This window comes from Columba livia, chromosome 9, assembly GCF_036013475.1.
Source record: "Columba livia isolate bColLiv1 breed racing homer chromosome 9, bColLiv1.pat.W.v2, whole genome shotgun sequence".
Classification (NCBI taxonomy): domain Eukaryota; kingdom Metazoa; phylum Chordata; class Aves; order Columbiformes; family Columbidae; genus Columba; species Columba livia.
Genome location: NC_088610.1, coordinates 9,177,615 through 9,321,793, shown reverse-complemented (window position 1 = coordinate 9,321,793; position 144,179 = coordinate 9,177,615). Strand labels below are relative to the sequence as shown.

Sequence of the window (144,179 nt, the reverse complement as noted above, 5' to 3'; positions counted from 1 at the left end):
CAATCTCGTTTCAGTGGCATCTGTTATCTATAGGGGAAAAAAAGCCTGTTATTCATAGGTAAGTCAGCCTTGATTCTTGTCTCATTTTCTGTCTAATATCAGAGCTCTAAATAAATGACTAAATAAAATCACCGGTGACCAGACTGTACTGGAATTGAAGGAAAATGATAGTTAATTGACCACTGCCCTTGTAGAGACATTACCAAGAGAAGTCGCAAGTGACTGCTGGGTTGGGCTCATTAGGAGCAGAGTGGACATGTATTCAACCTGTGCATCCCCATAAAGGGGAGAGTATTGTCGTCGCCTAGAGATGCTCTTTCAATAGCTCTGATGTGTGTGGGAAACAATTTTGTGAAAACATCTGTGTCACGGATGTATGCCCTTCTGATACTGTGGGTATAACATCTGGACTTGCCTGAGTAATGCTTCTCACGTTGTTTCCATTTTCCAAAGCAATCCATTGCCTACCGCAGGTAGAGCACTAATTATTAATTAGGAGAGGATTAGAAAGGCACAGCTGTGCCTGACGTGACTCCTTTACTCCTGCTGCAGAAGTGCATGCAGGTCTAAGGCAGCCCTCTGCCTTCAGATGTCCAGTCCTGGGGTGTATGCCTCAGGGTCAAACAGGACGTGAATTAACATATGCCAAAATAAGGGCCGATGTAATCGCTCCACTTGACTTCTGGAGACCCTCCTCTGCAGGTTGTTCTGCTTAATCATGTAATTTTTGTGCATCTTGACTCCTAAGATACATGCTGCGTGGGAGCAGACACTGTGAGTCAGACCAGCCCTGTGTTAGATAAGTACCGTGTCTAACAGTTTCAGAAGTCAGAGTGTGTTTACATGCCAGTGGGCATCTGAGTTTTCTAAACTGTTGATTTGTTAAGCCCTATCCTCGAGCTGTTGCAGTTAAAGGTGTGTCAAAGTGCTGGGCCATGCGATGGGGTGTGCACAAATCAGCTGCCGGTCACTCCAGAGGAGGAGCTCTGGGTCTGGGGTGCATGACGTATTTCCTAACAGGCTCCCTTCTCTTTGGTGCTGCTTTAGGAGGACATATCTGAGATGCAGCTTGGCATGGTGGGGAGAACCTGTGCTGACACCCAGGGCCCTGCAGAGACAGGGACTGTTTTGCCATACCCTGAGATATGACTGCTGTGAAACAGGCAGGTCTGTCCATAACAGCACTTATGCTCCAAGATGTGCAATTCAACTTTTTAAATTTAAAGTCAGCCCTACTAAGGCAGTCCAGGGTAGATTACATGGATAGAAAACAAACAGTTTGGTGACAAAGTTGTGACCACTTGGTGTGCAGCAAGCAGGGGATCTAGCTGAATTGACTCAATGCCCAGCTGCCCTTAGTGGTTTTCAGATGCTGAAACCTCCATGAGGCCACGGGATTATAGAAGCAACAACCAAGATGTTCCCAGTCAGCTTCTACAATTTTCTTAGCTCTGTTTTTATTTTCAGTCACCTTTCTAGACTTAGGATGATTTTGACAGCATGCTTTTCTAAATTTCAAGGCAGCCCATTATTCTTTTCTTTCTCTGACACACATGCTGTTAATAGTTAGGCTGAGAAATGTGAGTTATACCTTTAACATAACTATTACATTTAGAACTTAGTATGGTGGGCACCTGAAACTTCTAACACTTGCATATAACCTTAATCATGTGACCAGCATGACAGGATTAAGTGAAACAATTTACAAATGAACAGTTTGTAATTTCTTAACCCAATAATTATGCACATTCTGTGCAATTTTCTCAGTCACTATTAAGCATCTTAATATGTTGCTGTGAAGAGTGTAAGAAATGTTTGTTGCTCTGTTTTGGAATACTTTAATTTATAAGCATGGTTTCCAAGGCAAAACCCTTGCAGATTGATGGCAGCATGTCCAGTTTACCAAAACATGGAAACGGGCAAATGTCTGTTGCTGGCTCTACCTGAACGGCAATGAAGGCTAAGTAATTCCGGCTAAATAGATCTGTGCAAATGTTGCAAATGATTTTATATAAAACATTTATGAAAACATTTATATGTTGAAAAATACACACAGAAACAAATTTTGAAATGGAAAATAAAAGTATGAGCAACTAAGCCTAAAGAATGCGTTGCCAGGGTATTGCAGGACTTTCCATCTGGTTATGGTTTACCTTTCAATATCTGTGTATGAGGTACAGATAGGAAAGGCAGGAATAGATATCATCCTTCCAAGTTCACAAAGGATGTTTTTGGTGGAGTGCACAACACAAGGAGGTACCTTCACCTCTGCATTTTCCTACCTGTCTGGGAAATTTTTCAGTTACATGATATGACCTGCATGTCCAGTTTTAACAGACGTCAAGGCTTTCAAAGAGAAAATGATGCAAAAGTCTGCCCAATAAATTGTTGGCTTAAATGTACTTGCCCAATCCCCTTTTTATTTTTTTTACTTTTTGCCAAGCCCAGTTAATTCAGTTTTATTGACTCCTTAAGAAGGAGAAATGGTTAGCAAATATTCAGAAATACATATTTAGAGTCCTGTTTTCTGTCCTTCCTGCCAAATAAAGGCTGGCTCTTAGAAATAGGATAAAACGTCCATAAGTTTGGAGAGACTTAAATGTATCCCATTATATAAAGTAGGTAATAAAGTGCCTAAGGATTTATTTATATGTACAGTGTATAATATTTTAAAGAATGATTAGGAGGGCTGAATCACACGTCAGCAGCCATTTTTTGTGGGGAGTAGTAGAATTTTAATTAGCTTCATATTCATTACTCACCTGATACATAGTCTCTAATTGCACCTTTGGTGTATTTTGCTGTCACTGGAGCTCACTTTTATTAACTATAATCATTGAAGGTTTTATGAAGCCTATCTATGGTATATGAATACCACAAATGACTCATTCGGTCTTACAAAACTGTCATGAGCATTTGCCAGTAAGTAAGTGGATTTTTGTACTTGCACTGGCATGAGAATTATGAATTATGAATTGTGCTTCTTTGTCCATGCAGGTACATGGAAACCATACATACAGAAGTAAAATATATAATTTTATTCATGTTTTTTACTAAAATCTTACATGAAGGTGTTCATCACCCCCTGTTTTCAGAGTATGAACTTCTGCAGCAGCATTGAAGCCACAGACTTATAACCACCTTGGGGTGCAAATTCAATGCTGTGAGAACTGCTCCCTGCTGCTGGTGGCTTCTGTTTCTGCCTGGTCTACAATTTTCTGTGTGACCTTCTCTTATCTTCTCTGTTTGGACTGTAAACTGAAAATCATAGTGTCATATAATTGAAATTACTCACTTTTGCTGCATCCTGACAGCAGAAGCAGGGTTTTTTACATGTGATTCTGAGAAGTTTGGGGTCACATCTGGTCAAATGTCCAAGTAAATCCCCACCTGGGTGGGTGCATCTCATTGGTGAGCTGCAAACTCATCCATCTCTGAGAGTGGGAATATTTTACCCATGGACAGATATCTGCTTTTTGAGGTGCTCTGAATGCACTGTAGGATTGTTGAGGATTAGATGTGGCAAATGAAACAAATGTCCTTCTCTCATTTGCACAAATTTGTTAGCATAACAGCATGTTGATGAGAACAGTACATAAATAACCATGACAAATAGTAGTATCATACCCACAGAGTTCCATTCAACTTTCTGTTCTTCATAAACCTTTTAACCTTTTAATATTGTAGGTAGTTCATACACAAACATAAAATAAGTGCAAGTTGAGTTACCTGGGACTGTGCTGGAAGTGCTGACCTGGCCTTTATTCAGTCAAATTCCCAGTAATAAGGATGTAAGATTTGCCTGGAGCAGGCCTGAACCAGGATTAAGGACGGCAGCCGTCAGTGATTTTTTGCCTACAGAGTAATGTCACTGAATGCTTCTGTCATACAAAAATGATAATAAGGAAGTAATTAGCGTTTGCAGTATTAATCTTACTGGGGAAGGAATTCTTTCAGAGATCATAATTTTTCTTTAATTTCTCAATTGGCCATTAAAGAATTGTGATCTGGTACTGTACGTCTTTCTCCCACTCAGAAAATGTCAATCAAATAGAAATATTAAAATAAGTAGGTTGTGCTTATATGCCTGTGAAAGAAAGAAGCAGATGGAAGAGTGATTTGGTCTGATATATTTTCTCTGCTGGTATGCCACCTGCAAAAATGAAGTGAAAAGTAATATCAGACAACAAGCTGTTCTCCAGTGCTTCTAACCAAGTTGCACCAAGTTGCATTGAAATCAGTAGAAAAGTTTCCAAAGGGAATTGGTTTGGGTCTGAAATTACTAAATTGACTTTTAGGAGTTTGTAATAAACGCACACCTGATTAAGAAAGCTATCTGACTCTTTCACTGCTGGCCCAAAACCCCTTCAGGTCTTTGCATTTTTGTTGACTCTCTGTTGAGAATTGCTTTTAGATGAAATGATACAGGGAGGAAGTGGTTACAATTTCAAAATATATTGAGGCAAGTTTTAGTTTAAATGCAAATCTGTCTCTGGAAGCTGAGGTCACACCCCAGAAGACACAACCAAACCACAGTGCCAGAGAGCCTTTACTTTGGCATTAACCCACCTTCAGAGAATAGAAAATCCATCAGTTTTCTCCTCTTTGTATTTTTCTTGGAAGACCCCATCCTTTTCTCTTTTAGCATCATTGTATTAGAAACCTTTCTCTGTTGAAATTAGCATAATTGCCAGGGAGCAAGGCTAGGATGGTGCAAGGTTGTGAGGACATTTGGAAGACAAGATTGCTATGATGAGATTGAAAACATTGCTAATAGTGTTTGGTAGACTCGGTTTTGGATGCTGCCACCATGGGTTACCTTTGCTCAGGATTGCTTTGCTGACCACTGTCACTCTCATTTCTCTCTTAATGTGGCTGCTGATTTTTTGCATAAATGCACGAACAACTTATATTTCTGGAAAAAAAAAATATACCCCATCTCATAGTAAGTAAACGACAATCAATCATCCTTGCAGTGTTCCCAGATAATTAGCCACTGGGCCTGTCTAATTACTTCCATGAAACATGAGTTGTCTTTCTTAAATTTCTGAAATATGGTCTGGGAAGTCTCAAGTAACACAGTGGTTAGCCACTGGCTGGTCAACAGTGATGATTAATAAAGTTTATTAGTTGTAGTTGAATGAGGGATGGTAAAATATGGATATGCTCCTTACTTTCAAATTATTTATTAATTATTTTATATTACTTCTTTCCACAGTAGTGATTAGCTTGTTTTAATAATATATCAACGTGATCATGTATACATGAAAAAATATACTGGTTCACTTTGCATGAGAGTAGGAATTCAAAACAGACAAGTCTGTAGCAAAAGACACTAAGTAGGGCTCAGAGAATTTTATAACCTCACACTCTTTAAAGTCTGTATTTCACGACTAAAGCAAATTTTCTTGGTACAATGAGCTTTCTTTTCAGAAAAGCGTTTAAGGCATATATTTTGATGAGTTTTTTCCATTTATATTATCCAGTCCTCAGCTGCTCCTGCTTCCTCTTGATTTTTACACATCTGTCTGTTGCCAGTATCCAACAGAACCTAATGAAATTCAGAATTTTCATTCTCTATAAAATTTCAAATTGTATCAAAAAGTTCACTTTTCTAATCAATTGATTTCTGTTCTAATCTGATGAGATCATGTTGGGAGAGTAATCTTCACAAAAACTGTCAAGGTAGAAAAGAGTCTGCTTATTAGGTCTGTGGAAGAGGCGCAGCCCAGGAAGCCTGTCCCTGGAGATGTTTGTGCTGTTGCCTCCATGTGTAGGACCCAGCCAGATTGCAAGGACCTCATGGCAGGGTATTCTGTAGTGCCGCATGAGCTTGGTTGGTTGTCTCCAGCTCCCAAGCTAACACTCTTTGCATTTCAATGGAATTGCTCTTATGATTCCTTTGTTGAGGGAATCTTTGTGCTTGCATCTGGACCTTAGAGTAGGAGGTCCCTTCTTTCCTTGACTTGTGCTCTACCATGTAAGCCAGGCAGCCAATCTGCTCTGAGTTTGGCCTTTGTTTTCCCTTGACAGGTTTCCATCTCTGCACACAGCCTTACGGTTCTGTGCTTTACGGAAGCTTGCTCCACCTTTGAAAGCTTCTACAGAGGTACAGATCAATGATCTTTTTGCTGAAATTATTGCATAGGGTCAGTTTTGTCATGTTCTGTTGGCTGTTACATTTAGGAGCTGATCTGGAATGTTAAATGTCTCAGCCACAAGTGTGGCTGCAGGACCAACGGTGGTATCACCAATTAGGGAGCTTGCAAAAAGGCTGTGTCCCTTCACAACATCTCAGTAAACTGCTTTGAACTGCACAGCTCTGTGGAAAATTATGGAAAATCAGTGAAAAATTACATTCAGTTATCCATTGCTCTACAAATATGCTTAACATACTTGAACTGCATTAAATATCTGGTTCCAAGTCATCATTCTCTTGCTGTAGCTTGAGGTAATTTTTGTCAGCCTCTGTTGTGGGGTAAATCTTGGCTTGAGGACATTCTCAGTTCTTCTTGGAAATCAAGGAAAGAATCCTGACATCAGTGAGATTTTGCAACTTATTACAGTGGAACATTCTGGCCCATGTTTTTCTTTGCTCTACTATAGCTGAAGAGGTTTGCATGAAAGGAACAAAGAGTGCTAGAAGAAATGGCAAATCTTCATGGATGTTCTGCAACCTTTATTCTCTTGTGCCTCCAGAGAATCATTCTCTATAGGTAAAGGCAGACCCCTGCAGGATTTACAATTTTTTTGTTTTGTGGACTAATTGTCTCACCATCCCAGATATCAAGGAAATGGATTAGCCAGAAGACTTAATGTTCATATGCAACAAATATGTTTAAATCCACTACGGCATTTAGCTTTAACTGGGATCAGGCCAAAAATACACCTTTCCCATGGCAGCTCCAGGAGACAAAGAAGGAATTAGGGCTGGATTTCTGCACAGGTAAAGTAGGTCACTGGCTATGTTAGAGGGAAACTGAAGACAACAAATAAAATATTACGTATGAAGTAATTATTATTCATAGACAATAATTGCTTTCTATTAAAGTTGGTAAGAGTTACGAGTCAGATTTTCTTGGTATCCTGTGGAGTGGTGAGGTTCATAGGGAAATGCGCTATTTTGGATTTTATTTTAGGCAAATAAGACTTTGGAATGCCAAGTGATTAGGCTTTAGTATGGACCTGTTCATTCCAAGTCTAGGAGGTTTGAACCTATAGACCCGATCAGTTCCTACTTTTAATGTCTTAGAGTTTTGTAAGACCTCTTTGCTATAAAATGCTATTTCTATGTGCCATTTGTGTCCGCTTATGCTCAAGGTGGTTTGGCTCTGTGACTGACATTGTTTAGTTTGAGTTTTGAATGCAATGATGTCGTAATGAAATACAAGAGGACAACCTGTACTGATCTTTGCAATGGGAGCATCACCATTTCAGCCATGCAGTTCAGTTTAACCATGAATTTCTGATATACTGGGGGGGACTGGAAGCCATGTCCCTCCAGCCGTCTCTCCAACCCATCATCCCTCACATCCCAGCTCAGAGCTGTATGTAAGCAGAAATGTGGCATTTGGTTTAATCCTTTGGCACAGGCAGGTCGGGCACTCCCACTGTGTTAAGTACTAATGCACTTAGCGTTAGTGCTTAGTGTCAGGAAATCCCCCGATCCTCAGAGCCATGGATAGCATGTTTAGATGCGTGAATGTTATTTATACATCACTGGAAAACAGGCATTTTTAAAGGAAGCATTTCAGATTGCACTTCACGTACTTTTTATTCATTTTTAGAACGATAAACACAGTAGAATAGCTCTTTGATTTTGCGCTGTAATGGCTCTGTGGGGCTGGGTAACCCTGGGATGAAAGAAGGCAAAATCATTGGCCATTGGGGAAAGCATAGAGAAAGCCTTATAAATAAAATAGAATAGCTGTGATGCTCATCTGATAAAACTGACAGGGCAGAATGGTATTTTTAGCTGAGAAACTGAAATACTAGTTATTTTATGGTGTGAAATCCCTTTGTGCAAACTGTGTACCATTCATGCAGGGTACAGAATGGACAAAACACCGTTTGGACTCAAAAGGTGAGGAGGCCTCTGGATGCTCAGGTGATAGATGACTCAGAAATAACAATAGTAATAGCAAGTGGATAAGCACTAGACATGTTACTGTTGCTACTACTTCTGGTCTTCAAACTACCATATTTCAACATTTCTGCAATAGCTGTGCTGTAGTCTCATGACCAGCCAACCTCTGCCTTGGGAGGTTCAGGCTTTCCCAACCCTCTGAGCAGGTGAACTGCTCTTTATTGTCTTTTCTTCTGCATTTGTGCTCCTGTGGTCAGCTGCTCTGGCCATTCCCACTTCCCCCGGTTCAGGAGCCAAAGGTCTTTACAGGCTCATTTCTCTGATTTATATATTTGAAGAAGGAACCACAAACTTATGATTAGCCTGAATGTTCTGGAAGATAAAGGTGGTGATGCTTCTTACAGATTGTTGACAATGTAGTATTGTGGATAATGGTATAGGAGTCAGGACTGGTAATGATCTCGTGTCTGCCCTGCCTGTTGCATTACTTAGGCCAATTCACTTCATCTCTTCACTGTTTCCCTTTGCCAGCTGAGGTAATTCTAGAGACCTGCTTTTGTATTAAAAGCTCTGATATGTATGGATGCAAATTACGAAACAAACAATGCTAATGTTGTCAATGCAATCAAGAACTTTATGCTTCTGAAGCATCTCATATCCAGAGAGCCAGTGCGGAAAAAGAAAACGAAGGATGTTTTTATCTATTATTGAAATAACATAAATATTACTACCATCCTTGAAATCATAAAGAATGACTAGAAATGCTTCCTAGCACTGGGCAGGAATTGGGCAAATGCACAGATGCCTCTGGAAATCAAATCCAGGCAGAAGGGAAAATACTCCCTTGTTTTGCAGAAAGGAACTGATGTTCATATGTTTGCGAATTTACACAGATCCTCATTCAGTGAGGCACAGCGGCAGGAGCCACCTGCGGATACGGCTGGGGGCACACAAGAGAACGGGTATATCCTCTACATACCAGCTGTCCCTTGCAAGAACCAGTCTCCTCTTCACCCTCCTCTGAATGCCACAAGCTAGCTTTTTAGTTTAATGATCTTTTTTAAAAAAATGCTTTATTTAAAAGAGAAAAACTTCCTGCAAATAATTAACTGCCAAAAATGACCACTTGGGAGTTTTATATTGATTTATTTCTCTCTCCGCCAAACGCTTCTGTTTTGTATCTTCCACTTACTACATTATCACTTGTCTATTTTGCATATTGGGGTTATGAATTTGCCTTTTCAGCTGTCTTAGGCTATTTGCGTATCTCGATTGTTGATAAAAATATGACAAATTGTTCTTGGCAATGGGAGGGGAAGGGTTTTAATGATAAATGGGCTTTGCACTGCAAGCATATATTCCACACTTCCTATGAATGCCATCTCCTGAAAAGCTCGTTGCAGTCTGACAAAACATTTTTCTGGATTTAGCCTTAAATAAAAATTTAATAGTCATATTAAATAGCAGAGGCTTCTTTTACTTTTCTAGTTTTATTTTTCTTGGCACTTTTCCTCACTACTTTTCTTCTTTAAGAGCTTTCCCTGACAACAGGACAGTGCCCCAGATTTCCCAAATCTTAGAAAGCCTGGAAAAGGTTAATTGGAAAAGTCAGGGTTGCAGTTGGATAGTTAGTGCAGCTGTATTCTCTCTGCCGCTTGTTAACATTTTCTCCGTGCCTCAAGGCCCCACAGCTCCATGTCACCGCTGTCGCCAGCGCCCTGGCTGCGAGTCCACTCCCCAGCCTCGCCGGCTCCTCATTTCTATACGCTTCACTTTGCTGAGCCACCCCGAGCTGGCGTCATCCATCTAGTCACAGCTCTCGAAGTTTGCCATGTGCGCTGACCCCGTGCTGACCCTGAACCATGATACAAACTATGGGATTGTAATTAATCTCTAATTACCCACAATACCTCACTGGGTATTCAGCCTGCTGTTCGGTTGTATTCCTAACCAATTCAGTCATCAGTGGAGCATTCAAATTCGGTGCAGCTCAGTGCTTAGAAACCGAGGGCTTCACTAATGGTGACTGGCTGCGTCCACCTCGCTTTGCCTGGGCAGAGCTCTCTGTGCAGGCAGGGCAGAGCCAGGCTCCGGCTGATGTTCCACCAATTGATGGTACAACACTGGTGTTTGTGTGTCGCCTTTCAAAAGACAACAGAGCAGGCTGCATGTGACACCACTCGTGTATCTCTGTTTCTTCTTTCACAGTTAGAGTGTTTCTTCTATCAGGGGACGAGAGGAGACTGATCTTAGCAGATCTTGCTAGAATGCATCACTCTTTTAAAATCATATTCCTGCTTCTGTCCAAGTGATGGGATCTAAGAAGGGCAATTCCCTGGAAAGGCATCCTGAGGATGCTGGGCTGGGACAGGGACCTAGTGCTGGGATTGTGAAGTGGTGCTGCTCTTGAGCTTCCAGTTGAATCAAACCCTTAAGAGGAGAGATTTGGTTTGGGCATGACTGCAGCAGCTGCTATGGACTGAAAGGGTATTTCACTCTGGTTATCGCACTGGGACAGGATCTTCATTCTTTTGTGTATAGCAAATGCAAAGCCGTCATACTGCAGCCCTCAAATGCTAGATGGAGCCCTCAAGAATCAAAGCACCATGTAGGAAAAGAGAAAAAACCTTCCCTTCCTGGTTCCCATTACCTGAGCTGGTAAACTCTTTCCCCAGTGTAGCTTTCTTACTGTCTTCTCTTGTTTCAACTGGTTTTCTTTTCTCTCCCTTTTCATACTTGCACATTTCAAGCTTCCTCCTAGCCTGAAGTGCTTTACCGCTCAGCTCATCACATCTTCTCACCCATCCTCCCACTTTTCCTTCACCTAAAAATCTCTTCACAGTTTCAGAGAGCCTTTATTGGAGCTGGGTTGGAATATTTTGATAGGACAAGGTTTGAGTGGGACATGCATTATTTGTCAAAACATGGAGAAGTTCCAGTGACACGCTAGCCAAACTAGACCAAGACCCAGTGCAAATTGGTGGGGTTCCCCAGTAGCCAGCCAGCAGTAGGTGCCAGCTCTAACATCCTGCGGTGGAGCTGAGGCTTTCTGGGCTGCCCTTACTCCCTCTTTTGCAGCTGGTGTCTTGGTTTCTGATCTCCTTGCTGGGTGCCAGATGTTTCCCTCAGCTCACAGGGATTTGCTGGGCTGCCCTGGGCACACCAGAAGTGACACTAAAGAAGGCAGCCAGCTGCTAAATTTCACTATGAAAACTGGATAGAAAAAAAAAAAGTCATAGAAAGAAAACCACGTTGCTTTTTAGTGGAAAAATTCCTATTTTTAAATGGAAAACTAGTAAATGTATTAATCTGCATTTTAAACTGCTAGGCTCATTCTTTCCTGTATTTGCACTGGGCAGCTATCTCAAAATCATACTGCCTTGAGAAGCCTCCTGTCTAAAATTATTTATATCTTATCTACTTTGTACCTGATAAATGCGACATATGAGGATTCCAACACAAAATTTTAAATGTTCACTATAGGAAAACATGGCTACGTTAGAAATCCTGTCATTTTAGTTCATCTATGGCCTGATACTGGCTCAGCCTGATAACCTGACATTGGATGACTAGTAGCTGTGTTTCTCTATGTGACAGCTCTTCCATGCCCAGTATCTAGTAGCTGCCTCAACTCTGATGTAACACTTGCTCTGGTGATTGTTTTGCTCTTAAGTTGTCATGACATATGAAATGATCATGTTAAAACCCGCTTAACTTGTTTGAATATTATATATGGTAAACCTGCTCTTTACCAGTGATAACTTGTACTCCTTGCCTTTGCTAGCCCTCACATGGAAGAAATGGTATCTTTGTACCACACATGCTCCATGTCTGCCACTTGACTTGGTTCTAACTTTGGGGGGTTTATTCTTTAAGTGTTTAACAGAACATTTGAGGGAAGGAGAAAGGGCTTGTCAGCAAAGCCACAAAGCCTTCAGCTTGGTTGTGTGACACACACTCCTGGGGCGAGATGCTGTCACTCAGTCAATCAGCCATTAGGCATGTAATTATGGTAACCAGTCATGAGACAGTTCCTAATTAATACTTATTTTCCCCAGCAAACTGATGTTCCCATGTCTAAAGCAAAATGGATAATTAAGACATTGCCTCCATCTACCTGGTGCATCCATCAGCTGTCTGTTAGCCTACAACCAGCTCTAATACCCTGGTGTACCTGTCAGCACATTTCGTCTACATACTGCCTCCTTTTTTACCTACAGATCTTTGCTTCCCACACCAGGTGCTGACAGCATTCCCACCTGCAGAACATAACAAATACCGATGAAAACATAAAATTATAGAATGGTTTGGGTTGGAAAGGACCTTAAAGATCATTTAGTTCCAACCCCCCCGCTACCCATTGGCAGGGACACCTTCCACTGGACCAAGTTGCTCAAAGTCCCCTCCAACCTGGCCTTGAACACTCCCAGGGATGGGGCATCCACAGCTTCTCTGACAGTCTGTTCTAGTGCCTCACTGCCCTCATGGTGGAGAATTCCTTCCTTGTACCTAATGCAAATCTACCCTTTTTCAGTTTAAAGCTATCAGCCTTGTCCTGTTGCTACATGCCCTTGTAAAAAGTCCCTCTCCAGCTTTCTTGTAGGCCCCCTTCAGGTACTGGAAATCTTTCACTGAGCATCTTTTAGATTTTTTTTCTCTTTATTTGCAACTCTCTATGAAATCTTAATATTATTCTTCAGAGGCTATTGATCTGTAAAACTGTAAGTTTACTAAAAAAAGAAAAATCTGCCCATATTTACTTTGTAATTCATCAAAAGAAATGACTGCATCTGCTGTTAACGTCCAAGGATCAGTCATGTCCCAACAAGAATTGGGTTTTTTTAAATTACCTTCGAATATATTAATGTCAATTTTGGATGGGTATACCTATGACCAATGACATTATGTGTAAACCCTGGCTGCGTTTAGGGAGCATGTCTCTATTTCCAAGCCTTAAAACAATGTGGGTAGTGCTATTAAATAATCCACCCATTTATAATGTACAAATAAACGTTTCTTTCTTTCATTATTTAAAATGACAACTGACTCAGTTAATGATACTGATGTGCCAGAGACTCCAAAAGAAATAATTAAAAAAACCACCAACACCCACTGTTTTTCAGCACCTGGTAATGCAAGCATCTGATAAAAACTCAGGGACCTGTGATTCATATTTGGCCTGCTTTTGACCCCTGAACTCTGAAAAGTGATGAAATTTGAACAGCAGTATTTGCATACTTAAACAGTTGGTTTGGAAAAGCTATGTGAGACGCACTTAGCACCGCCCTTTTTTAAGTTTTTTAAATCAGCTTTCCCTTTTCTGTCTCTTGCTCATGCATTTCTTTTCTTTGTTCGAGCAGTTTTCTGTTATCACACATTGAGTGGTTACTGAGTGGCATCAAGAGTCATGTTCTATTCTTGAATCATTTACCAGATGTATGACCTTGGGCAGCAAGTGAAAAGTTACCTGTGTTAGAAATGGGCGTAGAAGTGAGGGAAGTCCCAGCGTGGAGGCTGTGATGAGGTAATTGCCTGTAGGCATAAGCGGGGGTTTGTGGATCAGTGGTGTTATTGAAAAGATGGGAATTATTCCATTGATACACAATAGACCTTATTGTAAATCTGCTTATTTTGTAAGTAAGTTCCTCATGAACAGGTACAGTGGTAGGTGGTAGATTATTGGTAAGGAGCAATATTGTGAATTCTTTTCCTCTGTTTAAAAACAAAACATTTCAGTTTGAGCTTCTCGGGCACTTTCTTTTTGTTTTTCTCTAAATGACAAGCAGAGGTAGTTCCAGGTTTATGGTTTTTAGTAGCTTGTATAGAAATTTTAAATTCACTACTTAGGGCCAATTTGTAGTACTCATTGTTTTCTAAAAGTTTCAATAACAGTTTGATAAACTACTTTGGAAAAGAAAGCAACAAACAAGATCAATCTAATTTCTGAAAAAAATACCTTTTTTTTTTTATTTCCCCTGTTGTTAATCCAGCTAGATGTTATTTATGGCCCCCAACCAAAAGGGCAGCTCTTTGTCCAGAGGTACCAATTCCTTCTGTCAATGAATCCTTTTCTTCACCATATAGAGTAATTCTCAACCCTGGAAAGTAGCATCCAAAATCTATTCTTTAGATTTTACAAAAACATGCTCTTCTTTGGCAACCATTCTCAAATGCTCATGTACATGTTTAGCTTTTCTAAAGTTAGTTGTCCCGTTGGACTTGGGCTCCTTGATCTTCAGTGTTTTGACAGGCAGGAGGACATGGAAGGTGTTTTCTTTTGACTGTACCCTTTCCTGCAACAATCATAATTTTGCAGTTGAGCACTTGAAAAATGATCAGTCTTAGAAAGGTTTACCTTTCCTGGTGTTGCAAGGAGGGAGGAGAGCTGGAAACATGTGGACATGCTTGTCTGTTTATTTTGATTATTGTGGTTGTAACCGCTGTGGTTGAACCTCAGACCTTCTAGGTTTCCCTCCCATGCCTTGAGTTTGGAAAAGGACCTTGACTGCCCAGCAAAGAACAAATGGCAAATTCCTACTGATTAAGAAAAAACAGTTCTCTGTGTTGCAATGAAAGGTAGATCACATATCATGCAGCTGGTGGGGAAAAGGTTACGACAAATCTGGAGGGAAAAGGGAAATAGTCCAACTGGCTGCAGGCAGCAGGTATACAAAGCCTTGTCTCAGAAGAGAGGTGCTGCTCTATTTAGGGGCTACAAACATAGCAAGAGCCTGAACAGCAGGGTTCAGTGCAGCTCAAACCAAAGGAACCTACAAAGGTTTATTAGAGGGTGACTGGCAGATGCACAGAGAGCAGGACTTAACTATTAAAGATAAAACTGAATGCAGGAAAGGGTGGTTGGAGTAAACCTTTTCACTGACCTTTATTGTTTGACAAGGCTGCAAGGAACCAGATATTTTCCTTTGGATATTTTCACTGGAGTTTGGGACTAAGTGTCATCTATTCCAACAGATAAACTGGGGTAAAACTCAAGATCCTAAAGGAAGGACAAGCAGAAGTTTACTTTGGGGCCAGAAGCATCAGTGAAAAGACCACTGTGACCTTATAAATCAGCTCTAATGATGCAATAGAGAGGCTTGCGGACAAATATACTGCAAAGCAAGCATCTTGGGCAGGGAAAAGATATTTTTGTTTTGTTTTGTTTGTTTTTACAGAGTATTTCTGTTGTGAGCATGGAAATTTTGGGTTGCTCTGCACGATCATTCGAGTGACACTTTATGCAGCCATCAAAAGGCTCTTCTGCCATATTTTCTTTTATTTTTTTTTTCTTCATTGATTTTTCTCTTTAAGACTTTAATTCACTCTTCTTCAATTGCTACAGTTAAGAGCAAAATTCTGCAGATCACATAGAGATAACATTCCAGCCTACACTGGGTCACTCACACCTCACATAAGAATACAAGCTTCCTGCAGACAGCTAGTCCTTGCCTGCTTTTCAGGCCTTTTTGCTCCATCTTTTCATTTTTTTTTTTCTCCCTTAGTATTTGGGTCTTAATCTTTCTTTAGACTTATCCTTCACGCTGTGCTTATCTGAAATGTACCAATAATTGCTGCTACCTATATGTGGTTTGATCATTCTGTGCATTCCTTGTTGAAACTATCAGTGAAACAAGACATCTAAAATATGATTCTGTAGAGTTAAAGTAATATTTTGGGTGTCTGAAATCTCTTATAAATTGTTCTGTAGACAGACAGTTTTTTAAAAGAAAAAATGACAGCAACAAGCCAACTCTAATGACATATTTCAGTGTAATGCTGTAATTTTAGCCCCTGCCATGAACTATTGCTGTTGTACAGTAAAGTATTTTGCTAGTAAACGGTGAAGTGATTTCCAGTAAAGCCCTTTCCCTTTATTCCATCCTTCCATTGGCAAAATTCCCATCTCACCAATTCCAACGTATTAAAAAGAAAATACTCATCTGAAGCACATTAGACACCATGTGAGTGCCCTACAAATAGTGAAGATGAGCTGTCGTAGTTTCACCTTGTTTATCTTCTGATGGTTTTGAAAAGGCAGAAGATGAAGGTGCTTCTTGCCTTGAAGTGGATGAAGTGTACCAAGTGCATGATCTGTTTATTGCTGTTAGTGTGTTTACCTTGTTCCTGGATGTGTGCAAACACATTTAACTGTCTCTGCACTAATAAGCCTTTTCCTAGGAGATCAAAAATCTTTTCAACAAGCCTTTTTTCTCTTCCCTTTCCTCTGTTCTGTTCTGTTTTCCCTTTCCTCTGGTACCCTGTTTCCTGCTCCTTGGAAGTCTTCTGCTTACGTGTTCTTTCAGTTCTCTGTTGCTCATTGCTATTAATTTTCTAGCACTTTTATTCCTAACTGGTGGCTGCATTTTTGTGGCTCTTTGTGGCTGACCAGCTTCAAGATCTGTTGCCATCAGTCAGCTGCCACATAAGAATTTATTACAGGGTGGGCAAAGAGGGAAAAAGATGGTCAATGGCTGCACTAATGGTTGGGGTTGGTGCTTGGGTAGCAGGACTTCGGACCTCTGCACTGTTGCAGACTGAGGCCTCTGATGGGGAGGACAAGAACTTCCATGGTGATTGACAGGTCTTGTGAGCCCTTGGCTTCTGAACTTGGGAGGAAGGAATCAAAACTGAGCTCTGGAGCACTAAGCCACAGAGCTTTCATGGCTGGCAAGTGTTGGGCCGGAAACTCAGATGAATAGAGCCCTAAATGTTTTTTTGTTTGATGCTCATGCTTAACAGAAAATGATGAATCCATTAGCAAGTCCTTCTGCTGCCAAAAGAAACAGACTTGCACTTGTAGATTGCTTTCATTCTGTGCTATCAAGCCACTGCATGCTCAGCTTTTGCAAAGCCAACAGTCATCTATCACTTAAAATTGTTTTTTAGAGGTACAGTCGTCTTTGTCTTAAGTGTGTGTATCTCTCTACTTGAAAGGGTCTCATTAAAATATAGTGACCTTGTCAAACACCTCAAACAAAATCCATAGTAGAAAATGTCTTATTTTCTGTTTGCTTTGAATTATTTCAAAGTTTGTCACTAGTTTCACATGACAATGGGGCATTTGAAGTGATTTCTGTCTGTGATGATGTGTCAGAGAGACTAGACGGCTCTTACTATACAAGACATGAAAAATGTGTCAGTTTAGAGTGGACCAGGGAGGTTCTGAATTTGCAAAGGGGCAAGAACATTTGAGTCTGATCATGTTTAGGAAAAACTCACTGTAGTCCTAAGTATCCCACTGAAAGCAGTGGGACTCCTGAATGTGTAAAGGATCCAGGATCAGATGAGTAATGTCTCTAGAAACAATAAAGTCCTAAACTAAAGATTTCTTTTTCTTCATGAGATACTTTATCCAGCATAGTAAAACCATGTGTATTTATAGCCTAGATTACGCTTTGTTTTGTGGGATGAAAAAACACATTTTAGAGTTGGCCCCTTTCCTGAACAGATGTTACTGGCCTGGGTGAATAACTTATTCAAGCATTCTATTTAGCAGAATTGCATGAGAATTTTTGCCAAACTCAATTCTGACTAAACCTAAAATCTTTCACCACTTTTCTTCCCTCTGTCATACAGGCTCTGCTGTTCAGTTCATCCCAGTCTCTGTCTTCTGGCTGTGGCTGTTCAGGGGTCTCATTAATCCCTTTGGTTTCAGACTTACATTATTCTGTAAGTGATTTCCCACCCCCATTTAAGTATGATGATCCCTTTAAAAAAAGGACTGTCAGGGTGACATCAAGGTCTTCAATGTTTTTTCTCACTGATTTCTCACATCAAATGTGTTCATTTTGCTAGTGCAAAGATGTTTCTTTCTAATTGCCACTGCTTCTAGCTCCAGCTGGCTTCTTTCCTTCTTGCACATTATCACCAGTATTTAAGGTTTTGCAGGTCAAATTAGACTCACAGTGACATCTGTGCCACCCATTGCTTTCAGATAGACTACCCAGGTGTGGCTGAATGGAGTTGGATAAACAGTCTTCTCTCTGTACAAGAGAGGACAGACTGGATCCCCTTCTCTCTGGACTTTGGTGAATCTGTGGTCTAACAGGGCTAAAAAACAAAGAAATCAATTTGTTGTCCAAGCCTGTGCTGAATTGGGGACGAATAGGGGTTGAATAGGGGTTTTTGTGTGGTTGTTTTGTTTGTTTTTAATTGAAAATGTGACAGCTTTTATGGAAGTATCGCTGAGTTTCAGCAATATTACCAAAGGAGCTTGGTGATGAGTTTTAGCTCACCTGAGGTATTATAGCTACCTCTCAACCTCACTCTGATGCGCTAACCCAGGGCTGGGGTGTATCATCAATTCTGAAGCTCTTGTCAACGTAAATCCTGTAGAGAGGGAAGGAATTTTTTTCCCTTCACAGGACATCCTCAGTGTTTGGTTCTATGTCAAAGTGCAGGAAAGCAGTTTCTTCTCATACCTGCCACCTCACCTGCTCATCGCTGAAGTCATCAGCCCTGTGTGCAAGTGAAAGAGAGTAAACGCATGGAGCACTACCTAGTAAACACAGCTGTGTGATGGTGTAGCAATGTCATTGTCAGTGATACCTTTCCAACAACTTACATCACTCACCTCAGCTATCAAAACCCTCCAAGAAATTGGTGAGGAGGCATGGCATCCTTGGTTAAGTCCCATGCTGCAGAATGTACATTTGCCCTTCTGGAAGATTGTAAAGTATCCTCTTGAGTGTCTGGTTTGCCATAAAGACAAGTAGGTAGGGAGTAGGTTAGCAGGTATTTACACAGTTCCATACTAAATCTTTGAGCACACAGATGTAGCTCAGTATATAGGTCATACAGTCATTGTCATGCTGTTAGTAGTTGTAGCCTTAAAAAAGTAAAATTGAGGAAAATACAATAAACAACTAGATTACATACATATCATAAAATATATTAGAAAACAGCACAATTTACACATCCCAAATTAGGAATGCAGCTGGCTTTACAAACTGTTTTACGCATACTTCCTGACAAGCTTGGCCTCTATAATCCTGATTTCAGTAAATACAAGTTTTGAGTATTGCTAACTCACTGCCCAGTGCTTATGCCTGCCTTTGATGGACTGACTTGTAAATGCTATCATTGCTCTTAAATATGGATGAGAAATACTTGAACAGTTCTAGGATTTGCTTATCTGTGCTGTAGCCACAAGTTTCAATGAGTATTTTCCATGGTTGAGTCCCTTTTGTCTAGCTTCTGTATGTTTGCATGCAGTGCAATTACATCTGCTTCTTGAGGTTAGTGAGGCAGCAAGTGCAGCTGCTCTGTTGGTAAAAATACATTAGTAGAAGCATTTGAAAATACCAGCACTGATATTTTTTTCCTTTCTTGCTCTGTTGATATATTAGGAAACATACTCTGTACAATCTCATGTTTTAATTCTTCTTTGGAACACAGTTTAATGCTTAAAGAAGCATTTGCTTGCCTACATTGTTATTAATGCATCCCCTCCTTAAAAGACAACATGGAAAGTAAAACCTTCTTGAAATTTAAGGAATTTGAAGGAGTTATATTCTTGATATCTTAAGTCCGTGTATTGAAGGTATACAAGCAGATTCTCAGATGCATTCACATACTTAGTTTGGAAAGAGGATCATCTGTATGAGTGGTTCTTTGTTTTCCTTTCTGTGATTTGTACAGGTTGTTACAGCACTCAGACTGATACTAGCAATAATTGAAAATTCTTCACAAATACTTTAAATCTCAGGGGCTGAATTCTACTTCATGCACTCTAGTCTTATGCCAGGAGAGCTGCATTTGGTTCACTACAGTAATCCAGCTTTAAACTGGGAGAGCGCAGGGGAGCAAGTGAACAGGGTTGCATTCCCGTATGTTCTGTTCTGATATTTAAAAAAATAACATCAGTTGTCAGATTTTATGCTGAAAGTTTTATCATCTTTGACCACCTGTTGCACTGATCCTGCTCGGAAGATCTTGGAAGAGTCTTGGTTTAGTCACTGGGACTGCACGCTATGCAAGTCATCGCTGCATGGTGCGTCCAATTTCAGGCTGTCATTACATGTGTCTGTGTGCTGCTGTTCTTACTGTGAGCATCACAAGTATGTACAGAGAGATGCAAGTTTGCAAGGACTCTTTTGTAAGCATGTTGTGGATGAAACAACAGAGTTTAGAGAGTTTATGTGGTCCACTCTCCCTAGCCTCCCTTAGTCAAATACCTATTGACACATTATTTTCCCTGGGGGACAGAAACAAATTTGGCCTTCGGAAATAAGCTGTACAAGGCAACATAGTTCCTCACCAAGAGAGATCATTCATTTGCTTGTCACTCGCTACATTCTGGGTGCTGTATTAGGGATGGGGGTCTGCTCCCATTGAGCCTGCAGGGCCCTGACTCCCTTTGCTTGGCGTTTTGGGTGGGATTCCTCCCATTGATTCCCAGCACCTGAAAGCTGGCTACAGAATTGAAACTAGTCAGTGAGGCTGTTGTTTATTGATGAAGAGAAACAGATATCTCCTTAAGGAACTGCATCCCATCCTAAGATACCTATCTAAATAGCTGTCATGAACTGCCCTTCCTGAGCTTCTCTCTGTACAGCCACAGATTTTAGAGGGAGCAGAGTAGCTTAGAACAAATAGCTGCTAAGAGGAAAGATGACTCCATGCATAGACGGCCACAGTGGCAGCAAAGTGCCTCTGACTCAGGATGACAGAACTTCATATCCATACTAGACAGCTTCAAATAGCTAGGTAGTCAATGACAACTCTGTCGGTCCTTGATGGAAGTAGCTACAGGTCCTGGGAACTGTTGCACCCTGTGGGGAGATGAGAGATGAGCAGAAAAAAAGTACACCCACACTTTAAAATCACCCATAATTCAGCAGATTGTCAGGAACACTTTATTTTGCTTATTAGTAACTTGTTTGTGAAGCTAAACTGATAATAATGAGGTTTTAAGTGAAAATGAAACATGCAAAAATGCAGTTGAAATATGTTGCAAGAGTTCTGACTCCCTAAAATATGGTGCTTTCTGTACAATGAAAGAGTTTTGGTAGAAGTCACTATGTACCAGCACTTAAAATGGGGCAAAAGATTATTAAAACACCCCTTCTTGTGATATTAAAGTCTTCATCCCAATGTACTGTGGAGCAAATCCAATGTGATGCAATTAGTGAGGTGGGTTCCATCGCTGTGCTAAGAGAGTAGTTGTTTGAACCACATTTCTTACAGGTGACACAATGTCCATTGTTTTGAGGGCTTTGCATTTCCACTGCAACAGCTCCGCATTTCCACTTGAAGCTTCCAAGTCTTTCACAAAGCAGAAGGGCTTTACATCCTGGTATCGTGGTTGAAGAATGGAAAGATCAAGCAGAAGTAACAAAACAGCAAAGCCACAATGAAGGCAAACCTGAGCTCGTTCCAGATCTGTGTTCACTTCTTTAGACCTCACTGGTAGATTGAGGGCAAAGCCTTTAGTTTTCCCCAGGTCAGTTAAAACTTACTCTCCCCGTAGCACAACCAAGGAAACGCTGTACAGCAAAAGGCTCCGGTCATCCAAGAAGCAGTAGGTCAGATCTGTGGCTTGAAGAGGTCCAGCCGTAGCTCCTCCTAGTATCTGGACCCTGTTTCCCCAAAAATAAGACCTACCGTGAAAATAAGCCCTAGCATGATTTTTCAGGATTTTTGAGGATGCTCGAAACATAAACCCTACTCCAAAAATAAGCCCTAGTTACAGTTCATTTTAAAAGTCAATTTAAATAGTGTCCAGCCAGTTATACATGTAAAAAAGTAAGCATCTTTTTGAGCAAAAATTAATATAAGGCCCTGTCTTATTTTGGTGGAAACAGGGTAGTACTGAGAAGTCAGAAATATCACTTGTCCCAAACTCATTTTTTCTGATTTGTTTCAACATTTTGTACTCACTTGGATGATAAAGCCAGTTTATTTTGTTGTTGTTGTTTTGGGGGGGCGTGTTTGTTTTTGTTACGTTGGGGGGTTTTTTGTTGTTTTGTTTTGTCTTTTTGTTCTTAACTCATTTCCCTGTCACAAACAGCTGCAAAGATTGAGCTGCCACATAATTAGAAAATGTGTGGGGTGGTGTTGCGGGGGTTTTTTTTTGGTTGGTTGGTTGGTGTTGTTTTGTTAAATAATTGTTTCCACAAGAATTTTATGGTATAAAGGAGCTCAGAGAATTATTTCCAAGGGCTTTGCATTTGAGCAGGTGACTAGACTTTTGGTCAAAATAAACTTAAGCATTTCCTATTATAATTTAACTCAATAACATCAGGTCTGTACTGTCTTTAGAAAAGTGTTTTCTTAGAAGTGCCACTCCTTGAACAAAATAAGTTTGCATTCATAGAATATTTTGGAAGATATTCCTTCTCATTCTGTGGCAAAGTATCAACTTTTGCTGTCTGTTGATTCAAAAATTAGAGGTGTGCAGCAGTTGCTCTGGCAACAGAGTCTCATTTTACCCCTTTCCTCATTTCCAACCTGTTACTAAATTACTAAGCACTGGGATGGTGCATCAAAGAGCACTTAGAGATGCTGTTAATGTAATGAAACTGAGCCTTCATCTACTTAAAACGTGTTGTGTCAGCTTGGAAATAAGACAGGTGATTTCTTTACCCCCAGAAGTTGGCACCATGTCAACTACTTAAAGTTTTAAAATTATGAAAACAAGGTCTACACACACAAAAAAATTCCTTGTACAGATTTCATTAATGAGTTTTACCTGGCAAAACTGAATTTGTTAACAAATTATGGAATATATCCTTTTTACTTTAGTGGTTATGACATCTTCAGGTGATTTTAATATTTTTAAGTACTTCAGTTAATGTTTTCTTTACGTATGTGATACCGCAAGTATCTCCTTTGAAGCCTCACACCCTATCTTACAAATGTTCATTAACCAGTGTGGGTTTAGCTAGTATACCTGTCTCAAGAACTTTCACTCTGCTCTGACAGAAGGGATAAAAGTAAGGAAGAAAGAGGTTCTTCTAGAAAGAGATGCTGTTTCCAGCATCACACCATCAGACCAGTTTGGCTCCTGTTTTTCAAGTAGGAGAGTGTGGGCTGAACCCTTGTGTCTTCATCTCCTAGGATCAAGTGGGGAAGGATTAAAATGATAAGGTTTGGTGCTACTGTTGGCCTACCCTGGCACAGAGTCTCATCTCTGGTGTGACACTTATGCCAGGCACTATTCTTGCAAGGCATTTTCAGTTTATCTACTGTGTCAGCACTGCAAGACCTTTTACTCCTTTCATTTGGTGCAAAGGACAAGGTGAGACGAGGGTCTCAGCCCGATACCTCTCCGTATTGTACTCCTGGTTTATAAACACTTCTACCATATGTAGTGTAAGCTCCTGAATTTATTACTTGCGTGAAGTCATGTTTGGCTATGATTTGAGAGGTTGTATGTGTAAGAGTCGCCTTTTGATAATGTTTTTCCACAGCATCTGTAGAATATTATCAAGTGGTAGGAGACCAACTGGTAAGGCCTTCCATAATGTCAGCAAAATTTCAGCTCCTTACTACAGTGATTTTATACTGTTTCCCAACTTGAAAACCCAGGACTAAACCTTTAAAATGACACTATAAGCTACAGACCTTTGTTTAAAAGTAAGGTTCCAGATAATACCTATAAATGTAGGTGTTTGTTTTCAGCCTTACATTGCAACCTTTTCATATGTAATTGTGGTATATTTGCACCAACTTCTTTTGACTGTCATTTTTAATGTATAATGTTTTTACCAGGTGGGCTATAGAGTTGTGTTATCACTACAGTAAAAAAGTCCACATGTACCATGTTACAAAGTGCAGTACATACCAGATATAATTTCCATACTGGGTTTAGAGATCAGACTTTAGCATAACTTTACTCCAGATGCAAGATGTGGACAACAGAGACACATTTTGTTACAGGTTTTACTAATGCAGATTTAAAATAACATGACTGAAGTCCTAAATTGATATGACAGTTGCACCTTTTCTGGATAAAAGAACCAGCTGCAATGTTATGCCTGGTTTTAAAAACCAATACCCATGATCTGAACCAGATTTTTTCACCATGGTTTTGAAAATTTCCTTTCAGACAGAGAGGGAGTGTTTAGAAACATTTCAAAGAAATGTAAACATGCACTTAGACCTGATGGCTTGTGTGCAGGCCAAATTTCAGCTGGAGTATTTATTATTTTCTACCTCCTTTCAAGATTTCAGTGGGACTTTCCTTTGTGTTCTCCTTAAATTTACACACTGGTGTGGTGTAGTTAGACTACAGAAGTTCCTCAGCCCAGGAGAAGCTGAGGTTGGCAAGATAATTTCCCAGTAATTAGAGCTCTGCTCTTCCATCTGGAACAACACTGAAAATAGGCTAATGTTGAGGAGGCAGTAAGGCTCCTTCCTCTGGCAAAAAAGCAAACTTGATGCATGGCTTTATGAAAAATGGCACCGAAGAGCCGGTCAAGAAGCTAGGAGCAATACATAGTTTTGCGGGAGAGAGCAGTTTGTTCCTTCTGATACATGAGGATGTTACTTCTGAGCGTAGCACTGAAAGAAATAATAGAAGCTCAGGCTGTCCTTGGCAGTACTTTGCAGCCAACATGTTAGAAAAGGATCCGGGAAAGATCAAAATCTAAAAGGGATATAGAAATCATTGCTGATGAATGAAAGCTCATAGCTGTTATATGTCCATAAATATCACATACTATAGGATACTCTTTCGCTTGTGAGCTGCACTATATAAACTTTCTTGTATGCTTTTTGGCATAATTTTGCTCCTGTGCAAATATTTTACAAACTGTGGCGTGAAGTAGCTTGTTTTGCCTCCAACACCAAAGTCTTGGTGTCTCACAGCTTACAGTGACTCATGCTTTTCTTTGCATGTTGGTTGCCTCCCCATAAAACAGCATACTGTGGCTGGTTAATAAATGCGTTGAGTGCATTGATGTCCTTTTGGTTGAAAGGATGATATGAACAAACAGTAAGCAGCCATGGATAAATAGATGACATTCAGGATAATGCCAATTGCGTTTAAGTGGAGGAGATCAGCAAGGTAAAGAAGAAAAGAAAAAACATCGGTGACACATTTTGTTGTCTTGCCCTTATTCTAACTCTTCTTGTACAAACAATCTTTGCAAAAGAAGTGAGAACAAATTAATCCAGTGCTGCTTTGATCATTTTTAGGTTTGCATTGATATGCTATGACTCTTTTCTTCCCACATTACATTAGAGAACAGTTCCTGAACATTTTATCAAAGCAAATCTGTTTCTGGGGATGGTGTTACAGAGTGTACGTGAAAACGCTGGGACCTCAGAGCACTCTGCTTTGCCTGGAATTGCTGAGCAAAGAAAATACCATGTTCTGAAGACATGAACACTCACCCTTACTGGAAATGTGAAATATTTACAAACACTGTATGTATCACAATATGCAGGTACATGAGATAACTAGAGAAAAGTCATAAAGTGTTTTCATGTGTATTTCATGAATTTTATGAGTATCAATGACTTTGCACATAAAAATATCATGGACCAAAACTTCACAGAGATGGAAACATTCTTATGAATCTTTTCCTCTAAAATTAGAAGTTTTTAATGCTTCAGTTGATAAACTCTTGAGAAATTATCAAGATAAGACTTGTGCTTCTCTGTTAAAAATTGTTCTATCTACCTATTAGGGTCTGCCCTACAGGGACTTAAGCAGTGTAACATACCAAGTGCAAATGTACCATGTCCCTCAGTCATGGCTCTGTATCTCGGAAACTGAGAGGCAGTAAGTGTCAGGGCAGCTGTATGAAAACCATTGAACAACTCTCATCTAGGCAGCTGTGGGAAACTACTAATTATGGGCTAAGTACTAAATGGGGACTGGGTCCCTAGTTAAAGGTCTGGAAGGCGATTCCTAGGAGTGGCTGATTTTTTTTTTTTCCCAGTGGAATCTGAATTCTAGCACATGCAGCACCATTCCTTTCAAAACATCTATAAATTCTTCTTGCAGGAGGTCCCATGGAAAATCCTCTAAGTTGGAGGAGACAGGGAAGCCAAGGAATGGCCACAGTTTGTGACTGCAGTTCCAGTATAAAGAACAAGAAGGAAAAGATGCAGTTTTAGGGACAGTTCAGTTTGTTCTGTTCTTCAGCACTATGTAGGTTCTGTTTACATAATTAGTAGATATTAGTGTATTGCTGAGCTTTTCATTGGGAATGGATCTCTTGACCCGTTCAATAAATACAGTTGCTTGAATGAGGGAAAGGAATGAAGTAAATGGTGGACTTGACTCAACCTAAAACCTGGGTGTTTTAAAATTTCAGCAGAAGCTGAATCCTCATCTGTAGATCTAATTTGGTGTTGCAGATTCTTGGTGAAAGCCAAACTCTTTATTGTCTTCTGTAAAACAGAAGTATTGATCCAGTGTCATGGAAATCCTGTGACAGCAATGGTCCTCAAATGTTTTCAGAATTTACGGAAACCACACACAAAGCTTAATCAGGAACCCCAAATTTAAGTGCAGACCTCCTATGTGTCTCATACAAACTTATATTGAGCTTCATTCAAATTTAACCAAAATCTTCTTTACTGTCTTCAGTGAAATCCTTTGCTGATTGCCTCTCCAGCTATAACTGAGGATGAATCCAGCGATCCTCACCCTGCAGGCACTGAGCAACCTCACCCTCTGACATCAGCCACTGCAGCAAGAGATGAGACACAAGATCTGAGGATATGAAATAACATTATTTGTGGCTTTCTTGTTCTTCCTCTTCTACTAAAGAAAATAGAGAGGAGTGTTTATTCTTAGTAAATGAAAGGCAAACATTAAAATGTCATTTAGACATTTTTCTGTAAAGTGTACAGAATAAGTTAAAGTTTATCAAATACTTGAAAAACGCATTACTTGTAAAGTGTTGCATATGAAAAGGTCAGCACTGGTCTTCTGTCTTTTTTTCTACCTATGAATCATAGACAACAAATAAGACTTAACTTTCGCATTACTATTTTAATCTACACTATTATGTATTAGAGTTCTCAAAATAACTTGGAACCTTCAGAAAATATTCTAGTATAGGCAAGTATTATTACCCACTCATGTTACAAAAGAGACAGAAAGATGGCAGAGCTGAAATTTTCCAAAGTAACTACAGGCTGGGGCAGAGAAAGGTCATCTTGATTTCTGAGTCCCCAGCCTGAGTGATACAGGGCTTTATTATCAGACATGTGCTCAGACACCAGTGAGAGACACAAATGTTCTGCATTTCTGAAAAATAAGCACACCATTCAGGTTTTGTGCAGGAAGTAAGCAAAAGCTCTAGAAATGGGAAATTTTTTTACTGCATTGAGGGACAGCTGATGTGATAAAAGCAGTGGCATAGCTTGAATTTTCACACTCAGGCTTTCACCAACAGACACATGCTCCAGCTCAATCAGGCTGCTGGAGCAATTCTGTGCAACTTCTTCCCTTTAAAGAACTTTGGCAAAGTCAGACTCATATATATTCTGTGCTCTCTACCTCAGTGTCACTCAGAAACATTCTTCAAAAGGCATTTTTGTGTCTTTATAATTGAATTGATTCTTAAGTTGTGCCACGGGTGTACACCTTATCAAAGAGGAGCTAGCACTCCATTTGTTCATAATGCCCTCTAGGAGGAGGTTTAACATGCAATGTTTGTTGTTTCTAGCAGGTCTCTCTGCAGAGAGAGAGGTCGCTACTCAGGGAGGCACTTTCCTCCTTGGAAACAAGAAAAGAAATCACTGGGAAGGAGGGAAAAATGCATCTGGGTAGCAGGAGGGGATCTTGTCAATCTTCAAGCCACTAGAAAATGATCATGAAAGTCTTTTGTTAGAGAAGCCTATAATGGTACTATTGCTTGTCTATTGTGGCCACTAACAGCAAATAGCTTGCAAGGGCAGGGGAGATGTGGGATTAGACAAATTGTGAAGAGGGGCTCTGGATGCTTGAAAAGTGCATTCCTGCTCATCAAGGTCAGAGGGGTCAAAATAGTGTCATTATTCATCCTCAATGGAAGTATTTCTATAAACAAATTGACCTTTAAAAACATCCATAGCATATATGGAATAATGCTAATGATGTACTGTTGGATTTCTTCCACAAGTGGAAACAGAAAAGTAATTGTAATTCACTTGTGTTGGATTGGACCCTATGTCGTGCAGTACTTTTTCTACTGCAGGGAACTGCAGCCATCCTGAAAAAAAAAAAGGCCTAATTAGTATCATATTTTTGTGTGCGTTTTAAGACAATAAACCCAATTAGCAAATTTTTTTTCAGAGGGCTAAACCTTCTCTACATGTATGTTTCAGGGGATAGCATTGGGTTGAAGTTATATGCATACATCACAGGTAGGCAAAAAGGGTGGACTGGATCTTTCCTAATGGAAGGGGGGAAACTCAGTACCAGCTGTCTCTGTCCAGCCTGGCAATTTCACTTCTCCTTCTCGTTGGTGTTTTTGAGCAGGGGTCCTTGTACAGTCCATCCTCGGCCTTTAATACTGAGTGGGCCTATTGCTTAAATAACTTAATCAGAGCTTGCTCGCTAATAAGGAAATTGCTCTTCCATAATGCACTTGCAGTGCATGAAAAGAGCTTTGAGGAGACAATGATAGACACAGATGTTATACTGAATGGCAGCTGCTAAATATACGTGCGCTGATAAATGTCTGGGAAATAACTTCATATGGTAAGACAAGTTAAACGTTTATTTCAAGATTTAATTAAAAGTTACTTCACTAAAATGTTCAAAAGCTTCAAAGTTACCAACTATTTTGAATTATTCTCCCTCTGTGTGCAGTTAGGGGCATGTTTTCTCTTGTCGAATGCACTTTATTAGTTTGGAAAGTCACAGTACATAACAAGCGACCACAGATGAGAAAACTGCCCTTGACAGTGGCTGTCTACTCTGCAAAGTAATATTGTTTCCAGTGTCTGAATAAAAGCACATTAACAGCAGGAGTCAACAAAGGTAGTTTTATGATTTTTATTTTTAAAGAAAGACTTTAAAAGTGCCCCTGATACTTTTTTAGAATCTTTTTCAACTGGATTTTTCTTGAACAATACTTACAACATCCTGATCTTTGGGGTCAAATCATTCTCTCAGTTGCATGCTGTGCAGTTCTGAAAATTTGGAACGAGTTTAAAAGTTTGAAGGACTGACTTTAACCACCAAGCTTAAACGTAGAGAGATTCAGACATTCCCTCAGTCCTCCAAAGCATAGCTCTTTTTGCAGGTTTTCATCATTTTTTGGGGATATAACATGGTCTCTACAAAATGGGGAAAAATCATGAAAAACAAGTCTTTCAGTTTAATAGCTAGCAAAATAATCTGCCAAGAACATATGACAACTGATACTAGAAGAAAAGCCTTATCATTTGAAACAACTTAATATCTTCATGCAATTAAGGTACTGGGCTGAGTCTTAGAAGATCTGGTGTTACTTTTCTGGTTTACTCATAGTGTGTATAAGCTCTGGAAAGCCACTAAAAGGTTCTGTGTCCCTACTGTAAAAAGGAGACGATAACACCTCTTCTCTATTGCTCCTTCTCTTCTACACTTAGATTGATGAGCTTTCAGGCCAAGATGTATCTCTTATGTGGGAATGGACAAGAGGAGTCCAATATAATTTGGTACTTTGAAACAAAATGAGGATGATTCAAATCTATCTGTTCTTAATCCTTTCACAGACAATTAAGCAAACAGAATGCAAAATACAGCCCAAAGGGGGTATTACATGAACTTGGGCACTTACAGGAAGATTTCTAGATGAGAAATCAATGAGTTAGTTACCAGTTGCTTTTCCTGGGGTACCTAAAATAAAGTTAAACATAAAGCTTTATTTTACTGTTTTAGAGTAGAATCTGAGTATTTTGAAAAACACTCCAGACTTGATTTTCATTTGCTTATTTTTTACAGCAGAATATCTTGTGTCCATGTCAACAAATCCCAGGCCTTATCCTGAAAAAAAAAGTGTAATCTATTTTTGTCAAAAAGTTTGTTATGGTTGAGCTGTAAGGACTATAATGACTGTGATGAGGATGAGAGTAACGAGAAATTAATGGAAAAGCTGCTGACATTTGATGTGTCTCAAGATCAGATTTAGCTTTGGGCTTGAAACTAAAGATACCAAAATATGTCTTCTGGAATTAGCAAAGTAATTTGAGCTGGGTAAGAACGCAGCCGTCCTTGCTATGGAGAATCTCAAAAGTCGTTGCATATTTGCTTACATTATAGTAGAAAGCAGAGCAGGGCGAGGAGGAAGTGCAGTGCTGAGTCTGGTGTCCTTCAGCATTGGTTAGCAGTTATTGAGAAAGGAGTTTCTTTAGAGTAGAGTACCCTTTAGTTCTCCTCCTATAAGGTTTATATGCCTCCCATTGTGTCAATGGTTTAAAGAGAGACTCTTGAAAGAGAGCATGTTTTTTAAAAGCAATTAAAAAATAAAGCTAACAACGATGGACAGCAATTCAGAAAGCACTAATGCAGAGCACCTGAAAGTTAAGTCTTTCCATTGACTTTTGTACATTTTGAGAGTTCAAAGCTGCATTTAGACAGCAGGGAACCACCTTTGAAGGTGCCTAGGAGGAGTAAAGAGAGATTTGAAGAGGGAACATTAAACTGAAGAGGTGATTTCAGGAGCTCCATATCAGGAAATTAAGCGTACACTGGTGTCACTTCTAGTCAAAAGCTACCAGCAAAATAGGATGCTTTTAAACAACCGGGCCTTATATAAGTCAGGGGTTAGCACCTCAATACTAGTACATGCACATAAGTCAGTGACTTGACTCAGATGTCAACTGCTGGAATTTGTCATCTCTGAATGTGGGCCCCTCTTAAAAGAGTCTAAGTTTTAACTGATGAAACAGGACCTCCAGGATTAAAAACACTGATGTTAAACTCTCCCCTTTAAGCAGATATCCAAATTCCAATTCACCAGCTGTTTAGAGAAACCAGAAGCAAGACTCTCATTCTTCCAGTTAATAGCAACCGAAGCACAGTGGGAGAACTTGCACACCCAGACCTACTCACCCTGCCATTCCTGGTGCAAAGCCTTGAGAGATGCAGTGGAGCAGAGGGCTAGGGGATGGAAAAACAGCACCAGGGCTCCGAGATCAGCTCTGCCCCCTCCTACTTTGTGATATTGGTCATGAAGTTTGAAGGATATAAAACAGCAGTAACAAAAGGTGTTGTTCAGAGAAGAAGTGTTGTAGCGAGGTGCTGTCAGGGCACGACCCAAGAGGTCCATTTGCTACCTGGGCCCCTACACCACCACTCTGCAGACCAGGTGCAACACGGCAAACCTGCCCCAACGTCTTCTCTGAAGGTGACCTAAAGGTGACCCTGCAGCTATGGAAACTCATCCACCCAACTTCACCTATTGGTTTAGATGAAACAGTTTCATTTCAGTCCTTTAGTGCTACTAATAGTTATTATTTCTTTAGATTTTATGCAACAATAAAAGGGAAGCTTCAGTTCCCGGCTGCAGCAACCCCTCCCACAAATCAAAAGAACATGACTTTCATTTTACAAAAGACTAAATAAATACACCCTGAATACAGAGGGGCACAGATTCCAAACACCCTGAAGTCCTGGAAGAAACAATTGTTCTTTCTTTCATTTGATTCATCCCCAAAGGTTCAATATATGTATCTCATGGAGCCTGGGTGGTTTTTAGAGCCAGGGTTTTGTTTCAGGTGAAGCTGTTGAAAGATTCCACAGGAACAATGAGACAAAGTGTAACCAAGGGATTGGGATTTTGGCTTTCAGGAAGAGCTGGTGATTTGGGAGTTTCAGTTTTGAGTTATCTTTAAATGACCTTATTTTTGATGCTTTGGATCCTCTGCACTTTCTGAAAATAAGATCCTGTGAAAAGGTTTTGAGTCAGTTACCAGAAATCACTAATGTGCTACTGGTCATGCAGGTACTGTAGCAGTGAGACGCATGGGCTGAGCACTACGGCCAAACCCGTGTCCCCCACACTGACACAAAGCCAACTTTAACTTCCCTCAAGAAGAAGGGAAAACAACTCTTGTTCTCCTAAACCCCTTCAGCTACCGCAGGAGTCCCTGTATATGGATGCCCGCGCATTTCAGCTCTCTCCAAAACACACTGGCACCTTAGCCAGGCTTCCAGCCGGGGCAGAGCATCTCTCTGAAGGGGACAAGGCAGAACTTTTGCTTTCACTGAAGACAACTAATTTGGGAAGTGCGACCTGGTGCTGAAGCCAAGTCCAAGTTCTCACAGAATCATATATAAGGGCCAAGAGCTCCCCACTCAGTTGTGCAACCTGAACAGCCCTTTTTGCCCCCTCTTGCTGTTGCTGGAGAATTCCCCAGGTATCTGACACACTTCAGGGTTTCAGACCTACAGAAGCACAGCTCTCACCATCAGCTTGTGAATGCAGTGCTTCCCCTAAGGCAGGTAGTGGTTCCTGACTATTGTTTTGCCTCTTATTTTATTTTGATGAAATTAAATATATGTGAGATGAGAAACTGGGAAGAAGGGCTGCGTGCCTGCATGAGGTGGAGGGATTTTGACTATTTAGAAAGAATTAATGGTTAACTCTATACCATACTTTGTTAATATTGGGAGTTTGTAGCAAAGTAAATGTTCCCTTCCTTGCTACAGTACTAGAAACAAGAGAGGATTTTATTAATCTCTGTGGTGTCTCTAATTGCCTTTGGACTCTTTGTAGATTGCATTGAGTATTCCTCCAAAAACTTGTTTGAATAAAGTTTGTTCATTGGTGGAGATTTTGCTTTGCACTGGATATTTTTCACTCTTGGTAGATAACTTAGAGTTAATGAGAATTCTTCAATAGCCAAAGTTGGTAAAGTTCTTTGGTAGCCAAAATACAGACTATGCAGTCATATCTGTGTTAGGATTTTTTTTCTGTGGGCAAATCTTTGAGCAGTAGAACAAAAGCCAATTCCTCTTTTTCAGATTTTTGACTTCTACTGTTAAAAACAAGAATATGACTGTGCCTTCGTGCCTCTTTTGAAGTACAAAGTCCCCAGAGTCTGGGAAGGAACAGGTTAATATTTTTGTCTCTGAGCTACCAGGGGTGCTTGCCCTCATTCAGGGATTACAAGAGAGCCCAGGTATGGCAGGGCTCAGCTGGAGAGAATTCCTCCATCAGGAGGTCCTATGAAAGGAAGGAGAGACCAAGTGGTGGGTCACGCAACCTGGGCTAAGAGGGCTGCTTACTACAAGGAGCTTATTTATTTATGTAATTCCTTTTTTAGCCCAGTTATGTGAAATCTTTTTTAATTTTCTGCAGTACCCTCTTAATGTCCTTCCCCCTCCCTGCCTCTGCCTAGCCTGAAAGTGCTTTTTTTGAGTGTACTTCATTGGCTCCCCTGACCTGTCACAATTCTCGTACTCATTTTATTTCCACATTTCCGTTCTGTTTTACATGTTTTAGTATGTCCAATTCTTTCCATATTGGAAGGTTTTAAAGCTAACAGGCCTAGCAGACTTACAAAGACTATTAGACACAAATTACATTTTTCTCCGTGGTCCTTGGCATGTAAAGTGCAAGTCCATTCCATTTCAAGGAGAGATGGTTAAAAATTGACCTACATTCTGTGGGGCTATGTCTTGTGCTCAACTTGATGGAAAGATAGGGCTTTGCAGGATATTGCAAATTAGTTTGAGAAGGAGAAGTATAAAGAATATGCAGTCAAAAATATAAAAGGCACTTGCTCACCACTGAATGTAGAATCTCTTGTTCTTTAGCTTAGGTGAGATTACAATTAGGAGTAGATAACACTTTTAAAGATCTATTGTTCTTTTAGTTTTTTTCTTTTTTTTACGAGATAATTACAACTATTATACACTATTACATTTTGATTCATGGAAAAGACAAATAAATTACATTAGTAAGAACCTTACGTTCATAATATTGAGATATGTTTCTACTTAGGAAATTAACTGACTATTTTACAGTAATATAATAAATTATAAGATTTGATGGTTTAAAGAGTGGGTCTAACTACCAGGAATCTTAATGCAGATAATGACTCTGGATACTTCTGGGTCTACAGTCACTGCTGTGGCTTAGCAATATATCCTCAGCATGCTCATTTTTTCTTCCCATCAACAGGCAGGAATTCAAGCATTTATCTTCAAATTTTTCTGGTTTCTCCTTTGTGGAATTAAGGAAATAACAATCTGACTTTTTGTGCCAAAGACATTCACTGATCTGCTTGAGGTGCAAGTGGAAATCTATAGCAGATGTCCTGAATCTTAGCTGACTTGTCTTGTTTAGATGTGTGTTGTCTGTCTGTCCTAGTCTCCTCAGTAATGGGTCTGATAGTGCTCTTCGTAAAGGGGTTGCAAAGCTTAGTTGGTATTTGCAAAGTATTTAAGGGTCTCGGAAAGAAAAAGCAGTTTCTAAATGCCAAGCAATGCTGCTACTGACAAACGACTGAGGCATTGTGTTGTCTTTGTACTTCTGGAATAATACAATGAAAGATCCAGAAGTTAAAGTTTGTGGATGTTTTCTCTTTTATTGGCTTGCAAAGGACAAGGGAGAACCCCGGTGTGGCAACATACGTACGCACTTGGTCATTTTTTTTATGTTTGGCTTTGGAATGTGTACAACGTACAACCCTGTGCAAATTTCATAGGCATTTGTGTGGTTTAAGGACTTTAGTTCATTGTTGTCTAAGTTATTTTTTCTTCAGTTTTCTGTCTTCTATTTCATTCAGCAACCCTTTCATAATAGGAGGAGATGTGGCAATTTGTTCTGGCTCTGATTTGATTACAAAAAACACTCCTAACAGAATAGAAGCCAGTGTGTACTAAATCCCTTTTAAGTACTGTATTAAAGCTTTCTCTCCTTTCTGGGCACATTTACATTTACTTTTTCAGCAAGATTTCATTTTCCATACAGTTATATTTAAATAGCAACAAAGGCCTGACCTCCTTGATGTTCAAGTTCAAAATTTGCCTTGAACCTAATAGGACTGGAACTACGTCTTTCATCTTTGGGAGTTTCCAGGTAGCTTAATCAGCCCAAGGAGCCTTCATTCCTTGCTGGAACCTCTTGGGGGATTTTGTAATGGAAATAACTAGCAAGCAGCACAGCAGTGGATTCCCGTGAACTCATATGCACAGGCTAGCAAAGCTTAAGCTATTGATACTGGGGAATGGAAAAGCTTAAGGGAAGGGATTTTTTTGCTCAGTAGCATTAAGTAATACTTGCAGAATATTCAGCTCAACAGTTCAGCATCCTTTACTGCAGATGAGGGTAGGGACAGAGACAATGAGGCTGGATGTAGCCTCCCTGTTCTTATTGTAATTCATGTGTGCTGTTAATCAGTCAATTTGAATCTGCTGGCACTTGGAGTTGTTTTTAGATCCCCTAGATCCATCTTTTACAGGGGCTGCTCAGCAGCGTTGTTTGGTCTTACCTCCTGTGTTGAGTCATCACTTCTGGAGGTTCTGCTTTTAGAGCAATTGCAAGAGCTGGTTTCTAGAGGAAAAAGATTTATCAGTCAAGTCACAGAGAACCCTGTTAGATCAGCTGTTACTTCATGGTATGAAAATAATGGGTGAAAGGAAAAAAGCAAGAAGCAGATGATGTTAAAATGTGGGATGGAGATTTAAATGTATGGGAAGAGACCGTAGAAGACGTAAATTCTAAATAGGTTTATAGAAATATAGGTCAGCACTCATTTAGTTTTTGAAATGTTTGATCAAACAAGAAAAGACATGTACTGTTCAGTGCAAAAATCCAGTTATTTATAAATTATGAAAAATGTTCATGTTCTAGTCCAATTCCTGGAGTTCCAGCTCCCTCATACACTGACAGGTCTGTGCTTCACCTCCTGCTCACTGGGGCTGCTATACATCATTCTCTGCCTGATTTAAGAGGCAACTATAGGCATTCACACAGGGAAGAGATTTTTTTATATTAGTTTACTTTTTAATCCTACATAAAAATATATAAAGAAATTCAGAATATAAACAGTTGTGTATTTGTAGAAGGATAAATAACATGTCATACCTGGAGACATAGTGGATTCTCTGCCATGGTAAATTCTTAAATCAAGTCTTAGTATCTTTTATGAATGCTATAGCATAGAAGACACTAGTTGCAATGTGAGATTATTGGCTTCTAAGATCAAGTCGATCAGGCTGTCAGAGACAGTACTCTGCCCCAATTCTAGCTAAGAGAATTTACTTTTTTGTTTCTAGTTATAAAATTATATAGTCTGCCTTCATCATTCCCAGGGCTCAGTCCTCTGAGGAAATTTCTGACTCCATATGCTCTGATCCATGATTAGAACAAATACGTGATATAAACAGTGTGAAATGGGGCTATACAAATACTTAATTAGAAGGAAGGAGGTGAGTATTGCTACTTGATGAATTTCAAGCAGCAGGACGAGGGAGACAAATCAAATCCCGACACAAGAGACTGGACTTCTCTAGATAATGCATCTAGCTACATAGGGAGCGTGTCGACTGTGGAAAAACACATATTGCACAGCGCATACAGCTCAGATCCAAGATGACCTGCCAATCACATTCTAACAAGTAGACTCTTTGAAAAACATCTTTTTGATGCAGTGCATTCACAGGATGGCATTGCCTTACCTCGTGCTCCATAAAATATATTGCAGAGAGTCATGTAATGCCCATGGGAAGTGGTGATTTATAGATAAACACTTGTTTTAAGGACTGTATTTGTGTAGGTTTGTTTGCTGTCAAGTCTTGACTGAGGTTGTCAGTGTCCCCTCTTCAGCAGAGTTTGGGTTAGGGACATTCTGCCAGAAGACTGGCAACATAAAGCTCCCAAATCTGATGCAGAAGGAAACTTCCAATCTCCTTTGCTTCCGTTAACAAGCAGGTTTCACAGTGCTGAAAAAGTTAATCATCAGGATGTTTTCATCAAACCTGACACCATGGCTGGAAACTTTTTAACTTGTTCTGTTCTTTCTTGTCCTTATCCCCAATACTTTCCATCACTCTTCTTACATACTGAAAAATAAATCAATCAAATTGTAGATTAAAATTCCAAGTAAAAGTCAGTATTTCTTAAGGAAAGATAATAGCTGCTAGAGAAAAGTACACTGCTCACATTCTGACAAAGAAGCATATTATACCCTGCATGTTCACTTGTTTCTCCTCAGTGCTGTTTATAGTGGGTTATTTCCTTTTTACTTTCAATGTGTTCCAGTTGGAAATTCCTCACTCTGAGCATTTGCTATGATGAGAGTCATATAAATCTGGAAAAAGGAAAAGAAAAAAAGATGATGTGCCAGAATGGGTAACTTAATCCCATCCAATGACAAAATAAGGTGTTTGTCTCTGTATCTGTGAATTTTATGAATGTGTATATCATTTCCCAGTGCTGACATATTTTTTTTCCTTTTTGTTTATTGAAGTTGGGATTTTGGAAGTGGGGAGATCTAAGGCTGGTTCAACCCTAGTTTTCTTTAAAAACATTCAGCCCATGAAGAAATGTCCAAAGGTGTTCAAAATGTATTTTAGTTGTTAATGGGATTTGAAAACAGCGCTTAGTTAGAGCTGAAGTTCTCTAAGCACAACGGTGATTCAAAGGACAGCCCGCAGCAGTGTGCTCTTTGACTGGCCAAACATTTTCAAGTGCTGGCTGGACAACACTTTCTGGGAAAGGGAAGAGATGCCAGTTTTCTTTTGGAGCTCTCAAGGAGAATTCTGGTTCTTAGGGTCGCTTTTGGGCTACCATCCCTCTGGGTGTGGAGCAGGATGGCAGATGCACTCCTTCCAGACAGACTTCTGACACCTGTCAAAAGGTAATGGTTTTCTGTTACTGCTGACACAGGCCAGATTCAAACCAGTGACCGAGAGGTGAAAGCCTTTGTATCCCATTAGCAACCTTCCTCTATACCTTTCTTCCATTGTTAATTTTTAGTATCCTTGAAATCTCACACTGCAGGACTTCACTGGCACCAGTCGATCATAAAATAAGCCATAAGAAGTTTAAGTGCGTCTATTTTGAGGACTAGGCAGATTCTTTCAGTCTGATAATTCATCTCTGTTCTCAGATATGCTACATAATTTTTTTGCCTGTTTACAGAAATGAATGATATATCATAGCCTTCAAGTTTTATTTTCTTCTAAAAGTTTAGGCATACTAAAAGACACAATCCAAAAAGCTGGAATGTAATTACAGATTTTGTGTCTCCTGTATGACCTGTCAGAAGTCTGCTATCTCTTATAAAGCCACTCCAGCATATACTTAATGTCAGTTTGATAGAAGAAACACTTTTATAGGTTCTCTTTGATTGACAAATTTAAAATGACATCAGTTCCTAGTTTTAAAACCTATTGTTATTAAGTCTCTGTTGCTATTTATGTTAGAAATATGTGTGTGTATGTCAAAACAATATATCAACTTTACTGATTGGTTGCACCTAGATTGTGTTGCCTAGGTAACAGAACAATTGCTTTTAATCTTTCCTAAATTGTCTTATTTGTTTGTTTCACATGCCAAGTTTCATATTTAATTTTCCAAAAGCAGAAGTGGATGATTATTTTAAAAATATTTTTCAGATCATTGGTGCATTCTGTGTATTTTATGAAATGTGCGGGGACATATACTTTCTGTAAGATTAGAAGAGTAAATAATTAAATGGATTATTTGAGATAAATATCTATTACTGTGTTACCGAGTACACAACCAGCTTTTCAGTGTGATAAGTCTGGTATTTATTAGTTTCTTCTGATACATTAAATAGTGGCTTCATCTCCTTCACAATTTATTTATCTTCTTTGATAGTGTAGGACCTATGTTTTTTGTAGTGTCAACTGCATCGTTGGCACTATCAAAATCAGAGTAATTACCTTGTGGTACTTTCATATTTTGACTTGAAAAATTACCTCCTCACCCAGCTCAGGAATTTTCATAATTTGTGTGAGAGATTCTAAATCCCCAATATACCATGGTCAATATTTTCACCAGAAGCACTTCCTGCTCATGCGTGGAGGTGAATTTGCGTTCTTTGATATGTAACTCAAATAGAAATTATTAAAGTTTGTGATTTCCTCTCCTGTTTGGTTATGAAGCAAAGCCCGATTGACTTATTATACCTAGTGGGGTCAGGCTAAACCTGTGAGATCCCAAACAAAGCTTTATCTGTTCAAATGCATCCCAGCTGATGTCATTCCAAATAGTGACAAGTATATTCAACTCTGGAGTTTTAGCTGAGGTTATTTGGGTTAGACACAGTCTTGATTTACGACATGTCAGCAAGGAGCACCTGGGTGTTTCTTGGTCAGCGTATTTCAGTTGTACATATGTATACACACATATAGGTAGGATCTCATCTTTTGAGTAACACAATGTCTGTACTTATACACATTTACATTGGAATTTAGGACCAAAATGTATCAGAAAGGTAATTATGATTTTCCTTTGTCCTCCAAAATAACACCTGGAAAGGCACAACCCTGACAGTAAGTTCAGGCCTAAGTGGGCATTGGCAAGAGGTCATTTCCCCACGGATGCTTTTCCCAAGTTACATTCTGTGAAAATGTTAGGTGAAACACAGGCCAATGTATAACTTTTGAGCAAGATTTTCAGATGATTATATTTTATTCCTAAAAATGGAGAATTCACATTGAATCCTTCCCCTAGAAACTTGCCTAATGTGTTATTAAATCAAAAGTGACATGTATGAAGATTAGTGTCCCAAGCTTTGCTGATGGTTTGTCAAAGAAATTACAGTATCCGTCACAAGATAGGAGTGGCTATGTATCCAGGCATAGTTCCAGCAAAAAAGTAGATTAGGTCTGTTAGTCGATCACATCAAAGAGGTTATATGTCTTCTGGTTAAAGTTGTGTGATCATGCTTATTGGAACATATTCCAATAATCTTCAGGTCCTTTTTAGTAGATCAGAGAGATCTTGCACCTGTAGGCTATTTTTAATTGATGGCAAAAGAAGATCAGAGAGATCTTACACCTTTGTAAGGTTTCATTATCCTTTGCCATATTATATTGAAATGTCTTGTAACCCAAACAACTCGATAAATACCGCACCAGAGTCCAAAAGAGTATACGTTACAAGAAACTGTATTACTAAAGTAAAGAAAACATACTGTTTATATGACTACAATGGAGAGATTTATGTTGGGAAAGATCAACAAGTGCAAATACAGACTCGCCAAGTTCTATCTGAAGAATGGGAACAAACATTATATTACAGCAAAAAAGGAAGATATGCACTTAGAACTCTCTTGGCCAGTTCTTCAGGAATCAGTTTTCACAAGGATCATGGTTTGTGTTCCCAACCCACTCTTTGATGTTATCTAACCATTGTATCATTGTATAAATGTAAATAGTTAGGCATTTTCTGAGTTCAAGTTACACCTAAAATACATAAAACAATAGTCTTGATTTTATGAACAAATTGTACTGTAATAGCATTTACAAATATAGATTTAAAAAGTAGCATGTGAAAATAATAAGATTCTGTAATAATTGATTTTACAGATAGTATCACCTAACTGAAAACTATGGGAATATTGGAAGTTATGGCTGTAGGATGGAGCATTATTTCTTGTTAATATGGTGGTGTACTCACTGAGCAGCTGTAACTAGACGAAAATGCCATGTAGGTTCATTAAAAGTGCAGTGAAACCTCCTAACAAAACCTATAACCAATGACAGTCATAGAAATATATTGAGTTGAATAGAGGCTTGAATGGGAAAAACATACCATATTCTCAGTGGAATTTTCAGCAGAGCAAGAACTTATGGGCCATGTACTGTCAAGGAAAGTGCAAAAGAGGTGTCAGTGTAAAGATCATGCGAATATCTGGAGTAACGTGAAGGTTATTTCACAGCCTGAAAGTACCTTTTAGATACTTTGGCACTTATGCTATTTGGTGCCAAGGGACAGGTGTCATGTCCACCTTAGACTATGAAGTATTTGTGTGCTCTTAATCCTGGCCGTAAAACAAAAAGTGGCTCAGGTAGAACATAACTCTATTCCCACATCAGTGAATGTAACAATAATGGAAAATGATACAAACCTAACCCTTTCATGTTATAATATTAATCTGAACTGGCACAACATGAGTCCGCTTTTACAACAAAGATTAGACAGAGAATGGGAAAGGAACACATGTCAACTATTCTCACAACAAATCTAAATCATCTAATCTGGTGTGTGGTCCTTCTCAGAAGCTTGTCCAAGTCTGGTTACAAAATTACAGTATACTTTTTTTATTGTAACACGAAGAGACCCGGTATGCTCTCTATCTAAGAAAAGCCTTGAGTTTGCAACAGCTTCCAGTTGCTATTAAGGACTTAAGTCAGAAGAGCACTTAACATTTTTGGATGTCAGAAACTCTTTAATTGAAAAAAGTCACAGCTATGTTTTGTACTTGAGTGGTATAATTTTTTTTCATCCTTCAGATGTACCAAGCACCAATCTTCAGCATACTGTGGGCTGGATGAACCACTTCTGAACACTCGAAAGAGTACATGTTCCATACTTTAAAAAGCAGCTGATTCCACCCCCTTGCTGTCTGTCTTTTTACACTGAATACAATATTCATGAGAGAGCCCAGATCAACAGCCCGGGAGAACAACGTCCTCTCTGCACAGAGCAGCTGCTCAGTGGTTCACCCATCCACCCTCCCCAGGCTTGTGCTTCAAACCTGTTCTGAGGACACTACTCTAGGGAGTGAGGGAACAACGGAACCATCACGTCCCTCCGATTCCCCACATCTCTTCTGACACTGTCAGTTTGTGACAACTTTACAGAAACATTCTCCCTGTTGGGAATTGGCCTGTGAACTCTTTTATGCATATCATGGAGGCCACTCAATGTTTGTATGGTGCTGTCTCTTTGGCACGGTGGCATTGCGTTCAAACTGTTAGCTAGAACTACTTTAAATTACTTTAAACATGCTGAGTCACCCTTGTGACTTGCTGACTTCATGCCTTGCTGAGGAGGTGCTTTGTGACTTGCTGACTCACCACACCCGGACCTGCTGGGTCACCTCTGCGTGTGTCGCAGCTTGCTGTGCAGTGGCACCACAATTGCTGAATCGGTGCTTCGTGACTTGCAAAGTTGCAGCTTGCTCGGGTGCCACTGGCAGAGTCATGACTTTGCAACTTGCCGAGTTGTGACTTCGTGACGCATCCGCCCCCTGCTCCTCGCAGTGTGTCTGGCTGCTTACAGCGGGCTGAGCACTGGGCTGCGGGAAAGCACTGCCTCTCCTCAGCGGGATTTTAAGACTTTAGCAAGAAGCCTGGAGGTATGTTCAGACTGATGCCAAAGGACAGAAGGTAGAAAGCCAAGGGCCCATCTGCTAGCAAGTGCAATAGACTGTCTTGTTTTAACCTGGTATTTGTTGTTTATCGCTTGCCCTGCCTCTGGGCTGTTGCTGTCTTGCTGGCTTTTGTTTCTATTGGTCCTTGCAGAGTTTGGTTCTGAGAGTTTGCTGCCAGGCTGCTAAAATTCAATATTGCACTGAAAACTGGCCTTGTAAAGTCTCATCTGCCTATGGTACCACAGCCATGGTGGGCTGGAGCAGGACTGGGTTCCTCCCACAGCTGGGACATTTTGCTGTGTTTTTTTCATTACACATAAGAAACTACATCCTTGCCCCTCTCAGTTGCTTTTGCTGAAGAAATCAGGCTGTTACCCACCTTCAGAAAACATGCCCATCTTTTTCAAGGTGCAATACCCTCAGCAGGCATCAGAAGCTATGGAAGTTACTGAAAATCCAGTGCAGAAACATGAGCTACTGCAGGGGTCGTCCTGTGCGTTATTCACAGACAGATAAATGCCTTTTTTTTTAAATTATTTTTTAATAGATGAACCCTGTGTCACTACAAGGCATAACATCTCACATTTCATATGCTACAGATATCACAATCCTCAACCCACTCCCCAAGCCAACGACTCTCAAAAAATTAACTGTTCTGAGCAGCCCAGATTGGCCATGCTAAACCAAAACTTGCTTTCTTTATTCTAGCAACACAAAGGTTAAAGGATTCCCCAGAGTTAGCATGCTGAAAGGCAAGGTAAAGTAGCAAAGCACCAGGATAGCTTTTGTGGTTTATAATATGTCAATTTGTACAGTAAATAGGGTCTGTGTTTAATGCTCCCCTGCAGCCATGACTATTAATAATAAAAGGCCTTGAAAGGAACTGAACTTTCATGATAAAGTATTTCTGACAGCTAGCTCCTCAGCACAACAACTGTTGTCCCCAGAGACTCATTCAACATTCATTTGAATCATGGAGAAAGAAGACCAGCTTGGAAGATGTTTTTCTGGAGTGCAGAGGGGCACTTTGATCCTAGCTCAGATAACAACTGCTCTACCTGAGCGGATTTTTGGGTAGATGTATCCTTCAGCCCACGTAAGCCTCAGGGGAGGTGTCTGGTTGACCTCAAAGCTCAGGCAAGGCACCTGATACCTGAGGGAGGGTCTTTGAATGGGCAAGAGGACCTGGCATCACATTTTATCATTCTGTCAGGCTCGCGTTTCTGGCGAGAGACAGCGCACACAGGAAGGGAACTCCTGAAGGGATTCAAGTCACACCTTCAATTTTTTTTCCATTGTAAAATAAAAAGGAGGCAGAAAGCCAAAATACTTTGATTAGATTTTGTCTGTACTATTGTGTTTTCTCACTGCCCTTGGAGAGTACAAAGCACTTCATTTGAAATCCATGACCCTGATTTCCCGAAGCTAGAGCAAGAAGCAAATACCTGAAGGAAAATGAAACTGTTCATATAGTGCCTTTAAGAGCTACGGTGATGAGCATTATGGATATCTCTATAGTAAAAAGATGATGTTCATTACTGCAAAATATCCTAAATTCTTTGATACTTAGGCAGACAAAAATTTAACTGAAATTAATTGTAGATTTTTCTGGGTATGATCTGATAAATATTACTGCATTTTCTTTTTATTCTATTAACAGTATCTATGCTTGTTCAAGTAAGTGAATGTGCAAAATATTTGGGTTTTCTCAACTGCAGAAGAAGTGACAAAACACTGATTTTTCAAAACTGATTTCACTTTAATATTATTTTTCCCATGCTTGTCTTCATGACACTGAGGTAAATCCAGAGTAGCCCAGATAGAGATTGCACTTTTTCATTTTATACTGTAAGGCCATTTGGAAACAGCCTCTTTAAAAACTGTTCCTTCATCTATGAAGATTCTTTAGTTCTTTTTCTTGTCAAGGACAATTTATCATTTCTACTCAGAAACCTGGAGTGGGGAAAGCCTCAAGATATCCCTTGATCTGAAATGTCACATTGTGCCCTTGATACAATGACTTTTTAAAGTAATACTTCCTTCAGTGATAAAGATACTTGTTGAAGCCAATATTTTGTAAGACAGGAGATCATCTCATTGCAGTGACTGTCTTCTAAATAGCTCCAGAATATTTTCAAAATAAATGAGAAAAGTGCTGATCATTGGCTTTTTGGGCTCAATGAAAAGGGTAAAAACAGTGGTGCCGTTGTGGGAAAACAAACGCAACAAGTGCTTAAAAAAGGCTGAAACTTTGGTTCAGTCACAGTCAGTATGGACAGGGGGCTGTCAAAGTTTCACCCAAGATTACCACCAAGTTTTCAGTTTAAGAGCAGTTTTCTTGCTTTGTTGGCATCCAAAGCAGAGATTGTGTACAGCCCCATTCTGCTGGGATATGGCAGCTCTCCATGCTATTATGAGCAGGGTCAGGGAGGAATTATTTTAACTATTGACTTCACGAAATAAAGACCGTGGAGTATGGAGCATGGATGGGAGCTCTGCACAGGGGTGGCTTATGGTGTTTGCCACCTGCTAGGAGAACAGACATGCACAAAGTCCAGTCCTACAGCCAGTTTTCAGTGGCTTTAACAGGAGCTTTTCTTGCATAAAGACTAGGGACAAGCCAGCTGAAGTGTGTGCACACGCAAGGCACCCTGTGGCTTCCCGCAGGACTGAGACATGGCAGAGAGGCTGGAAGGTAAAGCAGCCTGGCTTTGGAAAGTTTCACCTGCTGGAGGAGGCTTTGGAGGGAGGAGATGTTTGAGGAAGAAGGATTTTTGTGGTGTTTTGTACGTAATTCACACAACCAACCTTTTAACCTGCTAACAGAGTACAGAGCCTAGAAACATTCACAGTTGCTCCAAAGTTAAGGGTTTTGTCCTGTTGAGTCATTACATTATCTGACTATAAACCAAAGAGTTCTCAGCTCTGAATAATTTAAGTGAAAGAGTTAGCCCTAGGCCAGGTGCTCCACTTTGGGAGATGGTAAGATAAATTATTCAGAAGAGGAGATAGGTAAAGCAGATGGAAAAGGCCGCCAAAACAAGACACTCAGAGGACAGCTGTTTTACAGGTCCCCTGCAAAGTACCTTACTTACTAGGAGGGCTGTGGTAATGAGTCAAGCAGTGGTGTTCAAAATGAACTTTGCCTTGTTAATTCATGCGGTGGTCACAGGGAATACAGGTACCAATGCCTATAAGCAATCACCACTACGTTTAAGCCTGTGCATCCCATGCTTTAATGTCAGAGAGTACATTCACAAAGGATTTTGTGCAGAGATTTCTAAATAATTTTATTTTGAAAATGAACCTCAATGGAGAGTGGAAAAACACACTTCTTCAAAATATTAACTCAATTTAAACAATGATATTTTTCACACAATTTATGCTACCATATAATCCAATTGCATTTTGTCTTTCCACACATGTACAGATTTTTAAATTTTGATTTAACTTGTGTAATTTGGAGTACATTTTTCAAGGCAATTTGTAATTCTTCCTACTTCTGTTTATGGTCACGTGTGTCAATTTTTATAGAACCCATCATTTCAACTATAATAAATAAAGTCCTTTGATATTAAAAGTGCTCAAATAGTCCAGGAACTTATGCCAAAGCAATGAAAAGTTCTAAATTATCTTGTAATTTTTACTGACAAGTGAATATTTTACTGGCTTTTACTGTCAGTCAATGTTTGATTCTTTTGCTAATGACAATCACTAACTTTACTGATGGCTGGCAATGTAAGAGAAGTGTAATGAATGTATACGAAAACTGACACTGTTTTTTTTTCAAGGAGGCTAAATAAACAAATGACTACAGTTCTGATTTTCTAAATTACATTCCCATAATAGAGCACCTACTTCATACAAATAAAGACTCTGGTTATGAAGGAATAATATTGCCTGTGCAAATGGCAAAGTAGACGTGTGATTGTACATGTTCGCATATGCAGTTACACGTTTTTTGAACAGGAGTTTGGTACTTTTCCTTGCCCTGGAGATACTGTCTCACGAGGGATAAGGTTTTACCTGGATCAGAACATCTCTTTTTCTCTCTCCTGCTTCCTTGCCCCAGGAGTGAGTGGTGAAACGTACGAGAGACGAAGTAAAGCAACGATGAAGAGGTTGATGCTTCTTTAATTTCCTCAGCCTAGATACTGGCACCCTAATAAGAAAATGTCACCAAAGTTGCCACATCCCCATTGTCTTTCTGGAGGCTCTGATTCACTGCAGGACCTTGAAAATTTCACTTCACCTCTGTTTTCTGTATTTCCCAATGTGACTGATCCCTTGGGGGCGGAAGTTATCTGCTGTTGCAATATAGGTTGCAATGATTTCTCAGTTAAGGAAATATCTAAATCCACTAGAGATATTTTTAAATTTGAAGACGACTTTTTTCAGGTATAGATTGTATTTTTGTTGAAGTATCGCACTTATGATATTGAGATAAATTATGTGAAAACTAGCAGCAAGACACAGAATTGTGGCTTCACTAAAAATCTGGAAAAAATTCCTACAAAGGTGAAACCCATTATTTGGTCTCAAATATCTGTAAAGTTAGCACAGAAGAGCTCAGACTTATCCATATAAGCAGTTAATATTTGCTGCTCAACTTTGCTCCAATGTAAAATTTCTTCTCAAATAACACTTCATGTAATTATTTCCCAAAGTACATGAAAAATTCCCTCCTTTGTCACCCTAAGGAAGTTTCCTTTTTTTTTTTTTTTTTTTTTTATAGCAGTTTTAGGAAAGAAATTGTTAGATAGTTTTGCCATCTACAGGCTCTTCTCTGAGCTGACATTCTGCTGGTACTTATCTGAGATATCATATAAGACCAAGAATCTCGCTTATTTTCTGGTTAGACAATTGTGTATGTGAGCACTCAGTCAATACATCTTTTCAGTTCCTTTGTACTTCCTTTGATCGCCAAGGAGGATTTTGCCATCCTCTTCAAAGAAAACAATATCTGCTGATGTCCATCTTTTCCGATTCACTCTTCATATCTTTCCTTCTTTGTGACCACCATTGTGGCTTCTTGACTTCTTTCATTTGGTAGCTAACTCAGATATACTTGGTGTACTTACACTTCTTTCATGTCTCTGTTTTCTTGCCATTGTTCTCATTTTACTGCTGTTTTAATTAGCCTTCTTTTCTGTCTCTTTCTCCTAAAAATGCAGACGTTTTTGGTCTCAGCTGTCCTCAGAGAGCTGTCCCTTAGTTTTACCTCTCTCCAGCACTGCAACATCTCTTGCTTCCCTTCAGTCCTTGACTGTGTCCCCTGCTGTCATTAGCAGAGTTCCTGTCTTCTAGTGTCATCTTGGATCCCCTTTGTTCACTTGTTTGCTGATCTACCTCATTATCAAGAAAACATCTTCCTGAACAAAACTCTGTCTCTCATACCTTGAGTCTTTTTTTTTAACCACTGCTGTTCATTTGATACTCTTTTCCCAAGTGTTATCTTTTACTAACTTAATGATTATCTCTAATCTGCATGTCTGTCTATTCCCTCATACTTTTTCTTCTGAATAATTGTTTGTTATGCAGCAAGAATATCCTGTAAATACTGCTTTGAAACTCCTTCCAAATAATGTAATGACCTTGCAATTCTGTCCATTTAGTCTAGTTGGTGTTTATTTTGAATTCCCATCCTACAGAAAAAAAAAACATATATATCTATGTGCATTAGCAATGTGAGTTAAATTACCCAGTAGCGCAAGAAGGGATTGTGGTTTCACCTCATGAAAAGGATTTTCTCTTTTCTTATCAGGCCTTATAATCAGTAAATGAGAAAGATCACAAGTGTCATCTCCCCAGTCCTGGGGCAGTATGAGGCTAAACAAGAAAGCTATTCTGTTAGCAATTGCTTGTTATGTCAATGCCGATAAAGGAGTTTTCATTTAGTTTGTTGAAAAAAAGTATCATCTGCAAAGAAAAAAGTAACACAGCTAACAGTTCTGATTTAGCACAGATTATGGGAGAAATAGGATGTACCAGTAAATAATCACCCAGTTATCAATGAGATAGAAAAACTCTACTTTTCTGCATTTTGAATGTCTGTTTGAAGATATTAAAATAAATATTAAAAAACGTTTAAGAAGTGATGTTAAGACAAACTAAATTAATTTGACTGAGTTATATGAACAATTCAATAACAATGTGGCTTTAATAATATCCATCAACACATGATACTACTTATTTAATGGTTGCAATCAGTGTTGTCTGGGTAATTTAAATAGAGAAGGAGTGTCATTCATCCATTTATTTTGAACATTTTTAATACAGATCAGGAAATCAGTTTTTAATATTCAGTCTACTCATTTATTAGTATTAAGTAAAATTCTTTGCTGTTGAGGTCAATAGAATGGGGATTTCACTCACCAGCTCCCACAAGGTCAGCTGTTGTATGCATGCTGAACATCTGGATTGAGCTTGTGGAAGCTTTTCACAGATTATTAGGTATCACTGTGGTACTGTACATACACCTGAGAAAATAATTTGGTTCTTATTTGGTTCACTTTATTGCAAATAGAGTCTTGATTAAGCAGAAAAATTATAAAATATTTTTTTAACTAAAATTGTTCTAAAGGTTCTATTAAAGTTAATAAAACTCAGAAAACAGTAACATTTCTGACTGAAAAGGATGGTGTATATTGCTTTTCCACTCAAAATGTCATCAAATAGGAAACTAACAGTTATATTCAGTTGAGCTGAATTGTAAATAATAATGCAAATGAGGAGGATGTACTTTAAAATGTGGGAAATCTGACCAGTATGTTGAGAGTTTCTCTAGGAAAGCAGATGAGGAATGCGGTTCAGGAATGGCCTCACTGCATTACAGGGTGTAGATATTTTCATGGATGTAAATTGACAACTTTAGATTGTTTCATGCAGGCAAATTCCAGTCTGTAGTCAAACTGTCTTTAGTATCTGATACAATTTTTACAGAAAAAGTGGCCTGTACGTCACCTAGGAGCTGGATCTATTAATCTAGGATGTTTTCAAGAGCTTGAAACTTTTGGCCTCCAGCTGTGAAAGAGAAACTCTCTGTTATCTGATGCATGGCTTGATATCTTTTTTCAAATGACTGGAAACTAAGAGGGGCTGGCTCTTTATATAAGTCATTAAAGTAGGTTTTTTTTACTCTGCTCCCATTAAGGTGAGTGAGATTCATACACCTGAGATCAGGTTTAGGCTGGCAAGGCTAAAGTATTTCAATGGTAAACTATACAGTGAATCTTTAATAATAAATATAATCAATGGTGCTATGGACCATTTAATGATTAAGATTCAGGTTTATCCCAGTGCACATGTTTTTTATATGTGAGCTTCATCTTAAAAGAATACATTATAAACATATTACATACACAAGGAGTAATCATGGAAAGTCTGAACTTACATGTTGAAATTTGAACCAAGTCATGTTTTATGGGAAGGTTAGTATTCTTTTAAATATATATAGATATTCTTTTTTTTTCCAGAAATGGAAATACATAAGAGGTTGGATTTGTTGCTTACTTTTCCTGACCCATTGTGAAATATTTCTAATTTGGTAGGTAAGCATGGGAATTAAAATGAATTGCTTCTATAAGGACAAGGGAGTATAATTTTTAAAACCCTTTTAGTTGGACATATTTCTTCGGGGGCATCCCTCGTATCGAATTCTTTAATTATGATATATATCTTTCTTGAAGCCACTTTGAGTGGGTGAAAATCTTTGTACTATGCAAGCAACAGCTGCTGTTATCAGTTATCTAATGTTCCTATCAGTTATTCACTAATACATTCTATTAATAACATATTTGGGTGAAAGATGTGGTTTCTGTTGTGACCAGCAAAACTTCCAGTCACTTTGCTGTCAGTAGTGGGCAAGATTTGCAAAGAAAACTCCAGTGGGCAGGGGAAATGCCCCAGATTTTGAAAGAGTTTCACTGCACAAAATTATCTAAGATAAAATCCAATCTCACATAGGTCAATAGATAACATTCTTTTAACTTCTGTGGTCAGGATTTTGCTCTGAAACATGTCTTTATGGACTTAACTGAGACCTTTTAAAACATGGTCTCTGTTTTAAGTAGGTCTGTATCAACATCAAGGTGGGAAGAGCACCAGACATATTATTGAGTGAGCTTCAGGAGTGAAAAGATGGATTCCCAGAGGAGTGATCCAAATCACTGTGGTGGACAACACACTTTGTCCAAACAGGGCACTCCAGAACTTATAATTGCATTTTTCTGCTACCCTGTCTTGTAGCTTTTGACTACAAATAATGTGTGAGACATCCATTAGTCTCTGTGCAGTAACATTAAGGTGAGATTTTTGTAGGCAGGCATAGTAGGCCATTCAAATACAAGGTATGTCTGTGTTTGCATCATGTTCATGGTGCACACACATTATACACCTTTTCTTTTTTAGTTATGACTCTCCTCTCCCTTTTGTGTTCAAAGTTACAAAAATGTCAAACTAATTCTTGAGAGCTTTCAAACTCAAGATAGGCACCTTCAAGCCAAATGAAAAGAGAGGCAGTGATGGAAACGATGAAGAGACACGTTTTACAACCTGGAGCAGCAGGGTCACGAAAGGGTTGTGTAACAGTGTGTAATTCCTATGTGGTCTACCAAGAAGTGCTGATCTGTGCAATCTGTTATGGCAAAAAGCCAGCAAGGAGGCCATAAATACTGGCGTCAAGTGAAGATGCAGCATTACCACCCTGGTAGGGCTTTACAGTTTTTAGTTCATGACACAGCAAAGAGGGGAAGGAAGAAAAAATGGTTTCTTAGTGCCTGTTGCCATGCAACAAAGCCTGGCAAACCTAATTCTGGCTTGCCTACTGGAAAATAAAATGTTTGGGTTTTACCAAGCCATAAGGAAGGAGCAGGTATGTTGACATGGGGATCAGTTTTGTCTGGGGAATCTATGGAAGAACAAAGGGAAATGATGAAAGAAAGGAAAGATTAGGGAGGCTCACTTGGATTGATTGGTGCAATGTTCTTTCAAGACCTGGCCACCTACCTCAGTGCCCCTCAGTTTTGAAGAGGACACAGCTGGGGTGCAGGAAATCTTCTGGTAGACAGTCCATACAAATGTCCAAAGAGACTGCTTTGTCTGTTGCCTCATGAGATTTGTAATGGGACTGGTGATTAGCTGTTTTCAAGTTGTCTTCCTAGACTCAGGAGCTTTCCTTACTGATAATGTCAGAAGGAAGCTTAAAAATGTGGCTTTTCTATCACATGAGAGTTTAAAGACCAGAAGGCTCATGATTTTCAATTCATGATATCAGTCATGAAACAAGATACAGGTGAAAGGAGGGGGAAAACACATGTGATAAGTGAAATATTTTCAAAGCGTTTTGCTTTGATGGAAAAATACAGTGATACTTTAAATCTACTGGAATAAAAGATGGCAAGTATTTTAGCTGTCGCATATATGAATGTATATTTGGAAGCTATTATTAATATGCATCTTACTATAATGATTCATACAGATGTTAAGCAGGATTATGAGGCAAATAAAGGCATAACCATTCTCTTAAATCATAGTATACTGATCAAACAGTTCTGTGCAATACCCTAGCTATGTACTTACAACAAGATAAAACATGATTAGTGCACATTACCAGTGTGGTAAGATGAAAATAATCTCAAAGCACACATTACCCAAGCAAAGAGTACTGAACTGAAATAGAGCCAAGTAATAAATTTACACTCATCAAAGAAGTTATTAAAAAATTATTATGAATTTCATCAAATAGCTAATGAATACCTCTATTTGCTGATTCAACAAAACTCCAAATGCTGCTTAATTTTAAGCATGTAAATTAATAGTTTTCAATCTGGGCTCTAGAGACAGCCGGAAGTCCATGGTTTCCTCCTAAGAGAACAACAGAGGTAAGGAAGTCAAGTCAGCCTTATATATTCAGTATTTTGCTGGTAAACTTACAAGAGCAGCATATCCAAAAGAGTAAAGACTGTTAATATAAGTAATACACCTCCTTGTCCATCCAAAAGCTTAAGCATGTGAGATTATGGAATTAAAGAGCTGTAAGCAAACTGTACATTCATTCAACTTGTCATTATTACACATTAATTTTACTGTTACGATAGTTATTATAATCATTTAAATGTTGGCTCTATAAGTCGCTTTATTGTGTACGATATACAGAACAAAAGTTGAAAACAATGTGGAATACAAATAGATTCAACGCTGAGTTGGAGATGATGGAATATACACTACAGACATTCTGTTCAGGTGATATCGTGACACAGAAGTTAGTGCAAATCCAAGTCTCTATTTTAAACCTTTAAAATGTTACAGGATACAATTTACTGTGCCCTGTGTCCTTACCAGTTGTTGTGTCCAACAAGCCATTTGGTTAATACGAAAAGTGATGAACAGACTTAGCAATTTATGTTGAACTCTTTCATAAAGCAGTAACATGTGTGACAGCATTGATGTGACGAGCGCCCATAGCTAGAGAAGAGATGTAAAGACCATTTTTGTGACAGCACCATTGTGGATTTGTACCTGGCTAGAGAGGTAGGGCAGGGTTAGGAAAAAAAATAGAACACAGACAACTAGACAGGTTGTTTAGTTGACTAGGTATTAACCAGTAGTTGGAAGAGCAGAGATAGAAATAAATTTGGATAAAAATCTCCTAACTGCCTATTGAAACCAACAGGGATATAAGCATCTAAATACCTTGGTGATGAAGTCTTTAATCTTTTTGTTTGCTTCAACTCCTCTTGTGTAAAATTGAGATAGTGTCTCTCTGAGAATGTGATCATTTAGCAAGCATGAGGTTTTGATATATCATGGTAAAGAGGCCATAGAAGTACCTGAAGCAGATACTTTTCATCAGGAAGAGCCTTCAAACCAGCACAAAGCTTTGGCTGTTGCTGTATTTGTATTTCTCAGCAGTAGTTTTGATGTTTATTCTCCTTCTGTGAGCACTCTGTGGAGACCGTCTTTGGTGTTAGTCAGTTGGCCTCTCAGTTCCAGAAGGACAGGGAACTGCTGGAGAGAGTCCAGCGCAGGGCAACAAAGATGATGGAGTGGAGCATCTCCCTTACGAAGAAAGGCTGAGGGAGCTGGGTCTCTTTAGCTTGGAGGAGACTGAGGGGTGACCTTATTAATGTTTATGAATATGTAAAGGGTGAGTGTCACGGGGATGGAGCCAGGCTCTTCTCAGTGACAACCAATGGGAGGACAAGGGGGAATGGATACAAACTGGAACACAAGAGGTTCCACTTAAATATGAGAAGAAACTTCTCAGTGAGGGTAACAGAACACCGGAACAGGCTGCCAAGGGAGGTTGTGGAGTCTCCTACTCTGGAGACATTCAAAACCCGCCTGGACATGTTCCTGTGTAACCTCATCTGGATGTTCCTGCTCCGGCAGGGGGATTAGACTGGATGAGCTTTTGAGGTCCCTTCCAATCCCTAACAGTCTGTGATTCCGTGACTACGAATTTTTGCTTATTTTGTTGTGTCATGGAAAACCCTAGTACCTTAGACTGAAACCATTTGGAGTTCAAGATAATAGAAAAGGAATAGCCCTAAAAGTCATCCAAAATATGAACCAGATGAACAGTTATTTTCAACAGGAGTTTATTGTAATTTTAATTTTTCCTTGAAGAGCTCTGTTTCTTGCAGCATTTTTCCCAACTGCATGGCCAGAAAAGTAAATGCTCACATCTGTTTTCATTGTCCACATTTTTGGCACAGAAATTGTTGGGTTTTCTCTTCCACAAAAAGGAAAAACAAAACTGCAAAGAATTGATTCAGATCTCTATCAGGTATTTTTATAAAACTAATGGTAAGCCACTGTGCTTACGGCTGGGCATGTTAGGTTTCCATCTTGATTGTGGTCAAATACTACTGGAATAGAAGATATTTATTAGTATGACCATTATATACAGAGCTGAAATATTAATGCAAAACTGGGTCTGTAGTCCTGTTTAAAAATTTTGCCAAAGGAAGAGGACAACCAAATCAGAGGATCGGTAGAAAAACTGCCAAACATATGCATAAGAAATGTGCAAAATGATGGAACGTCAAAATAAAATAGAGTTCTTGGCATCTTTTAAAGCAGTTGAGAACTTCTCTCTCTGCAGTATTCATGGTGTGTACCTCACCAAAATCTTCTTTAGCATTATCTACTTAACTTAAAGAGACCTCTAGGAGTATTTGCTATGGAGATTTACAGGACGTTGGCTACCTGCACAGTTGATAGAGAGGTTCACCTCAATTAACTTGAAATATCAATTGAGACACTAATATCGAAAGTGCACTTTTCTTATGTCACTGCTCAGTTCTTCTGACGCAACAAGTAGAAATCCTCTCCTGTGACTGCATGGGGAGCAAGGGTCCAGCAGGCAGCATGCTCACTCATGTTCTTGACTTCAGGTGTTAACACTCAGACGATGAAAACATCCCCAAACACCACCCTTGTCTGTGTGGTTATCTTCCTCAGCACGCAAAAGGTGGGGAAGGGCTTTTTGTTCCTGTGTTGCATGAAGAATGTAGGTGGGCTGAATCTCTTAAATTCACACTTGATGTCTTTGAAAGAGCAGGAATTGTACCACAACCTAAGTCCCCCATAATGTACAGAACTGGCTGGTCTTTACCGTATTTTTCCTCACAGTGAATAGGGCTGGTATCTTCAGCTGTCCCCTGGCAGGACAGGAGGGGATTGCTTTTCAGACAGTAACACTGTGTTGGTATTTCCAGGGTGACACTGATGATTATCCACTAAGTCTTTCTTGGACCCCTGCCCAAAACCATGCCATCAGGCAGTTGTGAAGCTCAGAGTCTTCTTGACTGGTTTCTATTTTGGATGTATGTTACTGAGGTTTCTTCATAATGCCTGAAGCAAATTCCTGTCAAACTAAATTACATATGATCACACAGATGCAGATTATGAGTTGTCTACATACTCATTATGAAGCTGTTAATGTTGAGGTTGGTCTAGAAAAGCTCAGATCTGAACCGCTTAGCTTGACTGTATCTTCAATTAATTTAGAAGGATGTCTAATTATTAATCCCTACTGAGACAATGAAATGTCTGCATCCAGAACTGTGGATCTTTGCTTCAACAATAAATTAAGTTTTCAGAACAGGGAAAGATTTTGTAAAGGTAGAAGAGAGAACTGACAAAGGAATTTCCAATTGTCTCAGGGACATAGAAACAGAGACACTCTGTTCTGTAAAAGCAGTGAGGGACTGTATTATGGTACTGTTTTAAAAATCACATGTCAACACCTAAATTCAGAGCCTCTTTTTGTTCTAAGACTTGGAGGCTCAGACCAAACACTGTCAGGAGTAGTCAGTGATGGCATGGTAAAGTAAGCTCTATCCACACGTATAGTCCACTGCAGGCACAATCCCATGAGGCAGGGGAAACTTCCAAGAAGTATTCAGCAGCCTCAATCCTTTTAAAGCCCCTGGGAATGGAGGTTACTCCGTATGTTGGTAATGTTGACTCTAAAGTGCATTTAAGGTGTGTACCTAGCAGGCTTAGAGGTTGGATTGTTAAACTCTCAAAACTGAGTCAAATAAGACCAGTTTCCTCCATAGCAAGACTAAATGCTACTTCCTCAGTTAAGATTATTTCCACACTAAGATGGAATAGATCTGTTCCATGTTGGCTGCAGCGTTCTTGTAAGAACTAAGGTCAAAATGTGTTTTTATAGTTAAGAAACTGTCCTTTTGTGATTCACTCAGCAGTGCCTGAAATCTTCGTGTTTGAATTTTCACAACAATAATAATAGTATTGCTTTTGAACGAGAACTCAGCATAGTAATTATCAGCCCAGACAAAATGAATGTTTCAAGAAAAGATCACCATCTCAACCTAAGGTTTTATAATGCAAGATGCTTTGTAATCTGATTGAGAAGAAATCCTCGCTTTCTAATAAAATAAAGTAACTGGAGGTAGAGTGAAATTAATAGTCAGCAGCAATAACAATACTCCTTGTAATTAAATATTTCACATTTCAAGAGTGCCTATTCACAAAACATTTAAATAGCTCATCAGTTTGGCCAGTTTCCCTTGGTTATGAGGAAAGGAACGCACTGAGCCAAGCAGAGATCCTCATTGTACATCTACTTCAGGGAGACAGTTTATCTCCAAGCTTTTGCAATTAGACTGTCTCAAGTCTGTAAAGCACAAGGAAGTCAGTCATATATGGTACAGGTTTTTGTTAAATAAAGTCACTTGGAGGCTCAGGTTTTCCTTAGGTCAAAGGGCGAAACACTCCACAGAAGAGGTCAACTGATGTGGAGACCAGGGTTATGGGAGAAACTTCCTAACTGATTAGCAAGCAAATTGCTCTGAGGGATGTCAATCACGTTTTGCTTCTTTTGATATGAATGCGTGTTTATTTTTAGTCTCTTTAGGCCTTGCTAGTACTAGGCAGCAAGGCCAATGTACAGCAGTGCCAAGCTCTCAGCTCCCATGGGGTCAGGTGGAAATTGTGAGAACTCAGCACTTCTCATGATTAATCTCTAAACCAGGACAGGATGATGACCATCCTGAAAAACAATGCCAGAAAATAAGATGGAACCTGACTATCCAAGAAAATGCTTCTGTAAATGTCTTAGTATATAATAAAGTGTGTCTGATGTGCTCAGCTGCACACACAGACGCACATACATACGTATGCTTTTTCTAGACTTGAATCTATCCTTACCAAAAATAAAATACCTTAATTGATGGCTGTGGCATTACTCCTGGTTTCTAGAAGTGTTAAATGACGTTTTCTATACAGGTTCATCAAATGCTTTTGTATATATATATATATATATATATATTTATAGATATGGGGGTCCTGGTGGACAATAGGATGACCATGAGCCAGCACTGTGCCCTTGTGGCCAGGAAGGCCAATGGCATCCTGGGGTGTATTACAAGGGGGGTGGTTAGTAGATCGAGAGAGGTTCTCCTTCCCCTCTACTCCACCCTGGTGAGACCACATCTGGAATATTGTGTCCAGTTCTGGGCCCCTCAGTTCCAGAAGGACAGGGAACTGCTGGAGAGGGTCCAGCGTAGGGCAACGAAGATGATTAAGGGAGTGGAGCACCTCCCTTATGAAGAAAGGCTGAGGGAGCTGGGTCTCTTTAGTCTGGAGAACAGGAGACTGAGGGGTGACCTTAATAATGTTTATAAATATATAAAGGGTGAGTGCCATGAGGATGGAGCCAGGCTCTTCTCGGTGGCAAACAATGATAGGATAAGGGGTAATGGGATCAAGCTGGAACACAAGAGGTTCCACTTAAATTTGAGAAAAAGCTTCTTCTCAGTAAGGGTGACAGAGCACTGGAACAGGCTGCCCAGGGAGGTTGTGGAGTCTCCTTCTCTGGAGACATTCAAAACCCACCTGGACATGTTCCTGTGCGACCTCACCTGGGCGTTCCTGCTCCAGCAGGGGGATTGGACTAGATGATCTTTTGAGGTCCCTTCCAATCCCCAACATACCGTGATACTGTGATATCATATAAAAAACATGTAATTATCTATATTGATATAATTTCTCTCTTTCCCTTTTATGATAAAGTAATAAAACCAAAGTTCTAACACCTTATATCCTTTATTGTTTTATTTTATAAATCTAAAGAAAAAATGGCTCACAGCAGTCTACAAACAAACTGCATCTGTTTAATATTAAAAGTGCAAAAAACAATAATAAAACCATTTCTTTTGGAATATCCAAATAACCTGAGGAAAAATAGCATACATCTGGCCATTGGTTTAACTGTTTTTTACATCAGTTGGATGTTTTGGGGATTACAAGATTCAACACTTATCTTTAAGTAGAGTGAGTTTTTAAAGATGTAGCATCCAGAAACTTGTCAGTAATCTGTCTGCTTAGAAGTACAATATTGTGTTACCAGATCTGCTGAGCAAATGCACAATAAAGTTAATCCTTTGGTTCTGGAAAAGCTGTAGGTATTGCAATGGCAGATGTGCTGAAACAGAGGTGTTTACGTTTGTTAGGGCTTGTGAAGCAGCAACTCTGCCAGCTCACAAGTATTTGAATTTTCTGCAAACATTTATCTAAGGGCTATCATGGGGACGGAAAAGAGCTCAGAAAGAGCAGACTGGCAAACCTCTTCTGGTGAACTGGCTGGCATGCGCCTGTATTTTCTCATGGAACTTGTTCTCTGCGAACGTAGTCATTATGACACTAAAGTGCTTTTGGTGTATGGGGTACAGTATTACCAAGACCAATACCCTGTTATATTTAATGTTTTCCACTTCTTACTATGCCAAACGGAAAGCACAAAAAATGTTAGGTCAAGGATTTTGTGCTGTGGAGGTGTGACATCATTCTGGTTTGGCCAGAGCTTTGAGTTGGAGCTGCCTTCTAGACCTTCTCTTTTACTGAGGTCCCTAGAGAAGACTGGAAGGCTTTAAACTCAGAAGGCCAAGTTGTGTAGAGCACAAATGAGAAGCATAACCTTTTGAAGAAAGGAAACATGAATTAGCTAGGCTAGAACTGAAACAGAAATGCGTCATAGGCAGATCAGTCCCTGCCTACAAAATCCTTGCAGGAAGGTCCTTGCTTCCATGCCCGGTTACAGTTGACTTTGGGACTTTGAGTTGCAATTAATTCTGCCCAGGCCCCAGGAAATCCTGCTTTCTGTCCCCTCTCAGGCCCCGCTGACTGCCCTTTCCCAGCATCTCTGTGGGAGATGCTGACTCCCAGCTCTGTGATATATATACCTTTCCCAACTGAAGGCACAGTTTCCCCTCCTAGCAAGAGGGAGTTTTTCAATGGTCACGTTTCAGTTTCTGGTTAAATTAGCTGGGTTATATGAGAGGTGGTGGTGGAATAGGTCACAGTAGCACTTAAAAGAGTTTGTGCTGGGCACTTCAGCACATGGTGTTGGAGACTGTCCCTTACTAGGCATTTTGAAGGAGGATAATGAGGTTACTTGATGTTACCAGAGAGCTGTTTCCAGGAAGTGATGGTTGGAACAGAACATAAATGGAAGCCCCTCAGTTCCAGAAGGACAGGGAACTGCTGGAGAGTGTCCAGCATAGGGCAACGAAGATGATTAAGGGAGTGGAGCACCTCCCTTATGAAGAAAGGCTGAGGGAGCTGGGTCTCTTTAGCTTGGAGAACAGGAGACTGAGGGGTGACCTTATTAATGTTTATAAATATATAAACGGTGAGTGCCATGAGGATGGAGCCAGGTTCTTCTCGGTGGCAAACAATGATAGGATAAGGGGTAATGGGATCAAGCTGGAACACAAGAGGTTCCACTTAAATTTGAGAAAAAGCTTCTTCTCAGTAAGGGTGACAGAGCACTGGAACAGGCTCCCCAGGGAGGCTGTGGAGTCTCCTTCTCTGGAGACATTCAAAACCCACCTGGACATGTTCCTGTGCAACCTCACGTAGGTGTTCCTGCTCCAGCAGGGGGATTGGACTAGATGATCTTCTGAGGTCCCTTCCAGTCCCAAACATACTGTGTTACTGTGATCATCAAGTGGTGGCTGGTGGGGGGGGCCTCACTGCATGGGGGGATTGCAAAAAGGAGCTCATGTTTAGGAGCTGAACAAGGTGCAGTTGGTGGATGAAACCAGTTTATGAGCATCTTTCAAAGTAAAGGCAAAAAACTTGTGTTGGCTGGTGAAAAAGGGAAATGCAGTTGAGGGACATCTAAGAAAGGTGATGTGGCCAAGGCAATTGGCTAAGAAGAGGTTTCTTGCAGCAGCATGATGGATGGATGGATGTCTAGTAAAAACAGCACTCATCAAAACAAGAAAAATGGACATTTCAGCATTTTCCACACAACATGTGTACAGGAGCTTCAGCTTTGTGGAATGGGAGAGAATTGGTAAAGTTTAAACTGAGCAGAAGCATGAGGACCTAATGAAAGGCACAGATCAGAAACTACGTCCAACTCATAAGCATGAGTGACAAGTAGGAAGAAGATTTTGTCGTGGTTGCTAATACCATAACAGATTCCCAAAATAGGTTTTAGTGCTCTTAGATATCATTGTAGTATTTCCCATGCTAGATGAGAGCTAGTTGTTCATTGCAAAGACAAATGGAAGTAATTTGGAACAGAAGGATGACAGTGATGTGTTTGTGAAATGTTACATTTTCAGGTCATGTCAAGAGACACAAGAAAAGAATCACAGCAGAACTTTTTGGGTCTACTAGAGGGGCAAAAGGCAGGTGAAGAAAATCCTTCCCAGAGTCACAGAGGCTGAGGAGGATAAACCGTCAGGTTAATCTCCCTCAAGCAACAGATATCTGGCAAAACAAAAAGGAAAGGGATTAGGTGTTGGTTCTAGAATTTGACCAACAAGAACCTGTAAGAGATTTTGCAAGATCAACTTTGGTTGAAAGTGCAAAAGACAGAATCCAAAATCCTGAAGTAAAAATAAAACAGAATACTAATATAAACTCCAGGAAGTGATTTAGTTTTTGTGTTCACTATTTGCATAGGAGTAGAAGGGATCTGCTAGATTACCGAGTTAATTTCTCTGCTGTTGTAAGCAACTGTATCTCACAGTCTATGTATTTCTTAAGCTTCACATGAAAATCCTATTTTTCTCTTTCTAGTTTTAGTGGAAAAGTGTTTCAGAACTTCAGCCTCCTAGTAATCAGAAACTTTAGTTTGTGGGCTGAATTTATTCATTGCTCATTAGTAATCATTTGTCCTTGTGTCATCATTGTCCATTTGCTTAAGTATCTTTTCTCTCGCTTTAGTGCCTAACCTGAATGTATTTATAGAGAGCAATTATATCCGCTCTCAGCATGAATGAGCTTAGAGATGAAAGAGAGAAGGAAGCAAACATGTTGCTTCAGCCTGGACCAGCTGGAATCTCTTTGTTCAAACTCATGTAAAATGTTTTGCAGCAGCTGAATCTGGAAGCAGCATTTGTGCAGCTCATAGCAATATGATACAGATCCAGCCACCTCACAGCCAGATGAGATGGAAATGGATGTATCAAGCCATGGTTGATAGCCGAACATCCATGGGTACTGTGGAATTGAGAACACTAAAACTACAGTTCAACTTAGCTGGAGAATAACAATCTTCGTTGGATTGTGATAAACTTCCATGGTAAGCATTGTAAACATTTGCCACCATTATCATTTGCATTTTTCCTGGTGTTGGGAGTTAGGTATCGGTCTGTATTAGATTATCCCTAGCTGTGTGGCTTATTTTGCAGAGGGAACTCTACATGGTGGTGTCTGCATGCCATAGACTCTGGAGTCAGCAATTCCTTCTGTTCTTCCCCAGAGTTGTGGTAAGGCCACCTCCCAGAGCTCTTCACACTCAACGTAATTGGAGAAGAGCAGGAGGTGCCCATCATATTTCTCAGACTTTGTTTACAGACTTCTAATTGAAAAACAGATTCAATAATTCAGTCATAACACTCTCCACCATGGCATGTATTCAGATAAATGGTTTGAAAGAGGAATCCTTAATAGAAAGACAATTGCAATGAACCAAACTTTTGCTTCATGTCATCTTACTGCCAGAAGCAGCAAGCATAGATGAATAACTATATGAAGTGCTGGATACTTAAAATATGTGATTCCTTTGGGTATAAACCTTAATTACCTGAGAGCAGTTTGTTGTGAATCCATTTTTTTAAAGATTTTAATTTTCATACATAAAGAGCTTTTAGAGCTAAAATGTTTATTCCTCTCGTATATGTGTTTGCACTTGCCATCATTCATGCTGTAATGTATGAGGTTGTTCTGGTCAAAATATTCTTGGGAATCCATGGACTGCAAAAAGAATGGAAAATTAAGAGCCTTTAATTCTGAAGAACATGCATCATGTAAATAAAAATAAATAGAATAAGACACTGGTCATTGTACCTGCAATCAATTAGTTACTCAGCGGAAAGATGTATCTCATCAGTCCTTTTGTTCTGGCAACTAGTGTTTTAGCTTGGATTAAAGCTAAATCCAGCCCTCTCCTTGTAACTGCCCTTTGTGCATCCTCATGTAAGGGCAGAATTTGTACAAATTTGAGCTCTTCTCGCAGTTCAGTACAAACCACGCTGTCTTGCCTGAGGGAGGCAGAGATACAAAAGTATTGCAGGTCAGGGTTGTGGTGCATTGACAGAGCTACATAAGGAAGCTTGTACAATACCTGATTTAAGTGTAAGTTTCTTACAGGATTTTCAGAGAAGATGAGAAACAGAGTGGTTGTCCGAATCCAGTAAGGAAGATGGTAAAACCTCCATGAGGTGCCTGTGTACTTCTTTAATGTTACTGACTGTGTGTAGAACATCCCCAACTCTGTATTGATGATCAGCAGTGTCAAACTCTCCAACTGATGTGAAGCTTCATCTCCTTGAGACCTGCCATTATTTGATTGGTGCTAGCTAGGTGTTGGTATCTAGAAGTCATGGTCCAGATCAGGGTCTGCTGTGCTAGACTCTGCATAAAGCTATCATGAAAAGATCAGCACCACATTGCAGCAATCCCACATTGTTGTGGGATTTTTTGGTTTTTAATTGGAAAAGAAACCCTGCAGATATCCGATGCTCTAGGCGTATGTACAAAGCACATTTAAACATACAATAGGCATTCAAATGGGAACATTATTAATTAAAAGCCTCCATGTACTGTACAAATGGAACGTTCTTCTCTCTACCTACTCAAGTCATTCATTCAGAAAAATCCTGGGAAAATGGTTAGGCTTTGCAATGTGCCCCATAGGTCAATGTATTCAGGCTCCAACAGACCAAGTGGGAGGAGTGAGTTCCAGAACGGGGAAATCTTCATTGCGAACTCCCTCTCAAAAGCAGTGCATTCAGAAACATGCACAGCATGCTCACAGAAAAATGGCTCTAGACCTTTGCCCAGCTCAAGTTTTAAATGGGTCCTTTAATATATGTATATCCAACCAAGGAAGAGATGCTGACCTATGCTCCTGTCTGAAGCACAGCAGTGGGAAGGACTTTGAAGCCCTGTAGGGTTTTCAGACCCACAGCTTGGCTGACTTTTTTTTTTTCTCTGCTGTATATATCCTTACGGTATAGGTTTATACCACAACAGCCCCTTTTCTCTATGCTCAGCTGCCCCATGTCCCCTTTATTTAATAGCAGTGGCATCCTTGAGAGTTAAACTGTCCCTGGGCAGCTCACTGAGTGTATGTTACAAAATGTACCCATGAGAGCTGGTCTCACAACTGTTTGCTTTTTCTGTAGTCCCATGTCAGAAGTCTTCTTTTATTATAGAGATTGGTCAACGTCTGAATGCAGAACCCAGAGCCAAACTTTCCTTATGCTTTAAAGTTTGGTGTTAAATTTCAGATCCATTCCCTAAATCAGACTGGCTTTCAGTGTTCAGATCAGAACAATCCCTATCTTATTTGCCTGCTGACAGCAAAACAGTAGGAAGATTGTCAATACCTCGCTCAGGTCCTAATTAAAAATCCAAACTAAATTTTAATATTTCAAACATTATTTAAAATATATTAAGACAGTCAGTCTGTTGCTGTTGCTCATTACTCTGTCGAAACCTAATATTAGTAACAGCATGTACAGAGGACCTGGAGCATGAATTAATAATGAGGTGCTTGTGCTGGAAAACATGCGAGAGCCTGGTTCCCTGAGTTGGCAGACATCCAGCAGAGACTAGTTTGCTCTTCTTTACACAGTGATCACATCATCTGCTCAACAAAATCATTGGGAAGGAAAGTATTTCTGATTAGTTTACTTCCTCTGATGACCATTTTCCAAAAACAACAAAGACAAGCCATTGGAAATGGGGGGGCCACATCACGTTTTAAAAAAAAACAACCTTTAAACCAATGGCATTGTACTATCGATCAAATGGTAGTAGTGCTGGTATCAGAGTATGGTCCTCGAACAGGTGAGGACCCCCCATGCTCTCAGCTTACCCTCACCTTGTATATGGAGTATCTTCTTGAGGCCTTTGAGGTGACGTTTTAATCAACTCTTTCCCCTTTTCTTATTGCACCAACAGAAAACAAATCCAAAACAGGAATACAGAGAAAAAGCATGTGGCTTGTTAATGCTCTTGGCCTGGACCTAAGGTATTAGTGGTGTTCGCAGGTTTTCTGTAGATATGAGCAAGGACTTGGCAAATCAGGAAAAATGTACAAGCTAGAAAATACATGCATAATTTGTAGTATGCAATACATGTGCATTTATATATAATGTGTATGTGTCTATCATATGTGCATGTAAGAATGCATAATATCCGTGGAAGCTATATTTTTCATATGAGTAATACTACTACAGCTAGATCAATGATGTGGTACAGAGATTAGGTATATTTATTCATATATACACTCACACTCTCTTTCTACGCATGCTTTGCAGGAAGCTGGCTGTCACCTGTCCTCCTGGTGCCCCATGCTGGCCTCCTCTGCCCATGCATGTTTTTCTCCCAAAGGTCAGCCCAGCTACCTTTGTGTATGCAGAAATGCGTTCAACATTTGTAGAAAACAAATGTCAGTTATTGAAGCTGTTTGTGCCCTGAAACTTTAGCTGTGCCCTGGTCTTACATGCATTTTTCCTTTACTATTACCCACAGCGCAGGGTTCAGTTCTGTAGCTACTGCCTTGTTCTCACCCTGTAAATTAAAAGGTGTGAAGGAGAAGGAAATTTTCCTGAGTAAATGAGAGGAATTATTACATAATTTTGTGTAATTTTTGATGCAGGAAACAATTTTCTCAGCGCACCTGTTGAGGGGAGAAACAAGGCTGCTTCAACCATCAATCTGTGGGACCTCAGAGCTCAGGCTGAAAGCAAAGGTGAAACGAAATACGAAAATTGCAGTGCAGCAGAAGAGGAGTCAGCTATCTGAGGGCCTCTGCTGAAATCCCATCTTTCGGGTAGGGTTTCTTGTGCATTTTCGTGTTTTGGTCACCTGACAGTAGCTCTCTGGCCTAATTGGTTTCCTAGTTAACAGACTAAGTAATGATGTAACCAGAGTGTGTGGGAACCAGACCTGTGTGACAGATACAAATTTTCCCAGCCACACTAATTTTGCCTGCTTACCTGGTTTTGCTGCTGGTTATCTAGAAACTTGAACTACTTAAGGGTTATAATGAGCTTAGTAAAGATTGAGACACAGCTTAGTCATTTAACGTAAAAGTATCCCGAGACATAAAATATATTAACTTGTGAAGTTCAATTATTTTTGTTACTAAACAACACTATATTTTAATAGATGTGTCTATGTCTACAGCTTTTATTTACTCTTTCTGTGGTTGCCTGAAGTGCGAATTAATTGTTTGTAGCCTAAAGAAGCAGATCAACTCTGTTCAATTACAAGCGTGTCTCGATAACCATTTTCCGCTCTTCTCTGCCCGCCATTCCCAAGTGCTCTCACAGTGTTTCTTGTTTCTGCTGGTGATTTTTTGTAGCTGAATGTTGTTGCTATTGCTTGTATGACAATAAAAGGATTTCAGAGAGGTTCCAGCTAAAATCAGGGTCCTGTAGAACAGGGCAGTGTATAAACCTATAATAAGAACCGGTCTTCTAGATGCAAAGTGGTTTCATCCTAAGTGCCTCAAACAGAGGTGGTTTGGTGGAGAGGAAAGCTTTGCAGCCTCAGAGCTGAGCCCTCAAGACAGGAGTTTTAAAAATAATCAGCCTGAGAAACAGCCTCATGTAACATAACCAAAGTAATTTGGGAAGGGAGGTGAGAGGGAAAGAGAACACCTGGCATGGAGGAGGCCTGACGAGCTTCCTTCTCTGTATGGCCGGCAAAGAATGAAGGGTTCAAGACTTCTCTCTGCTGTGACATAAAATCCTGGTAACTACATACTGAGGAAAGCTAATATTGGGAGCAGATTGAGCTGGGGATGTGCCTGGCACTTGGCACTTTTGGGGTCCTCAGGCACTCCTGTTTGCCCATGCAGAAAGGGCCACATCTCTGCATAGCAGCTAAATGTTTTCTAATGGGTCAGAGCATCCAAGTTGCTGGTGGAGGGGCTGCAGAGCCTGGAGCAAACTTCACCACGATCCCACTGGTTAGTGTTCTGCAGCAAAACATAGCTAGTACAGCCTGTGTCTGACATCCTTTAACAGGCAGGAAGAAAGTTTTCTGTTTGTTTGCACGCAGTTAGCTGTTCTTTCACTTTGCACTCACAGACATATCTAATAAATGGAAGAAACTGAGTGCAGAAGCAAGAAGCTGGACTCCTAAGGTGATGTGAAGCTGTTTTATGTTTTCCTTCAAAATAGTACTCTTAAATGTGATGACAGAAATAATGAAAGTAGCAAGGCTTTGCATACACTTGATGTGGTTAATCTAGTCAGTAAACGTGATGTTAAAAAAAGGACACCCCATGGTGTTTCTGTACTTTTCTGTTTGTAGTTTATACGATGCCTAATGCGTATGCAATGGATCTGGGGCCTGACATCTATTTAAACTCTTTGGGAGCAATATCAAACATTAATGGGGATTAGTGTTAGAACTGGTGTAAACATAGCAAACAATCTGCTGTAAGAGTATGCTCACATTTCCATATGTTATGTAGGTAAGCAGAGCCACCGAAGAGGAAAGAAACCCTGCAAGGTAGTTCTCAGCTAACTACTCCTAGGGTTGGTAGAGGCAGACACTAGTAGGGCACAACTATCTCATGATATCAGTATCTGCATACTCATAAAATTCTCTGTCTAGAGCTGCAATTTAGTTCTGTGAAAGGCAAGAAAGATTTAAAGATATGCAATTCCATTGTGCAAAACCACTAAAAAACATATAAAAATGATTTAGTACTTCCAGGTGCACTATAATTCTTGGCAGAAAAAGCTAATTCCAGGTGTGTAACTTCAAAAAAAAAATCCAACAAAAATCCAACCCTGTTGTCAAACTTGGATAAAACAATCAAGTTAGAAAAATAGAAGCTAAACTAGGAACAAAGTCCAAAGTACAACTGTGGAAAGACAGCCTCTCCATTGAAGAAATTATTACATATAGCTGAATCTCTCTATTACTTAAGTAAACATAGCTTTTTCTGGGCAATATTTCAAAAGAGATAAAGCTTTGGCATGCATGAGCATATAGAAAGATGACATATTCGCAGTGGGAGGTATGAGGTGGGGTTTCCAGTAGTGCCAAAATCTGTCTCACATATACGTGCATAGATCCAAAGCTGCTGAAGCGAAGAGCAAATCTTTCCACTGTCTTCAACTACCTTTGTATTCAGTGTTCACTCGTGTTAGGAGAAAGGGGGAAAAATACGATTGTTTCCTTATTTGCGGCCAAATCACTTACATGTTTTCCCTCCTCCTTTTAAATCTGAGAAATTCTTGTCATTGACTTCCTCAGGGGTAGGTCCTTAATCAACAGATCAAATTATAAGCTGTACCACAAAATGGAAAATACTATTGTACCAGCTAAAGTTATTTGCTTCAGCAACACATGTGGTACAGGATATTATTATTCCATAATAGAATACACATTGATTCATTTGACACATTTTTTTTTAAAAAAGAGCTTTTATTCGTATGATGTGTTTATGGACAAATATGCGTTGAATGCTTTATAACTCCTATTATGGTTTGGTTTTATTTCCACATGTTCAGATGAAATGACCATTAATGCAACTAGAACCCTACAGCATTAATAGAAGTTCTTATAGTTGGTGCCAGTTTTATATCCTGCGGTAGTAGTTGCCACTATATTAATATCCTACAGGTAAAGTTAATTATATATTTTTTAAAAACAACATATTTTGCAGGCTCTATGCAGTTTGATATAGTGTCACACTTAGTACACATCAGTTTTGCATCTGAATTAAAAGACCCAGGGAATTGTACCGGATCAGATCTCCAGGTAAATAGGTTTTACAGAAATCCATGACCACACAGAAGGAAAATGGACACGGCAACATTGTCTCCAAAATGTAATTGTGAAAACTCTTTTGGAGTCAGAATACTAGCCACTCTAGAGACAGATTAGTTGGGAAAGTCTGGTTTTCCCTAAAGGCTGGACCTTCTGCTGCCGTGCTCAGCGGCTGGGTGTGCAGCAGGGTATTTGGTTCAATTTGCTTCTGTGAACCAAAGCGTTTTCCCTTGCTATAACCTCGATTTAACAAAAAGGGGCTTGAGAAACCAAATCCTTTCTCAGTCACGCGATCGCTCCCTGACTTTCAGGACTGCTGTCACCCACAGGAGCCTGTGGCAACCCGTGGGCACGCTGGTGATACAAAAATAACGCAGGTGAATATGCAAACCTTCTTGCCCTTGCCTTGAGACTGCTGGGCTAGATGGCTTATTGCAGAGGAGCAACAAGGTGTGACTCTGTGCACAGGGAGAAGCAATTAACAGCCCAGCTGCAACTGCACAGGCCTTTCTATAGTCTCTCTCTTTTTCCCACACATACTACGTGCACATTGGGGAGGGGAAGGGGCTTTTCATTTCCTTTCTCTGCTCGCTGCTGTGATTGCACTAAGTCGGCACAGAGATCCTTATCTCAAAGTAGAAAGTGAAATCTCCAGTTTTGTTGCTGTTTGAGTGCTGTGTAACATCTAGGGAGTTCAGCAAGCACTGATTTTACTTTCATGGCATCACTGTAAATTAGAAGTGCTTGTTCTCTCCAGACCTCAGCATTAGGGTAGTCAGGGTCCCAGTGGAGTAAAGGAATATCAAACCCTGCAGGAAGTGGTACTGCTTTGTTTTTGAGACATTCTGATAAATCTGTTTCCCACTGAAAATCATTGAAGAGACGTTTTAATTTTTACCTATCATTTCAGACTCTCCAGACTATTAAGGCTGCATAAATATTAAAGACTTGTTATTTACATTAGAATCATTATCTTTATAGATATCGGTGCTTGTTAGATGATTCATAATGCATAATTCATTCAACCAATCCTGCCCATTCCTGTGTTTGTTATTCACCTGCAAACAGACTTTGATTTTTACAAATTTGTTCATTATTCAAATAATTCCAGGCTGTCTTCACAAGCATATTTGAGTGGTCTCCTTTGCTCAAAACCTATTGTCTCCTACCATATTTTTATCAATTTGCTTCTGTTGTTCCTTGCAGAGTGTAACTGAACATTTAATAACAGACCTGAAACTCCCCCTGATTTTAATCAAGATTTACAGGATATCTGTGGGGATTCACACTAATGCTTCCAAGGCTGCCATGTAGCCAGTGACAAGGTGTGCTCTCTGGTTGTTTGTCTAGCAAGCTCTGCCTTTTATTCCCACTTTCTAGAAACACAATAATTAATAAAGTTCTGCAGCATGTGGCCAGGTTGTAAAGTCTGGCAAACTAACTTTGGTGTTTACATACAAAGCAAGCGTGATAAGATTTAGGTTTCCCTACACCACAGCAAAACATGGTTCCATGAGAGCGCACCAGAGTGGATTTGAGAGATTTGGTTTGGATCTCCAGCCAACCATCTCCGTGCAGGGCTCCTTCCCCCTGTGCCTTGGTTTTCTCCTCTGTAAATTGGCAGCAATGTTGCTTGAGGAAGATCTTGCTCTGTAGAGACCACAAAGAGTCAAAAACACTCCCGGACTCTAACTTTAGGCCTAGGTTATGTTGCTTCCCCTGAGCTACCTGAAAAGAGAGCTGTGAGAAGATTCTCCATTGGTTTCTGGCCATGGGGCTGTTGTTCTGAAAGATCTCCACACTGATCCCTCACTGCCTGTTAGAGAAGCTGGGAGAGGTTCACCATCCCATAGCTTAGTAATGCACCTGAAAAACCCTGCTAGGCTTCTATAAAGAGAAAATAGTGCAGAAAATAAGGTGTAGTGTGTTTGCCTCTGATCTAAATACTTTGATCTTTAAGATAAGAATAGGGGGAAAGTTCTTTTTGTCTTCTATTCAGTTCATCACTATTCATCATTAGTTTATTTTGGATGCACTTCTGAGAAGATGCTACCTGCACAATGGGAAAAAAGAATTCAATACAATGAGCAAAATTGAAATCGGTAGTAAGGAACTGATTTTGTTATCTGAGTCTACAAATAAAGGATTGTAACAGATCACAACAACTAAAATTGCTTAAAATGTTTGAAGAAAAAATTTCTTACAGATTTTTTGAAAAAACAAAAGTACACAGTGCAAGTTTTACTCTTTTTAGAATCTCAGAGTTAAATTTCAAGATTAAAAAATGTAAGCCATTTTTGTTTAAATTCGGTTTAAAACACAATTTTTGGTGTAGTTAGCAAAAAATACTTTTAAAATTTTCCTGGTGGTTGCTCTCTCCATTATAGACTTGTCTCAATATATTTTGTTTTCTTCCCACTAGAGGTAAAGGAAGAGAGATGATTTTTATAAACATTGCAACCTTAGAAATTGAAAAAAAAAAAAAAAAGCAGTAAAATTCGAATCAGAATCTTCTCTTCTAGATTGTCAGCTAGAAAAATATGACAAATGGCCTTGAATGAAATTTTCCTCCTAATTTCAAATGTTTCACTCTACAACTAGGCTCTTGTAAAATATTATTTTCTAGTTAAGAGTGACAGTGATTCAGCTATTTAACAAACACAGGCACAGTCCCTAACTGTCCTTGGTACCTACTAACCACAATGTTCACTTTGAGCAGTAAAAAATGAAGTTGACTTTTACATCGGGAGGTTTACTTTTACGTTGTTCCCAAGAGGAATGAGGTAAGCCTTAGCATTCCTGCAATATTTTTGGATTGAATATATGAAGGTAGAGAACATTCACCTAAATCCCTCAGTGTTTCTCAGGTCACATCCGCACCCAGGCTCACGCCAACTAAAACGTTCGGGCATGCCCGGTGTGGCACCTTGGGTTGGCGTGTTATGGAGATAAAGAGTAGCTCAGGCTTTTTTTCTGGAGATCAGAACTCAAACTCCACCCAGCCACTGGGGTGGCTTTGGAGGAGCGGCAGCAGTTCCATGCATTTCAGGGCCCGGCATTGCAGTTCTGATCCAAGCTTAGACCCGCCAAATCGCAGTCTGCAGCAAATCGATGATTTTCTTCATACCTGACTCAAACTCGACTGATAATGAATTATGAAGAGAAACAGAGTCCACAGAATACAACAGCCTCTTAAACTAGTCTCCTGATGAGCGATGAAAAGCATCAAAAGTGAGAAACTACAGTACTGATGATTTTCACTAGTCCTCACTTATCTTTCTTCCTTCTTCTCTTACTTATACCATGAGTCATCCAACATCCGATGCTTGGGGACATCATGTGTTATTTTGTCCCTTCCTCATGCAATGCGTTCACACAAGCCCTGTGATCCCAGCCGAGCCCTGGCCAAAATGGCTCAGCTTCCTTCCCAGGGTGCTGGAGCACCAGGAAGAAAGGTTTGTTCAAGGTCTTGGCTCCCTCTCCTGGCTGGCTTTGTAGCAACTTAAAACGAGATTTTAGCCCTTCAAAAATTAGTGTTTGCTCACTGCCAATGCTCACTTGAAACAAGAGAGAAGAGCACTCTACTGAGGAGACTCTGCTTAAAAAAATAATTAGAAAGTTGGAAGCTAATCTCACTAAAAATATAGTTCTCTGAAGTAAAATCATCATATTTTTGACTATTTGAAAATGTTTTCCTCCTGCCAAGACTTCTTGAATGCCACAAACATGTGAGAAAGGGTTTGTTGTTTGGTTTTTTTTATTATTATTTTGTTTGTTTTTCTGAATTATCTGTACCTTCTGACCTGCAGACTCTAGACTTCTGCTCAGTAAATGTCCTACTAAAGGCTGTGTGTCATCCTTAAACAGTGGTAGCATTCCCCCTACCTGCTAATTGCTTTATTTGTCCTTACTGCTTCCGTCCCCTCATCAACAAAAGCTTTAGCATAAAGGGCAATGAGGTAGAACATGACAAGGACAGTGGGAGCCAGAAGAGTGAATACTTCTGTAATTACACAGTAGCCTGGAGTAGCTCTTCTCAAATCAATTATGTAGCCTGGATTGCCCAAAACTCTGAGGACAGAGCTCTTGTTTTAATTTGCCTATGGAGCTATGTGCTCCAATAATGGGTGAAATTTTTGCTTTGTTACCAATTGCTTTTTATCAGAATCCACATAATTCCTTCCTTATTTATTTTTATCTAATTACTTTATTAATAATATATTGTACTTAGCACAGCTACAAACTAGTCATTGCAAATTGCTTTGCAAGCAAAAACAAATTGAGGTTTGATATTATCTTGTTGCAAAGGTAGTGACATGTACATTTTTCAACTGAGGCAAAGAATTGAAATGTGTAGTGATTAGAAAAAGCAACTGGAAAACCACCCATCAAATCCTGAGAAACTGTAGTGGCAAATTAAATTGCTGGATAAGCTAAGAACTTAAGTCAGGAATCGCAACATTCAGCCCAATCTCTGCACTTTCTGTGCACTCTGCAGCATTGTCCTTTTTGGGAGTTTATAATGGACATAAACCTGGATGAGATAGAAACAAAATATTGCCAGTGTCAAGAGGATTCTGGAAGTTTTGGAGGCTGATCTGTGGTGCTGCTAAAGAGTTTACTAAATAACATACTGCATATAACATGGACCTTTACAGGATTAAGGAGAATGAGCATCTTTATTGGTAACAGATTTCACAACTCCATAAAGTTCTCTTATCTTCTAAAGCTTCTACCTCTTGTTGTTACAGAAGTCAGTACCAGAACTTCCTCGGCATCCGTGACTGTGATTTGGCCCACATGGTGGTCACTGCCCTGGTGTGTTTCTCCTTTATTCCTTCCCTGTGGGACACTGAGCAGAAGCTGTTTCCAAACACCTGGGAAAGTTTGGAACCAGGTAAAAACTTGCTTTTGATGCCTATTCATAAATGAACTACCAATATGTAATGAACAACTAGAGTACCAGATGTCTTACTTAAGCAAAGACTTCAGTAATGCTGTAGGAAAAGATAAAATAATTTTTAAGATATATTTAAAAGGCATTAGAGCCATTGCCTGAAAGGACAAATATACGGGAGGCAGAAGGGTGGCTAGTGAAGCTGTTCAGGTAACTGGGTGTTCAATAATAGAGATGTGTATACAATAACTCATGTGAAGGTCTGAAGTGAAATTTTGTGCAAAATTTTGGGCAACTAAAACCCTGAAAAGTATTTCATATTTCACTGAAAAGCAGTTTCAAGCTTCCTAGGCATTTCTAATTAACTGCAAATAAATTTAGCTGAAAACATTTTTAGATTCTTAGTTTAAAAAAAAAAAAAAGAAAAAATTAACTCAATACCCATTCATGAAAAGTTCGTGATGATAATGTGCATTTCTCAGTGAAAAAAGGTTTATCTGGAAAAAACGTGTCTGGCTGTAGCCATAACCTTATCTGCATAACCTGTAATAGAATAACTATAGCTATAGAAAGACTTTTGTTCTTTTTGGCACAGCTGATCAATTAGATGCGTAGGATGGAGTTACAAAAGCTCTTACAGTTTGCAGGAGTTGTTTTGCTGTTCATGGCTCTATGAGCAGCACAGTGCTATAAATGAAGTTATGACAAGTGAATGACATTTTGAAAACTGAGTTGTTCTTCTTTATGTCATATAGCTGAAGACCTCAATTGCCACTGGTTTCCCATAGGATTTTGATGCCACAGAAATGCACATGAAAGGTCAGTTCTTGCTTTAGTCTGCCATGGTTGGGGAAAATAAAGGTGATGGTGTTATACCTGTTTTATATTCAGGGAGCTGAGGTACAGAGGGTCAGGCTAATTTTTATTCTGTTTTGTTGGGGTTTTTTTCTTCTTTTTTTTTGGGGGGAGGGGAGTTTGCTTTTTTAAACCGGGCCAATTTTTTAATAAGCTTTTTATATTATTTTCTATTTTTGATGCTTTCACCATCACTATGTCACCTTTTCATCAGCAGCCCTCATTGGCTGTAACTAACTTACCCAAATTCTCTGAGGAGGTCAATCGGAGAGCTGGGAACTGAACCCTTCCTATCTCTAATGACAGTCAATGCACACCTCTAGACAGGGAATAGATATAAACCTTCATCCAAAATCCATGTCAGGTTCAAAACCACCTTTTAAAAGACAGCTGACCTACTGCAGGATTACAGTTTCAGGTGAAGCAAGACAGAGCCAGAGCCAGTCCTTACTGAATAACCTGCTGTGTGCCAGGTGAAAGCAGCACAATTTCAAGGCTACGTGCCCTTAGAAAGTCCAGTGATCCCATGGAGAGCGAATAATCGACAGGGAATGAACAAGTACGTCTTACAAGATTTTTCTCTAGTCAAATTGGGTGCCAGTAAAATAGTCTAAAGAATCAAAACTGAAAAGTTTAGTAATTTATTTATGCACAGAAGTCCAGTAGCTGGAGTGCAGGCTTGTCACTGGAGCGTCAACTCTTGTGCCTGGGCTCCCAGTCATCTCAAAAGGCAGCACCCTTTTTATCACTCATTACATTTCACTAGGCAAATCCACATGCATTATCATTCTGATATTAATTTACCATGTTAGCCTCTGCTGTAATGCCCAGATGGTCAAGAGAGCACAGAATAATGGTCATTTGGGAGGAGACAGTATTACATGGTTAGATAGAAATCACTCCTTTAAGGATTTATAGGAAAACAGTTGGTGCAGTATAGTGTCCAGCTACTTCCCCAAGTACTGGTAACGCATTGGTGAAGGCACTAACCCATTAAGGTTTGAGTCAGTCTCCCCCTTATCTTAGAACAGCCACCAAATAGCATTCTCGCAGTATTAACTTTCTGTCACTTCCAGCTCAAGATGTGACCTAGAATAAAAGGCTTCCTATCTCCCCATCAGCTTCGCTAACTATTCTCTCTCCAGATGCATGTTAATTTTGTGCCTTCATTTCACAGAGCACAACTGAAAATGAAGCGATGGCCTCGTAGCAATATTCTTCCAACTAAAAGAAAACATTTGTATTGTCAAAGTTAAAGCTAAGAAAGCTAACATATAGTTTCCAGAAACTTCAGATGTTAAGGAGCACACAGCCTTACCACACAGGTTGCGGGCAAGTGCATTGTAGAGTTTTTTCTCTCTCATATATCACATTTGCTAAGTTAACAGAGCAAAAATAACACAGTTCTCTGTTTCTTTAAAGATTTGGCTCTTTTTCATAGCTGTGTGCTGCATGCATACTGACATAACATCCCCCTGTCCTTAAACAGCCCCCTCCCTCCACAAAACAAGATCGATTTGTAAAACTTACTATTGTCATTACCCACAGCCCGTACGGACAGACAGGGGCTCTGCCTGCACTGGGGCCGTGCTGAACGGGGCAAACTCCCCGTTCTGCTTTCCCAAACCTGGAGGCAGAAAGCAGAGATCATCTCTGCTTCGTGTTGCTGGTACAAACTGCAGCCAAACAAACTGTCTAAAGCAGCATATTATACTCAGTGTTTATGCTGAAGGTCACTTCTTACACATCTAAAAGTAAGAATAATGAATATGACTCAAGTATTGGTGAAGAATAATATATGAACCCATTTCTGTGTGGCCAGTCTGACCTGTGGAGATGTGCATTTGGCTTTTTAACTGATATACGTGACTTTTTTCTTTGCCAGTGCAATCCTCACTCCATGTCTGTGCTCTCCCATCTCTTTTCACGTGTGGCAGGAGTGGCTGCTGCAGTCAGCAGGTTTTTCCCTCCTGTTGCAGCCTAAATTACACCCCCACAACACTGCGCTGGAGGACTGGAAACCCAAGGGGTAGGAAGGGGCTGTGAGTAGCCCGAACACGCTGGGAAAAAGCATCTTTATCACTAGGAAAGCAGAGAATGCCAAAAGAGCTAAGTCTCCCTTCCTCCAAATCTTTTACCTTTGAGGGTTGTATTTTTTTTTTTTAAGGGGGAAGAAGGCGGGGGGAGCAAAAATGCTGACCTTAATTAATGGAAGGCCCACTAGACCCGAAGGAAAAGGTTTGGCTCTCAAGGCTCGGGCCTCCCCCTGAGCCTCTCCTGGGTGTAATGAGAGAGCTCAGCTTCATTACTGGCAGCTGAGGGGAAGGGTCAGTGGGGCTGGATTTGCAGGGCCCTCATTGAGGGATCACTCCATGCTGAGAGGAGCTGGCCATGCTCTTGGACACCTGGTCATTAACATTGCTAATTAGCGGCCATTAATCAGGGCCCTGGGTTTTTTGTTGTGTGTCACCGGCTCAGAGGAACCAAGTGAATAAGAAGATTGTTTCATTACCTCCACAAGAGGTGGAATGAAAGCGGTTCCCATCAGCTCAAGATGAGCTGAATTAAGGGAAAGGTTAGACAACAATTTAAGATGAGCTGCCGAGGGGGAGCTGGGGGACCTGAGCTGTCCTCTGAGAGGAAAACTAGTCACCTATAATTAAAGAAATCTTCCACAACCTCGCTCTAATCACCGTGTGAGCTTCTCACCAAAACCCCTATCTTTTGCGTTGGAAGGACCCTAATTTATCTGTTGATGAAGTTCCAATCTTGACAAGTTTTCATTCCATGGGAATTTAGCAACATATCTACATATATATATATAAATACAAGTGCATATATAAGTATATGCTCACATAATGTGAGTCTATCTTTGCATTTGTTCGTTATATTTATATGAATCAGAGGATGCTTTTTACCGAGCCAGCCATGGGGAGGGGGAAGGGACAAATACAAATCTATGTTTAAAATTATCTATGTCATATTTATAATTTTTTTTTTTTTAGTTGTATGTAAAACGTATATCTATATATTTCTATTTTCTGTGCTACGGCTGTGAAAGCACTGAAGAAATACGGTCTGTTTTGGTAGCTTAAAAATGACATGGGAAAAATGATAGTTATTGGTGTACATAGGAAAAAGTAAAGAATTTAATTAGCAACCAGATTGTTAAAATGCAGTGTTCTCCTCCCATGCTCTATTGTCTAACTTTGGTGGAACAGGTGCCTAATTTTCCTAATGGGATACATTTTAATTGACAAAGTAGTTTGATTGCTTTACACCAATTTTCAGTTTCTCGCTTACTTTTAATATAATAAACTCTTTATCTCTGCGAACTCAGATGCCCTCAAGAAAGTAATTAGAAGCAGGTTTTATCTGCCTGTCTTTTTTTACAAACCACTTTTTGATTTCTAAAACCAACTAACCAAAAGCTTGATTTGTTCTGCTGATGTGTGAGAGCCAGTAACTTTTAGTCATATGCACTGAGCATTTCAATCAAGTTGTTTGCATACCCATTCATTTTGGAAAGACTCTCAAAATGGATTACAAACATTGAATTGTAAGAGGAATAAAATAATTAAGGAAGGACAAGTGGAAGTTAAAAATATGCCTAAGGATTCACAACAGTTATTGGATCATTCTCATCATGGGGCATAAATTCCTTCTTGTAGTTTCAAAGGACTTTATTCACTAAGGCGCGTTGCCTTTCGTAACAACACAAAGTAAAACCGTGTTTCTTATGTATGTGATTCTCTTTGTAGAGCTGTGAGATTGGTTAAAAATGTCCATAAAACTAATCTTTGGAGCATTTCAGCTGGTCTGGAATTCTATAATATAATTTCTAGGACTTCATGGGAAAGTTGAAGGCTCAAGGGGAAATTATACAATGAACAGCTGAGAAAAAGTTGCATTCTGGCACAGAATCATGCAAATGGGGCACATTCTTCAGTTTTCTCATGACGGATTGTCTCTGAAACTACTGAGCCAAGTTGCTGAAATGCTAATGAAGGAGAAGCATCAATGAGCAGTGTCATCCTGGGGGCTTCTGAAGGGGACAGAGTAGGAGACGGAGGGAGGGGGCGAGGGGGGAAGGAAGGAAGGAAGAAAGAGAGAATGAAAAGAAATGGAGCAGGAGGAGTTTCAAATATTGGGGCTGGCCCACTCTTAAGATTAAATGGAGGGGGAAAAAAATAGAGCTGTGATGAACTCTGATGAACAAGTCCCTCTTGGCTTATAAAACTAATAAAAGCACTTACAAGCCGAAGAGTCTGGCTTGGGGATGGGGGGAAGTGAGCATGGGTGCTGCAAACATTGGGGGCCACCCTTCTGTTTGATACGTGGGTGAGACAGGTGTAAAGAGAACAGGATCCCATTGCAAAAGTGTAGGGCAATGGTACTTAATAATAGGTCTTTTACTCGGCTATAAAAATTGTTATTATTTACAACTTTTTAAAAAGCATTTTCCTTACGACACAGACGTCGTGCACTTCAGTTGGTAAAGTAAAACAGTTACTTTTCCCCCAATAGATAGCTGAGCATTATGACCAGATACTCCAAAGCTCAGTTATGAATGCTTCTTAAAATATTTGACTTACAAATATTAGATCTTGAAACACATTTATATTAAAAATACCCAGCAGGCTCCATTTAGCAGATTTTTGAAATTATTGTGTTCTCACTCAGACACCAGCATAAATGGCCAAAGATCTAAGCAAGTTGGTACTATGCTGTTTTGAACATCTGGCTGAATGTTGTTTCCAGTCAGTGTTCCTATAGGCACTGCTGGGTGCTAAGCGCTTTAAAATATGGCCCTCAGCACTCCAGATGCAACGTGTGTTATTTAAACTTGCAAAAGGGCTGTGAAAAGCTGGCAGCTGCAAAGCAACAAAATCCAGTCATCTGCCCTTTGTCCTCATCACTGGTGAGAATAGAAAATTAGTAGATTTAAGTGTGCGGGGAGGGGAGGAAACCAAACTCTCAACGTTTGGGTGAGTATGAGGCCAGGCTGTGCAGTGGATGTGTCACTGGACTGGCGCTGTAAAGCCCTTTGGTATTGACCTCATTTGTAACCTCTGGCAAGCCCCTTCATCCATTTTTGTTCCCTTTTCCACCTTTTGCCTCAATGCGTATATTTAAATTTGTTGAAATGAAGATAACTACCTCTTCCTATGGCTTTTTATGTTGTCTACCAGGATAGGGCCCCAGCTTTACCTGGGGTTTTCTGATGCAGCTCAAGTACAAGCAGAGATGAAAACGGTATAGCAGAATTGCACGAAATCTGTTCTTTAGAACAATTTGGGAACAGCTGTGCTATACTGGGCCCGCAGCAAATAGGTATTTTACTGTTGTATGAAATTGTGCTTTAATTTCTGCTTTCATGGTGTTTTTCTACTTCTTTCAAACCTCAGCAATACTTGCAGGCTTAGTTTCACAAGCAGATTTTACATTGGGTACCTGTATGTGCCCATGCAAATCACTGGGTTGTATTTGCCTGCCCACATAGTGTTATTTTTTTTAAGTTTGTGTTACGTCTTGTGGCATTATTATAGCCTCTAAGAGCTCTAGGCACAGAGCGGGACTCACACAAACACCAGTTTCCCTGGTGCTACAGTAAGAGCAGGAGACAGCAGAGAGATGCTGGTAGATGTGGGAACACCAGAGCTCTCCTGCGTGCAGTCCCGTGGCCAGTGGGTTGAGGCTGGTACCAGCACACCAGTGACTGAGGTATTGCCCACTATTCTGGGTTGTTTTGTAGGAGAGATTTTGCAAACGATATGCTCCCAGGTGACAGATATAGCCCACAGGTATTTTTGATCAAAACCACTGTGACTTAGACCACAAGGGTCAGACTTGACCTGGAGCTGGGTTGACCATTTGATACTTAATGAGAGAATGGACCAGCCATGGAGGAGGCACTTAAAGCATAACTGGCATGTGAGGAAACCTCCTTGGGTGACTGGCCCTGATCCCCCGGGGTAGGAATTAGAGGAGGAGAGAAGGGAGCAACTCCTTCCTCATGTAGTCCACCATAGCCACACAACCCATATTGCTGCTGACCTGCAGGGAAAAGGCTGGTGGCCACACTGAGGTGTACACATTGGAATATGCAGCCTATCTTCTTCCTCAATGATATTGCAATGACTGTAATTAAAGTGATTATAGATGCTAACTGTCGCTTCCAGGATGCATGCCACCTTGGCTGAATCCAGCCTCTCAGCATGAAGCCCTGTCCTTCTATGCAGTCGTGTCCCAGACTGAGACAGGGCATGGTCCCATGCCCAAGGACCTCAACACCTTCCCCACCACTGCAGACATCTCCCAGCACCTGGTGCACCCCACTCTGCTCCCAGGCAGAGCACGTTGCCTCCTGCAGACCTTTTTGGTAGCAACGTAGGACTATGCCTAACTAGATATTTACTCCTCCTTCACTGCTGGCCTTTCTGAAATATTTTTTGCACCCCTGCAGGTGTTGAGGGATTTCTCTCATTCTGAAAATCCTGCTTGTGCTCCTCCTTCGTTTCACTGGTTTCCCAAGGTCAGTGCCATAACTTTCTGGTTTGTCCTGGAAGGAAAATGGTACCCAGCTGCACTGTTAAAAAAGCTGGTAAGTGCTGAGATGAAAATATGAGCTGTGGGGTGTAGGGTGGTTATATAGTTCTGTAACTACTGGAAAGTATGTGTGCATTGAGAGAGGGAAGAGAAAGAAAAGCTGTTTGGGTTTTATTGCTTTGATTTAAATAAAAAAGAGATTCCTTTATAAGAGCTGGAGGTTCTTTGGTACTTGAGGAGGTTTTACGATGTTCTACCCAAGCAGCACTGAAACAGTAAATGAATGAATTATAGCAAAGTAACCAGAATGCAGGATAGGCGATCATGGCACAAAGCAGAGATAACAAAATAAAAAATCCATACATAAGTAAACATGGATGAACAAGAAGAGCCTGAAAGTGCAACTAAGGGCAGTCTGGGTCCAATGAGAAAGCACTTATATTGTAACTCAAAGTTTTGATTTTATCTAATAAAAAAGTTAAATAACATTCTTTACCTCTCAAATGGCATTTTTCTAAAGTGTGGGGTTGTCTGAAAGCAGGACTTTTGCTCAGAGGGTCATCTCAAATGTGTTATAGTGTACATAGTGGTATGATTACGGTGAACAAGAATTAGAAGATCCTAAAACGCGCTGACAGCCCCTAACATGCCTTATTGTGCTCCAGTTCTCCAGCTCGTATGGTACAGTCAGGAGGACCACCCACAGTTCATAACAGCCATAATGGAAAATTGTATAGGCTAGTCTAGCCAGGCATAATTGGATGGGCAAGAAATTGAGTTTTCCAGCTTTCAGAGCTGTTTATTTGACCTCTTTTAATTTTAGCTAAGATGGAATAATACATTTCTCGAGGAAATATTCAGGCATTGTCACTTTTTAGCCTAATAAATCTCATCATCAAGAGTGTCTGTAAGACATTCACATTTCTAATGGCAAAGAACAGAAACTCTTTTGACATTATAGATTAGATTTACGAGAGTTGTACTGTCAACAGCACTTACACTGAAGCAATTGAACTGCTTGAAGGTTTTATAGGAACCAAAATGGTTTTCTTTCACCATATCATTTGACCTGCTCTCTCCCACTCTGCCGGCCTGCAATTTACTTCTGACATATCCTTAATGCAAGTCCTGGTGGGCCAGTGTCACCTTGAATTGTGTTTATTTTGAAACCTTGTGGACATCCCTGTTGGCCTCCCTAGGGAAAAGCACTTTTGGACTGACTGCTGAGAACTGGTGTTGGAGTGTGTTTACTTTGCTCCACGTCCAGCAGCTCTTTGGGCTGAAACTTGAGTTTTTAAAAACAAACGGCACCTAAGCTGGGAAACTACCAGGCAAAACACCAGGGGCTGCAGACCTCAGAGCTGCTGTTCCTTTAGGCAAGTGTCCATTTATGGGATAATAAAGAGGGTTTGCACCAGCACACTTTGCTTTGGATGGATTGTCATCCATAGTACCTTTGGGTTCTGACAAAAATCTAACACTGCAGTTGACTTGCAAATTTAAGCTGAAAAGTTAGTGTAATACGAATTCTGAAGTGATCAAAAAAGCCATAAAAAAGGTGTGAAACTCAGTGTCCTGACATGTGGGCTGTGGTCCATGAGAGGAGCAGGTGTCCCCAGAGGGCACCAATGCTTTGGGTGTTCCTCAGTGCTAGAATAAGCCTTTGACATCCTAGATAGCATGGCACAGCCTTAAGCTCTTCTAATTTACATTTTGGTTGTAACTCACTTATCCCATTCCTGAAATATGCTACTCTTTGACATTTCTAGATCTATATTAATCTGTCTGGAGGTTCTTTCTAGCCATTAAAGCCAAACAGCACTTTTCTGACAGCACTCTTACAGGAGAGTTATTGGAGCTGTTGAGTCTTTAAAACTTTTTTTTTTTTTTATTTTGCTATACTCAGTGTAGCGATAGTTTTATTTATCAAATCCTGGGGCTGCAGCACAAAGATTTCCGTAACTTACATTTTTTGCAAAAATCACACAGTTGTCATGAAACAGAAAAATAATCTCTTTAAGGCAAATTGAAAATGTTTCTAGAAATGGAATCAGTGCTGGAATCTCCTCTCCACTCCCCTCTGCCTAGAGACACACTCATCTGCTTGGGCCTGAGCTATGTTATCAGGACACTCTGGAAGAAACTTGCCTGGTCTTCCACACTAACAGGAGTTTCTCTCACTCAGTGGGAAATTTGGCTTAACTTCATGGCAAGTGCATCAGCCTTTCTGCAACTAAATAGTGTCTTTCAGAACTGAAAAATCTGTTCAGGTTATTACAAATAATAATGTAATCAAACCGACCTTTATTCCTTTATATTCTGGCTTGAAAAATCAAACTGAGAAAAAAAACATGGACTCATTAAACCTTAATCTAAAACAAAAGTTTGGAACCAAATGTCAACATTCAGTCTTTTCATTCTGTAAACAAGTGTCCCGTTAGATAGAGGTAACACATAAGGGATACAGATGACAAACAACATGTTCATAGGATCTGTATTCACTCCAAACAGAAGGGAAAAAGAAGTGTGTGTTTACCAGTAATTAACATTTTAACTAGTGTTTGGTGAAATCCATAATGTGATTTAAAAAATAAGAATTCCTGGATTACAGGGAAGAGCAATTACCTAAATAAAAGCTACTGAAAATTGTCCAGAGATATATTGTAATAATAATAATAATAATAATAATAATAATAATAATAATAATAATAAAGATCTCCCTACCCAGTGGGAAATGATTACACAGTAATCCATGCCACTTAGTCAAATATCAGAAAAGGATCCCATAGACCCATAATTAGCAATGTAACAAGCAGGGCCTTGAGAAAACAAGCCGGTCCTCAAGACAATAATCTTCATTGCTAGCACCCATCCAACAGGCTTCATCTCAAGGAGTGAATGAGGCAGGCAAGACAATAAAAGGACCTACAGAGCCAGCAGGAAAGTTCCCCATGTGCTACTTTTAGTGGCCTTCAAGGGGGTAAAAGAAGGAGAGGTAGGAGGGGACAATGCACTTTTTCACCCTGGCTCCCCCCTTACCCCACCCGTTCCCCCCCCCAAAAAAAGGAAAAGAGTCCAACTTGCGTCTGCAGAAGCTGCCTAGCGACACACAACTAATTACTATGACTGGTCCCCTGTTTGCAGATCTTGTTATCAGTAAAAATAATAATAAAATGAGCCCTAGCAGTCTGGATATCTGCAATTACAGTGTGAATTGCATGAGAGGATTATATGAAGTGCTCTTGGCGTGGAGGGTGGGGGACCAAGGCGCTTCAACTTGAGAGCAGTAAGCAGCTGCTTTAGGGCTTTGCACCTGCTGCTCACCAGGCTGTTTTTACCTCTAGACGAAAACAGGCTTCTCTCTCTCTCTTCCTCTGTCTCGTTTCTTTTCACTCAGTGCACAAATGTAAAAACAGAAGAGGATTTTTATTAAAAAAAATAATAATAATAAAAAGGAGGAAAAATGAAATCGTCCTCTTAAAAAAGTTTCAGTGAAGCAACATGAGAGGCGTCTTGTGGCCGCGAAGGGGAATCTGAAGATGGAAAGCGGGGCCAAAGAAACAGGCATGCAGCTCAATTTTAATGTAGAGGCAGCAGACAGAGTGCGATCTGAGATTGGCAAAGTTTCAATGTAAATCCAGGGGGGCAAGGGGGATGGGGCTGGGATGAGAAGAAAGGACTCTTTTACTGTTTCATGCTTCTAAGTCCTGCCGATCAGCATAAGCTCAGCTCGACATTCTGGGAATAGCAATGAGGCACACACAACAATCAAAACACCCTAAATCTGTTTGATGATTCAGACACTTCGTGCATCTGCACCGACAAAATGGGACTTCAATTAAATAACTTGCAGATTTCCACAGAGGGGGGAAAAAGTCGGGCGAACATGAGGATTTTTAATTAGTAACTCCGAATACAAGCCGTTTTTTTAATTAGGTGTTTGCACTACCACTTTATTCTTTAAGGGAGATTTGTAAGCGTGTGGGATTGTTGTAAAAAAAGATCCTGAACAGTTTGTTCCTAACAGTTTGTTGTAACCTGCATTTGCTCCTAAACAGCTTTTCTTTAGCAAATGAAACTCAGCTACAATTCCAAGCAAGTTGTTCAAATTAAGACTGAGATTTTTTTGAAAGCTTTAAGTGTATAGACACATCCATAAATAAAATACACGCACATGCGTAGTGTCTAGTGTACATTTTAAGGCCCTGTAACAGTTTTCCTGTGTTGTTATGGTTCAGATTACTCTCTGTGGCTAACCTACTTATATATATAACTGTACCATAGATGTTATATACGTAACTACTATTCACGGGGTTTAAACAGAGATAGTAGAAGTTTGTTAAAAGTTGCATGAAATTTTCATATGACACTATTGCAACTGCAGCCACTACTTCTAGTCAGAGCAAACCACTAATGATTGCAGGCTTCAGAGTCTGAAAAACGATGGGTGAAATCCCAGACCCTTTGAAGTCATTGAGTGCTTTTCATTGACTACTGGGGTCAGGATTCACGCTCAGAATCTCCCGAGTGTACTCTGGCATGGTGCAGTGATGTACATGTCTCTCTCTCACACACACATGCACTGTGGAACTGCAAAATCTCCCTGTGAAAAGGCATCTGTGGCAGGTCGTGATTTTGGAGCCTTTGAAACAGATCTGGTCTTTTTAGTAGACTAACCACATTAGAATGAGGACACTTCAGTGTTAATTTTAAAGATATGACCAAAGAGGAAGCTGTGGCATTAACATATTTTTGTGTATCTCTTGGTCCCTGGACAATTTTTGCTTTGACAAAATATTTGCCGTGATGTGTAGGAGGTTAAAACTGGTTTTCCTTTTTCCTTCCTCTTTTTCCTGATAGGTGTACAGCAAGGAGAACATATAAAGAGGGACCATGATCATTTATCCAAATGCAAACCAACGTAAGCATGAAGATTTACCACAGACTGACTTTCTTTTTTTAAAAAATTATTTCATGTGTTAATCCAAAGACTATTAGCAAAAGTAGAATGCCAGGATTTGCGTATGAATAGGTGCCTTAAGATCAACGAGATCAACTCATTAGGGCCTGAACATCTAAACACACGAAAGTCAAAGAGGCCAGAGCTCAAGAGCTGGGCTGCTGAGATTTCCAGTAACTACTCCGAGCAAAGCTGTAGTTTTAAATTTATTAGTATTTTATGTGTCTTAACGAAAATACCCTTTACCTGAAATCAAAGCTCATTACAAGAAACATAGCCAAGTAATTGTGTCTGGGACTCAGTTTCCTCCTTTGCCATAGCTTTTCTCCATGGCATTGGGCAACTCATTTAGGAGGAGATTCATCTCACCTATCAGTAGTTGTCTCAAAGGGAGGGATTTTAACTACCTTGTCATCCAGGCTCCCTTTGCTGCCAGTGTAAAAAAGCACTTTCCAGAGGGTTGTTCATTCTCACTGTGGTATCCCCTCCCAAGACAGTGTCTAAATCTCTGGCTGCAGGTGCTTATCTCGTCCTCTTGCCTATGCCAAGAGCGTCTCAGAGTAGCTCAGACTGAAATGAGTATGGAGTCCGATGTGCCTCAGTTCCTCATCTGTAAAATGGGATTAAGTGATTAATGCTACCCCTGTATCTCATGGGTGAGTTAGGAAGAGGAATATATTATAAACCATAAGATGTTCAGAAATTAAAATAGTGGGAGTGATATGGATGCCATAAAAAGATAAGGTCCTGATCCAGTATCTGTGGCAACCAAGGGAATCTCTCCTCTGGCCTTTTGTGTGTATTAGATCAATCAATCCCCAGTGACATTATCCATTCACTGCAGAGTAAGTGAAGGTATGGCCAGAATTTTTCCACCGGCAGAGAAGGGAGAGGGTATGGGAAAGCCCTGACCTTACTCTATGCTTGAATAGTAGGAAGAGGGAAAGCACAAACAGGCTTTCAAAGCTGCCTACAGGATTTGGACACATCAGCTTATTAATGTTAGCGGAAATTGGGCATCCACATCTCTGGAAATTTCAGCCTCTGCATTTACAACACAAAAAAAGCCCAATCACAGAGGAGATATTTCCCTAATCTTGGCACCACTGCAGATTTTTGTTTGAGCTTCCTTGGATTAGACCTTTAGCAAACGGCACTGCTTGGACATTATGGGAAGGACACATTTACTCCTCATCCACCCTGAGGTGTAGCAGCCCAGTGTCAGGGCAGCATATTCTCATGGCTTGATCCTGAGCCTGTCATTAAATCCGTCTTTTGACCTTGGGCAAGTCACTTAACCTCAGTTTCCTCTGACTGTAAAATGTAGATAAAATATTCCCTGCCTCACGGCAGTGTTGGAAAGATTAACAGTTAGACATTGTTCTGAGAGCCTTGAATAAGAGCTGTGAGTGCATGCAGGGTACTGTTTCTATTGGATACTGCTTTCTCTTTCTACATACAGAAGGGCTGACTTTTAAACTGGCAAGAAGCCCAGGCCCGTGACTAGTGGTGTGCCCCATTTGAATGCACAATAACTACAGTTGCATGCACAAATTGGGTATCCGTGCATGCAAACTGGACACACAGTTGTTTACAGAACAGAAGAGTTTCTCTCTCACATTTGCTTGGAAAACTCAGGGACTTCATTTATTAAGCAGAAAAAGCAATGACACCACCCATGCAGTATCAAACAGTTTCTAGGCAGCATTTTAAATGGGTTAATAAGGTTTATTATTATAATTCCCTTTGGGCACTGTAAGGTGGGCACTTTATGTTGACCTCAGTTAAAATTTCACACTCATTTTACAGCTCTTGCAGGCTGTCTTGGTTTAAATGTGCCAGATGAGATCCTTTTGGGGAAGTTGAGAAGGGAAAAGATCTGCAGGTATTTTGTTTGATGTGTGTAAATCCGGTCTGAAATAAATGGCCTAAGTGCGGTTTACTCCGAGATAAACTGGACTTGGCCGAGGATCTGGCACTCTTTGTACACAAACCCATAAATAAACCAGAGTTAAGACAGTGTACACATTGTGCAGAGCCCCAGGAGGGCTGTCAGGGGCTGGGCTCTGCTACCCTCACTGAAGAGCCCTGGGAAGGGTGGGTGCACAGGGGGAGCACTCTGGTTTGGGCTGTGTTGGGTGGCGATGTGCTGCTGAGCTGTGGAGATCCCAGCAGCAGCAAGATGTGGTGGGATGAAGGGAGGTTGCATGTTCCCTCTGTGCACAGTCTCATCTCCAGGCATTTTCCAGGATCATAACTCCAGGATGAAAAAAACCAATCTCATTAAAAACGTGGGGGTGAGAGGAGAAGGAAGAGGGAGTGAGGGCAGAGAGCTGCTGGCCAGGACAGCATTATTTTTTGCACTCATGCAGAACTCCCTGAGCTGAGAAAGCTAAAGCCTTAACCAAGAATATCTTATTATTCTGTATTCTCTGCTTTCTGCCTGGCTGTCATTGGAGGTGTCTAGAAGAGATGGCAGCAATTTTTTCCATCAGCTTTCCTGTGCCCTACCGCTTCAGAGCCAACCTTGGTCCAAGAGCATCCAGATTCCAGCCACCTTGCCATGCCCCAGGCTCAGTCCATGCCATGGTCCTGTTAGCAGCAGGAGTAAATGTTGCTCTCACACCTCAGCACACAAAAAGGAGATGATATTCTGGAATGGCATCAGGCCTTGTTGCCTTATTTATGTGGAAGAAACAGCCTGCTTGGGTCTCTCTTCAGGGTGGGTGAGCAGCATCAGCTTAGGATGTCCCCATCACTACGGCTTATCTGCTTTAAGCAGTAATACACTAATTTACTACTGTGGTAGGAATGATTGAAATATTTAGACATAATGGAGGAAGTTTAATAGGGTCTACTGAGAAACCCAGGTGTTTAGATCAGCTTAAAAATAATAACCTTCTCCCCTGCTGAGCACTTTCTTTTCACAATAAGCTCAGCTTTTATTCTTAACCATAAAGACTACCTCAGACAGGAAATTATTCACGTGATTGGTCTTTACAAGTAGCGGAGGGTTTAAACTCAGGGCTGGAGAGGTCATTAGTGGTCAGCCATGTGATTAACCTTTGCTTGCCCGTTTCTTTTCACACTTTGTTAACAGCTCCCATTATTGCCCTTCTGTGTCTCAAGGAAGTAGTTTATTGACAGTATTAAAAATACATAGCTACAAGTTTCAAAGAGCCCATCCTTGTGTAAAACCTCCAGTAATTTCTAGCCAGATGATGTACATGGGGCAGAGCCCCCCAGTTTCTGGTGAAAGGGAATCCAGAAATAAATTTGCCCATTAACACTGGATTTGAGTTAACATCTGTTTGTTTCACCCATCACAGGACCTGTTCCCTAGCCAGTCTCAGAAAGTTTTATATCACAAAAAGGCTAAGGTTTAGTTAAACAGTAGTGTTAATGCTTACCTTTAGTGTACCAAAGTTTAATGGGAGTCACACGAGATGCTCAGTATCTTTGTGAGTAGCAATTGGCATCCAAAGGACTTTCAAAAGTTGATCAAAATGGTGCAGTCTCTACTTCCAATGCTGTCTGTTTTGATTTTGAGATAATTCATGTGCTACTTACTTGTCTGCAAAGCAGAAAAGCGACCTTGTGTTTCTGTTCTGAACTGCACTGACTGTGCTCTGAGAGCTCACAGTGCGCTGGGCGAGGGGCAGCTGGAGCACAGCGCCCATCACTCCGTCCTTGTACCCGCGTGTGTCAACGTCCCTTCCCTCCAACACACACAGAGCAAGAGGGTCTCGTGTACAGTAGGATCCCTTCCCACAGCCAGAGAAATGGAAAAACAGAAAAAACAGCATCAAGGCAGAAGTGAAAAGTCATGAAAGAGGAACAGAAGTTCCGTGAATATAATGCCAAGTGGCAGCATTTTGCATTTGCCCGGACTTTGCGAGTGTCTTGCATAAAATTCATAGTGAAGATTGCAACAAAAAATACTGCAGCAAAGGCTTAGGACAGGGAAGAGGTGTACCTCTTTTGCTTATTTATTTTGCACTGTTGTTGCAGGGTAAGTTCAAGAGGGAGGTGGAAGGGGGGAGGTGTTCTGTGGGGGCCTTTCCAAAGCAAAAGGGTCTTTTGGACAGAAAGGAGAGTGTCAAGGCATTTTGACAGAAAGTGGCTGAATGTGTCTTTTCTACTTAACTTCTGTGAACTGTTGGGCATTTCTGCACACAAAGGGGCATTTTCTTGGCAGCTGAGGAGGGAGGGCAGAAGTCAGAGAGGGCAGAAGAGGAAGGCAAAGGGGAACATGAGTTTATGAATGCAAAACTTACAGTAGAATTTTAAGCAGGACATGTACACTGAAGAAAGTCCCTGGGCAGCTATAACTTCCTTAGCTGGCATTTATTTGGCAGAAAATCCGAGCCTCAGTGAATTTACTAGTACTTCAGGAAGCATCCACCCATATCATTCAGCCTGAGTTCAACCCAGCAGTTGCTGAGTCCCTTCAATTCCTTTTGAAGTTGCTCAGTGTTGTGGTGCTCAGCACCTTGCAGGGATGAGGCCATACCTCAGGATGCTTCAGCCCTGGTTTGGACCTGCAGTGGCAGTTGTTGGACAAGGTGAGAGGGTGAAGCATGGAGATGAAAATTCAGAGATGATGTGTACATGACCCTAGAGATGCTCAGGTGCCAATGCCTCTGGTGACAACATTATTTGTGGTACCCAGGGCTGACTATTGGCTTTTATTGGTAGACTTTTGTGTTTTAAACAAAATTAAGAAATTAGAGTACTTGACAGAAATTAAAACGAAAGACACTTCTAGGGATTATGAAAGCTTCCATAAAGGTAAACAAAAAGGAAAGCACTATTTTTTCTCTAATTTTACCTACATCTGACTGTTTCTTAATCTATAACATGAGCCAGACTAGGCCTTCCTTTACAATGGCCATGGATCAGAACTGAGGCAAGATTTGGGATCTGGAATTAAATGAAAAATTAATTAAATGAAAAGCTATTCCAGGGGAAAGGCGAGATCAATCAGAAAGGTTTGAGCAAGTCCATAGAAACAGCTGAGGTGGAGCAGTGAGGCAGTGAAAATGCTGTGCAAAAGAAACACTGATAGGAACATTTGAAACAGGAACCTCAGCAGCAGCTTTTAATTGCAGAGTACATAATTTTATTTATTTACAGGGGAAAACTCGAAGTAAGGCCTCAAGGTAAAGGTGCCTTGTAGTTTAGTTGGATCCATAGACCCTTCAAGGCATTGGTCATTTACGTATAAACTAGTGGAGAAGTAGTTTTGTGAGGAGAGTCGCAACTGCATTCCATGTTTTGACTTCCCCCTGGGAAGGATGAACTACAGTTTGACCAAACTTAATTAACTAACATTACTATTTAAAAGCAAAGGGGAGTGGAGGCACAAAAGCAATATAAGGACTCATTAGGATATTTATACTTTTAAACTTTGAACTAGGAAGATGTAACTGTTCAGCAGCATAAAAGCATTTTATCAATAACATAGGAGAGGTCTTAGTGATGTTTTAACAATGAAGAGCCTCTAACCAACACATTTTAGTAATTTACCTGTACCTGATTACAACCCTTTAATTAAAGTTGTGTTGGAGCTTCTGTGTATTCTCAGCTTTCTGGGGTTTATCACTTGACTTTAAAAATTAGCTGCTGGCTAAAATTTGTCACACAAGGACTTACATAGGAGCATGGTTTAAATAATAAAAGAAAAAAACACTTTGACAGCTTTATAAGCTATTACAGTGTTTCAAAAAAGAAACCTGTCAGTTTAGGTTTGCTTAGGACCTGGAAATGGTGCTGTCTGTTAACAGCAGACCCTGACATTTGGGAGTTGTTTGTAAGTGTTGGGAGTGAAGCCAGGTACCTCAGCTGAGGCGTGTTTCCAGAAGAAGCCATTGCAGGTGTGTTTTATTAACTCACCTCCCCATGTATTTCTTCTGAATTTTAGATGAGAAACTTCAAGGGCTGGGTCTCCCTGGTCTACTCATGTTGTTTTATTCTGACTGCAGTACAAAGACGGGGCCACATTTGGACAATGTCTTGTTGTTTTGTTTGTTGTGTTTGGTGGTGTTTTTTTTGTTGTGTTTGGTGTTGTTTTGTTTGTTGGGTTTGGGGTTTTTTTGTTTTTTTTTTCTTTTGTGGGTGTTTGTGGGTTTGTTTTTTTTTTTTTACAGCATAAAAAAATGAAACTTGACTGAACTTGAGATTCTTGGGAGCTCTCAGCAGGAGTTGTTTTGCTATGCACTGCTCCTCCTTCTTCTTCTACAGTGGATGTACCAAGGCAAGAATATAGGCTATACTTCAGTGCTCCAGTGCTGTACCAAAGCTTTAGGTTAGAGTCATCCTGAATTCGATGTACTTAACAGCAGGACTGAGAAGACACACAGCATCCTGATTTTTACCTGTCCCTGTTCTCCTGGGCTGGGTGCAAGCCACCCTCTGGCTTTTAGTCAATAGTAGGAGCAAAGTAAGAATTCATGCTCTGCGTTATGTTATGAGTGTAGCTCAGAATGCAGGAGTCAGCTGAATGCAGGAGCCTTTAGTGGATCTTGTTGTAGGACCCTATTCTGTGATAACTTGCTGTGCACTTTCCTTGGATGAGCCCAGAGAGCTCACTGGGGATTGTGTGTATGTGAGGGAAGTCTTGAGCATGCTGTGAATGAATGGATCTGGTACTATGTGAGACAATAAGGGGTTTTTTTTGTCACGCAATTGTTTCTGCCCATTGATACCAGAAGGTATTACACTTCCAAAACTCTTTACCCTGCTGCTCCATGTTCTCTCCCTGTAGCTGTCATTTGCTCCCTTAGTAAGGAGACATCCATATGCTATTAGCAACACAGGTTGGCTATTTACCATCCTGAGACCACAGGCTCATCTCAACTACAACAGCATGAAGGCAGCAACATCGCTTATCCTGAATCCTGAGGCTGCTCGCTATCTCTGGCAGGCTTGGTATTTGCTTGAGTGTGTTTTCAGTACCTTTACAGTCAGAAATCAGCAGGGCTTTCAGTTATTGACAACATTCACTTTTTGGGCATGTTTTAGTTTCGCTATGTATCTGGGCCATGTCTAAGCAGGTGTAAAAGTCTGTTCTTTTTCCTCATGTTGGCTAATGTGATTTCAAACATCCCAGTCTGAGCAGGGTTTTGCAAGTGTACCAAGGTTTTGTGGAAGGCGAAGTCTTTTCATACTGCTATCAGGGCACACCTTGGTGTTTTAAATACACAGAGACCTCGTTTAATACCTTAGCAGGAGGCTCACAGCTGTACAAATCTGACCAGAGCAACCACAAAACCAATTGATTTCTGACACAACCCTATGACTCAGCTTTCCCATTGTAAGGTTGGTTTTTATTGTTTTCAGGTTCTGGTTGCTGTTACATTTGGTACACATGATATGGTTTAGAAAGGTGACTCAGGCTGAGAGGGGAACCAAGTTGGGATCTGAGCTTTGCCATGAACTGGTGAGATACTCTGTTTCCCCAAAAATAAGACAAGGTCTTATATTAATTTTTGCTCCAAAATGTATTACTTTGTTACAGGTATAGATATCTGGACACTATTTAAATTGACTTTTTAAATGCACTCTAAGGCTTATTTCTTGAGTAGGGCTTATATTTCAAGCATCTTGAAAAATCATGCTAGGGCTTATTTTCAGGGAAACAGGGTAGAAGTCCCTTCAGTCACCTGTGTCTCCCTTATTCTTGCTGTAAAAGTGGACTGACAGTACTTTCAGAAGGATGATCTTCTTACTGCTTTGATGGGGTTAGTTTGTTTGTTAGGTGGGTTTTGGACCGATAGCTATAGTTTTTCCTATAATGCCAACATCAAGTAGTGAGAAATGAGTGAGATAACACTTCTTCCTGCCCTGTATAGGATACATCATGTCACACATGTCACAGTGCTACATGTTTTTGGTGAGAAGAGATAAACACTCCCTTCTGCTTCTTCATGGGGAATGGCCATAAAGGAGGAAGGAAGGAGAAGACTGTTATTTTTGGCAGTGTTTTATTTTGTAATCTCAAGCTGAAAGGTTTGCACTAACTCACTATCAAAGGTAAAAGAGATGTTAGAGAAGTTTTAATACTACAACAGTGTTAATACAGTTTTTAGTCCTTTTTTTTTTCCCCCCTCTATCCATTTCTGTCCTGGAAGTCATATTTACCAGAATATTCTGTGGCATCACTGTCTGATGTGTACATGAGATCTTTGTGAGTTTCTTGGGGAAAAAATTTTCCTACAATTGGAATGTCAAAATATCTGATCAAGCTGGGTAGGACCTCTGTGCTTCATCCTGGGTAGCACATGCTTTGGGTTCAATGGGGCATCTCATTTCCAAGCTCTGCCTGCACCAGTTGGCACCACCAGATGTGTGGCTGCCTTTTCCACAGTGCTTCCTTAGGGTGCCTGGTACTCTGATTGCCAGGACAAAAGCTGATTCAGGCCAGCTTGATGCTCAGGTATACTGAGAACTAAACCATGAGCAGATACCATCAGAACACATTTCACTTGTGACCTTTCACAACCAATGAATTGGAGGGATTTTCCTTTGCTGTGGATCAAATTTAGAACTACTTCCCAGGAGTGAAAGGTCATCACGTGGAGTCATGATATCCAGTTAAATACAGCTAAATAGAACTCGTTAGCATCACAATGAATGGAGTTATATATTACCTGGTATGGAGGATGAAGTGGAGTAGAAGGAGGGGGAGAGCAAAGGAATAGATCTCTTGTCACCCTTAATAAAACACTGTAACAGCAGAGGAAAAGCACAAAGAACAGAATTTGACTAAATGCCCTTTAAATCTGTTTCTTCTGGCCAGCAATATGAGTTTTCAGAAAAACATGGGAAGTGTCACATAAAGGATGCATTCTCCTCTTGCTGTGTTTGCATTCACAGGAGTTACAGATCCATTAGAGTGAGAATATACTATTTACCAGCTCTGAGCGGGGCTTTGATCTCCAGATAGTCTGCACCGAGGAAAAAGGAAATCCAGTGATCTCATGTCTGAAATCAGATTCCCCCAGAGGAGCAAACTGCACCTCTAAACGCTATCTGATTGGCAGGAGGATCTCGTATATAAGCGGATCCATGATGTCTTTTATCCTTCCAAGACATCTCCCTTCCTAATGAAATGTTATTTCAGCCTTTCTGTTTCTGGTCATACTTCAGGAGGGTTATTTTCCTCAGACTGGGTGTGAAGCTGCATGGCTCTTGCCTCAGCATTGGCAGCAGGTCAGGGGATGCAAAATGAGTGCACGAGGCTTTAGGAAGTGCTTTGGGACCTTTGGCCAGGAGGGAGGAATGGGGAGGACCTACACACAAAACTTAGAATCATTGTCCTGTGAATAGCTCGCGGTTAATCATTTATTTTGGTGATCCGGCTTTTTGGTGTGGGGTATTTTTGTTGTGGTTTGTTTAGTTTTGTTTGGATTTTTGGTGGTTGGTTTGGGTTTTTTTGGAGAGGGGGTGGTGGTGGTGAGATTTTTCTCCCTACTTGGCATGGCTGGGGAAGGAAGGGTGGATGAGATCAAAGAAAAGGACCAGATCAATTGCTTGTTTTAAATGAAGCACTATTTGAATTATCTCAATTTTTTTTCACAGGTGGTTCCATTGCTTATGTGTATTGCTTTGACATTTCTGTGTTTATCCAAGGCAAAATGTTGATAATGGCCAAGCAAGCCAGTCAAATAGAGCTGGGTGTCTACAGAGCCTTTTTGCTGTTTAATCCAGAGGGATCATTGAGATATCAGTGTAAGCTGGACTCCGGGACTGCTGCACTTGACAAACCTCCCTCAGCCAGCACATCCCTGGGACAGGCATCTCTTGTTGGTGTGCAGCTTTCAAGCCATGGATGAGCTGCCATTTTGCTGTTATAGATGGTATTAGATTTCTACTCTGACAGGTTAAGCAGGACCCAAGCTGGGGAAAATGTTAAAGAAATAAATCAGGCTTTGAGGATCTCGTGGCTACAGTGCCCTGTTCCAAGTCTGCCCCAGCTCCTGCTCCAGGCCATGCTCTCCTGCTTTTCTCAACACCAGATCTGCTGCAATTCAGGAACCAGGGCAGGCATTGCTCTGAACAAGTCAGCTGAGAGTGTCAGTAAATTAGCAACAGTTTTGCTCCCTACTGGGACTACTGGAGATGCAGTGGGTGTGATCCAGCACGCAGAGGGGCCTCTGCTGGCTGTTCAGGTACTGTGGCTGCATTTGGAGCACCAGACCAAACCCCTGCAGTTCCCAAACCATAAAGTTAAATAATCCTGGGGACCCTCACCCCCCTCCAAGGGAAACTTCCATTTCTTGCCCCAAGTATGACCTACCAGTCCTACCTGCAAGCTGTATGTTCTGGCAGCTGAAAGCAAGCATGTAGGACAAATGGGAAGGAGCAATACAGAAAGGGGATCGGTAATGAATGTTCACATTTATACATGCTAAACCAGGGATTAACCACAGTGGATGTAAATGATTTTGTTAGTGTACCCAAATAAACCAACTGGTAGTTGGTAGTCCTTATCTGACCATTTACAGTGATTCACTGAAGAGATCTTTATGGAGGATGGTCCTGGGACAAGTCTGGAATATTTACCTTTTTTAAGAGTAAAACTTGTGCTTTAATGCCTTCCAATAAACCTGCCATCCATGTACTGGAAATACCTCAAAATTTCCACCCCTGCCTGAGGCAAGCTCCACTGTACTTAGGCTGCGCTGATTTTTACCAGGTGAGGTGCCTGATTCTATTTTACTTTATTTTTATTGGGTTTTTTTGTCCTTGGTTATAAAACTTTTACTAGCTGGAGGAGTTCACATGCCATTCGGGAGCTCGCTTTATGGTCTTAGGATAGGAAATCATCACCTTGGTGCAGACAAGTTTCAGCATTTTGGTACTAAGAAAAGGGTGGGGGGAGGCAGGGGAAGGGAGCAGATTTATACTTCCTAAATGAAGCACTTCACATGGATTGGGAAATGCCTCCAGCAGAAGTAGACAGAGGGAGCCTGTTCTGCAAGGAACATCTGGAAATAGAGACATACAGTTTACTTCTCTTCATCCTTCCAGAGCTGCAGGGAAATTCTGGCCCAGCAGACTGTTGCCAGCTCTGACTCTGCGCTCTCCCTGTCACCTACAGCCTCCTCCTTTCCCACAGGCTTAACCTGCCAAACACAGGCTTTTCCCAGGCTAAGGCCACCTGAACACGTAACGTGATACAGTGATCTGTCATCTGCAATAGGGTAATCGGCCACTTCTCTATACCCCCAGTTTTAAATGTGGAAATTATATTGCACTAGGGGGGGAGGGAGGAAGATATCTTTTTGGATTTATAGAAACGCTGTGTACATCTGAGCCGCTGCTGAGTGATTCTATCAGTTGGGTTTATCTTAGAAGTGTTCTGCACTTTTGTTGTTTCTAAGGCAACCACACTTTTTGAATGAACTGCGGAGTTAATGAAGGTATCCAAAATATGTGGTGGTTCAGCCCACATGACATGCCTCTGCTATACTAAGTACATGCATGTAGCAGTTCAGCTCTTAAAACATTTCAGGCTAAATGGTATCATGAGCTCTTACAAAATCTGAATTACACCAGCCACGAGTCTGATTCTTGCTGATATGGGACACAGTGCTTGGTATGGCCAGGCAAATGAGGACTGTGAAAGGCAAAGTAGAGCCTTGTGGACAACAAACTGGTCCATAAAGAGTTCAGCAGGTTCAGGCAGTTGCCAGGTGAAGAGAAATAATAGGAGAAATCCTGAGAATTTTATCATGAGCATTACTGTAAGTGTGATTGAGGGAATGAAGGTGTTTACTTCTCTGTTTTCTAAACGTTTAAACTCATCAGGAATCAAGGTGCTGGAATTCTGAACTTTTCAGTCTCTTTTTCTGTATTTTCTTAGGGTTTCCTCTCTCTGCAGAAACAGGATTTCGTGTGTGCAGATCAGTTTGGATCCTTTTTATTTATTTATGCTGAGGATAAATATTCCGTATTAGCACTGACCTGAACTATGTGCATCTTCTTTGAGACCAAATAGTTAAAGGAGACTTCTTATAATGCCAGATCTACAAGATAACAGTGCAGCATAATATGTACTTTCAAGCATTGTGCACACCTTTTGGCACAGAAAACTTCTGATGCAGGCTTTCATCTTCATTTTCCTGCATTTTAGCCCTGGCGTTTCTAGATTCCTGCCCTTCCCCCCAAAAAATAAATATTTGTTTAATAGATTTTACATTGCTCTTGCATTTCCATTTTTAGCACATGCAGATGTGCTCGCTCTGATGGAACCTTTCATTTTGCTAAATGGAGAGAAGGATATTTTGCACACACCAACTGAGCTGCAATTAGGATTATTACAAGAAATAGATCCAAGGAGGGTTCCTGTGTAGGCCAGGTCTGAGGTTCCTTGGCAACAGAGAGGAGAAAAAAAAATGAAGGCATTTCCTTCACAATATTCTCTTTTTCTTGTGCGTAATCTCTTGTTGGGCCTTTTTTTGCCTCGAATTTCTCTTCCCAGAAAAAGCAGGTATGTGTAGCTGTAGCTATCACCCAGAGCATTAATGCCATAATAACAGAATGAGACTGCTCAAATTTGTGCTTGAAATATGCAATCACCAATTCTCTTCTGAGTAGTTGAACGTCATTCTGCCTTTGTTCTTGATTTCAGCTGAACAAAAATCAAGGCTATGCCCACCAGAACTTAGGTATTTACACTGTCTTCATTTTGCCTTTGACACTGAGAGTTAAAACATAAAAAAACATTTTGGTTTCCAAGCCCGAGCATGTGAAACATTCACTTTCCTTAATTTGAGGAAGTGAGATCAACAACTGTGCTATTTATGAACATATTCTGTGACATCGTTGCAGGGTTTTCACAGAAAAATGGGTAACCTTTACTGAACGAGCCAGCCTGTAAAATTGCAGCAGTTTCCCCAGGCATCAGTGTGGCATACAGCTTGGGGCATTCAATTGACATGATTTCCAGGTAACCAAAATGCCACAGTCTTAAAAATGGAAGCGTAGTGAGTGATCTGCTAAATTTTGTCAGGCAATCGTGAAGGTGAGAGTGGGCTTGGACCTCAAGTCTAGACTAGCAAAGCCTGTATGCTGAGGAGCCTGAGAGGACTTGCCATTAGGAGATTTGCTCCGAGCCATCAGTGCTGCACCTCATGCAGGCTATGAAAATAATCCTTAATGGGTGGGCAGGAAAGGATCCATTTAACTCCAAGAATATGAGAGAAAACATTTTCAGGTGGAAGGTTTATTTTGAACGTCTCTGACCTGTTTTTCTAACTGAGCAGTCACCAACTTTCCCAAAATGTTTGGACAGCCTAAGGATGGAAAGCTCTGAACAGCTTCTCTCTGCTGAGTAAACTCGAGAGACGGCATTTCTTTATGTGAGTTTGACTGCGGGTGGTGAACGTGGATAAATGTCTCTTCCCTCACATTGCAACATGATGTGTCATGTACAGCTTGTCAGAAAACAATGTCTGGTTTGTTTGCTGCCAGGCATTACTGAAGGAGGAGCACCTGACCTGGGATATATTTTTTCCAGGTAATTCAGTGGGTGGGGTTGTCCACACCAGCACAAGTATTTGGGGGTTAGCTGCAAATCTTTCAGCAAAATTGGGAACATCACTTAGCAGAAACTCAAAATAGTTACTACTATGTGCAGTACATGTTTCTGTGGCTTTTTTTAAGGTAGTCATGCAAACTACCCAAAACTTCCCCTGAACCACTCTGACTTCTCTAGAAATGAAAGTATAATAGATCCTCACTTAAGTGTTAGTATCTTGTTATAAAACAGGGCAACTTCTGAATTGAAAGCATAAGGTTTCTGTTGAGATAGTTGGGAGGAAAAAATTGATAGCAGCATGGTCTTCACAGCCTATTTTCATGTTGGGACATCAATGGAATATCCTCCTACACCCATATGTTGCAGGTCTGTGACTATTACAAAGAGATTTGGACCATTAAAATGATTTCCCAGACAAAATTCCATTTAGCTGATATATGTTACTATATTTACATTTCGTTCTATTATACAAATATTCCAACTGATCCAGTCTGTCCTTAGTTATAAATTGAATGATGATACTAAAATTAAACCTAAAATTAGTAATAATACTAAAAAGCCGTTGTTTCTCTACAGCTGAGATCACTCTTTTGTAGATCAGGCCTCCTTAGCAGTCGGTACAAGGCTAGATAATAAAAGTTTGAGTACTGGCAGTATGATAAGTCTCTCTTGACAATCTTTCTCTGCAGGAAGAGAAAATAATTCTGCTGTTACGTGGTGCCCAGCTAAAACTGATAGCATTTTCCAATGTCTATTTTCATCAGGTGTTAATGCCTCCCCAGAAGGTGCTGGTAGCTCTGTCTTCTGTGGAAACCCAGCAGGTTCTGCTGTGCTAATGCTGCAATAGATATTGCCAAAATGAATTATGAGAGCAGAAATTGCCTGTGCCCTCTGATAGCTTCTTCATTTGATATTTGTAATGACCAGGTTTCCGCCCAAACTCCTCAAGGACCTTAACGTCCTGAGTTCCTGTGATCTTCCCCAGCTCCTGTATTGTTAGTGGCTTTCCTTTCTGGACTCTTTCTGCTGTTCCCAGATGCACAAGTGGACCTCCAAACTAGACACAGTTTTGCTGCCCTGATCTCAGTGTAGCTCCCTACAGAGGCGGGATCGCTTCCCCACCTCTAACTTGATACCTCCCTTTTCATACACTAAGAAGACACTCTTGCCCTTTCAGCTGCAGCTTTGCATTGAGAGCTCATGTTGAAACTGTTATCTCCACTGACTTTTTCAGTCTCACTCAGGGTCACTTTTTTCCAAGACAGAATCTTCCATCTTATAGCTGTAATCTGCCCTCTGGGTTCCCAGATGTATCACCTTGCATGTGGCTGTATTAAATGCAGCCAAACTGAATCACAATCACTTGACCAGGAGATTTGGCTCACTCTGTAATAGCAGACATCACCAAGATTGGTTACTGAAACTTTATCAGCAAGAATTGTATATTGTCACACAGGTTGTTGGTAAAACAATTTAAATACTGCTAGACCATAGGGAAATACTTTTTCTTTTTTTTTTTTCCTTTTTTTTTAATGCATCTCTCTAAAGGTACCCTGCTAATTGGTACTTCTCCCTTAAAAATTGCACCACTGCAAACACACTTTCAAAAGATGGTTTTGAGATGTATGAGGTATCTGCTATGTGATTCTTTTGTAATGGAAGTTTTAACTCAAAATTTCACTTACGGTAGAAAAGTTCAAGAGCCCTATATTAAAAAACAGCCTTCATAGGCCTGCCCCATAATCTTTCTATCCCTAATAATATCTCCCAGACAGGTTTGCTAATTCCTAACCTGTGTTAGGTTAACACTAATGCATACACTGGTATGAATTATGTCCTTGGCACTAATTATTTGTTATTAAAATACTGAACAAACTGTTCTGTTATTTTCCTTGGATTGTTCTTGAGCTAGCCTCTGTATAATGCCATGTATAATTTAAAGTCTGGTTTCCTAAGGAAATTTTATTTAGTCAGATCTGGACATCATTCATTCCTCTTTCGTAACAATGGAAGCTCTTAGCCAATTTGAACTAAATTTCTTGGTGAGACTAATGTTCCAGAGATGCTAATTATTGGTGAGTTTTGTAAACAAGTTCCAACAAAAAGAGTGGATGAAGGAGGCTCAACGTAATGCCCATTGCTCAGACAAGCGTACTGCATCCCAGACACTTCATCTAAGAGAAGACCTTGGGAAATCTGGCTCTGTAATAACACTGTCATGGCACTGATGGAAGAATATCTCAGCTGGTTGCTTGTCTCTTTGTCCCCACTGCTTTCTAATATTAGACTAAGTTCCTGTAGTACACTTCAGTGTCTTGCATACAACTCTTGTTGCAGAAATTTCTATTTTTGGCAGGTACAGTGTCCCATTCTTATTTTTAGTCTAATGTCAGTGTGCTATTAAGAAGATGGCATCTCCCTCCTGTGCTCCACACACACAACAGACATATCCACAGACAGTTCCTGCCCTTTTCTACACATCTATTTATCACTTCTCTATCTCAGGCTGATAATGATCACATCATCTATAGTTTGTGTGTTTGTAATTAGCTTTTCTTAAAAGGTTTATGTTCAGCTCTTTAGACCACAAATATTTCAGGAATTCTGTTGGCTTCAGTGAGTAGTCAACTACATAGTTTAGCTTACAGCTTTTCTTTTATCCTTATCTTGTTTCCATCCGTTGTATACAAGCTTTATATCACTGATTATGCATCTACTTGCAGTATGTACAGCTGCGATATTGACACTAATGAGGGCTCCAAGATAGCATCTTTATTGTAATAAACTGTTAACGTGGCCCTAAAATGCTGCTGCTTGTTGTTCTGCTTCACTATGAAGCAGCTGGAAGGTATGTCAACTGTCAATCTGAATATATTCATATACAAGAAAATGAGAAGTTATGAATATGAAGCAATAGAGACTAAACCAGGCAAACAGGTCTAGACCTGCAGCTCACCTGGGCTGTAGCTTGCACACAGCAGCAGCTCACATACGTGTGATGAAACAAGTGTAAGAGTTTTCCACTTCGATTTGGATAGAGATAGAGGTTATGAATTTTGCCTGGAATTTACAGTTGTCTCCACTATGGCTCCCTACTCATCTAATTTTGTTTTGCTATGATCTTCCTGAAGATCTCAGTGTCTTTTCCAAAAGTCACAAAATAGCAGAATACTCTAAAGAATATTGCAGGAAAATATTACACCCATTTTGCAAAAAGAGATTAAACTAGTAGTAGCCAAGCATCTTGATTTCCCGTGCCTTATTGTAATTGCTAGACAACTTTGGCCTCTCCAAAATGTGCTCTCCTGAGTGTAGCATTCTTCTGCAGACACATCTGTGTCTGAAGACCACATATTCAGTACTTCCCATTTGTACCACGTTATTAAAATGCTGACCTGTGATCTTAAATTGGTATCTGGTAGAAAGCACAGAAATTGCAGGTGTATGTGTGATGTTTGTTGTCTTCTCTACAACCTGGTAGTGGTGAGAGACTATCAATAGTGTAACTCATTCAGCCACAAATTAGCAGTCCATGAATGACAGCAGTATATGTCCCAAAGAAATGTAAATTTTTGAAAGAGACCCACCTTCCCATCTCAGCCTTACAATCACTGTCCACTTGGTGACAGTTTGGAAGAAAAATTAATGTAAGAAATCAAAGCATGAGGAACAGAGAGGGGTAATGCTGAAGATGATTCGGGAGGGGAAAGCAACCCCTCCATAGATTTCATTTGCCCTCACTAGCCTTGTGAATGGTGACTAAGTCGAGGTTACACAGAGACGTTAAAAAGATGAGACACAACACAAGAGGAAGCAGTGGAAGGATGAAAGGTTTGCTGAGATCAAATGAGAGAAATGAGGACTCGGAGGGTCAGTCCTCCCTCTTATGCTTGCAAGTTCAGGCATTGACTGTGCAAGGAGCCACAGTTGACAAAGCAGGATCTGCTGAGCGACATAGGGATGAAGGGCCTGATTCTTCACTCTTACACCAGCTTTGCATGTGTGATACCCCAATTGACTTCAGTGCATAAAGCTGGGAGCAAAGGAGCAGCAAGTCCTCTGATCAAACTGTGTAGGAGTACTTAACCCCTGCTGGGTGGGTCATAAACCTGTGATTACATTAATGGTCCCCAAGGCCTAGGAACACTTTGGGAAGATTTTAAGAGCCCAGTGTTCAACCATTTCTTTAGCTGCAAAGAGAAGAAATGACAGGTTCTATCTTTGCAAACATTTCTCAACAAAATGGGAACTGTCACGAGTGGGTTTTTGTTCACTGCAAGCCCTGCAGAGTTCCAAATGTTTTCCACTGTCTGGTGAAAGACAGAGAAAGCAGCAAAGTGGTAATAGCCAAAAATATCCCAGGAAATACTTGCAAGCTGTGCAAAACTCCCACAGTGATAAGGGATGTAAGCAGTCCTGCAAGAAAATTCTGTGTAAAGCTGTGTAGTGATTGCATATAACCAATATGGGATTAAACCCATATTCTCCAGTAAATTCTTCTTCTTTCTACAGACCCTGGTCTAAAGTGATTGTGGACAACAACTAATGCCTCTCAAAAGTGTATCCACAACTTGGACTGGGGAGACTGGGAGGTTAAATGCCATGTTGAATTTAACATGATTATTCTGCTCAGCTTCACACTCCAGGTACGTATCAGCTGGCCCATTAGCGGTATTCCAACCATTGCAGCAATAGGGGAACACGAATTTGTAAATATAAGTACTATTGTCTCTAAAGAACTTCACTATTAGCTGAATTTTTTTCCTGGTCCTATATATCTGCAGCTTTTCTGCCCAATAAATATGGAAAAATAAATTCATTATTTTTTACGCTGTCCAGTGCAACAGAAACTTTAGAGGTGATGCTAATGAGAATCAGAAGCACAAGACTGATGCAACTGGACTGATTAGCCTTACCAAGAGCCTCGGCTCATTCACACAACATAATGCTGCACTGACGTGGTCGTGTTGTTTCTGGGCTCTGAACTGTTGCCTGCACGCTGAGGGGAAATGGCTGTTGATGGTGCTCTGAGCAAGCTGGAGAACATCTCAGAAAGCGCGGGGTTGCACTGTGTGGACAGACCTTTTGTGGTAGATTTTGTACGGTCTTGTTCCCACTGGTCAAAACAGTTAAAGACCTCACTGGTCATGAAAACTCCTTGTGTTCAATGGGAAGGGAAGAGGAGGAATCTTACAAGAAAAAGATATCTCAGCAAATCTCCTTTTTTTCTTTTGTAAATGTATTGATGAAAGTGATTTAGTTTCATTAAAATATATGGTGCATTATGTCAGGCTGTTCACTGTGACTTCAAACAGATCTAGCAAAGGTGATCTTCTCTGCTAAAGAGGGTTGTTGTTTTTTTTCCAACAAAATTATTTTAATTTGAAATGAAATGTTCTTTAGAATAGATTTTGAGATTATATATCAATGCTGTCATCCACCATGCAGGAAGTGAGTGTAAGCACAATCTGTAACATAGAATGATGTACTGCAAAAGAAAAAAAAAAAAGTAATAATTTGTTTCCAGTTAAAACCACACCCCTGTGGTCCAAAAACTGTCTAAGAACACCTCCAAAGCAACCTTTAATGTGTGTGTATGTGCATTAGTGAATTTCTGTTCTCAGTGAAAGAGGACTGCACGTCTCAGCACTCTGAATAAGAACAGAGCATTCAATCTCTCTCCATAGCAAATTCAGCCTTCAACAAGTAAGTTCTTCCAGGGATGGCAGTGATGCAAAACTGCTTTGCAAATGTTTTTCTCAGTTTTGTTGCTAGGTGATGACTTGGAAAACTTTGCTATTCCTGCTGAGAGGTTTAAAAAAAAAAAAAAAAAAACAGGCCTCGCATTAAAAAGTATAAAAAATAGGACATCTTGCTCCGTAACTCCCATTTCCTAACTCCTGGAGCCTGCACCCTGTGTGCCTTCTGCGCTCTCACATGCCCCTCTCTCCCCACTGCCTCAAATCTGCTTGCCAGAAGTTGGAGGCCCAAAGCAACACTTCTATTTCACTGTAAGAAAGAGAGAGAACATTAATCTTTCTATCCCTAACCAAAATAAGCAATTCTGCAAGTGTGTGTTGGTTTATACTGGCTTTTCCTTTCTACTTAAATTTTACTGGGTTTTAATTTTATTAATCCAATCCTTGAATGAACAGATTAATTACTGATTAAATGGCTGCAATCAATTTTTCATATAACAAGAAACAAGAAAGCTTTGGGGATGACCCCACTGCAGTTTACTGGATCATATACCTGGGCTGAATGCAAAATTGCTTGACTCGTAGCATGTTGGTAACTGATGAAGAAAAGATCTAGAGGCAGCACTGTAACATCACATTGGAAGCTCAACGAGTTATCCCTTGAGCCATTTCCAAAGTAGGCCTGTTGGGAGCCGGGGGCAGTGGGTTGGGATGGAATAAGATGCATTTATTCAATCCATTGTTGATTTTTGTGTCTGTGTGTGTCTGTTGGGGCATTTTTGATATCTTATTATCCAAGTTGCCAGAGATGTAACCTTGAACTAACAAAAGGCTAAACAGAGTACACTCAGAAGCAGGTAGCCACTGCTGCTTTCTAAAATCAGAGATGAAAGCCTTATACTATAAACTGAATTTAGGAACAAACACTTTTTACATATTGAGTCTGGACCAAAATATCCATAATGGCTAAAAATTACCATGGTCAGAAGTTAAAGTCAGTGAAGCAAACACCTTCATCATCTCCAGTGAAGTTCTTGACATTTGAGAACATTCAGTTTCTCAAAATGATAGCCATTCTTAAATGCAACTAGCACTGTACAACTCCATTGAAAGACATAAAGCCATGAATTTCAGGCCCTCATCCTGTAAATCTTTGCATTTTATTTTAAAATCTATTCACATGAAAAGCTCCCTTGGCTTCAAAGACATCATTTGTATTCATGACATTACACGTGTGAGAGTTTTTCTGTGATCGAGGTCTAAACCCAGGAGAACCAACAAGTCTCAGTGTCTGACCTAAGTTTCCACCGCCTGGTCCTAGAAAGCTTCTGGTGGTTGTGGGTTTGTCTCTGCTGCTGGACTTGTTTTCTCTCCCTGTGCAGCCTCCACAGCAGATGCACAAGTGCCAGCAGTCACTTCAACACTTCATTAGTTATGGTGTGATGGCAGAAGTTATGTTCTCTCATGTTAGAAAGCAGTAGATTCGATGAGGGGTAGGGAAGAGGAGCTTGTTTGTGAGCAAACGGGATGGGCAGTCATTTCACAAGAACAAGTGGCAGAGACATTGCCCTAAGAGATTGAGGGATTTCTGGCTGCCTTCTTTTTAAAAAAAACAAATTCAAGTGAGAACATCGTCAGTGACAGGTGAATTAGCTCCTCTCCAGCCTTCATTATACAGAGTGGATGGCAACTCTACTCTCAAAGATTCAGAGATGCATTTATTATCTAATTATGTATTCATCACCATGAGAAAAATTATTCATTGCAGCATTGCTGTTCTGTGCAGAATGTTCCAAGAGGAGGGATGGAGCTAGAGAGGAGGCTTTTTGTGGTTGATGGTGTTGAATACTTACTTACCAGTGAGCTTTACATGTGGTTTATAGATCTCTTCTGCTAAGGCTAAACTTCCTCAAAGGTACCAGTTCAAAATTAACTGCTTATTGTCAGAATAACTTAGAGTGGGTTTATTCCACCTTGTAAGTCTTTCAGTCCTTGGTTCTGCTGATGTCAAGGCAGTTTCTCACCAGCATTTGAGTTTTTGTTTTCCTCTCATCACCTGTCTGCAAACAAAATGTTGTGGATCAATTGACTGTTTATCATGCACTGAATCATCCTTAGAAGTTTGCTCCAGTCTACTGGCTACATACTAATGTGTTTTGAACAAGTCTTTAAAAGTATACATCTGTTTAATAATCCAGAATCATTTGGGAAGGCTAACATTGATCTTTGGAGTGCAAAAATTTTGCAGTGGCTTAAAAGAAAGGCAACACAAACAAACACCTTCCTACTCAACATTAGTCAATCTCTAGCACAAGAGTTTAGAAGAAATAGCCACTGTGGGATGACCAGCAAATGAATCTGTGTCACGTACGTGAGAAGGAAAAGGAGATTCTTGTCTTTCAGGTATTTTTAAACAAAGATGGAAAATATTAGTTAATTTAGTCAAATGAAGGTAATTTGTGATAGTGCAATACCTGGCGGAAGCAGCTCACGCAGCAGCTCTGTGAAAGACACCATGTAAAGGACTGTTGAAAGGGGGTCAGAGACTGTCAACGGTGCCTGTGAGCATCCCCCTCCCAGTCTGGTGATGGGTTCTTGCCAGGGTGAGCTGACACAGCAGGAGCTGCACTGCACAGCACCACCGGCTCTGCTCACCTGTTTTCCTGTGGGACCAAAGGCTTACGAAGGTCTGCTGTCCGCATTCATCTCTGTGGCCCCTGCTGAAGACTTTTGAATTCATTTGCTGATTTCATCTGAACTTGACAAGAACATAAAGGTCTCAAAGATCAGCAAGTTCCTATGGGTTTCAAGAGGTTTCCAATTAGTCTTGAGGCAAGGGCCCAAATTGTAGAAAATCAATATAGGAGAGAAAAAAAACACGTATAAATTCCCAATTATGTCAAATACTACTGGAACTTCATCCTCAGACACTAAAGGCAATGATGAGAGGTAAATGTGTAGAAAACCAGACTTCATTGGCTTCATCATCTTGCAGAACTACTTGTTCAGTTTTAGGTGGGTTAAACAACCATAGGAGGAGTTTGGATGCTGCAAGGACAGTGGGATCTGGGAAATGCGTGGGGACAGCGGATGCTGGCTCCAGCAGTGCTGTTACTAGAACAGGCACATTCAGAAATCCATGCAATGAAGCGTCCAAACCCAAATGACCTCATTGCCCTCAAATGAAGACAGTTATGAAAGAAGGTACAATTGTCCAAATGCTTGGAAATTTGGAGCCTTGGAGCAAGAAAATAAAAGCCTGGATAGCTAAGACAGCAGATGAGCTAATGATTGGTTTGGATTACATTATGAGTGGTAACTTTATATTAAATGCCAGGAACAGTATGTGGAAACTCCCTTTAAAGATGTGTCTTGGATCAAACAAGTGATTTGCAGGCAATTGGTTTGCTGTGAATGAATTTTCCAAGGACAGATAGTGTGATAATGGCTACGCACTGCAGGAGTTTTCCAGGAGGATGTTTAAAGACTGAGTGCTTTGCCATGGATTTTAGCTGTGCAAGGTCACATTGGTCTGCAGCAGAAAGAGGACCTGTCTATTTTCCAAATCCACATTCCTGACAAGCAGCCAGAAGCAGAGAGGAGCCCTGCAGTGGCATGAGTGATCCAGAGAAATCAAGGAGATACCAACACAGACAGAGGAGATGGTGATTTGCCAGGGTTTTCATCAGAAGGGTCTGCTGCAGAGCTGTACCCATAGCCGGAGAGCAGCAAAACCATCTCAGGAAGCCCGCAGTTTGGCCATGGCAGAGACTCACCCAAGCTCTGTGCCAGCCAGATCCAGGTGAGAAGCTTTGTTGGTGTGGCAGAAAGTAGCAAGCCACGGTGGGTGCAAGGTGAGCTAGTTCAATCTGTGCTAGTGTTGGGTGAGCAGCTGCTGGCTCTGCTCTGGGCAGCTTGGAGCAGGGGCAGAGCAGGACCCAAAACAAAAATAACATCAGAGAAATCAGCCCAGTAATAAATGCTTCTCAGTGCTACTGGAGAAGGCAACAGCACAAATATTATACAATGTATTGAAAGGGCAATACCTGATTGCAGAAAAAGCCTCCCTTTCCTTTACAGGAATTAGATCACTGCTGAGGAGGTGCTGCTGAAGTCGTCTCTGACCGGTGCCACCCCCACTCACAGGGAGTGTTGTCACTGATACTCGTTATTTGCAGTCAGGATGCACTCTGGACTTCTTTTCTTTTAGAAAATAGTTTCCTCGTTCAAAAAATTATGTTTCCATCACACTGAAGGTAATCACAGGTGGAAATCAAATTTTTCAAGTAATTTTTTCAAATAGTTTCAGCAGAGGAAGGAATTGGAGTGAAATCGCTGATGCCTTTCGCACAGGTTTTGTCACTGAGCTGGTAATTGAAGGAAGAGACCATTGATGAGATATTTCAAGGCTTACCCTTCATCCTTTGTTTTTGTTGCAACTACTCAAAATTGTATTTTTATTCAATTTTAGGGCAGAAGCAGCCAAATGGATCATACCCCTCTACATGAAGCACAAGTATTTTTCCTCCTTTTTTTTAATTTTTATTTTTAATTTTTCTATTTTGTCAAGAAAGAGGGAATACACTGTCTTTGTTCTGCCCTGGCTGGTTCAGCAACCAAAACAGGCAATGCTTGCCCAGCACTGGCCAGGAGAAAACACGAACAGGTCTACATACTATGACTCTCCAGGATTGTGTCCATGGAGAGAGAGCTTGTGGAGGGCTGGAGCAAGCATGGTGTTCCCCTCCTGTGGGGCCAGGCAGCCCCAGCATGTGTGTGCCAGGGGAACATCTGTCTCCAAAGGAGCTGAGGTTTTCTATCACCCCAAGTTGTTAGACGTGTTAGTTTTGCCTCTGAAGGAGCGGGTGTGCTGTCACTGAAATGGCCTCTGGAGCCACTAAGGGATTCCCAAAGGGGGTACCCTGATATCTTCATACCGTGTTTGGAAATGGTTTGGTCACAGAGGGCAAAATCTAAGTTTAAAGGTGATCTGTGTTTAGGTGATGAAGATAAATCAAAGGATGCTGATGGCAGTTATCATTAGGTAGAAAAATAAAATTATTTGTTGCTGTGGACATAGTTTAAGGGATCCCTGCCACGTGACTGAGAGGAGATCAAAAAGGGGGAAAAAAACCTGTAGAGGTTTACATGGCACCAGAATGGCTTCATTTTTTCATGTGAATGGCTTGGATGTGCTGTGGTTCATAGCTGAGGCTCTGTGGATGTGATGAGTAAAGCTGGGGTGGAAGTTTCGTGAGGGGTTCATCTACCCACAGCACCAAGTTGGTTTTCTCATGATGCTACAGACCGAAGAGTTCCCACTCACTGGCTCGTCTCGGCTGCTCCCTCCTGTCCCTGTCCCGACCGGTGAAACCGCTGCCTGTGGGGCCACATTGTGAGCTGGCTGAAGCAGCCGATCTTCCCGGAAAATAACCTGACACGAATGGAAATTTCTTTTCAGCTGCATCAGCTCTGCGATCTGCTTCACTGTGTTGTGGCAACACATCTAAGGGGTGGCATAGACCGTAACGGGCAGCGGGGCGTGGGAATATTTTAGTTTGATATTGCCATCGGACCTAAAAGCCCGCACTTGAATGTCACTGAAATTCAGGGAAAGTGAGCACCACTTTTCTTATAGGGTCACTATGCAAAACAGTCTAAACTTCTTTCAGAAATCAGGATAAAACAACCGTGGCTTCTAATTCAAACACACCAGCACTGAAAATGTAGTATCTGCCAAGCCCACGGGAAAGGGCTGCGGTGGGTGTCTTTTGGTGGCAGCTGGGATGCTGTAGGCAGCACTGAAGCAAGAGTTTTCAAATAGGCTTCAAAAAATAAGTAATTTGTCTGTTTTTCTCCCGTGTTCTGACTCATTCGGGATCACATTTTATACCTAAACAAGAATCCTTTTAAAAATATAATCAAAATGACTCCAGAAGTTAGGGCTTCAAGCAAAATAGAAATGTATTGAGACTGACACTAAAAGTGTGGGAGTTGATAACTCCAACACATTTACTTGTAACTGCTGTCAGGATTTTGAAATTCAGTTGAGTTGAGAGGTTTCATGAAGCAGCTAGTTTAGAAACATTTGAAGTTGGGTAGTTGTGCCTTAGTCCTAATTGCAAGTGGAAAGAAAGGCGTGTTTAAAACAACAATCTCCTCTTTTCTCTGGGTCCCAGTGAGCAAAAGGAAAGCTTTAAATAAGACTTTGTTGCAGAATTTCCACTCCTAGCACTGAAGCATTATAGCCCCACTTTGTTTTTTTTATTCTTTTTATTTCTTTCCACTATGAGAAAAAGGCAAGTTCACTGTAAGTTGAAAAGCAAACAACCAGGCTAGGAATCTCTATGTACCAAGCAGATGGGCGCACATGGCCCTTTTTGGGATACTTGGGCCAGTCTCCTTAACCACAGCTTGTTTTGCACTGCGTATCACTGCACACAGGCCATTGTTGCCATGCACCTGCCTGTAATTTTGGAGGTTCGTCTACCTCCAGCAAACTATATTTAAAAACTCAGTGCTGATTAGAGGGGAAAAAAAAAGTTCAGGGGAAGGGATTTCCTAGTTCACAAATAAGAATGTGCAGTGGAGCACTTACTAAGTAAACAAAACATGGGCAGCTGAGAGAAATCAATTTAGCTGAACAAACAATGTTCCATGTAATGAACTACTAATTATCCTTTTATGCCATGTCAGTCTGAATGATTACAGAGCTGTGCAGTTTAATTTGACGTTTGAGCATTGCCTTGCTCCATTAGCCTCATATAAAGCTACAACACGTTGAGAGGAATTAAAAAAAAATGGTGGTGGGTTGGGGGAGAAGGGGGCTGTATTTATCCAGAACTAAGTAAGCACCTGTAGCAGTTATGCGGAAAAGAGCTTCTTCATTTTTCCTTCTTTGGGCTTTTTTAAATTCTTGATTGTGGGGAAAGGGGCAACACTTGGGAGACGTGAAGGAGCATTTCTGATGCTCACAGCAAACTCCTTCAGTGTGTTGATAACATCCAGGTCTTTAGACCCTGCTTTAGACTGTCATCAAGGACTAGAATAAATAAATTGTGTCGATCAGACACACAGATCAGGGAGAAAGTGGATGGTAAACAATACATTGTGGGAGCAAATATCTTTCCTTGGATACTTTCTTTTTACTGGTGATTTGCACACAGTAGGTAAATCAAATCCCTAGGTGCTTGGGAAATCTCATGGTTAATCTAGGACTGAAGGACATGTATTATAAATACTGCTTTATTATCATACTGTTTGTCCAACTACCTGTACTGATAACAGGATTAGAGGGAATTAACATATAGAGAAAGCTAAAGACAGTTTGTTTGGATACATATTACGGTTATTAACTCTAGGAGTACCAGAGCAGTACCCATAGTCTGATACAGAGCTACATATTTTGGACTAGATTTATGTTTCACAAAAGGTAAGTCAAGCCCATCATCACCAAAGTTCTAGGGGAAATTTCCATGGGAAAAGTACAGGTGCAAGGAGGGCCATGCCCCACGTCTAGTTAATATACCAACATGTGAAACAGTGCCATAGGGGATAAATATGACCCAAGTGTCCAATGATAATATTTATGAGGTTGCATTCATGTAAGTACAAATCGAAAAGCAAATGTTTAAAACCATTTGTTTTGTTTTTTTTTCTGATATGTGGACTGTTGAAATATGTGCCATGACACCCTCCAGGCTTGCTCTTCTCACAGAGTGAATATGGATGAGAACTCCCAAGTTGTTAGGATAATATTTAAAGAAAAGCCTTTTCAAAGCATCTATTTAAATTTTATTTTAAATCTCAAGGACAATGAGTAGCAACATGAATGGAAAAAGAATGAAGATAAAGGAAAGTAAAAAACCTCCCCAAAACTGTGAAGCTCAGTGATCCAGTCCGCTACTTTGGCTCAGACCTTACTCATATGAGGTCAGAGCCTTGGCACGGGCAAGCAGATTTCAATGAAGAATCTCTTTTTCGTCAGCTAAGGATGGGGCATGAACACACGTGCAGAGGGCACAGTGGCCCCTCTCTCACATCTGCTGTTGACACAGAGCGTGCTCCTTTTGGCCACCCTGGGCCACTCCAGGGCCTCCATCCTGGCCCTCTTCATTTTTTTATTATTACTTTTTTTAGGTCTGTTGAGAAATATCAGTTTGACAGCCCTGAAGTCTGGGGGCTGTTTATCCACCACAGGGGTACTGCAGAAGTGGAAATTTTCCTGACGAGAGGCTGCATCCCTGGCGCCGTTCAGCACAGGTGACCACGGCGGCAGCATGCTGGTGTGTGGGGATCTGTCTGCTGCACGTGCCACAGCCCCATGCTGCTTGTTTGGGGGGTTTTATGTAGAATCCAACACCCCCACCACGAGGTGATACAATTATTTTTTTTTTGGACGATGGGGTGGGAAGTGGTTCTTTGCTTGTTTGTTTTGGTGATTATCCCATTAGGCTGGATTGAAGCTGAGCTGAGTTTCAGTTCTGCTGCAAGGCATGATGGAGCTGCAGGCTCTTGCCCCAGGGCTGAACTGTCCCCTCTTTTCCTTCCTAATGTACATTAGACACATTGGGGCCTTTCTCTGCTGTGCATTTATAACTCCCATTGACGCTAATGGGTGTGACATGTGTCTATCCAGTGGAGAATAGACCCCATTGACTACAGCAGTTCCCCGGCCTTGAGCGATGCTCGTCACTTGATTAAGCCAAACTAATGAGGCACGACCAGGGCCAATGGGAGTGTGTGGGACTCGGGCGTTGCACAAGCTGGTGCAAACCTGCAGCTTTTCCATGGGCTGGGTTTTGTTTTACCAGGCAAAGATGCAGGATGCCGTGGGATGGGGTGCACAGTAATGGGTGAAAAGGGTTCACCATCACTGATGACAGCACCCCAATTGCCCTCTTCTAGTGGCAACTATACTTGAGAGTCTCTTGTGTGCTCAGCAGTGTTTAAAAGTTGGTTTGATCTTGGCTTTTGCTCAGTGTCTTTCTACACTGGATTCTGAACCTGGCCCTACGGCTCTTTCTCTGGGGCATATGTATGGATGTATTTTTGGCTTTTTAGCAGGCAGCCCACAAGTGGCTAAGGCAGGCAGCATCCTTTTCACCAACATTAAACAGCATCAGTTTGGGAAATGGGAAAGGCAGGGAAAAGCAGAGACCCTGCAGTGAGTTCTTCTTGCAGGTTGCCCACTCTGCAAGAAAAGCCACTGTCAGCATGGTGGCTCCTCAGCTGGGTGCATTGCTGGCTACCACCTCCCAGTGCAGATCACCTGCTGTACTGGGAGGGAGCTGGAGGAATGTGCAGGGCTGGAGCCTCTTTTTCTTTGCCTGGCCCAAAATCAGCCAAACTGGGCCAGATGCAGGTACCCAAACTTAAGTGCTTGGGAGCTCAGCCTGAGCGTGACTGTGCTTGCAGAGGAACAGGTTGGGAGGAAAATCAAGTGCTAGGAAGAGGCTGGCACCTCACAAACTAGGAGCATGGAACATGGTCCCTGTGAACAGGCATGTACTACATATGAGCACAAGATGCTGCTTGCTGAACTGAGGCCAGGAACCCTGGCTTTCCTGCAAAACACAGCATCATCCAGAGCCGCTGTGGTAATACTAGGGCACAACCTAGTAGTTCAGGGCCAGACTACAAAGGCAAGATAGATCAGTTGTAGATCTTGAGAGAAAACAGTATTAAAGAAACCTAAATTCTATTTTAAGACCGGCTGTTTAGGAGAGGTTGAGAAGTTGCCTGTACTTTCCCCTGTACTTTACCTGCTGGTACATTCCAGGTCAGAGGAGGTTTGTATTTTTGTCATATAGCAATACTTGCCTTTATGTAAGTGCTGCTAAGAATAAAATTAGCAGTGGGAGAAAAACATCAGTTTGATGTCTAAATTTGGAAAACTTGATGAATAAATCTATTAACTTCGTTGTGGAGAGAGAAAAGAATAGCAGCCCTTTGTTTAAAGAAAAGATAAATATAAAATAAGAGCTGATTGCTCTCTCTGGTTTTCTGAGGTGGGTTTTTTAGTGTTCTCTTGTCCCTTTAAGAAGATAAAAATATATTAATTGACTGTTTTATTCGCAGGACTGTGGCTTGGAAGATATGGTCAGCTGGATCCAGGAGACTTTATCAAATGCTTTCAGCATCTGCAAAGAGAGAGAGCAGAGTGGGACAGAGGGTTCATTCACTTAAATAAGAGTCTCCCCAGAAATGAAGTGCCAGCCAGGTGTATGGCACCACCGCTGTCCTTGCGGGCACAGTCACAGAGGGCAACCCCTGTCCTATCTCTGATGGGATGCAGCACAGGGCTCTCCAAGGTTTGGCAGAGGGACTTCAAGCTTGAAACTGCCCCAGGCATCTCCAGTGTCCTCCCACCCCTGCATCCCAGGCTTTGTGGGACTGTGTGCTCCAGTCAAACCCCATGGTGATCAGAGTATATACATGAGAGTCTTCTGGCTTTGTCTAGAGCTGTAGAGAACACAGCCATCTGCTCCTCACGAGGCAGGTGCCTCCTTCTGCCTGCCACAAACTATAGAACAAAGCAGTAGAAGTCCTCATCACAGACCGTAGCATTTTATGGCAAGCACCGTCTTCCTTTGCCCAACATCTCTGGCAGCTGTGCCCACCGCTTTTCTTAGCATATCCAGAACAGGTCACTTTTACCTTTACTGGTAAATTAAAGATTATTTGTGAAGCAAATGAGGTTGAAAACGAGTTTAGAAACGGAAAAAATTATTAGTCAGGTACTAGATTAGTCCTGGTCTATTCTAAGAGCTGGATAACTTCCTAGTCATCCCATCTGTTTTTCACTGGAGGTCCCTTATTTTTGTGCCAGCTGTTAGGGCTGCAAGTTCCACATTCAAGTGCTGTGGAAATGCTCTCTTCAACCTCCTCCTTCTTTCCTCTCATCCTAATTGTTCCCTCTAAATCTTCTTGGAGTAAGAAGCTGGCATATGAATGTGAATGTCCTGTTTAGTTGTTCTTCTCAAGTGGCAGCCTTAGGTGCTTAATGACCATTTCCCTCTCCTGTTTTGTACTAAATTGGCTGGGCATGGAGGAAAGTCCGTGCATAAACTAAGTGAATACTGTTTATGTTTTTCCTGTAGCTGCTCTTTGGACACCTACGGGTCATTAATTCCTTTGTTCCCAGCCAACCTGCCAGCTGGCATCTCTCCTGCCCAGTTAGTGCCATTCCCTTCCTGTGGGCTGCTGACCCATTCCCACTGAACCCCACTACAGGACGTGTTTGGGAGGGACCGCTCTTGGGATCTTACTAGCTTTCTGCTGAGACTAGAAGTGATATAACCGATACAGTCATAATACAGATAACCAGGAGCTCTGTCTGTTTTCCCAGCCTACCCTCTACATATTGGCGGTGTTAAATGAAAGAGTAATATTATTACTTTGGTGAGGGCATCGAGCCATGCTAGCAGGTGGATGCCACTGCTGAAGAGAGGCTAAGAGCTACGCTGTGACTATAGATCCATCACACAAAAGCGCAAAAGTATTACTGCAGCCTCCGAGAAACAGCCTCTGATGAAGGAAAGAAAATCAGCGTCATCTCATGACACTGCTGTTCCTGTAGGCTGTGAATTTAAAAGGCAGGCTGAGGAATGGAGCATGGAAATCCCTGCTGCTCAGGAGCGAGACTATTTTTCTCCTTTAAGAACATTTGCTCAGCTTTTTGATTTCCAGTGTTTCCAGTTGCCATATCAACCTGCGAAATTTGCCTGGCAATTGACAGCATATCTTTTAACAGAAATTTACAAATTTAGTTGCATCAGGTCCAGCATCTGATTGCTGGGATTTCACTTTATCTTATTTTACTCCTGGTATTTGCTTTCGAACTCACATTAGCAGATGACCAAGGACCCCTACCCTTCCTTTGACCAGGCACATCTCAGGCTCTGCAGTCCATGTGGAGAAATTAGGCACCAAGTCAACATTCAGCAGACATCAGTAGCAGGATAACGCCTGCAGGACACGTCCTTCTCGGGTAGCAGGCTGGGAAAGGACACAAGCATCGACAGAAACACTCTGGCTTAAGCCAAGTGGCAATTTCAGCTTTTATGTTGCTCTGAAGAGCGGGCGCAGAAGGCACAATGGAGGGCAAGGAGGTTTCTCCTGGCTTTGCTGTTAGTATGTTGGGCTTTTTGAGCCTGCACCTATCCCCGTTTCCCTCCCAGAACTGCTGGGATGGGGAGGAATAGGGTGGAACAAGAGCCCACCTTCCCCCCATCCATCCATCGACGTCCTCTATCCAGCCCTGGCCATTCATGGGCTGCTGGTGTAAATAGGGCCTGAATCTGCCCCAGTGCAGATGACTCTGTGGGGACTTTTCTGTGGTGAATATATTGCTTGGTTTGTTGTGGGTTTGTGGTAGGCTTTTTCTTTAAAAGGAATAAGAATAGAAAACAAGAAAGTCAAAAAGCCCTGAATCTTTACCTTTTTGAAGTGGAGACACCGCCACAGCAGGACATAATGGCTCACTGTGGTGGTGGTTTGCCTGAGAGCCTGGAGATTTATGTAATGAGAAACACAATTCCTGCAAAGAACATTGTTAAATCTTTTCAAAATTTCAGCTATAAGCCATTTTATTGCTAATAATATGGCTAGATTCTCCTTTTGAAGAATCTGGGAATGTTTGACAAGAGCAGAAAATGGAGAGGACTTGAGGCACCATAATCTGTATTTTCCATTTACCTTGCTTGAAGCTTGAACAACACATGTGCCACAAATGATTTGTTTATTCCTAAGCGCCCCCAAGGAGCCCAGTCTCCATTCTCAGGCATATAATGGCTATTCAAATGAAAGCTTTAATAGATTGTTGCAGATCTGATATCAATGCGGTGAGAGAAAGAGATATGCAAATATTCGAAATTAAACAAACTAGCTCCTGCCCTTTGCCTTTGGAGGTGCAGTCTCAAATCTGGACGGTGTCACCAAAGCAATGAGTTTGTTGATGCAGCTCTCTGGAGAACTAGTTCCTTTTTTTTCCTTTTTTCTTTTTTTTTCTTTTTTTTGCCTGACAAAGCTTTCACATTGTTTGAAATATTTTCTGCCTGTAGCACTCATGAGCAAGGAGAGTCCCAACTGGGGCTGAAATTCATGATATGTTCTGATTTGAGACTGAGGAACGTTGGTGGGAGAGCTCCTGCTGTGCTGATTTGCTCCATGCCATCTTAAACCAAGGCCCTTAACCTCAGTGCATTCCCCTGGGCATTTCCCCATATGGTAGAAACAATTTTGGAAGAGTGGCACAGTGGAAAGCTTGCAGTGGGAGTAGAGGTGAAGTTCAGTTTGGGGTTACAGTCTAAATAAAATTTGATTCTCTCCACCCTGCAAGACAGTTTAGGGACTTCACTGGTTCTTAACACGGCCCCTGTTCCTTGTTCTCTCCCTGTAGTGTTTGAGAACTGGGCCTGAAAACCACTTCAAAAATATAAAAATAACATGTCATCCACCTAACCATTGAAACTGTGCCAGCAGCTACTGTGTGCATTGAACAGCAGGGAAAAATAATAATTTTACATCAAAAACACCATAAAAGTTTTCAGTGTCTTCTAGGCTCTTGTAAAACTGCTATTATCTTGTCCAACCCCCAAGGCTTTTTGTGCAATTATCAATTACGCTGTGTGGATTTCAAAAAAGGCAGTGTCTGAAACACGGGCCACGTGGGGGATCGCACAAACAGCAGCGGTCGCACGGCTCTGCCTGGTCGGCAGGAGGTCCCCAGGCACCTCGGCTCTGACGCAGGCTCCTGGCTCAGGGGCAGAAGTCCTCAGAGCATCCCTGTACCTCTGCTGCCATCCTGTCTTCTGCACTGTGATCACAAGAGCTTTGAAGCAAGGCTTGCCTCTTGCTCCATCAGCACTGCTGATCAACCAAATGTTCCCAGCAGTTATGAGTGAGACTCAACCTAACATACCTCCAGATATCCGCAAACATCTAGAAAGCCTATGACCTATAGTATGAGCAATCAGAAATGAAGAGAGAGCCAAATGCTCAGAAGGAAGCAGGAGGAGGACCTTGCTTCTGTTGGGATCTGTGAACAGTCTTCTTGCTGTAATAGACACCAGAGTATGTCAGAAGTAGTGTGGGAAGGTGGACTTGCATCTCCTTCATTAACATTAGCCAGGGCTGGCCATCCTGGGTTTGGGGCATAGAAGATCTGATGAGAACCAAAAAGGAAAATGCCCAATAGTAAAATGATAGGGAAAAGAACATCTTCCCGTGTGAATGGTATCATATAGAAACGTTCCGCAAAACTGTATGTTGTGACAGTGTTTGCAGCAACAGTCAAATCCCACCTTTGAATGTGGTTAGACAGTTGGCTTCTACTTGGAATTAAAGGCCATCTCTGAAAACCATGGCCGTGTTTAAACATGAAGTGGGACATAAATTTTATGGGCTGTGACCACCAAAAAAAAAAAGCTGACTTACAGTGGGAGAGGATTAGGATGGGACATTCCCATGAAGTCCTCCCTGCTCTCCAGAGGTGCCCAGTCTGTTCCTAGAGGGCCTGGACACCCAGCACTCCTGTGTACTTCCCTTGACACTCGGGGGTGGTTAGTGTTTCTGAAAGATGGATTTAAAGGCTTCAGACGAGGGATGTTTCTTTTGGCATGTCACAAGCACAAGAGAGAAGAAAGAAAATGGACTTCTCCAAAGTTCTTCCCAAATGCATGCCCAATTCAAACAAATTTGTCCAGTTTCTTTGCAACTGAGAATTCCAGATCACAGGTAAGTCTAGCACAGACTTCCCTAATACCATCACCAGCTGCACTGAACCCTTGCTAAGCAGCGTATAGCAGCAGATTTGTATAGGAATTTTCCAAATAAGCATTTTTCTACTTCAAAAATATTCTTTAAAAACTGATACATCTTGTGAAAAGCTCTTGATTTTGGCATATCTCATTTTCAGTTTAAGACATTTTGACCTGGTCAACATTTTATAACGGAAGACATTATTTTTCTAATTGGCATGTGCAATTTTGTAGGTAAAAATATATTAAGGCAAAAATAATATGATATAATGCCAAAATGTTTCATTAAAACCTAAGCAGCATATAACTGTTTTTTGTTTCTTTCAGACTGCTGGTTTTCAGCAACTGAGATTACCATTTTTGGTCATATTTAAGACAGTGGAGAAAATGTGACATTCTGAAATGGTTGCGAGATTCGGTTTTCCACTAAGCTCTCCTCAGATGAGTTTGTAGAAATTCTTCTTTCTTCTCCATCCTCCCTGGCTCTGTTTCCATGCAATTCTGTTCACACTGTTCTCCAAGACAAAAATCTGAGACAGGCTGAGATTTGTGCTAATGGTGAGTGCCCATCTTTTTTATTTTTTTTCTTTACATAAAACAATTTCCTAAGGCATTGAAATGGGGCTGATAAAAAGCAGCTTTTAAAATTCGTTCTAGTAAATTGTTGTAAGCCAGACCATAAAGTCTCATAACTGTAGGTTTGCCCTTAATTGTACCTCACCGACAGCCTATTTTCCTTCTCTTCTGCAACCAGTTCCCTCTTTCTTTGAGCGCAAAACGTGTTGTATGCGACTTCTGAAAGATTTGTGAGGTTTCACACAAATTGAACAAGATCTGCAGGTAAACACTGTCACCTAGTGGAGAAGCAGCATCAATTTTCCCAAAGTGTGGAAGAAAGTTTGTCCGTGTACTTTTCCATTTTGTCCAAGAAAAATATTATTTCAAAATTGAAAGAATCCACTACTGAGAAATTGCACTATTTCCAAATCGGTGCAGAATGAAGGGTGCATAATGTGGTGGCCAGTGCTCAGCTGATATATAGGTCATGTGCACAGGCACAGATCCAGCCACATCAGCAGATACAAAAGTGGAGAACCGACACTCCAGCTCAGTGCCTGAATAGCAAAAGGCTGATTTCCTGGATGTGTAAAGGTGTTCCAGGCTCCACACCATCTCCTTTGCCCTCGGCTGCCCCTCTCCAGGCACAGAAAACAAGAGAATGTCAGCAGGTGCCTTTGCTGTGCAATTAGCTCATTAGAGGGTGGGATGATGACTTTAGAGATGTGGTGGTAGATATCTGAGAGAAATGGTGCCTAGAGAGAGCAGGAGGTACAATAAGGCTTGAAGAGCCTTCCGAGTAGGAGGTAAAAGTCTGGAAATTCAGGGCATGATAGACTCAAACAAGGGTAAAATGTTCTAGAAGGAAGGATACGCTCCTGCAAACTAAAGGAGACTGCGTATCCTGGAGAACACTTAAAGTACTTAGGTTTATGCTTTCTAACTAACTTGCTCTCAGGATCCCTCGGAGTCAAGCTGAATTTGAACTGAAAGCACTCAAGGAAGAAATTAGTATAAACAGAACTATGTAGAACAGTTCTTCAGTTCCTGGAAACTGTTTGGGAAAAAGAAAAAAAAAAGAATTCAAGAAACAAAGGTGAGAGCTCAGGTAACTCAGTTTCTAAACAAAATGGATACAGGCATTCCATACTTTGTGCAGGGTGGATGGGAAAGTGGAGGTTTTTTGATCCCCTTTCCCAACCCCTCCTTCTTCCTCCTGTAACATCATCACTGCAGCTTATGAGCAGAACCTGGGAGAAGGGTTGGACATATCAACTCTATGGTTACAATTTCATTTGTGTTTTTTTCTGGAAATCCTTCTAATCTAAAATCCCTCTGCTCCTTTCCTCACAGCTTGATGTAGCTGCTGCCCATACAGCTCCTCTTAACAGGGTAGCGAGGGCACAGCACCGAGAGGGGAGGCAGCGAGGACCTGTCAGTGGGAGCAGAGAGCTCATCCTGCCTCTAATGTTGGAGCAGGCTGGTTCTCTGCTGTTATCGCCCAGTGCAGGCAGATATGGGCCTTTGGCTGCTGTTGGATGATGAGATCATAAGATCATTCAGGTGGGAAAGGATTTGGAGGGGTTTACAGTTCAACCCCCTGCTCAATCAGGATCACCTGAGACCAGGACAGGCTGTTCAGTACAAACCTCAAGGGATGGAAAGAGATGGCACAGCCTCTCTAGGTAACATGTACCAAAGCTTGACTATCCTCATGATGATATAGTTTTTCCTTATATCTAATCAGAATGACTCTTTCCAGTTTATGTCTGTTGCCTCTTATTTATGTCCACCATGTGCATGTCTACCATGCACTTCTGGACTGATTTCTCTTGCTGATATCTGTGGGTTTGCTGTCTCAGTCAGCTACTCTGCCTGTGATTAAAAGAAGCACTGCCAAGAGCTCTGCTATGTTATACGGCCCTGACACAGGCAAAACCATGATTTTACTGGTTTCATTCATGACTTGTTTAAGACTTGCTGAGATGAGAATGGGGGGCTGCATGTTCCCGTTGGAAATTTCTTCCCAGCATACTTGATTGAATTGAAAAATGCATTTGTGTAGCGGTGTAGAATGGAGGCTTCAGTTGTGGTCCTGTTGTGGTCTGCAAAACCAAGCCCTGGTGTGCACCCCATTGAGGGGTTTGACAGGAGATAATACAAGACACAGAAAGGGGCAGGAGCACAAGCTATTGAGATATTGGAGGCACATTGAAAAAGCACTTGAAGGGGAGCAAAAGCATCGTTCCAGTGATAGCTCTTCCCGGCCCAAGAGGCAGCAGGCAGGAAAACGTGAAAGTACCTGTCTGAAAGCTCAAAAGTTAGCCTGAGGGAAATTATCAGCTTATTTTTAACATAAGAGACAAGGCATGCAGAGGTGGAGGATTGTGTGAGGTGGTGAGGAAGAGAAAGATGAAAAGGAATATAACCCGCCTGACCTGCAGGCTCTGTATCATCATCCTCCAGCGTGCTGGCTGGGGGAGAACTCTCAGGGTGAACATCTAGACTCAGGTCTCACACGGACATGGATTTGGTCAAAGCAATAAGCCAAAGCACTTGGAAGAAGGAATGTTAGAACTCTAGTCAAAATTATATATATCCTCATTTTCATAGTTCAGGAAACCTGAACTCTAGTACTGAATTACATTCCAAATAAAAGGAAAACACCGATTGATTTTTGGGGCAGGTTGTTCTGCTAAGTTCGTGTTTGGCCTTTGTTTTCTTCATTTTTGTCATACATCAAATAGATGGTCTGTCATTCTTCTCCAAAATGGAGTAAGTGATTATCTTGAAAATCCCAGGGAGCTCTGCATGCAGACAAGCTAAAACATGCTGCAAGTTGGGACACTTTCTTACTTGAGTATACACTTGTCTCCAAAACAAACACTGGCATAACTGTATTTGCTGTATTTGGTGCAGTCTTTCTTCAAACTGTTTTATTTTTCTTTTTTATACTAATCTTGGACCACTTCCCACTGATAAGTGGAAGGCACCATCTTCTACTGGTCCTCACCATGGACATTGGCTGGCACAGACTTAGTCACATCACTTTCCTTACTCTGTGCCTCAGTTTACTCCTCCATTAGTGTAAGTGTTACACTCACTTTCCATAGTGCTTTTATTCTCAGGATCTCAGAGCTCTTTTCTTAACTATCCTCTCTCAGATAGTCAAATCATTACTAAATCAGAGCCTTTTCATTTTTCCCTTCTCAAACAGAAGGTGATACTAATTCCTTTGCTCATTAAAGTGCACATGGGGAGGAATCCTGTTGAGTTCAGTGATACTATGAGAAGAAAAAGCAGTGTGTGAGGTCAGAATCTTCCCACATGAGTTACAAGTGCAAAAAATTGTGAGCAAAAAGAGGCTGAATGAACCAAGGATCCCAGTCCTGGGAACAACAGAAGGAAGAAATAGAAGTAGCACCTGGAAAATGCTGCTCTCTTCAAGAGATGGCTCTGTAGATATCCACTAACTCTAATATTAAACAAATATAAATTCACCTGTTTAGTTGAATCCTCTTTTGCTTCTTTATGGAAACACTTGTAGTGAAGCGACACTTGTAGTGAAACGACAAAAGAACCCACAACCTCTTGTTCCACCAGGAAATCACAATTTCTTCAGCCAAGAACATCTATTCTGAAGTCTGAGGAGGGCTGGCATACCCCTGTAATGCTGTGTAAAGACAGCCCAAACATCTTAACGTTCCCAGCCTGGATCCATCCCTGCTGTCAGCAAACCGGTTGGATGCTCTTGCTTGGCCTCCTAGCCGTGTGTGCTCCCATATCTGTGTGCTCTGATGGCACCGCGCCGAGCCCAGGGTGGGCTGCCAGCTCCCCCCAGGGATGCAGGTACTGCATAAAGAGAGGTTTTGCCAGGCAGCCTGCCTAAAGCTGAGAGTGCCACCGCCAGCACGCTCCTAAACCCTGTTTGGACCCGTTTGTATAGGAATACGCCAAATGTTGGGAGAAGAAGACTGCATGGGCAAATGCCGTTGCCAAAAAGGCAAATTGCGTTGCTCAGGTATATGAGGAACCTCTGGCAGCTGGGAAAGGATATAAAGATGTATTCACATTAGCATCCACTCCTCAGGCTGTCTGGGCAAATGAAGAACCAGGGCAAGCAGCAGGCTAAGGAAATGGACTGGTCATGAAACACTCCATGTGTGTGCATGCAGAAACATAGCAACTGCTTTAGAAACTTTCTATTCCTGTCTTATTTTAACGTGAAATCAGGCTTCAGAGTTGACAAAGGTATTGACTGGAATGGTCTTTTTTAATTACAAAAAAAAAAAATTATAGACAACACGTTCTGTTTCTGAATTGAAAAGAGAAGTTAGAAAATCTTCACTTTGCTTGCTTTTGAGCTCTTCCGTGCTTTAAAAGCTTGTTGATTTGCTCTTTCCAGTATCCATTGCCTGTCTGCAGCAGTTCTGATCTGATACTCTGATTGAAAATAAGCCTTTTCTAACTAGATCTATGAATGTGGTCCATGAAGGATATCTGTTGACTCCAGATCCAGTAACATAGTCCATGATATAGTGGGAAAGCAAAGCCACAGCACAAAATATGAGCTTTAAGAAGAAAGGGTGGAATTAAATGTTATAAGTGTGTATCCTCTGCCTGAACAAATACAGCAGGTAGTGCTTTAGGTAGGGAAACCATCTTTTATCCATTTAAATGATCAGCACACAAGAACAGCAAAACACAAGGATTATAAAATGCCTGAATCCCATCCTTCAAGGTGGCCTCATCTGCTAAGGAGTCACATGCCTGAGTACTGGGGAAATCTGAGGAGCTAATAATTTCCTCTGACTCAAAAGCAAAACAGCAAAGCAAAAACAAAACAAAACAAAAACATCCAGCATATTTCTGAAGCTCCCTGTTTAAATCTGCTTCTCACCGTGCACAGGATTATTTTATATTATAAGCTGTTTCTCACAGACACACAGTAGCGTGAGGCTTGATGACAAATTTGAAGGGAGAACTTGGAGCAGTTATGAGAGACTCCATGTTTCCTCACCTTCCCTCCTAGCTGCCCATTCAGATTTTCCAGGAGTGCTGTGAAATAAGCTTTTTATCTCCAACAGCAGTTCGCATCCAGTCCTGGAGCAGGTTGTGCTTTTCCATGAGGAAACATCTAGGAGCTTTGGGCTGCTCAGTGGCATCTCCAAAACGTTAGTGGATCTCCAGTTATCTTCACATGAAATAGACTTGTGAAAACCCATCACTGCTGCTGGCATTACTAGTTTAAGGCTAGCTGGGTGTAGACACTAATTTTGCCTCTTGTTCCTTGGGGTGGGCTACCAGGGCAGGACATCAATGAAGCAACCAGGAGGACGTGGCACCACTTCTGTATGTGCAGGACTTCAGTCTCCAATGGTTTCATTCCGGCACCTTTTCCCACAGTAGAAGTATCGGAGAATTTTGTTCATGTTCTACAGGCAGCATTAAATTGGATGTTTTAAGCTGAGAATATTTTCCCAGCCCCTGACAAGGGTTAGGCACACAGCCCCAAGGTGGGCAAAGTATGTGACTGCCATCAAACTAAGCAGCCGTGTTCACCTTGTCTTGGATTTCTTCATATGAGACAGGGGATGATCCATAAAAGGAAATGCTAAGGCTACACAGGTTGTCAAGTATCTAGTGTAACCAGGTGTAATGATTGAGGTTTTGCAGGCGAGCTGCAGTTAAGGGAAAATATAATGGATCATGGGGCAAATCTATTCCTGATGCAACTCCACCATCTTCAGTAAGAGTTACTCCCGTGTGAATATGGCCCCGTGTTCCTCACTCGTAAAATAAGGAATATCCCTCCTGCAGCAGAATCAGTTGGAAAAGGGAGAGGGGAAAAATGCTTCCTTCTAACCCACATTAAAAATAATCACTTTCTGTTGCACAAGGGGGCAGGGAAAACCAGAGTAGAATTTCCTCAGTATGTCAAAGGGGGGTAGGAAATGGCATAACCAAGAGGTCTCTTTCATCTCTGCTCAGTTCTAAACAATACAGGGAAGAGGGAAAAGCACATCTATATAGATACCTGTATATAATCTGTAATCTATAACTATAGCTATATATAGATAGATAACTATATATCTATATAACTAGATATATTTTTCTTCCCAGATTATGTCACCAGTGTGAGATCTGGAGATATTTAGGAGGAATTTTGCACAAACACAGAGTGATTTAGAAAAAAAAAAAAAAGGATTATATTCTTCCTGTTGATTAGACCTGTTGTTTAAAAATAGTAAAATATATGTGTTTTAAATGCCTGCTAGATTTTTCACTGCTGTGTGGTGTTTTCTGTCTCAGCTTTCTCTTCCCGTTTGGCAGGTCTACTGTGTACGTGAGCTCTACGGGAATGCAGAAAAGCCACCTGAGGGAGAAAATTGCTAATCACTAAAAAATTACTAATCATTCTTTCCCACTAAACAAATCCCACTGAGAGGTTTTTAGTTACACAAAGGTGAATTTTTTTTTTCTTCCTTTTTTCACTCTTTCCTCCAGCTAATGATACAGAGGTGCAAAATGCAGGATATCACATCCTACTATGCATTAGCGCAGCATTTTCACATGATAAGATCTAGATCTGAGTCCAAAATAAAAGCACAATAGCCTGAAAATCTTCTAATGCACACTGCTAGCACTTCGCAACTAAAACAGAAGGAAAAGCAATTCAGACAGTCACAGAATAATCTTTCTGAGGTTATTTCTGTTCCAGCAGTGGTGACGTTCCTTTGCTGAGAGTGTGGCCCCTGTGCAGTTGCCCCATAAAAGAGTTTGGAACCTAAACAGAGGATACAGAAAGTTGGAAGGAAAAGATACGGTTTGATCTGCAGTTTTTACAGCCAGGAAACTCAGAGTAAGTGCTTTTCTCAAGATCACTTGGGACCTCTCTAGTGGAAATGGAGGCTAAATCTGCTTCTTCTGAGTCCTGGAGTCCTAACCAGAGGAGGCCCCTGCCTCCCAGCTCCCTCTCCCACTCACTTGGCTTTTAAAAAGGCCTTTGCTGACACATCCCAGGAATGCGGAGTTGTTCTTCTTCCCATTATACTTCAACATATCCACTCACACCTAAAACTACTCGTTTGCCTTTGCTAACAATGCTCAAAACATTTCACTGCTTAAGATCCTCTTGCCTTGGCATGAGATGGGGCAGCAGTGAGGAGTTCCGGTGCTGGTGAATGGCTTGTTCTGCACAAGGGCATCCTGCTCCTGCAGCCCTAGGATGCGGCCTCGCTTGTGCCCTGTGTGTCCAGGCGAGTGAGCTATGTAGAAATTGCAACAGCTGACAGCAGCATTTCCTGACGAGTTTGCAGACAAATATGCCTGCCTGAGCTAACAGCTGGATAATTGTTTGGAACTGGGGGACTAGGCTGCATCCTTTTGCTCATTCTGTTCCAGCCGTGGCCTCAGCGCAAAGCTAAGCACCTTCTGTTGATGAGGAGGAATATTTTGTCATTCCTTCAGCCTCTTTGGAAAATGCTTCAAGTTTTGGATTATCCACCCATACAGGGCAGCCAGGGTTTCCTCAGGCTCAGCTGCTATGACACAGCCCCACAGGTGCTGTCTCCCAGCACTGCAGCATTCCTGTTTCTCACCAAAAAAAAATGAAGGTGACAAAATTACCTTGCTTACAGTCCATCATCAACAATTCTATTGTGATATGATTACGGATGCTCCACCACTGAAGAGCACCTGTTGAATTTATGTTGACACATTGTGGTTTGTTTCTCTGGACCAAATTCAGAACTGCTGTAAGCAAGCTGATCTCAGGTACATAATACTTGGAATAGATTTTTATTGCCATCCCATTTCCTTCTGTTTTTTTCATGTATTTTCATGCAGATGTTATCTAAACTGAACCAAACAGAAGTGCAGTATGTTTTTTATCACTGCTCTAAACTAGTTTGAAACTTGCCTTTTTGTGTCAGCTGTGCCTATTCAGGTTGCAAAACACAAGACTCTCTCCAGAGCTTTTTTACTACACTCGTAAAGAAATAATGGAAAACCAAGAAGAGTTCCTAGAGAAAGGATGGCATGAGGGGTGAGCAATGTCTGGCTGCAAGTCCACTCCTAATCTTTTCCCTGTACAGAATAAAGTGGGACAGTGCACTTAAGATGCATCTATTTTATAAACCAGATGAGCGGCTGCTTTGCTGCAGTGATGAGCGGTGATGTTAAAATGCTGTCGCTGAGCTTTAGGATTAAGACCTCATGAGAAGCACCTGTGAGGAGCTGGCACTGCGTGGCTCTGGGGCTGTTCTGGGAGTGCTGCCCACACCGGGACCACCGGAGTGGGCACTGCCACTCTGTATTCCTGCAGATTGCCTTGCTCCGTGGTTTCTAAAAGCACTAAGTGTTTTGCTTTGGAATATCTTGTCTTTGGAGAAGACGCGTCAAAATTTTCTGAAGCAGAACACGACACACTGACATTTTTTAAGCTTGCATAATTCACTGAATTCCACACAAGTTTGTAGTTTCAGTAACTCAGAAACATCATTTGTCAGTCAGTTTTAGGCTTCCTCAGAAAGATTTATTTTTTCCCTGGCTCCATTCCCCATGGGTCCCAATGGACTCCAGTGGAGCCTCCATGAAGCACCCTTTGCATGAGACGCTGGTGACAACAACAAAAGCAAATACAAGGACTGTGCTATAAGGCTGCTGTTTTGTGGCCAAAACATGCCCCTGTCATTGTCAACCAGCAATAGCTACTGGCATGTGTAGGAGACCACAGTGTTGCCATGAGGTGGGTTAGTACTAATTACGAGATGTTTATTCAGTCTACGTAAAATACACTGCAGTTTACTCATTAGCAACCAAAATGGCACATTTAATTGGAGCAATATATTAATACAAATAGGGGATTACAGCTAAGCAGGGTGCTTAACTGTCTACAGTTAATTTATAGTTAACTAAGGTGCTCATTTGCCCTGGTAAGAGTATACATCCACACAGCAGCTTTGTGAAAGGAGGATTTCATCACGCTTAAGAGAAGAGTAGGTGCTGGTTCTTCCCTTATGTTATCTGACCTTATTGGCACTAATGTGTTTGCAATAGAAAAAGACACTGCTCCTTTGCCCAGCTAAGGCTAAAATGGCCTTTCTCAACTCAGCTTTTCCCCAGCTAACCACCTAATAACTAAAGCATGGTAAAAATTTAGTCTGTTTTCTTATGTCTTGTATTTGTTGAATCTTTCCTATGTACATTATCAGGGCTGATCCTCAACTAACTTATGAGATTTATTACAAGATCACAGGTTGGTTTCATAAAACTCACACAGAAGTTTATATGAACACTTTAATAACTGACAAAGCTTAAAATGATTAAGAAATAGTCTCAGCTCAACCAAAGCAGTTATTATAAACGAAAGTAAGAATGTTTTCTCAGGGGTTTATGTTGATTGAAGTTCACATGCATATTCATCTGCTGATTCCTTGCTGTGTATTTCACTATGCGACCTGCAAAATAGGTTGAAAACACCTGGAGCTGGTTGCATCTTTTAATTGCTTCATTGGAAGTGGCAGAGCAGACCAAGAGAAACAAAAATGGGTGTTGGTCTTGTTAACCCACAGGTGGGAATAGTGTGCTGCCTATCAGGATGGTGGAGAAGCTATAAAAGGAGAAAAAGTGATTGAAGGCATTTTGTCAGAAGTGAACGTACAGGAGTAGTTTTAAGCGAAAAAAAAGAGGGACTAAGGTAAGAATTATTGTATGTGATAACTTAATTCACTTGGTTTGCAGTAAACAAAACAGTAGCTGCTGTTTGAATTCTACTCTGTTCTTCCTTCTTTTGACAATGGCTTTACTTCTATTGCTCTGAGGCATACATCTGGTGTGAATCCTGATTTCTAGAGAGATGTGTATCTTTGTTTTGTTCTTTACCAGGCAGGAGTCAAAGTTGTTCTGGTGGGATAACCCTGGTTGTCAGATGCTTGCCAAGCTTCTCTCTCTCTCTCTGCCCCCTCAACAGGGCAGGGGGAGAAAACAAGATGTTAAAAGCTCATGGGCTGAGATAAAGACAGAGAGATTACTTAACTAGCATCATTAACAACGCATGAAGAATTTGGGGGGTGCAGGGGAAGCTAAGGTAATTTATTGCCAATTTAAAAAATAGAGTAGCATAATGAGAATCAAAACCAACTTTCTAACCCCACTCCTTCATTCCTGACCCTCCTACCTTCTCCCCCTCAAGAGGGGGAAAGAGGGCTTGTGGTCTGTTCATAACACCTTGTCTCTGCCACTCTTTCCTTGTACTTTCCACCTGCTCCAGCATGGGGTCCTTCCCATTGGACAGTCCTTCAGAAACTGGGCCCTTTCCACGGGGTGCAGCCAGTCCTTCAGGAATGGATTGCTCCAGTAATGTGTCCTTTCCATGGGGTGCAGCCAGTCCTTCAGGAATGGATTGCTCCAATGATGGGTGCTTTCCACGGGGTGCAGCCCGCCCTTCAGAGCCCCAAGGGCCACAACTCCTGATGGAAAAACCTGCTCCTGTGTGTGCTCCTTGTGGGCTGCAGCAGCCCCCCATTGCCAAAGCCTTGCCATGTAAACCCAATGCAACTGTCTTAATTGATATGCTTTGATCTTTGTGAACTGGAGGAAAGAATCCTGAAACCATGTACATATATGTTCTATATATTTGCTTGACTGTGTTTATTGTTTGCTCTTTGTAAGCTCTTTTTATCCCCTGTTTTTTTTATTATTAGTTGTTCATGATGACAGGTATTGCTATGCAGTGAAATCTCATCAGAGTGTTCTGGGCTTTTTATATCACTGGTCACTCTGCCCTAACCCTAGATGTATGCACTGAATAACCTCATTGTTCGTTTAGAATGTCCTTGGCTTTTCTATAGCCTTGTCCCTATGATATTACTTGTGGACACAGTTGGCTAGTTTGAAGACAGTGAAGTTAAAAGTGGTGATGTATGCAGCTATGTAACTGTGAGAAGAAATGTATTGATTCCACATACTTCCTTTTCTAACCTGCTGAAAGGTGTTTCATCATGTAGGACATCATGGAGATCTTGTGTTTGTTACTTAACATACATTGAAAGGTCTGACTTCTCTTTCTTGCTGGCTTTCTGAATGGCAAAAGCTGTTGTTAACATGTCTTGCGTGTCAGAGATCAGGCTGTTCATGATAGCTTATGAAGCTTTGAACGTACACAGTAATAGAGAGGAATGGCAAACTGTTATATTAATGTGGCTGAAGTACAAAAAGTGAAACTATTGACCTTGCTAGCTCTGCATTTGGGGCAAATGTTACTGCCGTGAATAGAGTAACTTTAAGTAGGATTAAACAGAAGTTGTTTTGAATTTTATTTTGTGTGTTTTGCTCTGGTATAGGTCAATGTGAATGCCTGAGAGGGGTTGGGCAAAATGCTAAAGATAGTTCCAGTTTTGCAAATGTCAGAAATATTTTTTATGAAAACTGGACAAAGAAGCCAATAATGAAATAGAAGCAAAAATTATTTTTGTCGGTTTATAAGTCGCTGGAAAAGCTTCTGTTACTCAGCTTCCTTTTCTGAAATAATACCCTTTTAAACCAACCAGATAAATAAACAGCCTTTACTATCATTCTTGCCTGGCATGGCAGTGGTATCCACTGTGTGGAACCAGCAGGTATCCGATGGGTGATTCAGCACAGCTCTTGACCTCCCTCAGACAGAAGGTCCCGTGAGTTACAGTGGCTGGTTCCTGGAGTGTACAAAAGACTCTGCAAAAACATATGGCAAGAGATATTAATAAGATTGTGTTGAGAGGTATGTACAAACAACAGGGAGAAGTGCTCAGGTGCTTTCCACTCTTTTGTTCCAAATCTAATATTAAAATCAGCCTTGTAGAGCTGTGTATGGGGAGACACCCCTTATCAATGGGCTGTTTCCAGGCTCAGTGATGTTATGTGCCTGTCCAAGGCCCTTCTTCCATGGAAGAGATTCCTGCCCCATAGTTCATTTACATGGTCTTTCCACTGTACACAGCATCACATTTGCTTATGCAGCCACTGCCTGAGCAGGGGATGAAGAAGCTGAGGGCAGAGACTCAGCTGACCAGCCACGGGCTTGCATGACTTGTATTGCCCAGTGTAGCTGACAAAAACTGCCCTCTGCCTTTTCCACAGAGGAAAACCACTGCACTCAAGCCCAGTGCTGTTTCCCAGTCCTGCACCAGGTCTCTAGAAGCAGCCTTTCACCCCACCAGCGGGTGGCTTCCTTGGGGAGCCGCGGCACAGGGACCGTTTAGGAAAGCCCATGCCATGGCCATTAGCGCAGTGCCAAGAGCAGCCTCTGCCGATAACGAGAAGCCCTTCTGCCTCACTGCTATTAAACTGCTGCCTTTTCACGAGAGGAATCCTGAATTCTTCCTCAAACCTAAACAAAAAAGTGAGCCTTTATTCGTTTCATCATTATCTAGGGCTGCCACATTCAAATGATTCTCCAGCAGTCCCTTCATTTCCGAGTGCACACGTTGAGAAGGGATTGGAAGCCTTTTGATTAAGAATAAGAGGTGATGACACTACAACCAGTGCAGGGTTGTCATCATTACCGTGTACCTGCACTTCCACAGAGCTCTCGCTCTGGGTTGCCTCTGATATAAAGCTGCTGTACTCTGTGCCCTAATTGAATGGAACTATTTTATAAACACGCATTCCCTGAATCCCAGAAAAGATCCTTTTAGAGGGGAAGATATGGGGAGGGTGGTGGGGAGGTGGGGAGCTAGATGGGCTCAGTTCCTGGCAGACCAATTTTGTCTGTGAGAGAGATTTCTTTGTTCCCTGCAAAACTGCTTGTCGTCTACAAGCGGATATCATGGGGTTTTTTTCCTACAAGTCAAATGAATGATCTGACCACCCACTTTTAATCCTGTGATTTTCTGCTGTTGGCCTGGATTACAAGTCACCTATGGCCACCTTTAGTGCATGGCAAACTGCAAGTTTATACAGGGCACCCAAGGGAAAACATCCACTCCTCCCTGGCCCCATTTGTTGACTGTTCGTGTCTGATAATTTAACTGTCTGACTTGGTCACATTAATGACCTTTTGGTAGCAACAGAGAGAGGAAACCTGCCGTGTACCCACCAGGATGCTCTCATCTGCCTCATGAGACGGTATTCATGTGTATGTCCTAAGTTTACACCTCTTATCACAGTAGCAACACTCTCCAGATGACTTTTTTAACAGCGTCCCTCTTTTCAAGCACTCTGTGGTCACACTCTGGAATGTCCACTAGTGATTTACTGTTTTCCAGGTTAACTTTTAAGTGCTGATTTTGACTCATATTGCTGTCCTGGCTATTTTTCTGTTCCCATGCGATGTAACTGTAGCTGTAGTGGGTAGAAGTGTTGTGCCTGTGCCTTGAGGGATGCAGGATCTGTGCTGGGCCAATGTCTTCTTGGAAACTGGTCCCTCAGTTACAGCTCAATAGTTAAACTAATCCTCTGCTATCTGTGTGTTTAAAGGTGAAGGGCTTTTATTGTTAAACAAGCTTCCCATGAAGCCTACATTTTAGGAAAAATACTCTAAAACTGCTATATGAAATTGTATTAATAGACAACAAAATTACAGCCAATTCTTGGTACTATTTCAATAGCTATGTATGAAATTTACTGCATAAGGGATGTTGAGTTAAAAGTGGCCAGAGGAGTTACTTTTATCTTGGCTTACATATAGCATTACATTTACACCTGAACACAGGGTGAATTATCATCCAGAGGAGTTGAGAAGGAATCTCTTTTCTCCAGGAATGGCAATTATATTTGATTAGGTACATGGGAGCTTTTTCCTCTCCTGGCCAAGGAGCTGAGGGCAGTGCTTTGAAGACACCCAGCCTCATGATCAAGGTGTAAAGCATAATGACGAATGTGAAGTTCCTGCAGGGTCAGAGTCAGCTACAATAGTTCAGGGGAGAGGGCATCGGACTGGGACTTAAGAGGCTTGACTTGACTGCCCTGTTCTTCCACTGGGCTGCAGGACAAATCACTTCCTTTCTGTGCTACAGTTTCCTTATCTGTGAAAAGGTGGTAATGAGCCTTTCTTCTTCATTTCTCTTTGTAATCGCTCCAAGAGCTGCAGGTAAAACACGCTATACAAGCACTTCGTATTACTGTGTTTGATTTGTGGGATTTTTTCTGTGTAATATCCTAGCGTAAGGAGTTGTTTCAGATTTGCACACATGAGCTCAAGGACTGTGGTGTTTGTCATCCTGCTGTTAACAGCTCTTCCCTAAAATCATTCAGATGTTCAGGCAGTACTCTGGTTTTGTTTTTGTTAGGATATCTGCAGCCTGAGATCTTAGTGCAACAGGATTTGTTAGTCAAGCATAGCCCTCGAACAAAAGCACCCAGAGGATGTGTCTTTTCAGACGTTCTCCTTTGCACAACGAACCCCTTGTCCTTTTGCCTCTGGTCTCTGCTGGTCCCCTGTTGAGAGGCCTCCATGCCTGTGGTCGTCAACAGCTTGCCAACATGATGATGAGGAGGGGGAGGAGGAAAATAACCCGCTTTACATGTGTAGTAACTTAAGCCTCATTCCAAATGTGTTTGCTTAAGCATTGCTAAGGGTTTCCTCCTTCCCATCCCCATCACTTCTCCCCTCAACCTGTCTTTGTTTCAAGATGGGAGGAGGCTGCTGGAGGGGCGGGGGTGTTTCTGTGGCGGTGCCTGCTGTGATCTGGGCACTCTTTGTTTGACAACCTGTGCAGACTCCTGGTCACCGACTCCTCTTGCTAATGAAATACACTGGGATGAAGAGTCCTAATTGTGAGGTGATACCCTACTGAGTGTCAGAACAGGCAGGGTGTGCATGATGCTCTTTAATTTGGGTCATTGGAAGTGATAGATGCAGGAGGATGGTAGATTAGTTCCTGCTGAAACCTGAGAAGCTGCCTGTGTTGGTGAATGTCACCCTGTGCTTGACAAACACATTCAAATGAAATGGCCTGAAATCTTGGGGTTTGGGCCTAAGTGACCACTACAGGCACTAGTAGTTCCTGCCTGTGGAATAAACATTTGCTGAACGCACTTCAGCATAATAACACTTTGTTCAGCAAGCAATCGCTCATCACCCTCTGCCTCTTCTCACTGTTGTGACAATTCAAATGCCACCAAGACCGCAGCTATGTCAATCTCTCCTGTAAGTGTTTTACTAATAAATTGTCTAACTTCACTTCCCTTGACCAGAAGTCAGGCTGTAATATTTGGTTGTTAAATGTATTTGAGTTTACTGTGCTGTTTCTTACCCTATCTGTTCCCTGGAGCCAGAGAACAAGGCACTAATGGGAGATGCAGGATGTGCAAACTTTCCGCTACTATAATATGCAGCTAGTGTTAAGTGATATCAGCGACCTACAATATAAAATGACTTGTCCAAGGCCATAAGTTTCCTCCTCTTCTCCACCTCTCCAGCTCATCTGCTGAATACCATTGGCATTTTGGGGTAGGAGCTGCGCAATGTTGATAGTTCATCCGGTGTTGTGGGATATGAGATCTCACTCTAATACAATGAGGGTTTTTTAGTGGTGTATCTATTTTCAGGATGTCCAATGGATTAAACTTTTCCTGACAAAAATCATCACTTCCAGAGTGAAGACTGAAGCCAAATCTCTTGAGTCCTGGCCCCGTATGTCATCTGCAGTGGGATTTTGTTCTGAGGTTGGAGTTCCATGATGTTACAGATTTATGCAAGAGGAATGGTTGCAGTAAGAGATGTAGGGATCTGCTTTGTAAAAACAAAACTTAACTGTAAAACCTTATAACAAAGCGTGGACAATGGACAATATTATGACTTCAAGATTATGAAGATTACAAAAATTGAGAAGTGCTTCTCTTGCATTTAATTTCTGTAGTGTTTAACTCTGGAATCAGATTTCTCTTCCTGTTTTCAATATTTATAGAGCCAACCATGAAATCAGAGAGGTTTCAACTGGAAATAAGGAAGCATTTGACTTTGACACTAAAATTAATTAAACTGTTATTACATTGATCTCTACAGCATCTGTTCCACTTGTATGCAGAAATGCTAGTGCGTGCTACGAGGCCAATTCATACTGGTGGAATTGGATGCTGTGATCAGCCATATGCTGATAAAATTATTCTTTTGTCAGCATGTCTGGCTGGAATTGCTTCAGGAGCTGGAAACGATGAAAGCAACAATGATCAATGCTCAGTGCTTAAGATTGCTGATGTGAAAGGGACTTTTGGGTTAGTTCCATACTCCACGTACACTTCATACCTCACATACAGGTTGGCAAGCCTGGTCTAGTGTAAGGACCTAAAAATGGGTGTTTAGAGCACTGAGTTTTGAGACAAAACTGTTTACTGAATGGGGCATGACTTGTTTGCAAAGCTCCATCCAAATCCAGTCCAGTTGAATATTTGAATCCAGGAGTTCTGCCGCTTTGGGGGAGTTGAGTCAGACCCCAGAGGAGTCGGGGTAGTAGAAAGCTGACCTCAAAACCCCGCTAACTGAGCCCATCTGGTGGAAGATATAGGTACACAGGTTTGTTTGTTGGCTGGTTCTTGATGATGTGTCAGCATTATGCTTGTGTAGCTTATAGGCAGATCAGCCACTGGAAGGGAACTGGAAAGGGAAAAAAGGAACCAGCCATTGCAGTGGTTTGGAGAGTAATGACAGAGGAATTGGCTCAGTCTGGAGGTTATCTGCATTCTTCCCAGTGTGGTCAGTGTCGCACACTGAACCCTGTAGGGCTTTAAAAAAAAAAAAAAAAGACATGGGCCAAATTTATCCGTGGCTAAAGATGCCATGATGATGAGCAGAGCATCATCTGATTGTCTGGGCACTGTCCATATCTGTAATTAGTCCCTAAATAAACACCTGAAACACAGCTGTTACAAGCTTTTTTTAGGAAGTGGCCATTTAAAAATTGATATTATGTTGGAGAATTTTCTTTTCATAGTTTCAGTTGAAAGCAATTCTCTTCAAGCCTTGAAAAAATGTGTAATTATTTGCTTTTACAATTAAAGCCATAGAAGTGGCTAGCTGTTATTGCATGCTCCTTGAAAGCATGCTATCGCTTTTGATGGCTGTGATATTATTAATCATTTAATTATCATCAGAGGATTAAAAAAAATGCCCAAGTGAATACAAACACCTTCTCTTTAAAGACTTAATCTGAACATTTCTGGGTTCCTATGTGTGTTGTTGGGCACTTGTCAGGGTGTTGCTGTAACTCTGTGCACACCTGCCACACTCTCCATGGGCACAACCTGCAGCTCTGAGAGCGTGCAAGAAAGCTGATGCTTTGTAACAGCTCCATCAGATGTCACCACAAGGTATTTGTCTGTCAGCAAAGGCCAGCTAAGTGATTAGCTGACACAGCTACTCACTGTATGGGTCACTGGCAAAACAGACAGGTTCAAAAATTTAAGACATTTGTTACAACTCCTCCCAAATATCTTGCCTGCTTCATTCAGCTATCGGTTCAGTTGTCTGGTGCAGGCAGAATAACACATGTTGGCACTTAAAATATACTGTTTACAAATAGCCAGTCAGCCCATTGGGGGCATAAATACTGAATTTTGTTTGTCTGGAGGGGAAATTCTTGGCCTTGCTAGGGCTGCATTTGCTGTCTCTGGTAACATGGAAAGGAAAGGCAGCCCATCTTCCATGCCGAGCACCGTGTGTGTACACACTTGCACCAGTGCAGCATCATAACTATTTTAAATTTCTTAACTCTGGCCTCAAGTTTTGTGTCCTGTTTACAAAGTTGTATGAAAATCCAGATCAGTCCATGAAGCTGGTTTTAAGAGATGGATTTTCTGTCTCCAGAAGTGCAGCTATCTCAATCCACACTGAAACGGGAAAGTTGTGATCATCAAGCTGCATTTGAGACTTCTCCTTCCTACTTCCTTTACTGTGAAATACATCCCGGGGATGGTTTCATGGTTTAAAGCAAATAAATAAATAAATTAGTGGTAACCTCCTAGCCCTATAGATGAGAAAGTATAAATGAGGGTTACAATTGTGAGCTATAACAACTCATAAATCCCAGTGCCCGAAGACTGTAATAAACAAGTACCAAAGGTCTATGGTGGAACTGATGGCTTAAGAAATGGACAGTCTTTTCTTGTTACAATACAAGGAAAAAGCTGACCTGTTTTTCTTAATTAACGCTGTGCTTGGCATTGAGTTAGGAAGGTTAAAAGTTGCTTTCCATTTAACACTTAATTTTTTTGAGAACTACCCTAATGATATGCTACATCGAAGTTCCATAAGGGCCTGGTTTCTTGAATTGCCTTCTCTGCACTCATGCATGTGATTCTCTCTTGAAATGATGATGGCCGGTGATGAAAACTAAAGGATGGGTGCAAAGTGATCCTGCCGGCCAAAAAAGTTGCATAGATGGAGGAAGCTAAAGAGTGGTTTTTATGAAATATGGAAGAGTCAAGAGTGACTGAAAGTTGCAGGATATATTTAGATAGAAGAAGATCGTGTTCTGTGTCTAGTTTCCATGGTGGCAAAGTCTTAACTAAATCCTCATATAATAAAAATAAAAGTAGACAGAAACATACTCTTTTAAATTTTGATTACGTGTCAGAGGGGCGGTAGGATTTGAAGATCTTGTCAACAGACAAAACAGAAGTATTATTCTTTTGTAGGATTCATCACAAAAAATATACTACTCAGTTTACCACAAACACAAATGTTGAGAGATATAGCCAAAGAACATTTGGTACCGTGTGTAAAGGACTTTATGTAACTTACACTGGATTTAAAGCACCCAAAAAAGGCCTGCATTCTCCTAATATTAAGGGTTTGACTTCAGGCTGAGAGAGCAAAGCTGCTCAGACCCTGAAAGCCAAGTGTTCTGCTGAGTCTGTTTTCTAAAAGACATGTAGCATCTCTCTGAGAGGCATGATGAAGGGAAATAAATCTACCACTCCTTCATCTGTCCTCCAGCCCTCCATTTAGTAACCCATTTTCACAAATCTTAATAAAATCAGTGTCTGTATTTTAAGGTACCTGTATTTTTACTTCCCATAAAAAATGGAAAAAACATTAAACCCATGAGCACTTCCCCCCTTTTTAAAAAAACTAAAGGAGGAGAAATTTATCAGAGAATGCATCTCCAACTACTTCCATGTGTTTTTGAGTATGGTTGAAAATAAAGATGGCTTTATTCTGATGAAGCTCATGTACGATCCACTGCAGTATTTGAGCAGTCCTGTCCTCAAGATTTCTGAGACTCCTTGAAGTTACACAAGTTTATGGATGCCAGCAGCTTTGCAATACCAAGCCATGGCTCTGCACTCAGGCTAATTACTGCTGAAGTCAAAGGGAGCTGGATTGTTTCCTGCCAGAAAGTGCTTGAGCTTCAGCAGAATGAATTCTGCGTGCGGAACCGTTTGCGTGAGTCTTACTGTTTTCCATCCTGAATGTTGAAATTGAGGCAGAACAGAAATTAAGCAGTTTGCCAGAGACTGAACAGAGAGGGGGAAAGAGGTGACTCCCAAGATATATTCATCAGCTGGCAGACTCCTCTGTCCTACCATCATGCATTGCAAGGAAAATTAACTACCTAATGAAATGATTTTGAAAGGACTTTTTTTAGCATCTCCCTCAGCTGTTTTTTTGGTAGAGGAAAATAGCGATCTTAGCCAAAACTGTATTCCTGTAATGTCCAAATGCTACTCAAGCACCAGTACTAACAAGAGCAGGATTGCTCCTGTATGTTTGTCCTGCGCTTTGCTCTGTACTAAATGCTGGATCAGGTGTTACTCCCCACTGTTCAGAAAACAGGAGAGGCATATTCACATGAGAGGTTCTAAAACTCATCAAATTCATTGTTAATCAGGAAGGGGTAGCGGAGAGAGCCCTGCGTATAACTCTTGCTGAATTCTTGCAAGAAAAAAGTCTGGCCTCAAGTATATTTAAATTTTTACTGCCAAGTTAAAACCTTGCACACACAAAAAAATATCTTACAATGGAAATGCTGACAGGTCCTTAACTATAGTAGCAGTAGCAGTCTCAGCTATAATAAAGATATTGCATGTTATCAATAATCCTCTTTTTGCCTGAATCCCTGTCTTTCTAAAGAGAAAGGGCTTACTGACTGGGCAAATCTATTTATAAATTTTGTCTTGGCACAAGAGGAACGTATTGACAATGCAGTGGAGATCTGGGGAGGCAGCTGGTCTGACTGCACGCAAGCAGCAAGCTGAGTGTCAAAGCAGGGCACTTAAATTTTTCTCTCATTCCTCTAAAAGAGAGAGTGTGGGAATTAGGAATTAAAAAAAAAAAAAAAAGCTCTCCTTTGAACAAGGCAAGGTCAGAGGAGTTACAAAAGATGGAGTAAACTGTCATACTTGGCTTGCTGAAGAGCTTTGAAGGGCTTTCACATGCTGCGTACCATTGGACAGAGTCACCTGAACTGGGAAACAGGGTGTGCATATATTTACGCTGTACAGAGGCAGGTGTACCAGGACAGCCCCAGCTCATATGGGGTGATGGGTTGACCCTGACTGCACACCACATGGCCCCCAAAGCTGTTCTATCACTCCCTTCCTCAACTGGATGGGGGAGAGAAATGTAATAAAATGCTTGTGAGTTGAGATAAGGACAGGGAGATCACTCTTCAGCTACCATCCCAGGCAAAACAGACTTGACTTGGGGAAATTAGTTTAATTTATTACCAATCAAATCAGAGTAGGACAATGAGAAATAAAAGCTACATCTTATAACACCTTGCCCCCATCCCTCACCTCTTCCTAGATTTAACTTTACTCCCGAGTTCTTTACCTCCTCACCCAGTGGCACAGGGGGATGGGGAATGGGATGTGGTCAGTTTATCACATGTTGTCTATGATGCTCTTTCCTCCTCAGAGGGAGGATTCCTCACACTCTGCCCCTGCTCCAGTGTGAGGTTGTTCCCACAGGAGACAGTCCTCCACAAACTTCTCCAACATGAGTCCTTCTTCCCTTTCTTAACTACGTTGTCCCAGAGGCGCTACCACCATCTCTGGGCTCAGCCTTGGCCAACAGCCAGTCTGTCTTGGAGCTGACTGGTATTGGCTCTTTCAGACCTGGGAGAAACTTCTAGCAACTTCTCAGAGAAGCTGCCCCTGTAGCCTCACCACTACCAAAACCTTGCCAACCAAACCTAATACATTAGGATAGCTCTTCTTGGGGTTTGGTGGTGCTTAGCTTTGAATAAAACGATGGTGAGGTAAAGGTAGATGGAAAAGAGATAAGATCTCAAGGAGGACACTCACTATTTCTCCCTCCACATTATTTTAAAGTGATGTTTTACTTTGTGTTGTGGTAGATTTCACATCACTTCTAAGCTAAGTCTTGCAGAGAAGATGATGAATTTATTTCATCAACAACGTAAACTGGCAAAAAAAGTTGAAGTCCTGGCATTTACCTACTTTTCATATTAGTCATATTCCAGTAGAAACTGGACTTTTGAAATAGTAAGAAATAGAGATGACAATGCTCCTTGACGTTCCTGTGGAAGTGCAATTGAGGAGTACCAAATAATTGCCTTATTTCCCCAGGGCCTTGCCCCATTTTTAATCAGTGTGATAGAGAATAAAGCCACCCAGATATTTACTATGTCACCATGTTCCTGTGAGAATCAAGGCATTGTGAATTTTTCTCCTTTCTGCAGTTACTTTTCACAATTCATTGTACGCATAGCATCAAGACTGCACGTGTACAAACACTTAACTGCTGTGTGCTATGAGTTACCACCTTACATCTACCCACAGACTTTCGTTACAGTTCTTCTCTACCCTTTCTGTCTGTATTATCCATCTGAAAACACTGAGCATTTGATAAGAGAAACATTTAACCCTTATTCATGGGGCTGATGAGACAATGTGGTAAGGGAGTGTGTGTAAAACAAAAAAAGGGTGGACTGACTTGGTGTGTAGTCTGAGCGATGCAGCTCTGGTAATGGTAAGATGGGTGTTTGGGTGGAGGTGAGGATGTGTGATCTCAGCTTTGCTTCTCTTTTTCTGGCAGCTGTGTTGCTTTGCAAATCCCATGAGTGCTTCACAACAAAGTACTTTATGTATTAGTATACTTTGGGCAGGATTTTTTTTAAAAGAGCTCACTATTGTCCTAGCAATGTTTGATTTCAGGCAAGGGATGAATGATTTTGAAAATCCCACTCTGAATGTACATGGCTGTCCTCTATTACATGGATGTCAAATTTTCCTCCTCTTATACCCAAAGGCTAAAGTTTACTCAAAGCAGAACAGCAAGGATCACATTGCTCTCATCAAAATAGCTTACAAAGTGCAACCAATAAGTAGGTCACTTATCTGAATGGGATACTGTATAAGTAGCATGTTTGCCACAAGAGACTTATGAGCAAGTCCCCTATGGTGTATATATAATAGTCTGTCAGTCTGATTCAATTCCCACAGATGTTTAAACTAGACCTTGGTTTAAATGGAGATGGATCAAAGGGAATGTTCATCATGTATGAACTATGGATGTGTCTTTTTCCACAAGTGCTTACTGAAGTAACTTGGGATGTCACAAAAGGCCAAAACTGATTGTATAATTTCACTTTCAATCCTCACAAGCCATTTGAATGATCCAGATGTATTCCTGCAGAAAATGCAGGGTATGCAGGGGAGTAGAATAATGCACTTGGCAGCATTAGCTCAGGACATCGATGAAGTGTTCAAATCTTGCAGGTGACCTGACTCTGACCCTTTTAGTGACTAAAGAGACATGAGTGTTTCTTTTACGTTTCTGTCTTCATTCTTGGCTGACTTTGGCAGAGCAGCTCAAAGTTATGGGGAAGATGATAAAGACAAAATTCCCAACTAAAGCAAAGAAATACCATAAATCTTGCTGGAGAGGCTGTAATTTGGGCTGCTGACTGCTTTTGCTAATAGAGCATATTACATCAAACAGCCCTAGCTTGGGAAAGGAGTCGTGATTCGGGGCCAGGGAGCTGTTAAGTTTCTCTTCTAGCACCGTGCATTTCACCAGCACTAGAAAAAAATCTCCCTCCTTCTGTAGTGAAATTCCATCTAGGGCGGATGATGTCCCAACATGTTTAAGTTTAAACTTTGACATGGCTTACGTGAAAGATAACCTTTGACTGCCAGGACCCAGGAAAGTACTTGACGCAGGAGTCATCCAGCTGACATCCCAGCGCCAAGTTTGCTTCCCTCTGAGTTTTGAAGACTGTGACTATAATTAGGAGGTGCCTTTGATGGATTCCACCAACACCTCTTCTCCCAGAGGACAGAAGTCAGGCTTGTGTGGCTAGTGGGAGATCAACTGTGAAAGCCGAGACTCCAACTGTATTGCGCTGGAAAACCATAAAGAAGGGGACAATGTCATCATTAATTTAAAACTATTTACAGTGCTGATAACATGACACACAGAAAGGGTTGGCACTGAGAAAGCACTGTTCTGCAGGGACAAGTTAGTTCTACAGTTCTCATTACAGGAATTGCCTTGCTCTGGAGAACTGATATTCAATGGTAAAGTACAACACTTTCAAGTGATTTAAAAGAACCAAACACCAGAAAAAACAGCCCTCTTTGCCCTTTGTATAATTGCATATGTTCAAAGTCTGGGCAGTCAGTCAGTGCTCAGCTCAGAAGAAGCTTAGCACTGAACCAGCCCAGACTGCCTGGCTGTACACTCTCCACAACTATCCAGGTTTATTAATGGATGGGAGATGCATGTGGATTTATTCCCCTGGGTATTCAGGGTTATCTGATTTCAATCAACATAAAAAGGAAGAAAAATGATGTGCCTTATTATATACTCTGTATACATGGCCCTGAGTCCTCACTCTTCACCTTGTTGTATTTCTCCCTACTAGCAGCACAGGTTTTAGACAGGTCTACCTTTTGCCCTTTGTCTACACAAAATTTCACCACTGAAAAATACAGTTAAACAAACTTTTCTTGGTTAAGGTGTAAAATTAATCGTGATTTTCTTTCTCTAGCCTGGATTAAGATACTTCACTTCAAGGAGGACCCTTTAAGTCTGTGTCCAGGAACCCTGGGTGCCATCACCACAAATACTGTGTATGTGGTGTGTTACAGAGCAGAAACAGGTGACCAGAACCTTCATTAGATGGCAGATTTCCACATTAAAATGATCATTAGCAGTTTCAGCCTGAAAAGCACTTCTTCTGAAAACAGTTAAAAGACATCAAGACCAATAAAATATTTATCATTGGCAATTTTAAGAAAGTAAGAGCATTTCCCAAGGGGCATCTTGTGGTGCTACAGCCTTGCCTT

The 144,179-nt window shown here is 41.0% G+C and overlaps 2 long non-coding RNA genes across 3 annotated transcripts; both read left to right on the top strand.

Annotated features, from left to right (window-relative positions):
• The first annotated feature begins 61,190 nt into the window (after window positions 1-61,190).
• On the top strand, window positions 61,191-124,880 carry LOC110361830 (uncharacterized). 2 transcript variants are annotated; one of them, XR_010474641.1, is made up of 8 exons: window positions 61,191-61,394; window positions 64,983-65,156; window positions 72,868-73,013; window positions 73,769-73,832; window positions 80,335-80,472; window positions 85,278-85,338; window positions 103,436-103,569; window positions 112,762-124,880. It is a non-coding gene; the product is annotated as an uncharacterized LOC110361830 (long non-coding RNA). The 2 variants fall into 2 exon arrangements; XR_010474642.1 differs by lacking the exon at window positions 85,278-85,338.
• Window positions 124,881-124,895: 15 nt separating this feature from the next.
• LOC110361809 (uncharacterized) lies at window positions 124,896-140,626 on the top strand. Its single transcript, XR_002418624.2, has 3 exons — window positions 124,896-126,804; window positions 129,518-129,642; window positions 135,474-140,626. It is a non-coding gene; the product is annotated as an uncharacterized LOC110361809 (long non-coding RNA).
• The last annotated feature ends 3,553 nt before the right edge of the window (window positions 140,627-144,179 follow it).